A 144,179-nucleotide genomic window follows, 5' to 3' on the forward strand; every position below is an offset into this window, starting at 1 on the left:
TAAGGAAATTTCCAAAACTTCTTTATCAAAACTTCTAGTTGAGGTCTGAAAATCACTTGACCTGTTAAGCTGATTATCGTTGCTTTGCGGTTGTGGTCGCATGTCTCATTTACAATGTCGCATGGCACATCCATGTATCCAATGTATGACTGTGTTTATTCAAACAGGCTTATTCATCTTAACGATTCAAGTGACTTAACCCGGATTTCACCGTGGTTTATGAGTGTACCTTGCACGTGCGATCAGCAAAATTCCTACGTTTTCTACGGACTTACAACCCCTCTACATACCGTTACGAAAAAGCTATTTTGTACCCAAGGAACTAATCGAATGGCTCAAAAATTTGCACACGCTGCTTGCTGATCAGCAATTGCTGCATCAAAAAGCTCTCTTATCTTGCAAGGAGAACTGGCAAGATGTTTTTTCTGTGTGCTCAGGGTTAATTTCACTTGCACTTTCTTCTCTACTATTTTTGGACTTTTTGTTGGTGAAAATATTCTGGAAGTGATCTCTCACTGCTTTGTAGGATACACCAAATTTTTGCAATTCTACCTGCGAAAACTATCCAGTTTTTCTCCACCCATTGAATCTCAGCCTACCAGGACACTTCGAAATTTCCCGGTACGCCCTTGCTTCGAGTTATAATTTTCAAAAAACTTGAAAATTTTCGAAAGGCAACTATTAATATTCGCAAAGAACTAAAATTGATAACAACCATCAATTGACCTCTCGAAAGAACGTTTGCATAAAAAGTTCGCCGTGGTTATGGTTTCGGCGTCATAAATTTTACAGTTTAGTTAGCTTCACCATAAAATTGAGAAAACCGAATTAATGATGTATCAAATTACCACCAGTTTTTTGCCAATTCCTCATAATTGTACAATTTATTGAACAATTTTCCGATATCTTCAAAAACGGCCAAGACCTATGATTAACCAAGACTTATGACTAACGCAAATTAGTTTCTTCACTTATGACTAATGCGAATTATTTTAAATGCTTGATATCGAATAGCTGAGAGGGATCTCACCTTTGAAGCATTAACTTAGTACAATCCTATTTTCTTTCCATTCAAAATGGTTGTATCTGGATAAGATTATCGATGCGTTGGCAGTTGGGTATGGGAACGTTCACATATTACCTAATCAAAGATGAGGGAGGGGGTTCACACAAATTTTTACGGTCATAATGAGCAATAAATGATGCAAATTAGATGATAATTTAGGGAGAAGAGGATTTTTCCAATGTTGCCTATATTTTGTTATGTAATTTGTGCATGTTCCTTTCTTGAATGATAATGCTCTTTCCAGGGCCTATTTTAGTGTGCAGTATTACACAATTTGTGCAGTATTAATTTAAAAACGCGCAGTATTGATTTCCAAAATGTGCAGAATTAAATTTTGGGATTTGTGAAAATGTCTTTTTGCGGCTATCCCAGATTCCTGCTTTGTTCACAAAATGTGAATTTTCCTCGTCACTTGGATATAGAGTTCATGTATTGTAATTCTTGTATAACCATCGGAAAGACTCTCTTATCAAAACTTAAAGCAAATCGAAATTCCTAGAACCAAAAACAAAACATCTCCTGTAAATGTCAACATTGCTGTAAATTTCGTAATTTGATCTTGTCCAAGATAAAACATTCAGTAATAATTTATCAGTTGCTCTATGATGCTCTGGGCATCTAGCAGAAGCTCACTTAACTTACCTAAAAGAAAGATAAAGAGCCTAATAAAACTTTTTTGTTTTACTGTCAAGACAAAACATGAGATAGTGACTCCGTTTACAAGAGATAAATGACTATATTTCTACTCAGGTTTTGTAGCTTCTGTTTGTTTTGAAATGTTTTTATTGATTGTGTATATTATCGTCTATCTGTTTGTGATTTCTCCGTCATGGCCTATACACGTGTTCAAAATTCGGGCAATTTCCTCGCTACACTTGCATGGCTAAGATACCTGGGGTTTGCAGGGGTTTGCAGGGGTTTGCACTGATTACAAAAACAAAATTTCCTTTATAAAAATATGATTATAAATGTGTAGTATTGAAAATTTTTAAAAATGAGCAGTATTGAAATTTTCTTAACATAGGCCCTGGCCCTTTCCTTGGACCATCAAATATCCCTTAATAGTTAAGTCTGCGCTAGGAATGATAAAGGATAAAAATTTTTAAACGTCCTGTGACAGGCTATTTAATTTTGCATTTCAACTAAGAGCTCAAAGGCATCTTGATTTTGTATTTGAAGCGCTAAAACTCCTGCGTTTGGTACTAAAAATAAATTTTGTCCAACTTTTTTCAAAAGTCGTGTCTAGTGACAAACGGAGCTTTTTATCCCCTGACTTAAGACCAACCGTACCCCCCCCTCCCCTTTTCCTTGTTTGGAATTTGGCAGAAACACCTCAAACCTGGAATTCTACAGAAAGAGCCTGGAAAATATGAAACTCCTACAAGTATTAATAAAAGATTAAGCCGTAAGTTTTGAAAATAACTTTTTTAAGTATTCCAATCTTTCCTCACACTTAAATAATTTTCGTTACTGAATAATATCTGTGTTTTTTCTTAAAAGATTCTTTGTCCTTTTTACCATGTCTTTCTCATACAGACGGAGCCCATCAATCTGCAAAATTATCAATTTGCACAAACGGGTGGCATGAGGATCCCTTAGAACCCACTTTTCCAAATGATGTTGTCAGATATCTTTCTGAGAAGTCATTAGTTTTATAAGCACATGTTCAATACCTGACAATAATTACGCATAGTTGTACGGGCATCATACTAGGCTAGTAGGAGCTAGAGCCCCTCTTTATTTTTTCAAAGAAACGCTTTAAAACTTTCAAAAATTCATAAATTACCGTTTGATGAGAATGAAGTCATTATTTTGCTAAGTTTTAGAAGATTGCGTGTTTAATCGAAAATAATCTCGTCTTCTACGCTGGAAAGAGAAGTTGCTTTCTCTGTAAAATCTTAGAAGATAGTGTCGCGCTAACTGAAAAATGGCTTTAGGCTTCGGGCTTTAGTCTAACTTTCAAAATCTGCAAACGACTTTACATCATTTGACACCTAAATATTTTGCCACCCTTTCAGAGTTTCAAATACAGTCAATTTGACTGAGAATCTTTTTCCCAAAGCAAATTGTGAAAAGAAAAGACATTAAATTTCGGTATTTTCTGAATTTCCAAATAGCGTGATTTAAAATTTTTTTCCGGGGACAACAGGGACGGCGCCACCACAAAAATTCATTGAGCCCCTCCGTCGGCACTTCAGTTTTTGAAAAATGTTAAGCAATGTCGCCACTTTCATAACTTCCACTTCGTGATTTTTTTCATTCTTTTTTTCATTGTTTGACTTTTTTTCAGTTATTTTCTTTTTTTGAATTGGAATTACCACAGCGGAAATGGTGTTATGTTAGATCTCTGTTTGTGGTTCACTCACTGTCGGCTCTGTGACATTACAGCCCCCCAGCATTTCTTTTCTGGCGCCATCCCTGGGGAGAAGCCCCCGTTTTGCTTGCAATATAATTCAGCGGCCCTGGCAGACTCGGCCCGGGCTGACTCGGCCCGAGTACTGGTTTCTATAAAAAAAATTAGTTAAAAAAACATGCACCTAGCAGCATACCCTTCCCTCTACAACGCGTATAAATGCTTGATGACACTTAGCTGCACCCAAGTTTCCTTTGAAAGATTATTCAGCGCTACTGATAATATTTCAAAAGAAGAAAAAACTTTCCACTTGACTACGAGCAAGTCATTGGCCAATTTGCTGATTCATTTGCACCTCTTCGAAAAGAGTTGAAAATCTGAGAATATAAATAAATTTCCTTGATTCTTGATTTTTAACTCAACATGGGATTTTAAAGCCTGTTTACACGAGAGGAAAGGTATGGATCCAATTGGGTCCGAATTTACGAATTAAAGTCGATATACTGCTGCTGTTTAGCGTATTGCTTTATTATCAATTTTTATTGAATCAATCGTATTCTAAGCCACATTTTTAGCGGGTGTTGCTCAATTTTTCCCGCCACGCCCTAAACCGGGCCCTTGAGTTTTCTAGCCACCCTGTGATTATGACGCCAGACCGCCCCTGAGTGTGGTTTTGAAATAGTTTAAAAATAACAATGTTTATATTAAATCATAAATTGGTTACCATATTTAGATTCTGTTGTTAATATCCAAGCATTGAATTATGACCTATTTTTAGCTTTTTCTAGAGTTTGGCCTGGATTTCATAGAACTTTCGGTAAACAAACAAAGAAAAAGTAACTAAATCACATGTTTGTACAAATGTGTTAAGAAATTTATGCATTGAGTGGCTAAATATTGTTGCTGGATCCCTTTTAAAATAGATCAATCATTATTTTCTGGAATTTCGACGAGACAGAAAACACCACAGCAAGCACCGCGACTGTAAATGCTTGGAATTTGCGAACGACGGCCTATTTTTCCAACATTAACATCAATTCATAAATTTAAGTGCAATATAAGGCCACTCACCAAATTTCACATCGATATTCGAAAGAGAAGTGAACGAAATCAATCCTTACTTTTACCAAATTTATAAGGGCTCGGTATGGAGCAAGTTCCTTTTTGCCACTATTCAATATGGCAGAAGTAAACAAATTGGCCTCACAGCGGACCTGTGAGTTAGGCCTGGTTCAAACGTCGCGCTCCAGCACGGCACGGTTTCAAGCGTTGAACTTGTCATGTACCTAACTCAATGCATAATTATATTTAATTTATTTTCCTTCCCAGAATTAATTTCTTTCTTTGAGGGCGCATGCGTTTCAAACAAATATTTGAGATTGCGCGCCTTAACCAAGATACTTCATGTAACAATCCTAAAACCTATTTGGCGCGACATAATTAAGTTCGACGTTTGAAACGGGAGTCGCGCTAAACATATTCAAGTGTCGCTCCAAACAGAGTTAGGTTCGCAACATTAGAAGTGTGACGTTTGAACCAGGCCTTAGACATCTAGCGCCTTCGGCGCTTCTATATCATTGGTCAAACTGTACTGTATCAAACTGAGTCGACACTGTTATCTTCGTGTGTATCATACAGTGCCGTCAGAACGAACCCGCATTTTTCCCTCTCATTCATTACACTGTAAAACATGCTACAGTTTGACAATTATTGAGGGGAATTATTGGGGGCGACGGGTCTGGTATCATATTGTTGTATTTCGAAGACCGAATTTTAAGCTAAGTGGAACTGATATTGCATTCCCATTGCTAAATACTTTCATGAAATCCCCCCCCCCCTACCCCTACATACGCTATAACTCAAACGTTCAATACCTCGAATCATATCATTGGTACCGCGCACCAATCTAGAAGTAGGCGGTAGAAAAGAACTTGACGGAATTGTTAGGCCACGCCTTTTAGAAGGCCAAAAAACGCCCCTTTTGAAAATACCTGCTTATTTCGACTAATTTTTCATAAACCGTCTGGTTCAGTGAAGATATCATTAACTATAAAAATATATAGATTAGCTTGTGGATAATGAAAGATCAAGCTACCCAAGTTAAAAAAATAATATTAAGAGGAACTTTTATGGTTCATTTCAACCAGGGCGTGCCTTTCTTGGTTCAATTTGAATCTTTTCCCTTCAAATTGTAGTACGTTAAGTTCCTTAACAGTAACTTGATTCAGTATCCATATTTGGTGCAAATAATACATTGAAACTCTATTTAAGTGACGCTAGATTCTCCACTGTATCTAGCAAAGAAGGTGTGCAAAAGAAAAAAGACTCGAAAGACGTTTTATATTTATAAAAAAAGTGGAGATTCAATAAAGAAGAGAAATGAGACACTCGATATCACACAATGAGACACTCGATACTACACAATGAAGCACTCGATAGTTATCTTTGTAACACACAGTCCCCCCTCACTTTTTGCAATTATAGCGTAAAACATTTTTTGGAGAGTCCACTCCAACGCAACTTTAGATAGTTTACTCTAACGGATGCTAAGTAGTAGCAGTTCTGGGAACCCTTTTTGTTCACTTTCTAGGTGTTTCATCTTTTTAATGACATTATGTATTTTCTGACTTGGCTAGCTTGGTGTTTTATTATCCTAGAGCTAATTTTATCTAATTTCATCTTAGTTATTGACAACTTCTGTGAATCAGACTGTTCTAAAAAATCAGTGGACATAAGCGAGTATTTTTTAAAGGGGTGTTTTCGGCGTTCGACAGGACGTGGCCGTAAAAATTATTCTGTAACCCTCTTTTCACTTTAAACACGTCGAAACAGTATCATTTTATCAGCGTATTTAAAATATCAGCGCATTAAAGTGCTGAAAGGAACCATTCGACGATGAAGCGTGGAAATAGGTCCCAGCCGATTTCCCGAGGGGTTTTCCTATACAATCTTGTCTGTGCTTGATAATAAAACAAATCGGGGACATTTCATCATTACCTTACTGGTCTAACCGGTGACAATGATGGAAGATTTGTGCCAACGTAAGAGATGTTTAGGACAAACTGCTATGCATTCATAAGACAGGTTTGAATAGCGTTAGTTGCTCTTGCAGCCACAAAATCTGTGTTAAACTTTATCAAAGGCTTAATAACTCATTATTTACCTCTCTTGTCATCAAATTAGCAAATATAATTGGTTATTAAAGGTTTCCGCGTTTTCCGCGTTTTCGATTTTCACCCTCGTTAGAAATCGAAACGCGGAAAACGCGGAACTCTCATTCCTTTAAAAATAAGGTCTTATATCTCAATTCTTGAAAGAGTTCTGTTGCTTTGTTTATGTATTTCAATTCCAGAAGCTTCAAGGAAAATTTCACTTTACCGCTTGTTCCGCGTGTTCCGCGTCCTCCGCGTGTTCCGCGTTTTCCGCGTCCTCCGCGTGTTCCGCGTTTTCCGCGTTTTCAACCTGGCCGTTTTAGACCCCATTCAGGGACGTAACTATTGGGGGGGTTTGGGGGGGGTGTTTCACCCCCCCCCCCCCAACCCTGAAAAACAGCATTTTGCAGGGCAAAGCAGAAGGAATTAGTAGTTCTCGCAGGGCAAAAGAGATTAGAAATCAAGTTTCACAAAATATCTTAATTCATTTTACTTTCTTATCAAATCCAAAACATATGTTAGTTTTTCCGATTTGTTGTGGTATTGTAAAGTGAGTTTCTTATTTCCGTGCCCCTTGCGAAGAAAAAGTGACACTGCTTGGATAAACGGTATCGCATCATGGCATAAAATGAAAAGTGGCAAGCTTGCTCAGCATTTTTCTTCTGAAGCACACCAAGCAGCATTGGCTGATTTTGCTAGGTTTTCAGTCGAAGAAGGACATATTGACATTCAAATGAATAGGCATCTGAAGGACTTCATCATTCAGGAGAAGGCTGACGAAGAAAAATGCAAATCGATAATGAACATTTTGTTTGATATTGCTAGAACATTGGCAAGGCAAGGAATTGCTTTCAGAGGCTCCGCAGGAGACCAGAACGAACGGCAATTTTGTCCAGTTTGTGAATCTTCTGTCCAGGCACTGTCTACAGATGAAAGAATGGCATGATAGCAAACGATTGAAGCCTTTCAGTACGAAATACATGATTCTAGTTCACAAAATGAACTTTTAGAGATCTGGGGGGGAGAATGTTAGAGAAAGAATAAAATATGAGATTGAGTGTGCTAAAATGTTGTCGGTTTCGGCCGATACAACACCCGATGTTAGCAATAAGGATCAAATGGTTGTGGCTGCAAGATATATTGGTGAAAATGGAATTGCGCGCGAGAGAGTCGTGGAAATGAAAGAGTGCAATGACAAACATGGAGATAAGACAGCAGAATGTATTCTCAAGTGTCTGGAAGCAAATGAAATTAATGTGAATTATCTCTGCTTCCAAACATACGATTTCGAAAATAATATGTCTGGGAGAATTGCAGGGGCACAGAGGGTTCTACAAGATATTCTTGAAAGACCAGTCCCGGAAAATTCCATGTCAAGGGCATCGATCTAATACTTTCAAAGAGCATTATGCAAAACAAAATGCCATAATTACGTCGATATACGATAATCTTCAAGATATATATGTTTTCTTCAGTGCCAGCTCCAAATGAAACAACATTTACAATAAAGAAGTTCAAGAAGTTGATGAGTACTTCTTGAAACTCCGCAACATGTCTAAAACTATATGGGTCTACTCTTCAGAGTCGATAGAAGCAGTGTGGCGAAGTTTACAAAGCATACTCAAAGCAATTGAAAAAGTTGTCAGTGACGACAGCACAGAAATGAAGGGTAAAAGTGACTTGACTTTCTTTTTGCATTGATTTTCATGAGATTAATTATGAAGAAAACAAAGATTTTGACGATGCAACTCCAAGCAGAAGAGCTTAACATCCTAGATGCGATGAAGTTAATTGAAGCAACAGTAGAAAATCTTAAGAAGATTCGCATTGATAACAAGGCTATGGATGAAGAGTTGGATGCTCTAAACGAGTGCGCTAAACAGCATGGAATAGATTCAGCGGCTGAGTTTAGTGGAAATATCGACTCAGGTTGCAGCCAAGAAAGATTGACAACGGTCCAGAAACATCAGCGGAATTTAAATTTAATTCCTTCTACAGAACAGAAATGTGTGTTGTTCTCGATTCTCTGATAGCAGAGTATGGTGAAAATATCAAGGCATGCTTAAAAAAAATTGAGCCATTGGCAATGGCGTTGCAGCCACCACTCAAAACGATAAACCCAGAAACAGTCCACGATCTTTGAAAGCTTTTCCCACCAGGCTTTCATATTGAAGAAGGGGTTATATTATGTGAGCTAGATGTTTTTAAGTCAATGATTGAACAGCAACAGATCCAGCCAACTTCCGTCAAAGAGGCTGCCAAATTTTCATATGAAAACAGACGACTTTTCCCAACGGTTTACAAATGCTACAGCCTTCTTCTTACAGCACCTGTGTCTGTGGCTAAAGACGAGCGAACCTTTAGCAAACTTAAGATTGTTAAAAATTTGCTGCGATCAAGGATGAAAGATGAACGATTGAATGATCTCATTCTACTTGCTTGTGAGAAAGACCTAACAGACACTATTCCACTTGATAAAGTATTAAAGGAATGGCATGAAAAAAAATGAGAAGAATTTCAATTAAGTAAATTAGTGTGAAAGTAGACTAATTATTGACTTTTTTTATTGCGATTGTTGGTTTGTGTTGCTTTTTGAAAATAATATATGTACTTATGTAATATATGCATAAGTACAGTACATCTATACTTGTTTTACAGGAAAAATTTTGCAGGGCAATAGTGTTTACACCCCCCCAAAAAATTAGTGAAGTGACGTCCCTGACCCCATTAAGGTTACGGTAAACGTTTCTGACACGATATTTGGTTTTCTCTCCCTAAAAGAAAAATTATTAATGGAATCAGATTACATAACCTATACATCATTCGATGCACAAGAACGTGGTGATTCCAACAATGTAAGAGTAATTGGCAAATACTATAAAATGATAGTTTCCAGTCAAATTTATTGCTTAAATGAGTGTACCACCTTAAAAAGCTATTTTGTACCTTTGTTTTTGCGGTTAAAAAATAGACTTACATCAGCAGAAAGCGCAGATCCTTAGCTACCAAAACTGTCTCAGATTTTTTAAATTCCTCCTCCCCTTAAAACTATACCCTGTCAAAAATTGGCAAACAACTTTGCTTCCCTCTCATAGCTTTATTTGTCTATCAAAGACGGACCAGAGCAAATACAAAAGTTTTGAGACACACTTTGCTTACCCGACATCTGCCCTGGCCGTGTGCAATTTTTTTAGCCATTCGATTGGTTCCTTGGGAACAAAATAGCTCTTTCGTACCTGTATCTAGAGGAATTGTAAGTCCGTAGAAAACAGGATTTTACTGATCGCACTTGCAAGATACATTCATAAACCACAGTGTAATCTGGGTCAAGTCACTTGAAGCTTTAAGATCAATAAGCCTGTTTAAGCAAACACAGCCATACATGGGATGCATGGTTATGCCATTATTGTAAATGAGACATGCGACCACAACCGCAAAGCAACGATGATCGGCTTAACAGGTCAAGAGATTTTCAGACCTCAACTAGAAGTTTTGATAAAGAAATGACGGGAACCTTCGTTTACATGGGATTTTTCCATTTGCAAAATTTCTGTTGGTTTCAAACTTGGTATCATTGTGTGCCTTGAATGTTCGGCTACTTGAATGTGAAAAACTCGAAAAATTGATATTTTCATCCAGGTAACGTTTACCGTAACCTTAAGTCAAGTTCTCTCAGTTGGATTTAAGCTTCGAACGCTTGTGTCTTGCACTGATTTATGCCGCTTTAGGGGATCGTGGTCTTCTGCCTGAATTGCAAAACGAGTTTCAATTTGACATAGTGAAAGAAAAAGTACGAAAAAAAACTCACTTAACAAATATTGTCGCGAAGGAAAATTCGGGAAAGAAATATTGAACTTCATAAAGCAACACATTCCGAAAATATTTCAGACTCTATATTTTCACAAGTAGAAAAAGCAAATCGATTCAGACCATGTCATTTTTTTCATATTGTTGTTTTCGAGATGCAGGTCAGCCATATTGGTAATCTTTATCCTTCCTACAAAAAAGCAATGCACGGAATCCTGTCAAATGATATATTTTTAACCTTCTACAGGAAATGAGAATTGCCATTTTTTGCTTTTCAAAGAAACAGGCAGGTCAAAACAAAATGTTTATCGGTCAATTGGCCCCCTTCATTCATATCTTGGCTTCCAATAGAGCAGAAGAGTTGAATGTGGTAAAAATAGGTCAGCTATTTCAAGTCGTATTTCAAGTCCTAATTAATATTTCACATATTTATTATTTAATATTATTTATTATTTTAAATTATTATTTATTAATAATTTATTAATAAATATTTATTATAATAGTTATTAATACATTCCTAATTATTATTTATTCATGAAGGTCTCTTGTTTTTTTAACCTTACTTACAGCCCTTGTTGTAGGTCTTTTCTGTCGTTTGATCTTGGTTATTTCCTTGGTTTAAAAAGACATCTCTTCGAACGATGAGTTGTACACTCTGACAAAAACAGTATCGCATTAAGACCGTCTAAGATACAACTATTTTTATTAGAAAGAAAGATCAACTTTAAGCACTCTTTAGTATTTTCATTATAGCTTTCATTTTGTCAATACCCATTGTTCCTTTACGAGCCCTACCCTGGGTACCAGGGCCACAAAATGTCAAGGGCTTAAATAGAGAGCCACGCGGAGAAGTGGAGGAACCTACGAATTTATGTGGCTCTGGTACCCAGGGTATACGACCCTAAAAATTATGATGTCATAAATATTAACAGTCATGGTCCTATACTTCAGTTTCCGTGTTTCAAAAATATTTCATGTTTGAAAATATAAGTAAATCATCAAGTATTTTCTGTAAAGAATCGTCTACAGTAGAACAGTAGATAAGAGAGGCACCAGGTGTTTATGCTGAATCACGAATCACGCTTAAAATAATTGCCAATCACGCTTTTACGGTACTGGAAATTCAATTTCACGATCACGCCCTCTAGAAGTTCTTTGATTATTTTATAACTATCTAATAGTAGTAATTTCCTGTTGGCAGAGCAATTGGCAGTGGAATCTCTGAATTATTGAGACATCTGATCTGGTGCCGGAAACTAAGACATTCTCCTTGTAAAAACGAAAGCACTCCATTTTGAAATTTGCTTGCAGCACTCATTTTCATGCAATCACGTCACGAGGATTCACAGGTCACGCGCCATTGTCTATCCACCCATTCACGTATAACAAAAAATGTGTTTCACGAATTCACGAATAAAAAAACGCCCATCACGCAATCCCGCCAAAATACCTGGTACCCCCATAAGATACATACATTTCCAATTATTTCTGGAATACTTCTACGAAGCAGTAGGAAAACTGTAACACTTAAGTAGAGTATAACTTAAACTATAATTTTTCGTGATTTTTCACTGATTTTTTTCTGATTTTCTTGTAAATACATCCTCGTTTTAGATTAGCCTCCCAAACCATTAGGAGGCAGCGAAACCAGGAAGAGATTATCAATGCTGTTTGCTTTGCAGTGTTGGTATAGTCGCCGGTAAGGGTACTCTAAAATGCTTGAAATTTGAGCTGATGAGTTTAGCTAAGACAGGAAACTTAACGTAGCTAGCCAAGCAAAAATGGGTTTGGTTTTAGGACGAACATTCCATACTCTGCCTTGATCAATGATCTTTCTACGTTCACGCCCCCCAAATTGAAATGGACGACATACCACCAAAAAGTAATAGAATAATCAAGGAGGGAGTTCTAGTAAAGAAGGTAAGGGTTTAACGAAATTTTATTGTCGTTATCTATAAATCGTCATCTATCATTTTGATTTCTTCTTTATGTTGTGTCCAAGTCCAAACAACGTGTTTTCCTTTTTTAGTTGTACTCCAAAATATTCTTTTTACAGTAGTATTCTTCACCTATTTGAAAATGATGGCGACGATCAAATGAAAACAAACGTATCAATTTTTTAGAAGCATCAACTTTTAAAACAAAAGATTTATCCTGAACATTAAAAACTCAAGGGAGTTGTTATTAATAATGTTAATCTTTCCATTAATACAATTCAAAATTTACCACATAGATTATGAGGGTCAATGAAAGACGGGAAGGAGAATAGATAATTCATACCAAGGAAACATGGAAATTCTAATTAGTATCCAAAATCAGGCCTCAGACATGTTGGAAATTATCTGTTTCAAATTATCCTGCATCTCTTTACCTTACTGCTGTTAAATTTGATTTTGGTTACGTCTTAAAAATTGTTCCTATATTTACAGGGACATAAACGCCACAACTGGAAATCAAGATGGTTTGTTCTTTCAGAAGATGGTTTATATTACTACAAATCTAAAAAGGTATACTTTATCACCTTTTGACAAGCCTACAATGGAAACATAGTTAGTAGCACAAGGTTAACTTGTTCTCAGAGAAACATAGCTAATACTTTTACTGTTCAAAACTTCTTCAGACAAGCTTACATGTATGCTTTAGGGAGATGTTTGTGACTTCCTTTAGGGAAGGGGTAGGCCCTAGAATTTAAGCTATGTCAGTAAGCAAACGGACTGATAGCAGGGTTAAATTGAATAGTGTTACATACAAGGTTCTTAATTTTCTGTGACTGTAAACATGTGACTTTAAGCAAGTGACTTTAAGCAGAGTTAACTGTATAGTGGTTGTTGTCAATTATGCTGTTTTTTTCACCAGTATTTTGGTGTTCTTCTGTATGACCATTGAAAACACAGAATAATTGTTTTCATGTGCTGGTTTAAATTATGTCTAGTGCCACAATATACTTGCTTCCCTTTTTGAAGCAATTCTAGCTTTACCCTATACTTTACACTATTTATCCTACATTATTTCAATTTTATTTTTGCCATCTAGGATACATCTCTAAAAGGTGATATCAATTTAAGAGGATGCTGCATTATTTCTCCTTGCCCTGAATACACCAAAAAGGATGTTAGTATCATTCATTTAATTTTCAGCCATTTAACATTGCTCCTTTTTTGCAATAGAAATTGAAATTTTGATCAGATCATTGAACTATGTTACTATGTATAGAATAAATTTATGTCTCACTTTTGTACTTTCGGTCATGTTGCAATATCCGCTTTTGAGGGAGGAAGGGGTTTTAAAGACCCCCCCTTTACTTTTCCAGTGAATTTCTGTATGAATTTTGTTATGATCATTTGAATCCTGTATTCATTTACTTCTATGTTACCTGGGCCATTATGGCTTAAAAGAAAAGCTGAAGAACAAGGTTGTTTGATTAGTTGGTCTCAGTATCATAAAGATTGCAATGGTCAAATAACTGTTTTACTGTTAGGTCAAAATTTGTAGAAATTGGCACAAAGCTGGAGAGCATTTGAATTTGAACACTTTTTGAGAAAAATTTTTCTATAAACATATTTTAAGTCACAGTGATATTTAGGCTCTTTTAACTTTTATGATTGGTATATTTTAGCTATTTTGTATGACTTATTTATCATAAAAAGGGAATTTGTGTTTATGTGGTTTTTCTATTATGCTAAGACTTTTCGTTTTAGTGCGTGGTCAGACTTATTGAGCACAATGGAAGGGAGTTTCTTATACAATGTGGAGATAAACAAATCCAGGATGAATGGACAAAAGCAATAGCAGAAGTGATCAGAAACCTAGAAATGATAACTGAATCAGAAAAGGTACCTTTTATTTGTATGTCACCTTAAAGGCAACCCCTTTTATTTTTCAAAGATAAACACAACTGGAAGAAAATCTTTCAAACATGAAAAAGGGCATGGTCCCTGACACACCTTTTGTCCCCCCCCTCCATTTAACCCAGGCTGGAGCCGCCACTGTCCACAGAGTTTGTTTCTATTAAGTGTTCTTGAGTTTCTTTAATTTTTCATTTAAGTATACATATTTTGCAAGTACTGAGAAATACAGGTGCATTTTATACATTGTAAGAGATGGTAACAGCTTTTTTCTTAGGTAACAGTAAAAGAATTTATCATTAGATCTTATAGGCTGTGAAGTACAGTAAATGTAATTGGTGTTGTATTTTATGCTTTGTATCAATAAGGAAGAATAATCTTTAGAAGTCATAAGTCAGTTACAGAATGTGGGTTGATTTTTTCATCTCAGATTTTTTTCATTGACAGGGAGAAGCAGAATGTACAGAAAAACATTTACTCGATGAAGAAATATCAGATGCCCAAAGTATATTTGAAAGCAAAGTGACATATTCGTTAGTAATTGAAATGTTTTATCAGAACTAATTTGTTTGGTTGAACAAAAGTTGTCACTTTTTCATCTTCATAATTCCTTTCTATAAATATAGAGATGAGCAAGCAAAGGCTAATGATTGAAGCAGCTGATGTGCAGGTGTCCTTAGAAAGGCTTACAATTATTAAAGTTTGCTTGAAAATGTTGATTGTTGGAAGAGTAAAACATTAAGTGTAAAAGAAACATTTGATTAAGTTTATTGATTTACTGTAGATTTAGATGTCTTTTGATAGGTTGGACACTGAGTCCTTGATATTGCAAATCTCAATCTCACAACACGTCTTAACTGGCAACAATTTAATAGTTCATTCTGGCTGGATATAAAATTGTTGTTTTCAACAGAATTGGAAATGTGTATTTTTTGTGTAAAAACTTATTGATAAGTTTGATTTTTAGGGAACTGCTTGATGCAATGCAAGACAGTGAGGCAGGGGTCCCTTTGCAAAGTTTTGAAATCGACCAGTTTATGTATAAACTCTGTTTTACAGGTAAAGTAAGGATTTGATCCTTATTAAACTAGTTTTTGTTGCATCCTCTTCAAAACCTAGTCCAAATGTCTATTAACGTATTTTCAACTGACAAAATTTGGTTCAAAGATGTATAGTAAGTAAGAATCGGAAAATGAAAAATAAATTTAATTGACATAAAGAAACGCCTTTTGGAGATAATCAAAACGCTAATTTTGTGAAGAATTTCGCTGGCAAGTTTGAAGAACATGCAGTTTATATTAACCACCTTATTTCAAAGTGATTCTTGCAGATTGTTAGGGCAGTTTTTTCTCAGGAGCATGCCAAGCATTGTTTCTAAAGATGATCTCATTGCAAAGAATATGTCCCTTAAGAATCGTAGGGAGCTGTAGGATTTTCTGTTAGTTTAAGTTCTTTTGATCAGTAGAAATAAAGAAACATGGAAGTGTACGAATTATAATACTGTATTAATTGTATGCCAGTCAATGCACATATCTTTGCATGACCATGTATAGCAACGTCTGAAAAGAACTAGACTAAAGCCCCCGTCAAGACGCGCCCAACCTTTTAATTCTCATCGACTTCTTATCAACCATGAGAGGAGCTGCCTGTACGTAATTAGTTATTCGTAAAAAGTAATTAGTAGATTTGGTCTTTTTATAAGATATATCATAAACAAGTAGAAAGGTCTCCTTGCAGGCAAAGACGTCATTGATTGGCTGCTGCACTGGGATTTTGTGAAAACACGATCAGAAGGAGCCATAGCCTGCGGGGAATTGTTAGAGAAAGCTCATCTGCATCCAGTTGGACCTTTGAGCAGAACATCAGTGAAACGAAAAGATGCCAGAAGGAAGTTCTGTGATGATGTTCAAGCACTCTATCGATTTGTATGTGATTTCATCATCTATCTAAGCTCAGGCAAATCCTGTATTCATTCTATAAGCCTTCACTGAAACCGCACTGTGGTCTGCAATATAACTTCAAATTGCTTATCCTTATAACTTATCCTTATTTCATCAGAAAACACAGAAGCTGACTACCCAGTTCCAATTTAGTTATCTGACTACCTCTTCTTGTGTTCTGCTTATCAACTTTTACCTATGAATTATCATATCTTTATAGAGTGATTTTAGCATTGCAAAATTTTACATTTTGTTTACAGTCTGCCCTTACAAAGGGTGATGACAGTTTGGATATGATTTTCGAAGATGACTCGAGTGATTCAGAGGAAGAATCGTCGACCACTGATTCGGTAAAGAGTGATTATATGTTCTTTTGCTTTTATCCTTGTAAATGATATCCAGGTAATAAGACAAGTCATGGCAAAAAGAAGATGAATGTGTATTACGTAGTGCAGGAAGATCTGTTATAGTCAGTTAGGACCACTATATAAACCAATTAATATTGTGTCATCGTTTTTTCTTGAATGTGACGCAGATGCGCTTCAAACGGCATTAGGCACGTTAAAGACAGACTTCTTTGATTTTCAAATGATTTGTGAAGGATATAAGGTAAGATGAAATTATTTGTGTGGTAATTCGCCACAGAGAATAACGTTATTTTGGTTAATACGTTCTGCTCAGACATCAAGTTTGACAATACATATTTCTATAGCTTTCTGAGAGTGACATCGGATACATTGTCAAAGAAGGTTTTCTCTTGAAAAAGGTACTTGTTTTTTTTAACTATTTTTAAACTCCTTACATTTTATCAATTTAATAGTTAATCGACTGTAAAAAGAGTTTTGACACACAAGTGTCAAGAGAAAAAGAGTTTTGACACGAGCCTGATAGTTTGACTTGCTTTGCATGAAATGAGGTAAAGCTTCTAGATTTGCTTAATCTTTAAAGAAGTTTGTTTTGCCTTCAAAGCAAACCTTGAAATTTTTCTATTATTCCATCCCGAACCTCTATTTCACGAAAAAGACCAATAAATGTACTTTTGTATAAGCGAATTTGTAGAGGCATTTTCTCGTTGTCATTGCTGCAAAATTAGAAGAAATGTGCAAACATTTCTTGTTTCAAAGCCCACTGTGCAAACAAATATTGTTGCATTTTACAGTGAGTATGTCAGTCTTTTAGAAACAATTTTACGTTTTTTCTTTAAGGGTCATTTGAGACACAACTGGAAAATCCGAAACTTTATCTTAAGCGAAAATCCACTTGGTATGATGTATTTCAAACCATCAAAGGTTGGTATGATGTATGAGGCTGGTATTAATTTTTACTATGTGGATAATATTGAATTTCAAGGGTGAATTAAAATGTCAAACTATAAGATATATTTGATTCAATAGTTGATACGGAAGGGATGTTGTTTTGAGATTCTATCGACTTGTTCACTGCGAAACATGCAACTGTTGAGTGCACGTTCCCAACACTCCCACTCAATCAACAGTTTCTTTTCAGGTTTTATTGCATTCCGAGCTTGCAGCGTAGGTACTCAAATTGACCTCTGTTCAGTGATTTAGTAAGTAAGTCAGCCAGCATTTCTTTCGTGTTGCAATATTTTAGTAGCAGAGTCCCTTTCTCTACTTGTTCTCGAACAAAATGATACCTTATGTCGATGTGTTTCGTCCGTTTATGTCCGACTGGATTTTTTGTCATCGAAATTGCTCCTTGGTTGTCTTCCATGATGGTTATAGGTTGCACATTGTCTCCTATTTCTCTAAACAGTTGCTTCAGCCATACGACCTCTTGGGCAGCTTTACTCAAGGCAATGTACTCTGCCTCAGCGGTTGAAAGAGCCACTGTTGATTGTTTTTGACTAAGCCAGCTAATCGCACCTCCTGCCATCATGAAGACATTTCCAGTGGTTGAGTGGCGATTCTGCATATCGTCAGCCCAACTAGCATCACTAAATCCCGTAACTTCTTTGCTTTCTGATTTCTTGTAAACCAGCGAAAGATTGATTGTTCCTTTCAGATATCGAAATACCCGTTTTACAGCAGTAAGATGCGCTTCTGTTGGTGCTGAATTGAATTGAGAAAGAGCTCCCACTGCTTGAGCGATATCAGGCCTTGTTGCGATGGCAGCATAGAGTAAACTCCCTATCATAGACTGATATTGAACGTTATCAACAGGTTTACTGTTTCCATCATCTGCTACAAGTTTGACATTTGGATCAAGAGGTGTACACACTGGATTAGCATCTTGAAGTCCATAGCGCTTCAGTAATTTTTCAATGTACTGCTTCTGTGATAGACTGACTCCTTCTTCGCTTTGCTCAACGCTGACTCCAAGGCAGAAATGAAGGCTGCCCAAATCTTTCATCTTGAAATTCTTTCTCAGGTTTACTTTCATTTGTTTCATTTCATCTTGAGTAGTGGATATGATGATTAAATCATCTACGTAAACAGCAATAATTGTCAAATTGTTTCTTTCAAGAGATCCTTCACGAAGATACACGGATCTGCTTGGCCTTGTCTGAAATTTAGTGATTCGAGCGCGTTTCTAAATTTTCGATTCCAGCAACGTGGTGATTGCTTGAGTCCATAGAGGGATTTTTTGAGCCTGCAAACCAGATTCTCTTTTCCACGTATCACGTAACCCTCTGGTTGCTCCATATAGATTTCTTCCGTTAAATCTCCGTTCAGAAATGCCGTAGTTACATCCATTTGATGAATCAGCATTCGGTTTTGAACTGCAAAAGCCAGTAAGGCTCGAATAGAACTGAACCGCACGACAGGAGAAAAGGTTTCATCAAAATCGACGCCGTACTTCTGAGAATACCCTTTTGCTACTAAACGACTTTTGAAACGTTCCACTTGTCCATTTTCGTCATACTTTACTTTGAAGACCCATTTGCACCCGATAGCCTTTCGGTCTTTTGGTGGCTTCACTAACTCCCACGTTTGGTTCTCTATGAGTGACTGATACTCTGAATCCGTTGCTTCTTTCCACTGTGCGGAATATTCACTATTGAGGGCTTCTTGGATGGTAGCTGGTTCTTCGATGGTTGCTGAGAATACAACATGTCTTGCTTCTGTGACGTCAGCATACTCATCCAAGCCAAATCGAGGTGGTGGTACCCCTTTTGTGGATCTTTGAGATCGTCGAGGATGGCTTTCTTCTGCATCCGTGTTCCTTTCCGTAGGCTCTGTTTGTCGTTTATCTTCCTTTGCTGGTTCTGGACCCATCTTCAAATACTGTTTTTGAGATCCAAAATCATTTTCATTGAAGTTAACGTCTCTTCGAATCACTATTCTCTTGCTCTGCATATCAAAAAGTCGGTATCCTTTCTGGTTTGCACTGTAGCCCAAGAATCGAAGTCTGTTGGCTTTCTTGTCCAACTTTCTTCGCTCAGCCTCTGGAATATGAGCATAAGCTATGCAGCCGAACACACGAAAGTGGGAGACATCAGGGGGTTTTCCATACCATTTTTCATACGGTGTTTGACCTGATGCGCTGGTTATAACACGATTCCTTATGTAGGCTGCAGTGTTGACTGCTTCTGCCCAGAAGGTCTTGCTGAGACCGGCATGGTTCATCATTGCTTTTGCGGATTCAACGAGAGTCCGGTTCATGCGCTCAGCCACTCCATTCTGTTGTGGAGAGTGAGGAACAGAAGTTTTGTGTTTGATACCTTTCCTTTTCAGAAGATTTTCAAAGTCATTTGATACATACTCTCCGCCATTATCTGTACGCAAGGTTCCAATTTTACATGCAGCTTCATTGGTTGCAGAGGCTTCAAATTCTTTAAACCTCTTTAGTACCTCAGACTTCTTTCTAATGAAGTAGACTTTGACACACCTCGAGTAGTCATCAATGAATGTGACAAAATAACGCTTTCCTGAAAAGCTCTGTATTGACATTGGTCCACATACGTCGCTGTGAACTATCTGTAATTTTCTAGAAGTCTTGATCCCCTCTGTTGACTTGAAAGGTTTTCTGCTCATCTTACTTTCCGCACACCCTGTGCAAAAGTTCAGTTCGTCATTTCCTTGGATGGCAACTCCTTTGATGAGCTTCTTCTTGACTGATTCCAATAGCTGTTTTCTATTTATATGTCCTAGCCGTTGATGCCAAATATCCATCGTGCTAGGGTTGCTATTTTCCATCCTTTCAGATTGGTGATAAGCTGCTGTTATATCTGTTTCGCAGCTCAGAAAGTACATTCGCTTAACGAGTCTTCCTTTGCCTACAGCCTTACCGTCCGAGTCTTTTATCCAGCAACAAGTATGTCCAAACTGAACAATGAGTCCCTTCTGTGTCACAGCTCGCACACTGAACAGGTTGCAAGCTAATTTCGGAACGTAGAGTACATTATCCATTTCAATTGTCAGCTGCTTGTTGTGGCTTGTTTCCATGGTTATTTGAGCTCGTCCTGATCCACGGGCTTCCACTGTATGTCCGTCACCCAGTTTGACTAATTCAGGCTGGTTGAACTCTATGTAGTTAATCAAAAGCAGTTTGTTTGAGGTCATATGCTGCGAGGCACCCGAATCCAGAATCCATTGTCTGTTTGTCTCATTTTCTGTTTGTTCATTTTCAGCTAGAAAGAGTTGAGAGTCTGAGTCATCATCTTCCTCCTTTCCTGCAGTCTTTGCATTATGTGTTTCATTTTTAAATGAATTGCTGGGCCTCACTTGCTTCCTTTTGTGACATTCAAAGCTTTTATGACCCTCCTTGCCACAGTTGTAACATTTGCCTTTGAAAGGCCTGCTGATGCCCTTTTCCAAATGTAATGCTGAGTCTCGATTAATTTTAGTCGTTGCGGTTGCTTTGAAGGCCTGTTTTTTCTGCTCTTCATTGATAAGGGCTTGCTGGACGAAGGCCAGTGATAGTTCATCTCCTTTAGCTTCCAGAGCTGTAACGAGTGTTGTATAGCTTGGTGGAAGGCTTATGAGCAATGCCACGACTTGCTCTTCTTCAGCTACTGTAGACCCGAGTGCATGGAGTTTATCAGCAATTTCCTTCATACGTTTCAAATGATCTTGGACCGATTGCCCTTCAAGCATTTTTGAAGTAAAATATTGTCTCTTGAGAAACAGCTTGTTGGCTATCGTATCCCTCTCGAAATAGGCTTTGAGAGTATCCCACAGGTCCTTCGGTGTTTCGCATGATGTCACCAAGTAGATGAGATTCGACTGAATTCCCATTACCAACGTCGCCATTGCCTTTTGCTTGGCCTTTTCGTATGTAGCTCTAGATGCTGTATTATCGTCAGGTAACGAAATCGTTCCATCTACGTGATCCCAGACATCTTTCGCCATCAACAAATGTTTCATTTGAAACTTCCATGTAGGCCAGTTCGACCTATCTAATTTTTCGATTTCGAATTTATCTCCAATTCCAGCCATGTGCAGTGGTTTGGTTCTGGGCCCATAACCTGTTGTTTTGAGATTCTATCGACTTGTTCACTGCGAAACATGCAACTGTTGAGTGCACGTTCCCAACAAGGGATTCGGGCTAGACTAGATTGGGTTCATTTAAAATCACGGGTTCAAGTGAATTTTATGCCCCAGTTCAGCCCCCTGCCTAAAACTAAATACGAATGCAAAAAAGGGAGATTTTTGTAATTGATACTGCATTAATTTGGACAGAATGTAGTTGGTTTTCTCTTTTGGACTTTTGGGCCATGTGAATAGTGAGCGCAGGCCTACTATCAGGGGTTGGAATGACGAAACGTTTGCAGAAGAGCGCTTTTTCATTGAAACATGAATAGCTGTGTATTGCAATTTGTACCGGTTTGGATGAAATAATCTTATAAAATTGAAACCCTAAATAAGATCTTTTGCATCTTAAATTCGATCTGTATTCGTTTGGGTCCATTCCTGCCGCTTTATATATAATAAAGAAAAACACGGTGCAAATGTGCACAGGTCCACCGAATTTGTTGGTTCACAAGAATCGCGACTTTTGCACCACATTCTTTTGGACTAAGTCAAGTTCAGCATCGGAGTTTTGTGGAACTATGTCCGTATTTTGACCGAAAATGTCCCAGTCCTGTTGCAGTCATAAACTGGAATTTCGGTCACGACTCAGTGTCAATTAGACAAGTTAAAATTAAATACCTTGCATACGTAATGTGAGCTTGAGAATGACCTGGGTCTTTTTGCACCATTTAAGTCACCTAGTGTTGTTATGCTCTTTTAAATTATGCTATATTAGAATACGAATTGCTCATGTCATTTTTTGTCATTTTGTGCGTTTATCGTTGGATTTACAACTTTTCCAAATGCAAAACTTTATATTATGTGGATTGTTGGAGGTTTTAGAAACCCAAAAGCCTTTTGACTCACAATTCTGTTTGACAGTTTTAATTCTATATTCAATTTGCATGACAACCTTAGAAATGGGCAAGTTAGTAATGAAGATATGAAACAAAATTTGAACCATAGTTATCAATTCGCAACATTAAATCGCCTTCCAAGTGAGAAATTTTGTCACTTCTTTTGTTTGTTTATTTTTTGACCTAGCAACCGGTTGATAGATCTATCTCACGGCAAAAGACTACAATCCCTTTGTATTATGGTGTATTATGGAAATTTCGTTTATAGTGGTAATTTTGAACTGGCCTAATCGCCGATACCTTTAATGTTTATCGCATGAAAGTCAGGGGCGGCACTTCAAGTGGATAACATATATAGTATCACATGATTGGTTGACAACAGCAATTATCATATCTATAAGCTCTACTGTTTGAATGAAAACCAGCAGTATGTTTGATAATTTTATCAGTATAGTAAGAACAGACTATTCAGCTCCCGCGTTTTGGTATATCTTATAAATGTGATACCCTGGGTACCAGACCTGGTCCCAGGGTATAAATGTGAGTGACAGGGCTTTGGCCTTGCATTTGCAAATGTGACCGGGTAGTCAGTTGGCAAATCAATGGGGTACAGAATTGCTGGTCACGGTTTGCAGCCCTGTCCCAGCGAGTCACTTGCTCACATTTTTTCACAGTTTATTTCGCAAACCTGTTCTCTTTATGATATATCTTATCTTTTCTATTTCCATAAATGGTTTTACTGATGAAATGCCGTCATCAGAATACGGCCAAAGAAGCCAGGTACACGCCACCAACCATTCAATCCTTCAGAGCACCCCAAAAGGGAAGGGTTGTGGTCTCAAATAAAGCAGAAGCTTTCACTGAAAGAATAAGAGGCCCAACAAACACGCAAAAAATATATTTCTTTTTTTCGTATGTTTAGTTTCATTGTTTTTTATTTCAATGACTTTGTTCTGTTTTCAGCCAAAAACTCCTCAAGGCCGAATTTCACTTGATGGCAGTAAACTCTTTGATAACGTTAATGAAAAGCTAGAAAAAGATGCACAGTGCATCCAGGGTGGTTGCATGAAAGCAGCATCATTGAAGGGTTTGTATACATGTCAGACATCTTAATAGATCGGGATATTTCTAGAAATAACCCCTTAATGTAATATCTTATTTCAATCACCAACACAGAACATGCACACATCTGGATAGAAAAGGGTTGTGTTTGCAAGCATGTTTTCTTCGAAGCTCTTTCAATCAAATATTGTATTTATTTTTCCCCTGTTTCGTCAAGTTAACAAGCAATGGTGAACCATTTAAAGTAATGTCAAACTTAATAATGTCAATTATTAAAGAATGGGAAAGCTTTTTGCATAGTTGGCAAAATGGGAGAGCTCTTTCCTTTTTTGTATGTTAAAATCTTCGTGTCAATTACGCGTTAAAAATATGAAAATTAGCTTAGATTTAATTGATTTCTTAGTGAACAATTTTAAGCTCCAATTCAAAGTTTCAGAAAAGAAATGCAGAAAAGGTAGTTGCCTGATGCTCGTATTGATGCACGCTTAATACGAGCATCAGGCAACTACCTTTTCTGAATTTCTTTTAATACGAACAAAAATCGGTATTTTGCCTTGAATTACTGCTAGATATTGACTAGAAATTCGCATGATTAATAACGGTTTATTTATTGCACTGCAAATCAACTCCATTTCTAAAAATGACATATTTTTTAATTCAACCCAAATTTGTGAAGCTGATGACTGAGGCAGCTGCCAATCGTTTTTTGGTTCTCTAAATCATGATTATATAATTATAACTTTATAAAAATTGTTTAAAATTATATAGAAAAATTGTCGAACCGATAATTTTTCACATCTGTATGTAGTTAAAATAAAAATAAAATTCAGTTCTATATTATGCTATTATTTACTTTTTTGTCTTATAAAAAATGTTTCTCTACCTTAGGCTATCGTCACCAATTTGACATTGAGACGAAAAAGGGAGTTCTGTATCAGCTTAAAGCCGACAGCGAGCTGGAGAAAAAAGACTGGGTTGAAAGCATAAGGTGGAATTAAACATTGCTATTTCTAAATTGGTTTTGGAAATTTAAATGTTACAATGCTACTTATCGGTTTTCCTTCACTTCTGAATCCTGCATTTACATATACAGGGCTCCTCTTTCTATGTTGGATTCCATGCTGCCCATGAAACATTTGCAGTCTTTTGGTGGCTAACAATCTTTGCTCACTAGCGTTTACCAGGGACAAATAGAAAACCAGTAGCTGCAAATTGCTACACTGTTCAGATCTTTCTGTTTTAAATTCTGCTTCACTATTTTCACAGCTCTTTAGTTTTTGAGTGCTTTATAAGCAAAAGTATGAGGCAAACACAATGTCCAAGTTTTAAATGTTCGTGACATCACTGCTATATCTGTTGATGTGTTTGCGTCCCATATGATATATTTATACCAAAAAGTTTATTTATGTTTTTTTCTTTTTCTATAGGTTGTCCTGTCAGAGAGAAAGTGGGCGCTGTTTTTCTATTTAACGTCGATGTAATTTATAGAAAGTATTATGCAGTAAACAGAAAAAGATTGCTGTGAAACTGACGATGAAGTTGGATTTTTATGGGGGAATAGTTATCTTAAAAGCGGTACATTAAAAGTTATGGGGGTAATTGCCAGGGTACGTCAGGCAGTTAAAGTGACATGACAACCATGGCTACTGTTAGCAATCGTAAGTATAACGTCTTTAAATTAATCAGTACTTATAACTGGATTGGTCAGTTGACAGTTGATGAGAAACTGCTAGAATTCAGTACCAGATCTCTGCGTGTAAACGCACCGGAACAAGAACCTTAACTTTCGTCGCTTGGGCCCTAGGCCGCTCTGCTCTAGAGGTGTACGTACGCACAAGGACCGCGGATCATATTATAGATTGAGGGGGCTAAAACATTTTTTGTTGGAGGGGGGCTAGACATTCTTAAAACTCAGAGCAGGAGGATTTGTGGTATGACTTTAACTACATTTTGGAATATTATTGGGTAGGCTAAAGCCCCCGTAGCTCCCCCTTCCTTCCGCGGTCCCTGCTTACGCAAGGTACTTATTCTTATGTATTTATCAATGTCGTTAGAATGCCAAGAAGATTCCAAGGCCGTCCGCCCTTGTGCCTAGACTATCAAAAAATGGTAATAATATGCTCTAAAGCAACGCATAAAGGCTTACCTTTTTTGTTCCTTTGAAACTCCTATACACTCATTTTTTAATAAGAAACAAAAGTCAACGGCAAGTACTCCAACTTCTTACTCTCTAGAAAATTCCAATACTCATTGTTTCTTAAGGTTTTCTGAATTACAATTTCCTTAACTATAACATTCAGGGTCCGTACCCTAGTGGATTTTGATGAGGTTCCCAACTGGCTTTTTCTAACAAATAAGGAATGCAAAGAAATACCGATTTTATAATTACGCCAATGTAGCTATAACTTAATTATCAGTTGGTTGCTTGAATTATTGTCATATTTTGTAACCATATTTACAAACGTTGAGCAGGTTATATACAAAGAAACATTTTTTTTCAATTATTTCCGTGTCATTAATAATCTCCGTGTTTTTAGGGAAGGAATATTTAAGTTTAAATCTAGAATATATGCAGTAAATTGTAAGTGAGGTGCGTAAAATTTAGCTGCTTCGTTTATCAAAGTTTTGAATTACAAAATTATGGGGACAGATTTGGTTTCTTTTGGTTTGACTTCCTTATCTGTAGCCTACGCCCTCCGCTTGGAAGAGGGGGAGGGGGAGGGGTCTACGGCGTAGGTTACCATGTCTGTGCATTGAACCAAGATCGAGCAAATTGAGGTCCAGGCTGGCTATTAAGCATTGTTCTTTACTCGTTCTTAAACGATTCTGTGCAATGAAAATAGCCTTCACATAAATGATCTTAAAATTATTTTACATTTACAAGTACCTCAGCTTCGAATTGCTCTTAATATTATAACAAATTAAAAGCTCCTTTTTTATAAATTTTTTCTTATAAAAGTAGTGTGTAATAGGTGTGCACAACCTTAATCCTATTGACAAGAAAGCCCTTCAACAATTGAATCAGATCATTAAGTTATCAAGGATCTGAAAACTGGAATTCATTCCAAGAACCAATAAAGAGAGCCCAAACTACTAAAAAAATTCATTAATCCGATTAAAACTTGATTTCTTCAGAACAAGTTTCCAATGTCTTTTGTTATTCTTGAAATAGTTTTATGTTAGTCGTAATTATTCATAATTATTCAAACTTGCTCAACATGAGCAAAATATAATCATGAAATAATTGATATGTCATTAGCAATTACACTCATGTTTACTTGTTCTACCCGAGACACTCATTTACGCAAACTTGCTCGACATGAGCAAAACACGATAATAGGACACAAATATTCAATGTTACAATTTCTTAAGCAGAGTCCAGAAAAATTGTCTACCTTTCCTCCGGCCAAGAAAATCTTACTTTAAAACCTTCCTCATTTTAATGGGTTTATCTCCTCTCCTGGTAATTATGTTTTTTCAAAACTTTATTAGAGATTTGTAGTTTGTTTTCAACTATAAATATTTTTAGAAACCAATGTTAAGTAAAATGTTTATATCGATTAATAGAAAATCGTATAATGAAAATCAGAGTTCACCAGGCAACTATTTTTTTGCATGTCTTTTAATACGAAAAGCAACCAGTTTGGTATTGTGCAATGAATTACTGCTATTGGTTGAAAAGAAATTCGCATTATTTATGTAGGTCTATTAAGTGCACATGATTCAAATATTTAAATTATAAAAAGTTAATGCCTGAATTTTAGAATGCAAAGTAGTTCTGCAAACATATTCGTATAAAAAAACAGGTTTTTGAATTTTATTCTGATTTTTTTTCATTTTTTTGGCTGTATTTTGAAAAATCAAAAGGCTATAAACATTGTTCAACTTCCTCAAGTTTCCAAATTTCTGGCCACCTTGAACAAGATGAACAAGCACACGCACTCATTCTTGCTCAACCCGAGCAAATACATTGACTTATACAGTAGCTGCTCTCCTCGAGTAAAATACAATCATAACAGAATGGTTACTTTATCATAAAAATCCCTTAAATATAAATGGGGAAAGGGGTACACAGCAGGTTCAAAAAAGGGATGGTAGCACCATTTCGTGGGCTTTAAGTAGCAATACACCCCTGGGTTGAGTAACATAAGTAACGACACCTGACCAACTGAGAGCATATTCACTACTCTGCCGAGGTGCTAAATTTTTCTATCCTACATTCCTTACTTTGGTACTTGTCTGAGCAGTGTCCTCCCTATATGACATAATCCAAATAAATATTTGGGGATGATAGGCAGCCTATAAGTCTAGTTCAATTCCAAATACCTCCTTAATAAGGAAGGGTATTAAAAAATAAGCTAACAAAGGGTCTATAAAATTATGCATAATAAAATGTGATCTTACGGCAGACATTAGGAAGGTTGACACCAATTATTTAAGGAACCGACGCAACATCGAAAATATTAGGCATTACTTCATTGACCACAATACACTAAACAAATTTACTATGCTCGGGCCATACACTCGCGAAAGGTACATGGTTACAGAATGCACAAGTACTCGTGCTGCCACCGCATCAGGGGTAACGAAAATATTAAGAGCAAATTAAAAAGCGCCCAATTGACCGGTCTTTAGATACAAGAATATTTGTAAGACAAGAATATTCTTGCCATAACAACAACTAGCCCCCCCCTCCCCCCAAAAATGGTCTAACAATGTCCGCAAAGGCTCTAAATAAAGGCCTAATTCTGAAAACTTGCAACAACTGCAACAAAAGCATTGTAACAGCAGCATTTCTTTCCAGTTTTAAACCTTCATTCTAACAATAAACCGCTGTTGCAATAGCATGGCCTAAATCTAGGAATAAAACTTGATGTAAGGCTAAAGAAAAAGCATCTAAAGTTGATAATTCATCTAATTTCTTGCAAGAAGAGCTTTCAATCTAACTGAAGGCTGGTCGGTCATACCTGGTCGTTCATATTAAAGAAAAGTTTAAAGAAACCCAGCTTCTGAAGGATACCATACGTGGCACATGTCGGAATAACAGTTTTCAAGCAACAATAAAACTTGCCACTCAAATAAAATTTTAAAAGACAAATGATTGTGAAATTATATCCCAAAATTGTTGCAACTTTAATGCGACTGGAAGAAATCCGCAAAGGCACAAGCACGAGGTGACAAAATTTATGTTGGATGAAGCGGGAATGCGCGAATTCATACAAGTACTAAATATCTTTGCAGGAGACCCAGCTATCGTAATCAGAGCATTCTTAAAACAGCCTGGTAGACATACCTGCTAGCCAGTAGAGACACTCATACTTTGTCAGTCACCCCTTCATCAGCAAGCCTGAGCCAAAAACATTTGCGTGAAGAGAACAGCTTGGAAACAGCATCGAGCATGATCAGCCCAAACCAAACCAAATGAAATACACCCATCTGAGTCAAGGGACCAACACTTTCATGCAGAAGCTCAAACTACAGAACTCCTTTTCTCTATTATTCCCACTGGCATCATAGCAGTAGATAAGGACTTAAATACCAAATTAAAGCATGACGATTGACACCCAAATGAACATAATACAAATCAGATACAATAAGAACCCCTAGCGCAGTCAAATTCTACAACATCCATCGTGAAATTAACTCTGATAAAATTTCTTTTGATCTGCATCTTCTGTTTCTGTAAAAATATTCTCATAAAAGGTGTGTGTAAAGGGTGCGCACAAAGTCTTTCGGTTTATTGGGCCTTTACATTTCTTTTGCATTCCTACAATTTCTTTCTTGCATATAAGCTCCCTACTTTTTCCAAGGGTACATGAACGAGAAGAGCCGAAGCGGACCCTTTTCGCAAATGATTTGAACAAAATACTTGCAATTGCCGGACGCCAATAGCAAAAGAGACCCGACATCATGTCTTGGCCTATTTCAGTTCAAGGTCGTTATAATCCAATGAAAGTTGAATAGACAAAAAGGAGAGTTTTTATCAATTTAAGCTATTCTCATTTATAAATCTTCCTTCAATAAACTTGTTGATAATAAATGATATAATATGCTTACTTAAACGCAAGCAACTTTCCTCTTTTTTATTTAACTTAATTCACAATATTTACGTTTTTACACCAAATCTGTTCCCTTTATGTGCCTCTCTGTAACCATAAACATGTAGTTGGACTCATTTTTGTGAACATTTTAAGAAACTGCTTATATCAAATGCAGAAATATTAAAAAAACCTGAGCACAGTAATACGAAAACTACGTTAATGGACAAAGAGGGACATAAGCGCCCAGGGTCAGAAAAGTTGCTTGGGTATATTAATATCAAAGAGATATTATCTAGTTGGTGGAAATTCGCAGACTTCAGGATCGGCATAACTACAACAACATATAAGCGGGGGGGGGGGGGGGATATGTTGGTGTCATAAAAAATATAAAATAGGGCTAATAATACTTGTAAAATGGTTGATGTCTTTTACAGCGGATAATATGCTGCTTGAAAAATGTTATTGGAAACAAATGCTAACATCAAACCGCTAAATGTAGGTGTTGACATGACAGTGCAATTTCTTTGGTTTATAGATTGAATCAAACGTCATGAGAACATTTGAAGGTTGTTTTTCAACTAGTATTAAGTGCGAATGCCCACCAACTCGAGGTCGAGGTCAAGTGATTTTGATCAAAAATATAATACATTTTACCAGATAGTGAATTTCGGTAGAAATCAAGGTATTCAACACATAAATTCTGACATTTTTAAACATATAGGTAAAATTTAAGAATATAACGCAAATGAAAAGTCGTATTTTTTTAAAAATAAGAGTCTTTCTTGTAGCGAATCTTTTTTTCACAGTTACAAGAAAGCTCATCCAGTTTGATATTTGACATTGAAAATCATTCATTACAGCAAAAACCCTTCGTTGGCTTAACTGCATCATTATTCACAAAACAAAAATGCGTCCTTGCCTCTTTGCTTCCAAATAACGAAATGAAACTTCAAACGACTCAAAACTCAAATATCAATAACATTTCACAAAAACAGCAAAACTTAGGAATAATAATTTCTTAAGCATGCGACACCCAATCTGAAAACGCCATACTTTGCAATCATAGTCGAGAAATCAACAGCAGATATTAAAAACGCAATAGTTATCTGTTAAACTCCAAATAAAAAGATAACAAAGAAAAAGCTCTTTTTCCTTTAAATATTTTTTATGAAGCAAGTTCAGGCCTGCAGAACAATCTGTGTCTTTCAATTTCGATTGTGCAAATGGTCGTGCAATCAATTCTTGGTGTTTATCTGAACTATTGTGCTAGTAAGCGTTAATTGGAATTAAACCTTCAACAATGTATGGAGTTTGTTTACTCTGTCCATTGGAAACTCTCAGTATATATAGCCTCCTTAAAAGGGGTGGGTCTCATCTAAGAGGATTGGTACCACAACTTTCTATAAAAGAACGCTTTGGTGTGTTTGTGACTGTTACTACTAACCAAAAGTTTGACTAGTAACAAGTGAAGATTTTGATCAATGTTCTCTTCAGTTTATTTTAGAGGTAATTGATATTTCTCTTGAAGAAAATTATACGGTCGATGAAGAACAAAACAGCCATGTACACCAGGTACAGCAATGGACAAGTGACCATTCTAGTCCTGCTAGAAATAGATCAAAGCTTTGTTCCTCAGAGCTGTATTCAGTACAACTAACCTATTGGGGATATGATGAAACCTATTGGAGATGAGAGCACACCTATGAAAGATCCTGCACAGATTATACAAATCGTCTTGAACATCTTCTACGAAGCGTCCTGCACAAAGAGCTTTTCTTTGAAATATCCTTATGTTATCATCTAGCTACAAATATTTGCCATCTACAGAGGTACATTAAAACGAAGCAATAAAACGGACCTTATTCTTTGCTGATCATTTCTGGATCTTTGCATGTAGCAAGGAGGCCAGTGGTGTGAATAACAGGAAGTGCCGGTCTCTTTTTCTTCAGTGGAGACTTGGAGCAGGCTTTTTGGTCCGTGTTTTCGTCCAACAACGATTCTTCTGACGATGACAGAACCTTATTTACGCCACTGCTAAGTCCACATGCTGTTGAATCGTCGAAGCAAATAAGGTCGTCTGATTCATAAGACTCGGCGCTACTTGACTTGCAGTTGATCAAGATAGGATGTCGTTCCTTAGCTTCTTCGGAAGACTCGAGGTCCTCTTTTGAAATAGCACCGTTAATGCTTCTGTTCGACCCTGGCGAATTTCTAATCATTTCCTGGCTAACTGTTGCAGGGCTGGGCACTAGTTCCCAGCTCTTTTCTACACTCGATTGAGTCTCAATACAATATTTCTTTTCGAGCCCACTTAACATAATCCCATCGACTTCTGACGATGCTGGTGACATCGATGCCCCGTCTGTTTCTTCTACATGCTTATATCCTCCTTTGGATCCAAGTGACTTCAGTTCATCCTCCAACAAAGCAACTCGAAACATCAGTTCTTGGTTTTGTGTACTCAATACGTCGGTATTGCGTAAATGCTCTCTCGTTTCCAACAACTCTTTCCTCATTGCCTCTGCACTCTCCTTTGCATAGTCTAGCTCGCATTTTAAATCGTTAACTTGTTGCGCCAGTTCCTTGTTTGCAGCCTCGAGCTTTTCATATCTCTCCCGATTTTGACGTATATCAATCATCTCTTCGTGCAAGAGCTGATATTCAACCTCAAATAAGTTCAGCTGGTATTTTATGTCCATATCCAACGCTTTTGCAATTAATTCTTGACTATCCGTCTTGACTGTTTCAGGCAGTCCGTTTTTCATATAGTCAATTATTGTCTCAAAGCCATCGCACTCAAGAATATCCGTACAGCTATTGGCAAACAGGCCAAGACCAATCTGAAATTTGGAGAAGTGGTTTTAAATGTAATGAAATTCAGTTTATGAACTATATTTCTAAACTGATGTTTGTTTGCCAAAGGTTTCTGGATCACGAGACCATAACAGCAAGATTTGAGAGAGATATTAACTTTCCTTTAAAATGGAAACCAAAAAAACATAAGCATAAGACGAAATTTGATAAAAGACAAACCTTGAAAACAACTTCCAGTCCTTGCAGGAACAAAAGATCTACAAGAAGAAAGCGATAAAATTTGAGAAATAGAAATCAACTTCGCATCAAGAAACCACTTGGCTTTTAGGATTGCTTGATCACCTTATCAGAATATTGACAGTGAGAGAAGACAGCAACGTCTCACATAATTGCTATTTTCCATTTTGAAATTCTATCAATTGTAGTTGTAGTTTTTTTGACACTGAAAAGCTTATGCTTATCGAGCAGTATCCTGGTCCTTCCTCTCGATGTGACCACACCTCATGATTTCTACGCCTGGAATTACAGAGAGCTGGCAACTTTCCTCATTCGGTGAAAGTTTGGTCATGCCAGGGACTCGAACCATGGACCCTTGGCTCCGTAGTCAGCGCCTCTAACAACCGAGCCATCCATTAACCCATTATCAAATGATGTCATTATCAAGGAAAAAGCTCCTATGATAACGTCAAGTTTTGAGCAAAATCCTTTTTTAGAAATAAATACTAATATGAGAAAATTATAGCCAAATCCTTTTTTTGTCAAACAAGTTTGCTTTAATTAATAATTATAGCCAAATCTAGTAAGATCTTATCAAATTAAATTCTACTATAAAAAAGAAAATAAACCGCATTCCCAAGAACGCTAGATACTTGCGTTTTTTTATTTTGTAAAGAAGTAACAAATTTCTAGAATTATAATATCAATTCTATATCTGTACAGCATTTATTTTAACGTTTGCTAGTTGCTTTTTTTCTTAAATTTAATAGCTCCACTATCGGTCAAGCAATACGCGTATGAGTGGTGTCATGTGAGCAGCGAAACCCACATCGAACTAAACAAGTCACCTTTCCTGTGATCAATTCCTTTTGATGGCACATGTCTGCACAAGATAGTGCGGCGTAACGCTTTCCTCACCTTGTGTCGCAAATAATGCAAATTTTTAGATTCCAAAGTAGGGTTATCAGAAAACTCCGCTCACATGCACTCATAGAGGTGCTCAATAGCAAAGAACGAACTAAAGCAGAAAAACAATTCAACAAAAAGAGACCAACATGGAAAAAGTTACCGAAGTTTCCTCCGCGGAGGTCAGGCCAGCCATATCCTCGTAAAAAATTAGACGGTCATAAGCTCAAGCATTATATGAGACCTAAACTAAATTGAAACGAAATTATCAGCTTACCCATAACTCTGACTACAAAGCCAATTGGGTAATGCGATGCAAACAGCGTGAGAAACCATGGCGCTGCGTAGAGGGTTGGGGTGACGTCATGTGTGTTGAAATGTTCATAGATGTTGGGGTGTACATCGTGTAACAAACGAGATAGCTGATAAAGTTGTTGCTGCAAAGAGAAATTTTGTTTCAAAAATTGATATTCACAACTAGCGCATACTGTCATGATATACCTAACATTGAGAAGAGTTCCTAACCCTATCAGATACAAAAATTGGTACAGTGAAAAGTGGCTTTTATCAATATAATTCCCAACCAAGTACTCTTGCACTCAACTCTTTTTATAAGATATTATATAACCTTTAAATTAAATGATTGTTACTCGCTATACCGTGAAACCTTAACTAACAAACTCCAAATAACAGACAATTAATGGATAATCTCAACGCGCACTGCTTTTCAATTACGCTCTTGCAGCAGTGGCGTAACGCAGTTTAGGGCAACTTGGTTCGATAGCTAAGGGTCCCCGACCAAAAGGCACCCCAAAACTATTTTCATATCCATGTTTTCAAGACTTCGCCCCAGTTCACCTAATTTTCAAAATTTTTTGAAGCTTCTAAAGTGAAGCTTCTCAAACTCAGCTCCTCTTAGTTAACGACAAAAGTTATCATTTTTACACCATCCTATACTGTTTGACATGCTCTACAAAGTTGGGTGGGACATTTTTGCAGTCCGTAAATAGAGGTCCCGTTTTAATTTCCACCAGGGCCCCAGGTGTCCCGTTACACCACCACTTGCAGCTTAGGTCTTCCAAAAGCGACCCGAGATTGCAAAGATACTTGAGTTGTAAATACGAATGGGTGCTTTAAAATTTGTTTTTACTGATGGCAACGAAATAAGCACAGAGAACAGATAAATGTTCGCTGGTATACCTGAACAGCATTCATATCAGGTTTGTACTGACTGCGAATTCCAATGTTAAACATCACATATTTGAACAAGTCAAAAGCTTCCTTCTCTGACATCTAAAAATCGTGCAGAAAGTGAGTCAGTTACACAAAAGGAGACAAATTTTTTCATATTCATCAAGGCATAAAATAAAAATGCGTTCAAATGAAAATAAGGGAAGGCATTATGGTTCCCTTCATTGCACAAAAACGCTATTCAGTGTGAAATCTCATTTAAAATAGTTCATTGGGCGGACCAGGAAAAGGCTTGAACAAGATGGACCGTGGACTGAAAAGAACTGTGGATCAAAGGACGTTGGCGACTTGCTAATGAAACCAAAAAAACGTATAAAACATAAAGTAATGAAAATAACAGGAAATGTTGTCAATCATAAAAACCCACAACATCAAAATATCAAAAGCAGAAAATTCTACGACACATAAGGAATATTGCAATTGGTTTGCCAGACAAAGATGTTGTCAGATTGGCTAGTAATTAGGAGCTACAGGAAAAGATAAGTTAAGGAACAATGCAGCGTCTTCAATAAAAATTATTGATTAGCAAATGAATTAGCAATTAAAGTCAAGGTAAATAAAACAAAAACAAAGATCTTACGTGCATCAACAGCAACCCTGCCACGAAACTAAGTCCTTGACAATAGCCGACTTCATCGTCCAACAGTGAGTAGGATTTCAAGGTATTGAAAAGGCCAATTTGACCAGCTCCAAGAGAGACGTTGAAGTATGCATGTGAGGGGAAGGTGCGGCCTAAAAGAGAATTTTCAGCAATTCATATAACAACAAAGTTCTTTCTAATTACTTTCTAACAATTCACCTGGTGAAATAACTCTACTTTGTAGCAATTATTATTTAGGACATATTCTATGAAGCAAGACTTTGTAAATGCTTATATGTAATATCCCCCTTTTAATTTTTAATACTAAGTTTTTAAATTTACTTTTACAGAGGGCGATGTTGCAAATAACTTTTCTCTTTGCAGATAATTATGACAGGATATACACTTAAAATTTTTCATATTATTATAAACATTATTATAATTACTTTTCATACCTTTCAATGACATCTTCCGGACAATAAGGCAAGAATGGTTAGAAAGAATGGTTAAAAATAATGGTCTTAACGGTGATGAAAAGAATAATGAAATGACAGGTTGGCTATGACAAGATTTTGGGCCAGATTAATAGTCGGAAGGAAGCCATTCAAGGCTAAAAAAGGCAATCTAGTTTTTTGTTTATGTATAGGTACGTTTTTTACTATTTTTTACTTCGTATGTGGTCAATCGATAAAAAACATATGAAAAACGTCTGCTTGTGCAAATCCATCTAACATGATAACAACGGCCTTTCAAATATAGGAAGTTCTGAATACATCAAAGATTAATTTCTGCATTAAAAGACGAATAATGTTGCTACGTGTGGGTTTTGCTTCAAAATTACTGGAATCAATTACTATCTGTAAATAACACACAAACACGTGGAAAAAGATAATTAGAAAATGCAAGAAACAATAACAAAGACTAACTTTTAAGTACAGTGTCACTAGGGTACTTACCAATATCGATCAAAATAGCATGTTGATGTGTGGTTGGCTGTTCCAGAAGCTCTTCATAACTTTTCGAATTTCTTTGGTCTTCGTCTTTTTTAGGAGCCCGGATTGCATGCTGCTGCGCGAGAAACTTCCAGACTTCACCGCGTCGATATTTAGGAACGCCTTTAAATGGAAAAAGATAGGGAAATTTTAACATAATGTATCCATTTGCTAAGGCAACACAAATACCAACCATTACATGGTTCTTATCATTAAATGTCAAAAATTATGCAAATAAATAGAATAAGACAAAACGGGCACCAAGGCACTATTTGTCTATATTCCTGTTGGTTTACTAACCCTTTAAAAAATTAATATTCAATACTCATTATCGATAAAACTAGAGTCCTTGATTCAAAAACCCTCTTTGATCTTTTCAAGTATCCCAAGCAACTAACCTTACATATGTTATCTATCGTTGTATTGATTTAAAGCTTACGGCAATTAGTTGCTTAAAAACAAAATTTGAAATTGAAATTTCTCTTTTGACTCCTTATCAGCATATCTCTTCAAAATCTCAAGGAACCCTCGGATCCTAATCATTTTCAGTGCATATTTAAACTGATATTAATGATTCCTGATATACGGATGATTATTACAATGTGTATGATAACAATGACAAGAACAATAATAACAATGGAGATGATTTCGTTGATTGACTGATTGCTGGCTAACTGAAACAATTAGGTAAAATGATAATCACGATTATGATGATGATGATTACAATGGAGATTGACAATGATGTGAATGATAACAATTACAAAGAGAATAATAATGACCCTCGGTGATGTTGTTTAATTGATTGCTAGATTAACTTGAATGATTAAGTAAGCAAGTAGCCGTGATCACGATAGTGATTAATGATGCTAATGATTAACGATGTTGATGATAATTCAGGTTGATGAAAATTGCTAGAGACCATGATTACGATAGCTCAAACTCACTCACCAGACTTTACAGCAGCCATAAGCAGTTGATCGTCAACCTTCTCTTTCCAATTTTTCGCAAGAATTTCATCCCACGTCTTTGCAGCTTCGGCACTGCAATGTTCATAAACTTCGTAGCTCAGTTTCTCACGTCTTGTTTCTGTTGCGCTAATTTTTGCTATGGTGGCAGAGAGAAGTCACATTAAATTATTGAAGTAATAAATAAACTAACAAAAAATTTTCTTAAAAGCATTATTGAAAATAGGAAAACGATTTTCATCCAGATAAGCTCATTCCAAAATGGTCGATAATCCTAAATTTGCTGTACCTCCATATGTAATCTAATATAAAGTTCACTAACTCTATTGTCAATCTGTAACTTTCACCGAGACAAAGCTTCGTCGAAAGAAGGGCAATCTTCAAGACATATCTCACAACAAGGCCAACAAATTAGCTAATGTCATCTCCCTGAATTGATGAATAAAAATACAATCACGAAAGGCAGCTATGTAGACAAATTTATCCACTTACTCTCTAAATTCTGGTTTTCTCTTTCCATTCGGATGAGCAGGATTTGCTCCATAATTGCTTTTCGCCATCTTGCTTTTGCAAGCGAGCTCGAATCTTCCTTCTTCTCTTCGTTGATTGAAACTGAAAAGAAAAACAGGCAATTGACGTACAGATAGATATAACAACAGAAAACTAATCTTAATCTTATGCATATAGAACAGACAAAATGCGATAACTGGAGAACTTTTTTCTGCAGCTTAAGATTCAACAGCCGAAACACGACGAACTTTTGATAACTGGTGTCAATGGCTTTCGCAGTAGTAAGAGCATCGCTTTCGCAGTTTGAGTTCATAACACACTAACAATATAAATTTGAATTTGTAAAAATAGGACATAGAAAGAAAGAGCGAATTATATTAACGACGTTTTGAGCATAGCCGGCTGCCTCGTTAGTATGATTTACTCATTCTCTCTAAGTACAGTTTTATTTCAAATTCAAAGTTATATTGTTACCTGATATTGTACGAAATGCAATCAAGTATATTTGCAACTTGTAGGTCAGACTGTAATAAGTGAGGTAGCCACAAATTAAACAATTGTCTTAATTCCACGGAAACGTAACGAAAACAGGAGCATTTCAAAAAATAAAGTTTAAACAAAGAACGCAGAGTGCCAAAAATGTGTAGTCATTATAAAAATCAGCCATTCAACAAACGAGTAAAATAGAAGAGCGATGAAATGAGGGCCTTAAATGTAATACGTAAGACATATGTAACTCCCCCTTCCACCAATGAAAATCAATTATTATTCACAGACAATGGAGACTGCCGAAAAGATCTCATTTACTGAGGGAGCTTGCTGTAAGACTTAAGTAGCCGTGGGCTGGAATATAATAAAAAGCCCGAGGCATTTTCATCAACATCATTTTATGACTGTGGTATCGGTATGGGCCTAACTCATTTGGATCTTGCTGAGCAGTAACCGAGCAAAGAGCTGTTTCGCCAGCCAAGAAATCGAAGAAAAGTTGAAATTTTCATCATCACGTTTTCTTTAGCATATCATATGCTAAAGCACAAATTTACAGTGTTAGACTCGTCGTAACCTTCAAACTGCAGTCCAATTTCCTCAAAAACGCTTCAGATGCCAGTATTTCATAGCCACAGCTGTATGCTAAACTATATTCATATGTATCGCGTTTCTGACACGCCCAGGCAAGATTGAATTACGTATTTATGATATTTTATTTAAAAAGATGATGATGGGTGCGAGCACCGACGACTAAAAGGTCATTCATCATTTCTGAACACTTTGTTTCTAAAAAAGTGGGTTTTCGAACAATTATCTGAAACAACAACAACACTGTTGTTTGAATGACAAGTCGTTTGAAAGGGCCCCTAAAAGGGATGAGGCCTAAATTGTGCCCTTAATGGCGTACTATCAATTTAATGTAACAATATATAAACAGAGACTGCAATAATACACTCTTTTTTAAAGTATCAATTTCATAATAACACGAACCACCAAGTTCTTCAAAAGTTAGAGAACAAATGATGAACAAGTTTAGGCAGAACTACTGTAAAATTTGATTTTGAACAATCTTGTAATCTCAAAACAAGGAGTTTTTTGTCATCTTTGAATGCTTTTTCGGTGAATTTTCGAACTTATCGTCAAATAAAGGGTAACTCACTTATTTTGTTACACCCTAAAGCACACTTTATAGGAATTGCACACATAATTTCAGAACAAATTAAGAACAACCCAGCCTCAAATTTTTTAAAAAAAATCAAGAAAAGCCAGCCTGAAATTCAATATACTGGTTTTTTTAAAAAAGAGTGTGTGGGAATCTGATCGATCCATTTTGGTAGCCAAACGGGAAAAGTGCACCTTCCTATCAGTTTATTTGTGACAGCAACTGCTTATTATCGTGACAAGCGCCAGGTACTCATTTACAGCAATAATTGAAAGCCAAAATTCTGCGCTGTATTGAACCTGTGTTGTATCAATTCACGTCTTTGAATTATCAGTTATCTGTGCTCAGTATCAAACGCTTGTTTTTCTTTGCAACTTCTCATTAATGACATGAAAGCCAATATCCCCCGCACGATTTAACAAAAGAATAAGTAGAATGGTTTTCCTCAAAAATAATTCTTATGATGACATTACATTTTTATTACTATAAAGGCAGCAAAAATGCACCCTTTTTTCCTTTTAGACACACCTTGTAAGCTCTTTGCGTAAAAGCAAAAACGAAGTAAGAACACGACCAGCCAAAGTAAAAACAGAGATAATAGCAGAAAAATCAAAATAATAGCTAAATATAAAGCAGAAAAACTGGCGAAGTGAAATTTTCGCAGTAGAAGAAGCAGTGGAAAAAAAATGAGAAAACAAATCGCTTTCGTGGTTTTAACAGCCGATTCCTTGATGCTGTAGACTTTAGTCGACCGAAGTTCAAAAGATCAATCAACCAGCAAAAACAATGGTTGTTTGAATGTTAAAGTACAGTAATCCTTTGCTGTCAACCGATTCAAAACAAAAATTCTTAGCAACGCGATTTTCCTACAATATTTTGCGACTAAGGGAACATGGAAAAACATTGATGGGCTGTTTAATTCGTAGCTTATCAATTGCACAATATTTTTTATCTTAAAAACTTCCCATGTAAAAAGAATCTTTGAGTTGTTGAAACTGTTTCAATACAGTGGCGTGTAAACAAACAGACCGATCACAAACTATGAAGCCTACATTGCCCTGATCGTAAGGAAGGCCATAAATTCGTTCAAAAATGAAAATATACTTAACGATTAAGTATGAATTCTTGTAAGTTATCACTGTTACTCTTACCAAGATTTTTCTCCGTCCTATCAACTTCCTTGATGATCTCGTTGCTGAACAAGCGTTTCCAGAAGTATTTCTGCCTCATAATTGCCGTGCTTCGAGTCAAACGTGGCTGTAATCGACAGTGATATTCTTGCTTTTCGGAAGTATTTTTTTGCCGCCTAATTCTGCCACATTTTTCAAGAAGGTCGCCGAAAACACGACAACTATCACGAAATGTGATGAAATAGGATAGCACGCCTGAATAACGCTTTGTTTGTCATGGAAAGACAGGACGCAGAATTCTTTCAAAACCGGACAGAGACTACGGGGTTCCCCTCAGGCTGCTTCAAGCAAAGTCGCCGGGGGTTTTCTCTGGAAATCGCTGTTGAGATGAAATAACAGCGGGTGTTTCTCCCACGACAATAATCCCCTTTTTTTAAAAGTGAATAAAAAAAATCAAGCCGAGAGAGGCAAAACCTTCATATGTTCAACAAACATTCTTTTAAGCAACGATATAACTCAGATGAAAAAATAAAAAGATGTTTGGATTCCAAACTTTGGAGTCTTTACTTCGAAAAAGCAGCAGTGCAGGTAACACTTTTATCTGCATATTTTCAGAAATTTCGGCGTAAAAAAATTAACACTTGGCTGGTTAAATTTTGAAAAGAAGCTACTTTTCAAGAAACTAACAGCCAATTGGTGTTAGAGTGCATTCATGAATTTTATTATATAGCTCGTCCTAGGTCAATATATTTGTAATTCTGGTACAAATTCGGCAACAGGAACAGATCGTTTTTATCCACCTATGGCAAATAATCTTAGTTACAGTCACTAACGACGGAAGGTAATATTTTAGCCAATAGTGCGTGAAATAGAGATAGAATGCCTATGCAGTTTGATCAGTGTCGGAACTAAATTAATATTAGAAGGGGGAGGCTGCCTATTGTATTGCTTCCATTCAATAAAACATAACAAAAAAAAATAGTAAAAATTAACAATTATTTATTTTTTTGGGGGGGGGCCTCCCCGCTTCCGACGACCTTGTAGTTAGAAAATTTAGCGCACATGTGTTAAAGCATCAATGAGTCCTGGCAAAAAAGCGTTGGGTCCAGGCCCGTCGCTACATATTGTGCTCAAGGGGGATCCCAACTTCCATTTGCCGACAGAGTGGTGGGCTAGGGAGCTACAGCCCCTCCGACTTAAGTATATAGCCCCCCTCCATCGGAGGAAATTTTAGGTTATTGTCGGAGCAAATTTGACAAAATAACGTACGAAAACTGCATATCTTAGTCATTTTAGCCCCCTGTCGGAAACTCCAACCCCTCTGTCGGAAGATTTCTGGCGCCACCTATATCTGCCGACAAGTTTGGAAATTTGCAGACTAAGCACCCCATTAGATGCAATTACTTTTGTTGGTAGCTAAAGTATAAGGCAAACCTACCCATCTTTTGCATCATTTCAGTGTATACCTTTCTAATAGTGCTATTTTCCACAGGTTAGTAAAAAAATGGCTTACCCCTCCCTAATTACTTTGATAAATTTTTAGAGGAATTACAGTATCGGGACCATGCTTTGACAAAGGTTTTCAAACTTTTTCGATACCACCTCTGTGTAAAATGCACTAGTTAGTGTGATGAAACAAATTATAATCAAGATTTAAAACTACATTTTTGGTTATGTTGTCAATAGAATCTTCATTGTGAAATCGAACAATAAATATGAAAGAACGCAATGAAATAACCCTTAATATGTCACCAATTAGCTGAGAAAGAGGAAGCTTTGAAAGCATTGCCTCGATTAAACATGTTGAAAAACTGAAGCTGTACTCTCCCCTTTAATAAGGGACGTTACGAACTTATCTATGTACTGAAGAATAAACAAGGCCTTGATTTTTCAAAATTGGCAGACATTCTATACATGAGCAACTCACAAAACGAAGTATTTCAGAAGATGACTGTAAAAAAGACATGCATTGCTGACTTTCAGGTCACAAGGTCAGCATAAACAGAAAATAATAAAACAAAACAAACAAAAAATCATTTAAAACAATAATTCTAGCAAAACCAAGAGCTTTACATCTTTCTTTTTAACCACGAAAACAGCACCTTTGATTGAAGAAATGTTTGCATAAACTTAAAAAGAAATAAAAACAACAACATAGAAAAAAACTTGTTCTGAAAGATTGAAGAACAACTCACCGTCCACAGTGACCGTGTTGTAAATTTGCTGAAAGATAAGAATAATAATGTTGATAAACGAAAATTACAATGTTTTAAAATATTTCCATTACATTTACTAACATCTATTAACTACTTTTAGGGTATTAAACATTTCGAATGCGGGAGAAGACCTGGGCCTGAAAATCATGCACGCATTTGGCAAAAATCCTTTTGTTTTTGAGAAAAATCTACAAAAGTTCACGTTTTGTAGATCTCGTACGCGTTTTGTAAAGAGTGATACACCCCTTGGACCGCGCAGTAGTTTGCTTAGCACATAAAACTCAATATAATGTCTTGATAAGGCCATTGCCATTGCCGTTATCAACATATAGACATTCTTGAGCTCAGCCCTGCGGCTTGCAAACGCAACTCCGTTTTTTTAGTCGAGGAAACTCAAGAGAATTACGGAAAGTTTCGAGAACTACAGATTTCTGTAAGCTTTTCAACTTAGTCTAAAATTACAACTAAACTTTGTTGTTCACCCATTGAAATGAGGAACACCGCGAGTCTAGTGAGGTGAAACGCCATCTGCACATACTGCCAGATTTTACGATATTTTTCCGTGGTTGTTCAAAAATTGGAGACGGAGAAGCAAGCAGTGCAACGATGTCCTTAATGCCATTCAAGAAGAATTTTAAGCGAATGAAACCAATTTTTGAGAGTCATCTGTTAATGCAATCAAGCTTATTTTTAGAGGTGTGCCTACAAGTTACAGGTAAAGCATTCTTACGGTATGTTATTCCGCTCTTCAGAAAGGATCTGATTGATTATATAGAACGGGACAATGGATTAAGATAGCCTTCAAAGGTACCAGAAAAGTAGGATTACATAACCAGTAGCAGCAAGATGGAAAAAACAGAATATTGCAAACATAAACCTACCAAACAGACAACATTACTAACATAATCCAAACATACATATAAATAATCTACAAATTCAGGTCAACAAAAATATAAAACCTCATCGACTAGACAGCACAAGTTATAGTTTTTTAGTAGAAAGGCTTGATAAAAACTGCAACACTAACAGCTCTACAAAAATATTTCCAGACAACAAACAAAAATAACAAGAACGTTTAAGGTAAGGAAGTTTTAAAGAAGGTCAGTATCTGCAGTTTTTTTCCTGCTTCTCACTTCTTCACGAAATCAGCAAAAGAATGTTTGCTGGTTGAATAACAAAATCGAAACCTGGTTGCTAAAATCAATCTAGTAGTCTAAATGGACGGAAAAAATAGAATAAAATTCAAATTTTCAAGTTTTTTTTGTAAACATGTGTGAACCGGAGGCCTTTCGGTATATAAACAGCGCCAAATGTTGATTCATTAGTGACTCTCTCATTGTTTAAAAAAATCTAGTAGTCTAAGGAGATCATCCACGTCGAATCAACGTCGTGTCATCGACGTTTGGAAATTCTATGTCGTAGTGGCTTCAAAATGCTATATTACATTAAGAGATTCATTTATCGTTTCTGTTTTCAAAGAGGCAACATTATGGCGAAAATATAGCAACTAATCAAACTCTCTCTTATAATATGTTCCATAAGCAACTCAATGTATATCATACTTAAACAACTTTTAATCTCTAGCATGAATTTTAATTAGCTCTACCTATGAATATATTTCTTGATTTCAGAATTAATCTAAACTTTAGCATTGCAGAGGCTGCATTTCAGGTAGTATTTAAGATTATCAGGGCGTTAATTCTACATCCTGAGAACTTTTGTGCAATTTCAACGTCGCTTCGGAAACAAATTTGATTCGTTCACGTCCATTTCACTAGAGAGGCCTAAGTTGCCAACAATGGAGAATGGCAATATTCAAAATACGGACGTAACAATGATAACGTCACGATCATGAATATCGATATCACAAGCAGGCCAGTTGCTTCTACTGACAAGCAATGGTCTTGGAATTGAGGCAACTTGACGTAAAAATATCAAGGTCGTATTGGGAAACAATACTTCAACTGCTGGTTGATTTATCATATAATTCAAAATACGAAAGTGAATTACGAGTTGTTTTCGACCAAAACATTGCTTGATCACTCTTTGTTATACGATCCCAAAATAATTACCTTCCTTCTGAGCCATGCCTCTGTATAAAGCATGATACAATCTCGCATTTTCGATGCCTTTTTCTTATGACTGAGCGTCTAAGACTTTGGAGATCAACTTTCATAGTAGAAATACAACGTATTGGCACTTTCTGTTAAAATGAAACAGCTGAGCGAAGAACAGTGCAAGAAAACAAAGAACAAAGCCAGCTTGCAGCCACGGAAATTACGCAGCAACAGAAATAGGAAGGGCTGATTTCGCAAAGTGTAAGACACCAGCAAATGATAAGATTGTGGGTGAACTAAAAACGAGATTTAGCAATTTAGAACCTTTTACATCCTTGATTTCATGACAAAAGGACAATGGACAGGTCAGGCTGTACGATTCGTGAGTACGAAACAGCAAATGAAACTAAACCTTAGGAAATTCACTTACCATTCAAGCAAAATGGTTTTAAGATGGGTCATTGCATTGTCTTTACGTTACCAGCACGATACGAATTATGAAAAACTAGAAACAAGGAGAGGCAGTGATCTCTATTTTGATGGGATTCTCCGAAATTGCGTGACGCACAGCAATTAGCCAAAGGGCCGCAGCGGAACTGGGAATCCCAACAATATATGACTTGCTGTGATTTGCCTCGTAATACGAACAACATCACGGCTGATATGTAAAATATTGAAAATAATTCAACAATCATTAAGACAATTATCCTGATGACGAAAGAACCAGTAGCGACAGTCGACGTATTATAGATTATTCATAAAGCTTCACGAGAACGGCATTACTGTATTTACTGTTTGCAATTCGTTTCGAATGAGAAAGAATTCCAAAATCATGCAAATATTTTGCAAGAAAAATTTAACAGAAAATCTAAGTAATAGGATTGACGGAAATTAAAAAACTCTCAGTACAGGTACAGAAATTTTACAAACTTTTCGAATTTTCATACGTTTCAGAAAAGAAAACAGAGCTGTTTTTCTGTGATAATTAGATAAATTATTCTGCCATGCAAACTAATCGCTATAAATTGGGCGAATCCAGGTAGGATAATAAAATAGTCCTTGAAAATTTAGAAACTTCCAGAGTTACGATTTTTTCTGTTAAGGAATAGGTGCAAGAACGATATTAGAAGATTCAGGTTTAGCAAAGGTTACGATAATAATCGACTAATCGACTAATCGACTAATCGACTAATCGACTAATCGACTAATCGACTAATCGACTAATAGAGACGTTCCGTTGTAATGTCAGCCTGGAGGTCAGAGTTGAATTCATGCGGTCTGAGATATCAAATTTGGTTTCCTTTGGTAATAAGACGCAGCAGTTGATTTTAAGATACTGAAATACGATAAGTTTGTTTTGATATAGGAAACATCTAAGCTGTTTGCATGGTACAAATTTAGAAAGTAAATACTTTCTGCCACAGATCAATCAACGGGAAATGATATCTATCCTGTGCATAAAGAAAAGTGTTAACTTACAACCAGCACCGGTTACACTTCTTAAATATAGAACATAAATGAAATCAGTGCAATATAACTCGATTGTGCTTTAGGGAAGAAACGCTGCTGTTGTGGAAACGCTTGAATGTGTCCCAGGTGATGCTGACGGCAATGGTGACCCAAGACGTGATGCAAATTAATTTATTGCATGCAAAATCATTTATAAAATGAAGCCCTGCCGATTTTTCGGGATAGTCCCGATACCATGAAATTGCCTGGACCGTCTGATCTGAGAGACTGTTCCAGTATGAAGAAAATCCATCAAAGTATGCTGATGCCAAAATATATAATAAGAAAACCAGAAAATAAATCAAATAAAACCATTAAAAAGCTTTTCTCTAGTGGGTATTCATTATTACTTTGAGCGTAAGGTTTTGTTAATAAAAATTATTTCACAGTGTGTGTTTTCAGCAAACTGGAAGCGTCCAAAAAAAATGTTCCCTCTCTCCACGGCAATCCTAGTACCACCTCGCAAAGTAAGTACATATCGTGTGCTTAAAAATATGTAGATACATAGGGTTTTGCGCTTTGTTCATTTCTCCGGCCACAAAAACTAGCAAGCTAAAGACTGCAGTCTGACAGAAGCGTGAGCGGGCGTTGGGACAAGAAAAAAATCTTACACCGTTTCGAAGTGAAAATGACTTTTCTTTTCAATAATTGCGTGAAGAAAGTTCTGTGGTGCTTCTAGAAGTTTTTATAAGAGAATCTAGAAATATTGATTAAAAAGAAAGATATTAAGTAATAAGGCCTGATTGGCGATTTAGGTACAACGGCGGCGTCGGTAAGGGGAAATCATGATCATATTTTTGGCGGTTAAGAATTTGAAAATGGCGCTGAAAAAACAAACATTTTACAACATATTGGCTAAAAGCTTTTTTGTCTGACACTCCTCGGAGCATAAAACGTCAGAATAAGGGTCCGAAAGAACACCATGAAAAATATATACCCAGTTGTGGATCGAAATAGGCCAATCAGGAAAACGCAAGCACAAGACCGGTAAAGTTGACCAATCAGTGCCGCGTGCCTAAAGAAAAATTACCACTGGAGTCCCAGAGAGAAAACGAACTCCTTATGTCTACACAATGGCGACTTTTTCGTTTGTATGTAGATCGGTTCCAAAACTGCTAAATAGAAGGACGACCGGGCTCTTTATAGTGTTTTGCACAATCTGGGTTGTCTAAAAGATGTTGACCGATGGCAGAATCACTTGTTTTAACAGTATTTCTAGACCTACAAGGCTGTTCTCTTCGAGGAGGCTAATCATGATGTTAGAGACGAGTGACTGGGGCCATTCGGATAAGGGTGGGTCGACATATACATTTGTAATGAGGAATTTGAATGGGCTTGGAAAGAAAGTTTTGAATGCACATTAGAAACAGGTGCTGTACAAAGAAGGAGCCGGGGCTTAGAGAGTCAATAAAGAAGGGAACATAGAAGTACGAGAAGTTTCCGAACAAAAACCGTATCATCGACAAGTAATTCCCACAGAAGGTTATGATAAATCTTCGAAATTCTCCACTGTTGGGGAGAGTTACAATTTTGTGGGTGATTTATCAATTTATTGCGCAGCTTTTCCACTGACTCTCTGATTTTCGGAGGCTGGTAAACATTAAGTGACACGAATAATATACCAAGGGGTATAAAAATAATAACTGAGCGGAACACTTCCATCTTAAGCGGAAACAAAACTTACCTGTCTCCAAGAGCCTTGTCTCCCGAAAGGCTTCTTCTTAATTCCAGTTTTTTCCTCCGGCTCGTCTTTGATGACAACCTCTTTTTCTCGATCATTGTTCGATTCAGCCTTTGTCTCTGCATCACTTTCAGGAATGACAAACCTGGTTTGACTAGTCGACTGATAATCCGGCGTCGGTGGACAACTGTTGAATGTTCGACTTCGCTGACGCTCATTTACGTGTTCCTCGCTTGATGCTCTTGGCAAATTGGGCGATAAACATCTCTTGTTGTCAGAAGTTAACTGAAAATGGAAAAAAATCGTTTAGAAGAGATTACAGAGGTCTTCTACTCAATTGGTCAACATTTTCTTACTGATTTGCTCAGTTTTCCTGAGAAACAAGTATTGAAATCGCCAAAGGGTAAAAGCGTAATGTAGTTGGATACATATTTTGAAAACTCATACATGTTTAAATCTTTAATACTTTTCTCTTAGAAAACCTTTACAAAAACAGAAACGCTAATTACCAAATTACTTTCTGCTAAGAGACTTTTTGACAAATTTTTTACAGGAAGGATTTCTCTTTCAAAAAAATAAAAAGAAAATGAGATGAATTTTTTTTGGTCGACTCATTTGGTCAACGAAAAAATATTTGTAGCAGAATTTGGAAATGTGTAAATCTTTCAGCGTGGAATAATAATGGCAGGCTGACTTTGCGAGTAGCCGAGTACAGGGCAGGTAGGACAAAAGAGACGCTAAAAGCAAAAACTGGCAAGCGCTGCAACAGTGTCCTCTACGTCAAAAACAAAGGACGTTACCCTTTGACGGATTTCAATTATTTTGTATATACAACATGACTCAATTGTTCAACAATACTGCCAAAAATGAATTTTCCTGTTGGAACACTGACCATAGTGGTCTTAAAAAAAACGGCTCGAATCTTGGTACACAACTCTGTGGCATTGCAATTTGAGAGTTTAATCGTGAAAAGAATTTTGTCAAAACCACAGCAGATATGTCCTGCGAAGTTAAAAACCTGTTTAGCGACTTCAGCAGATGACGTAAGGACAACAAAAAGTTGGCGATAAGACGGATGTGATTTAAACATTAGAATTTGCACCATTTCACTGAATACTGGAAATCAAGATGGGTACAGAGATTCGCATTGACCTAGCATTTGACGTTCAATAAATAACCTTGCATCGATAATTGGGTCTATGTATTATGTCTTTGGTTCTTCAACCTAGCTGCCTGGTAAGCCTTAGGCTTGCCCGTGATGATGACTTGCCTATAGCTGAACTTGTTATTTATCTTTCTGGCCTTCATAAATTCATTTTAATACACAAACAGGGTTGCTGCTGTGGTGCAAAGAAAGTAAAGATGTTTGCTTATTAATGGATTCATTTAAAAGCTGACGATGCTTCTATTCTAATTCTGGCAAAACTAAGAGGTTCAGAGCACGTTCGGTTAATAATGCAGCAGAATTAAGAGATGCTTCAGGCAAACTAGGGATAGAAAGAGCAGCACCAACGGCATAGTGCCAATCGAATTCGGGGGGGGGGGGGGGAGGGGGAGGGGTTGTAAACGAAAGACACATTGTTCGAGAAATTTAGACTAAACGTGTGGGAAGCAGAAAGTGCCAGAGTTGGCCAATTTGCTACTATAAGGAAAGTTTCCACAAACTATAAGTATAAAATCGAACAAAATTTAGAAGAAGGAGGCTCAATGGTCGATCTGTCCCCCTTCCGACAATACACTACTAGCCCGGTAGAAATAATATCTAGATAAAACACATAGCTCATACCTTCCCGTTGTTTGTCGTGTCTACAGATAAAGGTGTATCTGTATTCAGGCAAGTTCTCGCTCTTTGCTGCAAAAATAAACAAACTTGTAAAAAGAATTATGATTAGATGAAAGATGTGATAATGTATTCTTATTACAAGTTATGACTTATAAAAACAAAGCTTCATGTGTGTTTGTTGTAGGTCCTCTTTGTTTCATTGTAAAGCTAGTATCCAGTTTGCACGAAAATTTCATAAGGTAGGTAATTTCCGAGTTAAGTAATGTTAGCATCACCGACAACGGTTAGGTTACAAGTTAAGCCACAGTATTTGGCTGTTGGTGTAATCGATCAGAGGGAATTAACGATAATTTTGTTATCAGCTTTCTGAAGGTATCGTCATTCATTTTTACCATTTTTCAAAAGTTGCTTGTGTTCTTCAAATTAAAAAGTGACAGAGTGAAATACAAATTGTTTTTTATACAAGAAACCCTTTAATTAAAGGCATATTGTACAATGTTATTCAGGAAACGACTATTTTTGCATAAGGATTTGCTGGAAAACCTCAGAGTCTTAGACCTTATTTTCTCATTCAGCATTTATATAGGAAGGGATAAGCCCGAGATAACTGGCCATCCATTAAAGCGTTTTAAACTAATAAATTAGGAGGGAAGAACAAAATACTTCCGTATTATGACGACCGTGCCAAGGCAATGAGAAGTATGGCCTTTGAGAAAACTGAAGTCGGGAGTATTCAAACTTGAAGGACTAACAAAAAGGACACGATGCTGCTGTTTTTGGTTCTGCTGCTGCTTATATTTACAAAAACGATCACGACTGAGTGATAATGATTTATTTGATGACGTAAATTACAGTGATAATGAGGTTTAACGAGTTTCAGGTGATGAAAATGATGATAAAATACAAAATGATGATAAAAGATAAACAACATAACGGAAATCTATAAACGGAGGTATCAGAGAGGATATAAACGAAATCACAGCGCAAAGCAGCTAGAAAGTGGAAATAGAAGATAAGTAACGTTGCATTAGGGAGGATTATGAAGTTTCTGACACAGTTCATCAGGTATAAGCCTCCAAAGCATGGAGAAATTAAGGGGAGTGTTATAACCCTTTATAATTCAGAACAGCTTTAGTGCAGTGCCAAAGTAAGTTAACCAAGTAGTAAACACCATAAAGCACAAACTTATCAACAGATCGGTGAAGCTTAAAAATACAGACACTTGTATTGAAATTGACAATGAGTCTTAAAGTCAATTAAATCTTCTAAGGAGTGAGTCTTCGGGTAAAGGAGCATCAATGATTGAGCTCAATGTGCTTGCTCTTTGACCGTAAGAGCTTGGGCTTTTTATAAAGGCAAATTTCCACTAGGCGAATTCTTTTGCGCGAATCGCATAAATATTCGTAGCGATAGAGTAGGACCGTGATCTACTTTCTGCGAATCGAATTTTTTCGCTGTGAAATCTGAGAACATGACACCACGCATGCTCACATTGGCAAAAATTCGATTTTCGCGAAGAAATTCGCCTAGTGGAAATCAGCCTTAAGAAAGGATTTCTCTTGATCACATCCTAATCAGTAAAAATCTTAGAGGCAAATGTCTCCCTCTGCAAGCAACAAGATCAGCAGCAGATCATATAGCATAAAAGCAGATACTAGAACTTCAATCTACGGAAATTGCATATTTTAAGCTAAAGCCAACCTCTGCAGCTTCCTTTCTTTATCCTGCTGCTTTGCTCCTACTTTTCTCATTAGTTCTCCTTAGCTCTCTTTCTAAGGTAACGTCCAATTTTTTTATTTCTTTCTTTACCCTTCTTTTCTAATTCTTTTCAGCACTATCCTTTCTGTTTCCGCTCATCTACTTTATTTTTCACACTCTAATTAAGTTTCCCCCCTTCCCCAATTTTTCCCTTGAGAGATATGACATGCGCAGTACTTTCTTGCTACTTTCTGAAAGCACAGCCTCCATACTATTTTCCTATAAAGAGCTCCTTGCATGAAATTCCAGCTAATAACAATATTCGGCTTTATCATCAAAGACTTTTACAAAAAACAAATAAATGTATTGTCTAAAACTCAGAAAAATACCAAACCGTCCGAAAAATAAAAATGGGTGCTTGGTAACAATAAATAATAAAATAATGAAGAATATTTCAACAGGATAAAACTTAGATTAAAATAATGATAGAATATTTCAACAAAAACAAGAGTGCTGTTATTAACTTTTGTCGTGTATAAAGAAAAGTGTTTTAAAAGAAAATATAGAATATATTACAATTGCAGGCAAAAAGGCAGTTCAATAGTATTAACATATAAAACTCATGCTTAGATATTGTTTATAATCTTCCTAAAATCAGACTCTCCTTTACCTGAACGAAAGGCGGTTATCTCAATGTCATTGAACAATCAGGTGGGACCTTTCAAAAAATTTTTTTTTCAAGGACAAGTGTCAAAAATTTAACCGAGCAAAAAAAAGTTTGTGAAATCACCATATTCACTGGCAGGGAGCAAAAGCAAATCTTACCCTTCTCATTATCAGGTTATCGAAAGAATTTGTCAAGGATTTTTTTGCTTTCTCGAAAAATGTACTTCGGGAACGGTCTCTCGTTTCATCAAATGTGTGCGTTTGAGTTGGAGCCTACAAAAATAAGGTCAACATTGTTTAAAATAAATTCAATTGTTCAATTTATAAAATAACGTGTATTTAATGAAACATAAAGTCAAAGGGGTAATTGGGTGCTGGTAACCACCCTCCCCTTGGAATAAAACATTTTATACTCATGTCCACGGAAATCAGTGTCTTTTTTGGGGGAAAACGACTCCTTGCGTTTCGTGTCTAGAAAAAGCTTGTTCGTTTTTTTAACCATAATCGAATGTACTTAGAGTATCTTTAGAGGATGGAATATCGTCCATCGCGCAGTATGCTTAAAGTGTGCATATGTTGGCAGTCGAGTTTGGAAAGGCTTGTGAATTATGGAACAAGGCAGCTAGTTTTAAAAATAGGAATAGAGTGAAAGTGAAAAGAAAAATGTTTGAATAGAAGATTGCATTAGTTTGCGAGATTTTGGTAAATTGTCATGTCCCACTACATCTGATAACGGGAAAGTGTAGAGAACAGTGAAATCCCGATATAACGAACTTTGAGGGGAACCAGAAAATAGTTCGTTAAATCGGGAGTTCGTTAAACCGGTTGAAAACCTGTAATAGGTATTTTTCTAGTACACGCCTAAAATACCTTGGGTGGGCTTGTTTAGGCTATCTCTAACTTCTGTGCACATTTTACTCCAAAAAAACCTAGCTGAGTTCAAATATTTCTAATGGTTAGTCATCGAAAATGAAAATCGTTATGTTCCTCTTATGATTTAGGACCAAGAGCTTGGCAAAGCTGATATCACTTCACTTTTAGTCGGCGGCTGAATGACGTCTTCGATTACTTCACATTCTTATTTGTCTTCTTCTTTTCACAATCCATTTTGGTCTCCCAATAAAATTTAATCGCCGCTCATTGATTCATGTCTCATATGTGCGATCAAAATTTCATCTCGTGCACTGAGTCTATCAGCCATTGCTTGAAATGTATCATCAGCATGTTTTGCCGATTATAAAAATGATTTTCCACAAGATTAAGTGATAAATGAACACCGAAAATAGTTAAGTATAAAAAGCAGATGAAGGATTCAGGATAAGTTCGTTATATCGAGGGTAATAATGACGAAGGGACCCCAAATTTGGTTCGTAATATCGAGAGTTCGTTATATCCGGGGTTCGTTATACCGAGAGAATTTTGGGCAGAATCCTAGGTACCGGACATTAAGTTCGTTATAACGGGAAGTTACATCTTGATGTTATAAATATCTTATGAAATAGCATTGGCTTAATTTGTATTGATAATTGTTCGTGTTCGTTGAGTAGTGGCTTTTCAGACCGTTGATTTGTTTTATTTCACTTAACAATTTGAAATCTTCAACAACAACAAAATACTTTCGAGACTTTTCAAAATAATAATAATTGCAAAAATACTAACATTTAGGCTCATTCCCGGTAAATTATGTTTATGGAGCTTTTGCCGTTGGTCGTAAACTGCGCGAAGGAGGCACACAAGGAGAGTTATTTTTTCACTGTCGCCATCTGGTCGACTTGCCTGAAAGAAAAAAGATTAACAGTAAACTGGAAACTAAATTGATGTCAGCATATGTAAATGTATTGACGATCTGAATACTGAATAGATTTGATACGTTTTGAAACTAGAAACATTAGTTATTAGCTCAACAGCCCTTATGTATTTAATAAATGGGATTTGGAGTAACAATGAAACAAAGATAATCCCGATAAGTAACTTAACTGGACACCAAATAAAAATGCTAGCAAAAAAACAAAATGCCAATTTGAGAAAACTATTTTAGCAAAAATCGATAAAATTGCAAGTCAGTTCCCAGTTAATTCTTTCTGTCAAGAAGCTTAGCAAACCTTCAAGCGAGGAATCAAAATCTGAATTTAGGCTCATTTAAGAAAACTTTTGTTTCATTTTTACATTCCCATGGAGATGTGAGTTTTGAGGGGCAATGAGACATATAACGAATAATAGAGGGGCGGCATAAAAGTTTCCAGAATGCAAAAAAGAGAAAGAATGATTCGGTGCATGATCTGGGGTGTCAGGCCATTCGGTCTTCTCAACCCCACTCATACGCTTCCACGGTCCTTGATGAACAGCGAATGAAGCATTAAAAGATAATATCAAATAAACAAACTCGATTAAAACATGCTTCGGGACCTTAGTACCTTGACCTTTCCACAAGATGACAAAAGAATGCGGGAAATCCAAGTAAAGTGATTTACAAAACATATGCTCAAATGTATGAAAAACCTGCTTCAATAGAACGCATGTCTTCACAGTGACAGGCAACGTTTTGTACCAGGGCAATGCTTTTGATTTATGCATTCAGTACTATCCAGGTAGCAAAAATGAAGCAACCTGCTAATTGTAAACTTCACAGAAGGGAACCGCTCAGAATAACCGAAAACATGGCCATGTGGTCAAAAGACTAAAACACAGAATGTGTTTTATGATTCGAAATTCTATAAAGAATTGAGCTTGGAAACCAACAGCCCTGATGTAAGCTTCTGGCTAGAGAGCCCTGGTATAAGCTTCTGGCTAGAGAGCCCTGATGTAAGCTTCAAGGAAATGAGATTATATTTAGAATTAATTCTGACTGGATTATAATAATGCTGATTACCTTCCCAAATGGGGACTAAAAGCGAGGCTATAGATTAGTATGAGTCTTATTCAATAGAACATTCTTAAAACAGACAAAACAAGAGCAAACAAAGGATGAAAACAACCCGTCGTTGCCATCTTCAAACAACAAGAAACACATGAAACTGAAATCTTTCAGAATGACCATCAATATTTTCTGAATGCTCAAACTTAAAGTCCGCACAGGTGACTACAAGCTCTTGCAATATAAAGAAAATAAAGGCTTTTTGCTCCATAAATTACTTTTATCAAGTATGTGCTTGAGTTACTGTTATATGTATGTGAAAAACACACATTGCTAGCAGTAGAAATTACAACAGCTTATGGCTATAAAATTGAGAACTTCTCGTATAACAAACAGCGAAATTACGCAAACATACTATAGCGATACCAACAGACCCAGCTAGAAACAGGTTTGGGAGGGTTGGAACCATTGGGTGTGATGCTGCCTTTAAAACTTCAACTAATTAATGGTGGTTTTCATGACATTATTACTGATAAACATTAAAAACCTAACAGGAATTTCTAACAATGGTTGACAACAGATGTACTTATTTACATCCAGGGTCCAGTAACTGCTATATTAAACTTTTAGACAGTTAAATATCGGTAATCGACAATTAACTTTCGAATGACTGTCAAGGATGTCCCATATATGGAAAAATATTTGCATACTTAAACAAATATTGTGAGAGTGCTGAGAAAACAAGATGTTTACGAACGATCTATATTGCTTTAAGCAATGCAATATCTTGTTAATTGCATGTTATTTATTATTGCAGATAGACTTTTGTGCTACATAGAAGCACGGAACCTCATTTTAACTTAGAAAGTATTCAAATTTCAAACTTTCCTATCAGTGTCCATTCTACCCTGGGTACCAGTACCACATTAATTCGAGAGCAGAAAAAGAAGATAGGAGTGGAGACGCTCCTCCGCTTGGTTTGCTATTCACGCGCTCGAAATTTTGTGGCTCTGGTACCCAGGGTATGTTTAGTCGTAGAACTACAATTAAAAAAAAGGATCGATGCCTTATATTTAATTAGGGGACGTCAGGAAGAAAAGGGAAGCATTTTCTATCATATCCTTATTAGGAAGGGTGAGCAAAACTAACACAATCACCCATCTTTTTCTTCCACGTTGAACTAATCAATCAACCGAAAACATAAATTTTACTATTGTTGATATACTCTTGGCAGCAAATTCAAGGAAGCATTCTTGATCTATACTATTTTCGAAGACACGTCACTAGCGGTCAAACCAAGACAAAAACAAACTTGAGAAAATTAAAGGAGATCTTAAGGTTTAAAAGGCCACCCGCAATACGTCAGACTGTTTTCGACAGCCATGCATATATTTTTTTCATGACCATGTGAAACCTTATTATGACGTCAATTTTTTTAAAATTACGTGATATGTACGTGGAACTGGTAACGTGAAGCATGCTTTGTGATTCCTTCTGCAAATTAGCATGCCAAATACGTAATTTCCAAGCCGCTCTTTCTGTTCACAAAAACATAGAGCTGGTACCAGTAACAGACATTGTCAATAGCGGAGTGTGTTACTAGAATTTTTCCAGCGATCAAACAGTGAATGCAAACAGTGAAGAAACATCACTTAAGCTACCGCGGGTCAAAATAACCTTGTTTCAGATTTATCATGCACATAAATGCACATTTATAGGCGATACCTTATGACGTTAGCCGACAAATAATTACAGCAACTATGATGACGATCTTCGGGGTCATCACATGAAGAGCGCATCAAGGCATTTGCGATTCCTATTACTTTAAGGAAATAAAAAACCAGCATGAAAAGCTTACAGCATTTCACAGCTTCTTTGGCCTTGACAGAGAAGCATAGTTTCCCAACGTACTGGTCCAAAAAGTATACAACGTACTGGTAAGCATTTAAACATTGGACTAAAAAGGCTTCCATAGTAATACAACTTGTCTATTCAAAATATCTACGGTTGACAGGCATCATCCTTGCCTTGTCTTATTTGCTCTTTCGTTCTTTTATTGTTAGAAAACAGTCAGCGTTTTTCTATGAAAGCTTTATCACTTGCTTGAAATGCCGAACATTATTAAAATTACTTCCTCTGGTCTTTTCTGTTTCTACGAAACGTGACAAACTTCTAACAACTCATGGACTTAGTTAGGTTCCATTCCACGAAAACCACTGCCAAAGAGCCATGTCATGCTAAGATTATCATGAGCTCAATTCAGGTACCTTAAAGGTTTCCAAACCAGTAGCATGGTCAGTAAAATGCTTTTCCGGTTTCTTTGATAGAAAACGCCAGTAAACAATTCAAAGCTACTACAGCTACTTATAAGATGGCATTTATGCAAACAACTGTTTACTCGATATTTAACGCATTTTCACTTTCAAAGATTTTCCGTATTCCGAAGGCTTAAAAACATCACAGATGAAAGTTTTTTTTACTTTTCTATCCACTGGATGAGCTGTTGAGAGCTAATTTAACCTGCTGGACTTTCCATGGTTACTGTTTGCCAACTTGATCCAATGAGATCAACAAGAAGCGTCTTGTTGGAAAGGTACCGTGTAACCCCTAGGAAGTTCTACACCTGAGAACTCAGGAAATATAATGGTAAGAGATATCAAGAATCAAGTGCATTCATCTGATCAAAAATAAAGGAAGCTACTAACATTGAACTTGTTCATGACGTAGTGATACTCTGCTTCATTGAGAGATTGTATATGCTCCTGCACAGCTGCTTGCTGCTCTGACAAAGATGAAGCTGTAAAATAAACAAAACCGTTCTCTACATTAATTGTATTTCATTATGTAATATACACCTATTTGGCATCAAGCACAAGGTGTAATGCTAGGCTTGTAAGAACTGTAAATCCTTTAGTGGATATATTGTTCTAAGTATGAAAAATTAATTTCAACTTTACTAGGGCCAAGTGAGCCAAGAACTTACTAAATTGCTTGAGAACTTCGATCTGTAACCAGCACAGCAAATACTAGGCACTGGTTTCTGGCACAAAAATATCATACCTTCTACTTTTGCACAGAGCCTGATGAGGTTCTGTATAGGACATGCCTCGCACAAACTTAAATGGGCTGACGCTTGCAGTGCATCACTAAATGCCTGTTTCATGGCCTTCATTATCATGTCAACCTGAAACAAACAATTAGATTCTATCTTACCAACATTATAAGACCTTTTGTTAATACAAATGTGAAAAATCTAACAAGCTAAAAGGTCTAAAAAATATCAAATTCATAAAAAAACAAAGATATCTAGCACTGAAAAGAAGAATTTCTTCTTGCTTTTTATTTTGCAGTTAACAAGATTTAACATGACTTAATGAGCAAAGAGCGATGAGGAAATTTCAAAGCTGGCATGAAAGGCTGATCAGTGATTTTGAAACCATATGGTAACAGCATGACATTTGCTGCTCTTACAAACAAGCATTACTGGTTTATGTACTGTTTAGATGAATTATCTCCAGGGGTCAAACTTGCCCCTTGTAAGAGATTAAGTGTTGACATTTTTAGCAGACTGTCTTGAAATTTGATTTTACTGATCTTATGGGGAAATAAAGTAACAATAATCACCATATGTTCTGATTCACCCTGAAAAAGATACAAAAGATGATTCTTTTTCTCACGACAAATAAAGCCAAAGTGATCAGTCCTTTGTTGACCCTGTAAAAAGAATAAAGCTTATGTAAGTATTTTTAACAAAACATTAGCTTTAATAGTGTTTCAATGGCATGAAAGGTACACATAGTCATAAAAACCAAAAAAGAATAAAGAAAACCTGCGTCACAAGCAATGGAGGATGTTGATAAGAAACAAAACTCTAAGCAAAAAATTACCTTGGTGCAGTACGATATTTCACGTATTTTCTTCTCTAATAACAGCTGTTTGTTTCCAGCACTGAAAAGCATTAATGATGACATTGAAACTTGGAATTTGACAACTCTCAGTGAAACATCGTCATTCAAGTCACATCCTTTGTTCTTCATATTGTTCTCTTCTCCTGGTAGCTGACAGTCTTTCTTCTCCTGTTGCAAGCTTGTTGGCAACCTTTTGTCACCATCACTTGCTGACCTAAGTCTTGATGTATGTTCACTTGGATTGGTGGATGGATGGTCTAGAAAGATTAACAAAACCCCTATTATCCACACATTACACTATTCATTAATTTTTCTCAAAACACTATGGGGCTTAAAAATCATCAAATACAATTACTGACTGTATTAATTTTATCAAGGGAGTAAGGGCCCAAACTAAACATTTCTCAATAGCACAAAACCACAAAAATCTCCTAGATAAGTGTGGGCAAGTCACCAATGAAAAATATTGAAATTGGTTTTGTTAGTCTGAATACATATAGATTGGACAGCACATTGAAAGGTTGACTGTAAGATAGAAAATTTCATCAAGATCACACTATGGTTTGGTTTCAACTCATAAATCTATGAACCAATCAATATAGTAGGATGGTTCATTGGCAAATATTTCATCAGTTCATTTACTTGCAATATCGCAGCCAATTTGCAACATTTAATTGGCTCTTGCATGTTTAGATGTATTTGATCAATTCTTTTGGGCTATGTGCATACATACATATGACCTAAAGATATTATTATGGCTTAGTTTTTAGCAGTAAAATTCTACCTTTTATGCTTGACTCACTATCAAATCAACTCACCATTACTATGAATATCAATGATCTTTCCACTAGATGAATGTTTTGTGTTTCCAGTTATTTTCTCTGGACTTCTTTCATGGTGGCCATTTTTCTTGTGTTTTTTACTCTCAACCTCTAACAACTTGATCTGCCTCAACATTTCATCAACAAACTTTGGTGGGGCTTGAGCTTGTGAAATTGTCACCTTTCCAACATAAAAAACTGAGAATCTTTGAACAAAGTCATCTTCAGCTTGGGAAATAGCACCACAGTACGAAAGGTTTCGTCTATGAGTCATTTTGGGGGCTTGAGCAGTATGCAATGACTTCCTTGGTGGTGAACTTTCCTGATTGCTTTCAGACTGGGCTTCTAGAATCTTTGCTTTTAATTCCTGGAGAATGGTCAGTTTCTAAAACAAAATAAAGTATAATTTGTGTCTCAGTTTATCAACCAAATATCTGTTACTGTTTCATATGTCAAGCTCAATATAGTTAAGAAACTTCATTTCATTTTAGTTTGATTTCTTGAACATAGTGTCTATCAAATTGCCTACCCATAACAGATAGCCCCCTGTTCTGCAGAGTTTCAAGATTTTTACTTTTTTATTTTGATTCTCTATTGAGAAGTAAAACATGTTTCTTTCTCCACAAGGTTAAATCAGAAACATTAATATGCACTGTCTAACCCACCAAAACTGCCAATTATTGGACTATATGTATTATCATACAAATTGCAAAGCTGTCTTTTACAAAGGCAAATACTCCTGGAAATATCCTTTCCACAAACATTTGCTTATTTATCAGAAAAGATAAATTTTCCATAAAATAGATCAATACAGCAGGCAGGTGTAGGAAAGCTTTTAGCTTCATTGCTGTCTGTTTGTTGAAATAGGATAAATTTTTCACAGGCTTTGTAAATTTGAGTGGCATTACTGCCTGGCATAGCAACAAATCAGGAATGAAACAGAGTAACTGCTTACATCTAAGACATCTGATAAGCTGATCAACATGGAGGAAAATAAACATTTGCATAAGACCCATTTTCATTTTATCAACATTTTTGAAAACATTGAGTTCTAAATAACTGAACATATCAAGAGCCAATGGCAATCTTTCCCAAGACAATATCAGCTGCCAAAAAAGGCATGCGGACTCCATTTTAAGACTGTTATGAACAAACAATACTTCCTTGTTTTGTTATCTCTTGTTTGGCTGTTTATTTCAGTTACGTTTTATCACAAAAACATTGTGCTGACACAAAAATTACTTTTGTTTGAAGCCACAAAGTGCTTGAGTTCTGATGAAAAACTAAGGAATTATAATGCTAAAAGAAGGGTTTCTCATGCAAATAACTTAGTATGTTAAGCAGCTCCTCAAAAAACCTTTAGTCTAGTTTCTTTATTTAGTAATAATCTCTCCAGTTTTAAAACGAGGGGAGAATGTCAAATGCTTTTTTGAAGATCAAAGGTGAAAACTTTTGTCCAAAGTCGATGAGACGTAAACAGGGATAAAAGTGCTCACCTTCTTTGCAGCGTGCAAGGAAATACTCTGGAAAAACGATCTTGAAATAATTTTTCTAAACGCACTAGAGTTAGCGTGACCATCTTGCACGCTTAGCTTCGAATAGGCAATTATTGTGCAACCAAACTTTCCGATTACATGTGGATTAGAGGCCTTTTTGACAAACTAATGTTTTCAAACCACGTTCATAATACCTTCAACAAGAGCAATTGTTCGCTTATCTTATATTTTGAAAGAAAATGAGTGACAGAAACGGGCAGTGAAGCGTTGAGGTAAACAAGACATAACGGGATGCGCAAACAGGTGAAAACGAGTAGGGGAAAACCCAACAAGAAATGAATATCGGCCATCTTGTCCGAAAATGTGAATAGACTTAAGTCTGCACGGGCCAATATTCCCTTTAAATTGCTAATGAGAATCATAAAAACAAAGATAAACCTCAATAAATATCTTTGGAACAGAGTGTAAATACAAACTATAGATTTTTTAGCACATGCATTGTGTTGGAAAATACAACACCATGGAAATTCTACTTGTTCAAAAAGACAAAAGAACAACGCGACTAAAATTAGTTTTTCTGCAAAATATGATGGTCTGCAAAATGTTAATATAAAGTGCACAAGTAACAAATTTCAAGATTACTATCCGGTATAAAAACATTTGGCTTGCTGCCAGGTCCTGCCAAGAGCGAAACCTAGCCTAACATCAAGGGGAACAGCAACACATGGCAAGCACGGTAGCCTAAATACAAAAAATTTCCTAACCGGAATTTTTTACAGCGCAATGTTGTGCGTAATTGGAATAGATTTTCGATAAATAATAGGAAAGTTTATCCCCATAAAGTGGTAATCAGAATTTTTTGGAAAAAGATCATTATTTCATACCGTCTCTTGAGTTGCACAGCAAAACACATGACAGCAACACTTGTCGCTTTCAATGCGGCCTGACACGACAAACGCCAAAATTTTTGCCTGGTTCTTCAGCCTTGGTAGCTTCACAATTGAACTGAAATCATGATTAGCTATTGTGCCTTCTTCTTCTTTAGTAGCAATGTCTATCCTCGTAGCCTTGATGATAAAGTCAACTTCTCTTGGTTGATTGGCCTGAGACTGTAGCACTTCGCGAACGACCCACTGTATTATGGCCGGTGTGTAACGTCGGTCTACGAATGTATTGCCAAGATATGTGAGACTAAATTTAGAGTAATTTTTCAACACAGGATCACTTATTTCTTCATTATCAGATATCTCAATATTAAGTCTCGGAGGCTCTGGTCTGTTTGCCATAATTTACTCTGGCACTCCACAAAGCCAAATCAGAAACAAACGTTTTCGCTTCGGCAATGTGATACTAGCACACAAAACATCCATCGCATCGACCACCTTGCAAAATAATGCTACCTCGCAGAAAACCTCGCAGAAGTTTAGGAGCTGGAAGCTGGTACATACTGTGAAAATAACAAAACAAACCTTTCGAAATATTGAAGTTTGAGAAGAAGAATAAATCGCCGGGATGATGCAAACTTTAAACATGCTCTATTGCTTTGTCTTGCATCTTTGTTGAGAACATTGCGGCTGGGATTCATTATGAACAGTTATAATCCAATTTAAAATTTATTATAGTCCATAGATGCAACCAAAATCTCATCTCAAACATGCCAGTTTCCTTTAAAAATGAAACCTCCACCGAGAGTCTTTTTGCTTCTGGGTAATATTTTCAATATCTAAAGGTAAAAACCACATGTCTATGTAAAATTTTACTGAGGCTCGATATTTTCGATTTTAATTTTCTAACTTCTCGGGATAGAAAAAGATTTACATGACCTGCCACAAAACCACAAAATCTTTTTTCATTACAATCAACTTTCAAGGAAACCTGAAATGACTAAGAAAATGAATAATGGAGTTCAAAATGGGAAGCTGCAAATCTTCTAATGACCAGGCAAGCCAGGCCAACACTGAAAAGGTGGGCGGGCAACAAGGGCCAAGTCAACAATCCTTTTTGGAGGGGTCCAGAAATGATTTTTGCCGACAAAAAAGGGCTTGTCTCACTCTCTCGTGATGTCTTAATAAAGTAGATAATTTTATATGCTGTTTTTTTGCGTTCCTATGTCAATATTCAAGAATTTTTAATGCCATAATTTTAAAGCTTAGCTGCTACAGAAATGTTAATATGTTACAATTGTTTAAAAAAGTTAAAATCTTACTACATGTAGAAGCGCACCCTTCTTATGCTGATGGACAAATTATAGGGGAAGCGCCCCCTTAAGCTTTTTTGGAGACAAGAAATCAAGTAACGGTATTAAGAACCTTAAAACATTCACTATTTTGCAGCGGATGAAGAATTCTTGCAATATAATTGATTTTTTGTAGAATTTTGTAATCTTCCTTCACTGGCAATTAGAAACGAAGGCATCTGAAGAGAAGTTTTGCTTTCTATAACGTATTTCAAAGAATTTATCCAAAAGCTAACTGTAAAAGGGAGCTAAGCCATGATAATGCCAAGCAATACTTTGTCTACTTGAAAGAGAGTTCTCAAAGTGCGGATTCCAAAAAATTAAAAAGTCACCAAAGTGCAGTTACATCAAAGTTTGTCGTATGAAATGAAGATATCTCGAGTCTCGTAGCTTGGCGTCTTCGTTGGGAGCATCCTTTCATACCTTTCTCGTGTGAGCGTTTTAGGACTGGTGCGCATTCGATATTGGTTATCGCCATGATTGCACAGACTGGCTTGAGACCGAATGTATTTCGATAGTCATGATAGTCGATAGGCATATTCACGTCTTCTTCTAAGGTTTTAGACAAAGAAATTAAAAATGTTTAAACTGGCACTGAGGGGAAAAAATTCTAGTTGGGAGGGCAATGCCCCTGGTGCCCCCCCCCCCCCCCACTCATCTTTTATATGAAGCGAGCAATGGAAAAGCAGAAAAAATTAAAGTATAATCCCAAAGCTATAATTTATCATATCATAAGTAAGAGAATCTTAAGAAACAGTAAGTATTGAAATTTCCAAAAGCATTCAAAAACTGGAGCAGCCACGACGATTTTTTAATACATAAGAATAGGTGTATAGTGCATTTTATCACGTTTTCGTACTTCTGGTAGTCCCTTTGCCCGAAATATCCATACAGCAATGTGCAACCGTACATATTCTAGTTTTTTTCATCAAGCTTTAAATAACATTTACTGTCCTGTTTAAACAGATTTAAGTTTAGACAGTCGAACAAATTCTTATAAAAAATATTCTTATAAAGAAAGAATGTACTGATACACTCTTTTTCTATAAGAGCCAGTAAATTTAAATTCAGGCTGACTGTTCTTGATTTTTCAAAAATCTGCAGCCTGGATTGTTTTAATTTGTTCTTAATCAAATAGGGTACAAGCAGTGCGAGTGCTAGCATTTTCGCTCTAGGGTGGTGTTCAGGCCTCATTTGCCAACAAAGTGAGTGAGACAGCCTTAATTTGCTGACAAATTTGAATATTCGCCGAAAAAGCACCCACACATCGTAAAAAAATCCCAATTTTGAGAAAAAACGTTCTTCAAAAATGCATTTTGCAGAAGCTCAGCCTCAGCTCGTTCTTAATTTGTTCTTAACTTTTGACCAATTTTGAGGCTCGTGTTCTTCTAAAACTTCTTATAAAAAAAGAGTGTACTATGAATTCTAAAATATTCAAGTAGCAGAACTCTAACACTCATAATGACATGCTATTCAAATGATGATAGTTTCATAAAGCTAGATAGGGTATGACAATAAAATGCATTAATAGGTAGCTATGAGTTTTCAGAGAACAGCGTCTTAGTTCAATAAGTTGAAACCTAGCCTGTTTCTGGAAAACTGTGGTTCTCATGTTTTAGCTTTAAAGAAACAAATATAAGATACTGGAATAAAATCCAGGCAGCACAGTTTCTTATTCTTTGATATATAACTTTGAAAAAGTCTGCCTGCAGTATCTATGCAGTTCTTTCACTTCGAAAAACGGATATATGTCAGGATCGATGACATCGATGTTGTTTAGCTATGTCTAAAAATAATACCCAAGCCGGAAAGTACCGCTGACGCGTGCCACATTTCAACAACGAACTGCAGCGAGTAAACAGGGCTACAGTGTATTTATCAATCAATATCGCAAAACCCACTTCACCATGTCATTACTGTCACAAAATATTGTTTCTCTTTGTACAATAGCTTTCATTTGTTACCAGTGTCATATTCGGGGCTCTCGCATTGATAGGTGGTAGGCAGGGAACGCTAGTGTAAATTTGAAAATAAATGCAAACTAGATGGGGAATTTTGTAAAGGAAAGCAGTTTATTTCGAAAGCAATTGTGTTTACCAACAAAGAACAAACCTTTGAGATAACCAAAGATTCCAAGACAAACTCAATTGCAGCCATGTAGAGGCTGAAACCCATCTGATATTCCACTCTCAAGAAAATCTGATACACCTTTTATGAAAATCCTGTTGTTTTATCTGAAAATCCCTAGAAATCCTTTTGTTAGGGTAAAATCTCGTACGCTATTTGCAAGAGTGAATTGACCCTTCGACTTCACCGATAGAAACGTTTTAAATAGGTAGCCCCCCTTTTTGGCCTCCCACTTTAGAATCGGTGGCGCATGCCCTGGTTACTGGTTACAAAACAACATCGGCAAATGTGACGAAACACTTTTTTTCCTTTCTTTATTTAAAGTTGGTACAATTTCTAGCTATGCATACTCAAGCTAATTAAAACCAACTAATTTAAATTATCAATGCTAAATATAATATAATATAAAGCAAATATAACCGATGTTGCTAACTCATTCCTTGCAAAGATTACAAGTACAATTAAACGATTTAAAATTCTGAGATTTTTTTCTTGAATATTTGTAAAGCAGGGGAGTACTTTATTTCATTTGAAACTTGGTTCCATATTTGGCTACATCTATATGATACGGTATTTAATCCATAAATTTTGTAATGTGGCTCCGCTGTTTTGAATTGGGAGTTTCTTAAGTAATATGGGCATTCATTTATGAAATATTTCATCCATAAAAGGTGGATTCAATCCGTTAAATTTTTTGTAAATTTCTATCGCAAGATATTGTGATTTTTTCTTATGAGAAGTTATTGTTTTATTCCTTATTTAAAGTTGTTCAAAAATTGATTCATAATCATCATGAGCTATTCTCATTGCTCTTTCATGAATCCGCATGAAAGGCAGTGAAGACCGAGTAATCAAAATCTTTACAACCAGATCCAGACACATCAAAACAAGTAAACTACTGGTTACATCACAAAAAGAAGATTGAAAGAGAAATTGCCTTTGCAAGTTTTGGTTAAATCTATTATGGAAAAATTAAACTGGCCTACTGGCAGTGTGGTTTACAGGAACAAAATTTCTTTAGGGACCGGTCATTTTTTATGGCCGGGGTTGGGACCGAAGAGAAATGATTTTTCCTACAGGTATTTAGTTTACCCAACATGAAACCCATTATTAATTTTTTCTACCCAACGATATCCTGATCATATTTTCCTCCTACCCAACCTACAGCTAAAAATTGGGAATATCACAATTAATTTACTAAATTAATTTACACTTACTCAAGAATTAAGTACCAATGCAATATAAAGGGCATTTCAATGTAGCCTTGTCAGCATCTTCATGTGTACACCTATACCATGCATACTAATAGATTACAGTTTTAATGCAATTGGAATATATTCCAGTTGCCTGCCACACGTCCAAGACGGGTTATCACAATAAGAGGTAGACTGTCATTGCCATCTTGACCTCCAGGATCCTCCTCATCTGAAGTTTAACTGGCTCCAAATTCTTCAACACCAAGATCTTCCTCACTGTCACTATTGCTTTCATTATCACTGTCGATAACACTGCTATCTGGTTCACTTTCTAGCATAATTTTCCTTAATACTGCATCCTCTTGAGTCTTCCTGGGTACATCTGCAGTTATTGCAGCCATCTTTGCCTGCTTTCTTTCTTTCCTTGCTGAGACTGTGTTCATTGAGGTTTTTATTCAATTCTTCAACAGTCCATTCTTTTAGTTTCCCCTTCATTACTAAATCCAGCCAGTCATGGTTGTTGACAGCCTTTTCTGTCCTCAGATCTCTGTTTGCTGCTCTCTTATTTCGTTCAGATTCTTTATTAAAGGGGTTGTATTTTTATAGTCATTTGAGGATTACCCACAATGCAAATCTTATGTCAAAGTATATATTTATATTCTTTGTTGAGAAATGTTTGGTTAACTGATGGATGCAGATGTTGCTAGTTCGGCATTCGAATACATTTATAGTACAATACCAATATTCTATATACACTATTTTATGTCTGATGAAAGTAGATATAAGTAGATATAAGTAAATAAAAGATAGAAGATGAAAGCCGATAGAAGAAGGTAGATCTGTAGATAGTTTTACAAATGACTCACTAGAAATAACAAGAAACTTTTTATCATGTGTAAACATCAAAAAAGATATTTGCATCTGACGTGATCAGCTTGAGGCGGACGATGATGACGATGAATGGATTCCATATCATTTTCTTTCCAACAAAATTTTAACTTGAATGATTTTTTTCACTGGCTAAAAAGTTTTTAGGCTTAATTTCCCGTGATATTCAGTTGTCTTTAAAGGATGACGAATTCATAGAATGACGATGGCGTCATGCAATAACGTTTAGAAGTATGTAAAAAAGTAATTCTATACTTCTTTCAAAAGCACTTAATGTGTGCTATTCGAATATGGACCTAATTTGACAACTATAGTTGCGAGAAAACAATTAAAAAGATTCAAAGTGAATTTTCTCCAAGTTGATGACATCACCAAAAAATGTTACTTCTTCTCGAAATATTTTTCATTCCATCTCGTATTTGAAATCTGGATAGTTAATTTAGTGTAAACATGCAAGAAATTCCCGATGTTCATTTTTTGGTAATCATGGATTTGGATTTTCAAGGTCGATTTGGTTGGAATGTGAAATAAATTTTGAATTTATACAAAATTCCCACATACTGCATGGGTGTTGCAAATTTGAACTTTCAATCCATTTGTACACACAATTTTTATAAGAAACTCGCTATCAGTAACGTGTACTGGATAATCAGGAGTCTTGAGAGACATCATCATTCGAAACAAAGAAATTAAGAAACAGTTGAATTTTGACAAAAGCAAGAACTCCGAAACTTCCTGAAAATCCATCATAATGGCTGGTTGGCATAAAACATATTTCTTAAACATAAGAAACAGGGAATAAAAACATATTTCTTAGCATTAAAATTGAAGCAATTTTCTTGACAGAAACATCACAAGTGTTTGAAATCAAAACAGCTTCGAAAAACCCTCCTAAACAAGTTTCGTTTGGAAATAATTACTCGTCTAAGTTTCTGAACTAGCTTTCTTTTGAGTTATAATATGGTCGTAGTTTTTATCATGAAAGAAAATATTTTCCTAGGATTAATAATTAAATATAAGATTTCGAATGTTTGAATAAAAGAAAACATAATTAAGTAACTCTAAAGAAACCACGATTATTAAAATTTGCCAAAGCGTTCAGACGGAGTACTTTATGTCAACCTTTGTTTCTTATCAAAATAATAGTGCATTATCTTATGAAATGTTATTCAGCCGGGTAATTATGCATTTATTCCTTTTTTCAAATATTTTGTATAGTTTTTGAGTTACATACAAGACGCATTTTGGATGACCTCGTATATGAAGCTGCAACTTGTACGCCTAGTGAATGCAAATAAAGAACGCGCATCCCTAATTCCGCTGACAAAGGGGTCGATATTTTGCAACCTATAGGACATATATTCTTTAAAAAGGGGGTGTATCGGAAAATTAATCAGAGAAACATAAAAAAGTGCATTTCATAAACGTCGGCGATTTGCAAGATTCTAGTTGCAAGTGGTATAGCTGCAGTATCATAAACTGAATAACAAAATGCAAAAGTAGAAAAATGTAATCTATATAAAAATGCAACTGCGATACACCAATTCAATTTGTGTTCTTTTAAAGACAAGTGCTTCAAACATTATATAAAGTTTTAGCTCTAGGTTCGAATTTATGACCAGAATTTTTGCCCTCGCGTAAGACTTCATGATGCCAGAGAACAGGGGTTATTCTAAGAAAAGTTTACAACACCACAAATTCAATCACTTGTAATTTTTTTGTTAAACGTTTTAACTCTACTTTTGAGCAAAACCAAAGCAACGGTAGCATTAAAGCCACTGACCTCAAAAATAAGTTTCAGTGTTGGCATTGGCGATGTAGACGGTAAATGTTTGGGGATATGGAAGGAGGATGGTGTATTTTTACCTAATAAGAAAGCAAATACTCAAAAAGCGGTAAAACGTGGTCTGAATAACAGTACACAACCCCCTAGAATATATGCACGTGAGTGATGGCAAATTAGAAAACTTAAAAACCCTGTCAAACAAAAAAACATACGGGCAGGCCACCCATTGCAAAGTGCACGATGGAAAATGATTGGATCTAGAAGATACCGAACTGGCATTACAGCATCAAGATGTGGTCAATTCTACGAAAGCTGCAATGAAAAATATGAAACTGGCATACCCCCTAATTTTGTAAGAACAATAATAAAAGAACACGAGCCTCAAAATTGGTCAAAAGTTAAAAAAAATTACCAACAAGCTGAGGCTAAGCTACTGTCAAATGCAATTTGAACAACGTGCTTTCTCAAAAACAAGGATTCTTAGCCATGTGTGGGTGTTTTTTCGGTGAATATTCAAACTTGACGGCAAATAAAGATTGTCTTACTCGCGTTGTTGGCAAATGAGGCCTGAACAGCTCCCTAGAGTGGAAAAGCTAGCAATCTTACGATTTACACCCTATTGATCTAAGAACAAATTAGGAACAATCCAACCTGAGATTTTCGAAAAAATTAAGAACAGTCAGCCTGTACTTAAATTCACTGGTTCTTATAGAAAATGAGTGTATTTGGTTATGCCTCTCAACATCAATAAATATATATAATCCTATCTTATGAAAGCCTAAGCCTATTTTCGAAATCAAAATTTATAATCACGATTGCCTTGAATTACCGCTTGTATTTACAAAAAGCTGAAATTAAAATTTTATTTGTTTAACATAAACCTATATAATATGCTACCGCATGCCTAAGTTCTGCGCTCACGCTACGCCACTCACGCTTTATCATTATTCCTACCACACAAAATTTGTACCTGGTGGGGTTTACCTTGGAGAAAAAGTAAGGGGATGTGCCTTCCGCAAAAATTGTTTAGACCCTGTCCTGAAAAGTATTCTGTAGACATGAAACCGTTCCAGGAACAAGAGCTTTAATCCCAAATTTGAGCTTTAAGCGAAGGAAGCTATAGAGTGGACAACGCTTTAAATTTTAATCTGACCTGCTCTGGAAAAAGTATCTTTGATGGACATGCCTCTGCCTTGAAAAGAGATAAAAAGAATAACCCTGGAAAAAGAATACGGGAATAATCCTTTATGAAAGTAGGATTGAGCTCCCAATTTTGTTTTATAAATTTCAGTCATCAACAGTTGTAAATTCCTGATGTGGAGACCGCATTGTCTGTGAGTAACATTGTGTCAAAATCTGATTTCATATCTTTGTAAGTTATCCGCAATGCCCGTTCGTGAATACGATTAACTTTACTATTAAGTGTTCTATCGCAGACAAGATAAATGCTTTCATTATTCCGTTTAGTTGTTCAGTATCAAGAAAGTGAGAGATTCTCGAGAGAACATGTAGCTTTTGCCCAGCCTTTTTGCAAATGGACTTAAATTGCTTTTTAAAGCCTAATGTTTTGTCCAGAATCACTCCAAGCAGCTTTTCTTCCGTGCTCTCTTTTATCCTGACATTTCCAATATTTGAAGAAATATCATTACTTTTATTCCCAAAGACCATTAGATGGCATTTGTCCTCATTCAACTTCATACAGTTGTTCGGAAACCATTCTGCAATTTTGAGAGCATCACTCTCTAGTGTTTCAATGATACTATCAATACAACATTTATCCTTGTTATCCCTGTGCCCGTTGTGGCGGAGGAGCACTGAGATTATTTATGGCCTAAATCAATGTGAACACTGCTCTGTTTAGAAGGCAACCGCCTAGAAGGGAATTTCTTAAAGTAAAGATGCCTCCTCAAGAAAAAAGGGTAAAATTCGTAGAAGGTGAACGCGTTCTTTGTTTTCACGGACCACTTCTTTATGAGGCAGTTATAAAAGGGCAACACAAAGATAAGGTAACAAAATATTTGATTCACTACAATGGATGGAATAAGAACTGGGATGAATGGGTTACAGAAAGCAGAGTTATGAAATACTGCGAGGAAAATTTAAAGAAGCAAAAAGAATTAAAGCAGCAATACGCGTAAGTTGCTTTTGGATTGTTTTAATATTCAATATTTGAGTCGTACAGGTATGGTTTGGATTGAACCTGCATGTAATTTAATCAAGAACCACTATTATTAGGTCACAGCAAAATCACAAAACATTCGAGCCTGATTTGATAAAGATGGCCTCATTGACAATGGCTGCTATATATCCAGAAAGTTTTTAAAATTATTGTAAAGATATTGGTGAAGTCGAAGGATTGCATGTTGTATACACTTCAGTTTTTTTATGATTTGATCAATTACAGAAGAAGCAAATCTGAAACAAATGTGCAATATTTCAAAGCTGAAACAAGTTTATGATCAAAATTTCAAAGTTACACAGAAATGCTCAAGCATATGTAGAGCTATATACCATAGGTAAAATCTTTGAATGACTTGACAGTGCTGCAGACTAAATGTTAATGATTATTTTGGGCATAATGGTGTAATGTAAGTCAAATTAGTTACTTATCAACATGAAGTTGCTATTGTACTAAGGTTATTGAAAGATAGTAAATGCTTAAAATTTTCATCCCTAATAAGCTTAATAACGTCTTCTTTTCATTGTTAAAATTTGTTTCTGTTAGGTATACTTATATTTATGCCTTTCTTTCATTGCTCTTTTCAAATGGTCTACCACCATTGTTTTATACACCTCCTTCCTTCCTTTTTTCACTATTTTATTCAATTCTGCTCTTTTACTTTCATTTCAAAACAGCAATCAAAACTGGCCTTTTTCTGCAATTTATTCAGGTCCAAAAATGAAATGTTAATTGTTCCCTGTAGCTCAAAAGGCAGCAGTTTAAGTAATGTCAGTCTTTGAATTTAACTGCCACTTTTTCTAGTTGAAACATTGCTAAATCTGTTTTGTATTAGAGAGTAAATTACCATTTCACCACATGTTTAATGATTGGCAATTCTTGGGCAAAACATAGATTCATTTACATTTTTTCTTGCATAGAACATGATTGCTAGTAATTGATTCTATTTATCAGGACACTCTTCTTAGCATGATAATCATCATCCCTGCCTAAATATCAAGCACTGTATAAATAGCTCAGAGCATTCTACAATAGATGGGATAATATTACTGTTTCTTACTTAAAATATCTCAATATAAAACAAAACTAGCAAATGTAACTGTTACCCCCATTTAAACAAAATTCTTAAATGCTCTATTTCCATGAAAAGGTAGATTTCTGCATTTATAAATATTGCAAAATTATTTTAAACCAGGACAAGTAAACGGGCAAAAAAGAAAGACTTGGAAAGCCAAGCATCAAAATCCCAGGAGGATAAGAAGGAGTCTGGAGAGTCACAGACAAAAAGAAGGAGAGGCAGAGGGGGTCAAATACTGGAACGTGAGCCTCAACAGATAACAAGGCTTGAAGTCAAAATTGTCATTCCAAGAGACCTGAGAAGGTTTTTGTTAGATGATGCAGACTTTGTTACCAGACAAAAACAGTTAGTACCACTGCCAAAGCCTGGAGAAAAATGTATCAAGGCACTGCTTAGTGATTATATTCTGTCAAAGAAAAAAGGCACTTCAGCTGATGCAAAACTAAGCCAACCTGAAGAGGTTATAAAAGGTATTGCAGAGTATTTCGATGTTGTCCTTGGCACTCAACTTTTGTATAAATTTGAAAGGCCCCAGTATGCAGACCTGATGAAAGAATTTCCTGAAAAGCCAATGTCAGAAATTTATGGAGCAGAGCATTTGTTACGTCTTTTTGTAAAGATGGGTGGAATGCTTAGCTATGCTAACCTTGATGATAAAAGCATGCATTTCATTGTAACACAAATTCAAGACTTTTTAGATTGGATGACCAAAGGGGCAGATGATAAATTCTGCTGTGAATATGAAGCAGCTACTCCAGAATATTACAGAAGAGCAGCTACATAGTAGCCCGGAACATTAGAACATTCTTTATAGATAAACAAGTCTGTATTTTCTCAAAGATTCTGTTCATATAAATAGTCCAAGAAACTAGACATATTTTTTGGTTGAAAAATGTCTAAGCCTTTTTAGAACTTTTTGTGAAAAACCAATGACTAGCCAAAGCCTCCTTAGATGTGATTATCTTAGCTTATTTGAAACGCAGCAAAGCATTATTTAAAAGGTTTTCTGAAATGTATTTAATGTCAAGTCACTTTTTACCATGGTTATTTTGTTTTTACTTTGAATCCTGTCTGACATCATGGAATCTTGAAGAAGATGAAGAAAACAAGTGGCTTATTCTATTTTAGGTTTTACCCAAACAATTGAAAAATGATTGTTTTGCCCATAGCCTGACCCAAAATCCAATCATAGACAATCATTGTGACTTTAAATTGATAGCTCAAGGGAAGTAGCTCATAGCAAGACCATTTTGACTTATTTTAGTTTCAGGAAAATCTGCCAGAACATTTACCTTTTCATAAAATAAAAATATAAATTTTTTTATAGCCAAAAAGTTACTTTTAATATACAGGCCGGTTGTACAGGTTTCAAAAAAGCAGTCAAATTCTAAGAGCTATGTTTCTCTGTAAATCTTGAATTTTTTATCTAAATTTCAATTGCAACAATTGCTGTATTTCTCCCTGACTGACTACAGTTCTTCTGTTTATATACTGAACTGAACCTTCACAAGAGTTTGACAGAGTTCCCAGCTTTCTACTTCATCTTTTATCTCAAAGTATCCAAGGAATTCAAATTGAGGAAATCAGCAGCCATTCGATGTGACAGTTTGGAGTATGCTATCTATGCGCCAATATTGAAACCGGTGGCTATTGTTTTCTGAAAACCTGTGAAAACCGGTGCCCATATATTTCCCTTACGCAAAAAAACCGGTGACGAAAAAGTATGCTCGATATCGATATCCATAGCTCGAAAGTATGGACGCTTTAAATCAAAATGATACAAAATGAAATACGCGGGTGCAAAAAAGAATCTGAGGTTTTTATTGAGGGACTAGACTTCCTTTCTCGGAAAAATTCATGAAAATTAGAATCGAAGTTGCAAGAAGAGGATCAAAGGCCATGCTGTAATGGGGTAAAGCACCCCGAAACCGGTGAAAATTTTGGCTAGATCAGCGCCTGATGTACATAGATGTAGTAAAGCCATAGTGTTGAATATTTTGAATATCCTTAGAAGAATACCAGCATGTTTAGTTGTGTTAATGTTAAGGTTAGGGTTAGGGTGCTCTGTGCTCAGAAGCTTTACGACCCAAGACTTGCAAAGGTACCATACCACGATTAGACCTTTCCTGTGAATATGGAGGGCCATCTTATGATGAATTGAGTGATTCTTTAACTGTAAAGCAATTACCTGAGTGAATCTGTAATATTTTTTTTCTATTAACCTTCCGTCGTATATCTTTTTGTTATATACTTATCAATATTATAAACCTATTTTCGCTGCAATTCAATTTGTCTTAAGGTTTTCTTCTTTATTTCTCTAGGACCCTTTGCATTTACAGTTTAGTGCAATGAAACGTTTCAATCTTTATTCATTCAACTGGTCTTTGTAATAAAGGACCAAGGAAAAAAACATATGAGCAAAATTTAGCAAATCCATAACAAACTCTTTGTGAACAACGAAATAGTAAAACTATTCCTGGTTTCTATCGGATACATGAAAAAATGAAAATGAAATCTCAGTCTTTACCAAATTTTAAAAGAATTCTGTGATAAAGCGATAAACTAAATATCGCCCATGCAAAATGAGCTCTACAAAGCGGCAAGTCGAGTAAAGTTCACACGTTTGTCTTATAAGAACATTTGGCTCCAGCTTCAGCCTGGGGTTCAGCCTAAAATGTTCAGGGTAAAGTTGATGTTTATAGCCTAAGGGTATATAGCCTAGGGTATGTAGCTTGCATCACAAAACGTACCAACCAATCATTTGGAAACGAAACTTTTACCACGACAATGAAACCGATCTCTCTGAAGCAGTACGCTCTCTCAGAAAATTGAGCAAATTGATATGATACTTCCTCGAAAATTGATCTGGCAGCTCTTGTGCCCCTCTTGTGTCAGGTCATATGGACAAAGCATGCGTAATAAGATATAAAGGCTGCAACCGAGGAATTATCTTATTCAACCACAAATGACTAACCAATCGATTTCAATGAATTGTGTTGTACCATTGCTGGTGAGGTCAAGGATTATAATCAATTAGATATTGAATAGGGCTTGTATAAAACAATAAATAAAACGGCCCCCAAGCCAGGTTTCGAAAGCAGTCAAAATAAATGAATTGAAAAGACAGTGTTGTTGATAAAATATCTCTCTACCAGTTCGTATCTTGAGTTGCGAACACAAGTACGAAGTTACTGGGAAAAAGGGTCAAAAGTTAATCTTGGCAGAAGTAATGACGACTTGGAAGATATTGCTTTGTTCTATTTGACGCAAAGTTTGTGATTATGCATCCTCACACTGTCGATGGCAAGCACGAAGAGATTCGTGATGGATGCTCTGTCGTTCATCTCGATATTCATTGCAGCAGTTATCGTACTATGTAACGGAATAATCGTAGGGACTGGAGCACATTTAATCGCCTTTCGTCTCAAATACTTCCCATTTATATGTGCAGGACTGGTAGGTTTTTCATTTGATTTGCTGCCTTGATCACAGATAACATGACTGAATTCGTAAACACAGTTAATGAATGCAATAATTTAATTCTTCTATATTTTAGTTTCAGTCATTTATTCGGCAGCTGCTCGAACCATTCGCTATTGCTGTCGTTTTATTGGCCATACCTACAGCCCTGCGCCTACTCTTTAGGCCACTAACAGTCGTGGTATCCCAGGCGAGTCTCCTGGTCTCGGCGGGGACGCTGAAACGACCAAGGAGCAAGGAGGCAGGCTTCAGTAAAAGGGCATTTGCAAAATAATTCCTAGCTTCTACTTATTTTATTTGTAACTGTCATTTAATTTCCATCTACTGTAGGCATCTTGAAACTGGACTTACTGCTGTCAGAGGAAATTTTTTTGAGAGAGGTTTTGAGTGATTTCAACATGAATAAAGCATTACAGACATAATTTCAAAGTGAATCTTTTTTAGCCACAAAGGCCGATGTCAAGAGCACTTTTATGATGAGGGCACTTTCCCCTCCCTTGCACCTTCCATGAAAAAGCAAGAGGGGAAGGTTACCCCCGTGCGCTGACCTCTCCGGCGTCTCTGTCTCTCGAGGCGACATTCGAATCTTCAATCTCTTCTCGTGTTCTGCCGTAAATTTTAGTATTTTCTTTAACTTCAAGTCTACTCCAAAAGTCCCTCCCGATTTTTCAGAATTTTTCTAAACCAACGTTCAATTTTTTAAAAATTGCAATGGCAAATTTATCATTTTGCTTATCCAAACCATTTATAAGAAAGACGGTGAGAAAGCATGGACATCTGCAACACTGTTGATCTTAGCATCTATTTTGGTGTCATTTCTTTATCCTGGTACATCCTACTGTGTTCAGTATTTTTCTATTATTAAAAAGTAAAAGATAGACGAACATAGGCCCCGACAAAAGCTGGAAAGTTAGGGAGGGGTGATGGACCATTTAAGACCCTTTGTAGTGACCATTGTCTAAACGTAATCATGTCCTCCATTGTGTCTCTGTCATTAACACTTTCCATTGTCTTCGTATCCACGTAACGTAATGAACAACACATTTGTATCGTCTCTCGTTTTATTTGTATACGCCCTGTATTAAATTTAGTCAGTAAATTCATCAAGACGCAACAGTCACGTCGTGGTCACCATTTATGGGAACGCTGTTTGACGACGTTCCTATATTTCATTTTGGTTTTGTTGTTGCGAATGCTGTCGTTTTGTATGTCTGATTTAACGTGCAGAAAACACGGAGCCAGTAAAAGACGATATTGCGTGACCGTTGCGTCTTGATGAATTTACTGACTAAATTTAATACAGGGCGTATACAAATAAAACGAGAGACGATACAAATGTGTTGTTTATTACGTTACGTGGATACGAAGACAATGGAAAGTGTTAATGACAGAGACACAATGGAGGACATGATTACGTTTAGACAATGTTCACTACAGCGGGTTGAAGCGAACGATGAAATCTGTTGTTTATTACGTTACGTGGATACGAAGACAATGGAAAGGGTTAGTGACAGAGACACAATGGAGGACATGATTACGTTTAGACAATGGTCACTACACCTTAACAAAAATTGTGCAAAGAAGGTCCTTTATATTGTTTGTGTTGCCAAAAGGTACGGGACAACGTAGCCTGCGTGCAGACTTTACAAATAGAGGAAACTGTAATTTATAAAGTCTGCATGCAGGTCAGGACAATGCTAATCTTATTCTCCTTATTCATTAACTCTTCTGCCATATTTTTCTTGACTGAACAATCAAAATATTCCTACCTGAGGTACCTTGAAGCCTGGATAATTTACTAAGTGATCTTGTCTAGAGACTTCTCGAAATGAAGCTAACCTGGAATAACATTTATTCGTTGTTTGTAGATGGCTTCTGTTGGCATCACTGGTTTTGCAAGGTCGTGCTGTGAAGAAATGAGACCATTGGTAAATAAATACTGAAAATTCATCAAACATAATCAAGCAGATTTTAGAAATTTAACGAGACATCTCCGAAAAACACTTCGGTGATGAGAGCTTCCTGTATATGCATTGTTATTGTTATTATTATTATTAAATTATTGCTAATTTATGCAAGATTGACATAAAAGACATAACGGCATGGATTATTTCAGCCTAAATTTCCCTTTTTGTGGCACAAGTGCTCAAGAGATGGTACTCTTTGCATCGCTTTTATCAACATTGAACATGCCAAAGTCAAATAGCAGGCTTATTTTTGTAAAGTTTTAGTACAATTTCTAAAAAGATATCTTAGTAAGCTTCTTCAGGTCCCCTGCTTTCGCAGTCCCGGGTATGTACGGCGCATATTCTTTCAAACGAATATTTACATGGCAAATAGTAAGGTTCGTTTTGTCTACACAGAACAGCCTTCGTAACTACTTCTCAGTTTTGTAACTCATCCATTACTTTCTTTGACACACTTGAACAATGGTTGCTGCCTAAACTGTTCGATATCAGCCTTATTAGGTAGCTAACAACAGCCAACAAATGATTGGCACAAAACCCTACTCTCACTTTCAGCTTTTTTGTCTATTTTAACCGACATTGCCTCTGAGCTTTGCCTACAATTATGCCACTGTAACTCAAATAAAACCGTTATTTCGTTTTCCCTTAGGTATTTTCACATGTTGGTTTCCAGGCCACAAGCATCACATTCACGTTGGCAACTATTATCATTCTCAACGACGACGTCAATAATGCACTCAAGGTTTTCTTGGTGGCAGGAGAGTTGTTTCATGCCGTTTTCTTCATTGTCTCCTTGTGGAATTTCAACTAGATAAATTGCAAGTAGTCAAAAGGAGCTAGTATTTATCCTTGAGGGATATCTATATACTAGAGCAAGACAACATGTGTAAATGATTTAACGTTTTCATGCATTAGTTCTTTCACAGAGCTAAACGGAACAAAATGGTGATTCTGGACCGAAGAGAATTTTGCAATTTGTTGCAGCACAACAAAGGAAATAAATAAGAAGAAGAAGTTACTGAATGAATTTCTTAAAATGTTAGCTTTCAAAAATACATTTCTGTAATCTGTGAGCTTCCAAGAGACATTTAAAAGCTGTTCATAACATTTACAAAGTTTCCGCCCAGCTAAGTGCAAACATCGGAATCATTTTCTCTCTCCTCCAATTTTCAAAGCAGGTTGGTTTAGAATTCTGATGGGGCTGCTGCTCTTCATGTTTCCATTCGGAAACTATATCTTTCTGGCTACCAAAAAGTTTGGGTTCAGCAGGGAGAGATCTGTTAAAATAGGACAACAGGGGCTGTCTCCCAAATAGCCTCAGAGAACTGTCAGTTAACCATCAGCTCACATTTGAGAAAATCTATCTTGATGACATATTTGTTTTTTAAAGTAGCTAAAGAAGCAGAATGACCATAAACTAACTACTCCGGGCATTCCTTACCTTGTTATGTGATTTTCTTTATGATTCTCTTTACCTCCTTACTGTCAGACATAAGTTTCTAACTATTGCTAAGCTTTAATGATTCACAGATTTGTACACACAATTGAACAGATCGAGCTAACAAACTTTAACCAAGAACGTGCATTATTATAAGCAATTCGTGATCAGGCTCAATATTGGAAATGTCGAAGCAAATATCGATTTTAATATATATGTTTTTAGAGGCTTCTTTGGGGTGTCGTAACATTGTAACTCTTACCTATGCGAAATCATACTTTTAGGGTAATTTTTTTAGCTTTTCATAAGAAGTTAATACCTTGCTGCTGTAAGAAATCTTGCCATCGACAAGTTCAGCGATCAACTAAATAAAATATACTATTCGTGACAATTATACATCGGACTCAAATGTAGGCGGGCCATATAATGTCTTGCGAAGCTAAAAGCAATATCAAAAGTCTGCACGTAACATAAGCAAGCCCCTGTCTTAATGGGAAGTCCTGTAAAAGAACCAAGTATTTTGCTATCTCGAACATGCTTGTTAGCGTTGCTTGGCGTCAGGGGCGTCGCCAAAGGGGGTTGGGAGGGGGGATGCTGAACCCTCTTCCCTCAAAATTTGTCTGTCGGCACATTAAGCAATTTCTATACTCACCCTGGGGCACCCTGTAAACCTTTTGCAACAGGATTAGGTTCGGCACATGAGAATTGCGACTTTTGAACCAGGCCTCACTCTGTTAATATTTAATTTTTTTCATTTTCTCTTCTTTTTCAAAAAAAACAACAAACACCATTCAATCCAATTTTGAACAAAATACTATTATTATTATTATTATTATTATTATTATTATTATTGTTATTATTATAAAATTATTTACAGTAGGCGAAGCAAATTTTTTTTAGCTAATATAACAGCTAATTAAAGCCTACTATTTATACTACATTTACAAATCTTAAATTAATTACAATGAATCGATAAAATGATATAGGAAATGTACAAAATTAAAAGGATGACTCATTAGATAAAAATATACAATTATTCGATGACTATTTCAAGAATCCAATCTGCGCGACGTAAAGTTTGCATAGTCTGCAGTTGCATTTTGTATCTTTCCAAGTTTTAATCTTTTTCTTAAATATTGCGAGGCTAGAAGATGTTTTAATGTCATTTGTAAGCTCTTGCCAGAGCTTGGATCCCATAAAGGTTGTACTTTCTATACCATAACAATTTGATTTTGGTTTTGATAGCGATATTCGGGATATGTTTCTAAGATTATAGCATGTATTTCTTTCAGTAAAGATTTCTTTCATGAAACTTGGGTTGAGATTATGTAAAGTTTTATATATTTCTGTAAGAAGCAATTGCAGATTTTTATCATGGATAGACGTCAAGTTGTCTTTTTCAAGAAGAGTTTGAAAGCTTGATTCATAGTAATCATAGGCAAGACGCAAAGACTTTTCATGAATTCTATTTATTCTGTTGTTCATCTGTCGATCAGAAAACATCCAAATTAAAGGGCAGTAGCTAAATTGTGATAAAATGAAGACGTGCATGGTCTATTTTACTTTTCTATCATCCATGTAGTTGGAGATTCGGGATAAAGCATGTAGCTTTTGGCTGGCTTTTTTGCATATCGATTGTACGTGTCCTTTGAACGACAAATTATTATCAATACTTATTCCAAGAAGTTTTTGTTCTTTACTTGGTTTTATAAGGTGGCATTTGTCGCCATTCATTTTCATATAATTATTTTGAAACCATTCTCTCAAAATAACTACGTCTTGTTCTAGTATTTTAATAGCCTGCTTAATGTCTTGGTGGAAGACATAAAGCGTTGTGTCATCAGCATAATTGCATATTTGGCTATTTGATATAAACATAAACATGTCATTTATGTATATATTGAACAAGAGAGTTCCCAAAACTGATCCTTGTGGCACACCTACACTCGTGGATTTCCATTCACTGAAAGAGCCGTTTATTTTGACTCTTTGTTTCCTTTGGCTAAGGTACGATAATGTGAAATTCAAGGCGCTTCTACTAAAACCATAAGCATCGAGTTTAGCAATAATTAGGTCATGATTCAGACAGTCAAATGCTTTTGACAGATCTATCAATAGTGCACTGGCTGTTTGTTTAGTATCTAGAGCTTTTTTGCAATTTTCTATGAGTCTGAGTAATGTATGTTGGGTGCTATGATTCCTTCTGAAACACCATAGCAGTGGTGATAGAAAACAATGAGCGAAGGGAGTAATTTGTGTTTCCATGATTCTCTCATATATTTTTGATGCTGACGGTAGGGTAGCAATTGGTCTATAATTTTTCTTACTGAATTTATCATCTTTTTTATGCAACGATGATATGTCTCCTAATTTGAGTTCTTTTGGAAATGTCATATTAGATGGATCCTCATTAAATGTTCTTTGTAAAATTTCAGGGAAAATGTCTGAATATTCTTTAAATAGCCTAGCAGGTATACTCTCTATTGTTGTGGCCTTTCTGGTATTAAGTTTGTTTATCTGATCCCAAATTTCCCTACTGTTAACTTCCCTAAATTCAAAGGGCCGTGGGTCAGGGTACATTTCTCTTATTTTTATTGTTGAATTCCTAGATCTTGTGTTATGTTTATAAAGTAGTTGTTATATAATTCTGAAATCTTGCGGTCATCACTAATTAGTTCTCCATTTTCTTCCAATATAATGGAGGGTGTTGTTTTTATCTTTTCTGCAAAGACCGGTTTGATCGCTCTCCAGAATTTGCGATTATCTGTAAGATTACTTAAGTCTAGGTTCCTAAAATAACTGCTTTTAGAATTACGTAATAACTTGACACATTTGTTCCTTTGCCGTTTATATGCTTTATGATTTTCCTCATTTTTGTTATTAGTATATCTATTTTTCAATTTGCTACGATGCACTATTGCCTTACGTAATTCTTTCGTCATAAATGGCCCGTCGTTTGCATGAACATACTTTCTCTTAATGGGGGCATGTTTATTAAGAAGACTTTTGACTGAGATATCAACACTTCTGTAGTTTGGAAAGTTTAGTATTCGATGATTCGAAATTTCAGATCTAAAGCTCGGAATATCGAATTTTTTGTAGTCTCTATATGTAAGTATTTTGGGAGCTCTCTTGGTGAAATAACCTTCGAGTATGCTCAGTATCATTACGTGGAAGTCAGACAACCCTGTTTCAACACTAGTCGTGTTTTCAAATTGACTTTTACAGTTTGTCAGTATCAAATCTATACATCGTGGGTTGTCTGACTTGTGACAGGTTGGATTCTTGATCAAGTTAACTAATTTATAAGTGTCCATGAAAGCCTTAATTGCGCTGTCACCCATTTCGCAATTTCGCAATTGAAATCGCCCATAACGATAAGATCTTCAAATTTGTTGCTAAAGAAATCGATTCCTTTTTCGACCTCTTTAAAAAAATAGCTTGGGCATTGGGAGGGTGGGCGATATATGCTAAGAAGTAGCCATTTTCTTGTTCTAAGTTTAATTTCGGTGGTGCATATTTCAATGTCATTAGGAAATTTGTAATTTGTTAGCTCTTTAACAAGGATCCCTTCCCTTGCAAAGGTAAGATGGCATCCACCATTTTTGTTTCTATCCTTTCTGAAAGGTTCTCCAAAGCCTTCGATCATGAATTGACTTGTTGTATAAGTTTCATCTATTTTCGTTTCGGCGATTGTAAGAATGTCGACATATTTTGAAACCATTAATTTTAAATGTTCAATTTTATTCCTGATTGAGTTAATGTTTAGTTATGCTATTACGAGACCCTTTTTATTTTTAATCCTGATATTCTTAAGAATGTCAACTGTATTTGATTCACAGGAATCAGTTTCTGGAATTTTTTCATCTACGGTTTCATGGACGTATGATTCGGGGTTTTTATTTACTGTATTTATATTGATGTTATCCAAATTTTTAAGCTATTATTATTATGTATATCAAAACTCTTTCTGCTTTCTGTCTAGTCATCCTAACTGCATAAAAACCCATATTGACTTGATACCATTAACATATTAAAATGTATATTTTTCAATTGCGTTAATTAGAGAAAACCCTGAAAGCTTCATCTTTTTTGGGTTATAAACACTCGAGTAAATTACCATCGGTTTTTCCCAGTGTTTTTCTTCTTATAAAAAGATCCTTCAAAATAATTTTCAGAATTTTCAAGTCATGGGGTGATAAAAGTTTTCAGGGCATTTTGTCAAGATTTTTTATATCTCCAAATAAAATTATTTCTTCAAGTTACTGGGCTTATTTAGATACTATTTACTTCAAAATAATAGCAATCCAATAAAGATCAATCTAATTTAAAATTCCATCATCCCTTTTCGGCACATATTCCAGGTGTCCTTCTAGGCACTGATAACGTTCTTTCCAGCGCCGCTTTCTGTATTCTTTTTAATTTCTGGATTTGCGTTTTGGTGACATAACTCTATGTTTCAGACCCAAAAGAGTTTTTTTTGAATAAGAATGGTATCAACAATTTCTATTCCTGATTTTTTTCTGAACACGGACAAATTTGTCAAGATTTGATTGAAACATTATGTGAAAATACTACTATTTTTTCAAGGATATTGTTTTAATTGATTTGTAGGATATAAGAGTGAAGAAAGCAACATTAATTCATAATGGACACAAGCACAAGCCTTGGCTTGCGTACGAAGAAAGATGATTATCCTAGTTGTTATAGAGATTTTGCTGGAAGTGCCATTCTTGTGGCAAGTGGGTCGAGTATGTATCAATCATTTAACAGTCCTTCATTCGCTTCAGGACCTGTGTCAATTGTACCAGCAGTTATGGTAAGAGAATGAATTTTGTTTCAGGGAAGAAAAATCCCTCTTTATATTAGATACATGAAATATAGATTTTTGTATTTTAGCTCATGATTGGTATCCAAACTTTTGATCAAGCAGATTTAAAAAAATTGCAAAAAGAAACTCAAAAGGGTAAATGAGAAAATTTTTAGAAATATTGACTGGTTATGTTTACAAAACGTTTGCCAAGGTAGTAAATATTTCCGTCCTATTCGCTATTAAACTTAAAGAAATTATTTAATCAATCTCTTCTATTCACCACCAAGCTAATGATAGAAATTCTCTAAACATAACTCATAAAACTGAAAACAATTATACAAGTCAATGTAAGAAAAACAATAGAATCTACTCCTTACACATTGTGTTTGCACATCGTCCAGAAACTTTTAGGATTTGGAACAATTTTGTTTCTTGTCTGTACCTTATGTTTATACCTTATGTTTCTACTACATTTAGAATATCAAAAATGCCTCTTCATTGTCACATTTTCCGTGTTTACTTTTAAATTGAGCATTATTATCCAGCCAAAAATAAAGCAGTTTTTTGTTCAAAGTGTTATGTACAGAAGATCAGTCAGAAGATGAATCAAATTAGACTTAGTGTCGAGTTTGCTTGCCGTGTCTTCAATCAATTTTTTGTTTACGTGAACTTTAACAAAGATAAGACCATTAAGGAGTTGTATTGTCTTAGCAGAAGATGTCCTGGCAGACTTTTTTGCTATTGTTGAAACAAAAACAGGAAGGAAAATAATGAAATTACACGATAGGCTTATAGATTATTTGGCACTTTTCTTTTAATCTTTGATCATATTTTTCATGCCTTCTCCTTTACACACGTTGACAATTTTTATGTTAGCCCTACAGTTTTATTTTATGATCAACTTCTTTTCTGCTTGTGTGTATAAGCGATTGCTCATGTTAGTAAATTGCAAAATAGAAAGCTAAATATAAATTCATCAATAAGATTATCTACAGAAAAAAATATTCTTTGCAAGCAGTAAGTGATAAATGATAAAAAGTCTTGAAATTAAAATTCGTTTTCATTCCCTATTTTTTTACTAACTGTTTTATAACAACTCTCATAAAATATCTGGTACTCCAATCTGAAATGATGCTCATCATACTTATGTCCCAATGAGGCTAATTTTGAAATGGAATATGGCTATGATTGCTGCCCAACTATCATTCAGTTCTCTCTTGTCTTTATTGCAGACAATAACGGCAGGGTGCACGGGAATCAAAGTCTTGCGTTTTATTGGAAATATACGGGCAGTAAGTAAATCTGGTAATTTCTGCTGTTTCTAATACATGGTTCAGTTTACAATGTGACTAGTTCCTTACATCTTTGAACACTTAACGCTTTTTGCATGTACAATGTCGAAATTTTTTAAAACTAACTATTCTTTCGAATTGCTTTGAGTCAAGATTTTGCAAATTGGCATTTTTCTTCATAGGAATAGTTTAGCTAACGACTTTCCGCTAAAGTTCGTGCTTAAAGGCCGATTTCCATTTGACATTTTTTGTGCGCGCGGGCGTAGCGCCGAAATCTGAGCATGCGTAGCTAAGTGCTGCTATCAAGTGACCGAGTGCACAAAAAGCTGAGCATCTTTGTCCACTGCTTTGGACATTAGTTGAATCTTGCAGAAAGTGAGTCAATGAGAAATGGACTTGGTGTTGTTCAAGGTCTCTACAATTTCACTGAGGTCAACACCAAAAGACATGTAATTTCAAGAGAAAAGTTGATCATGAACCTTCATATAGGTAATAGGGACAGAGCTGGGCCCTAAGCAAAAAACTGTTACGGGACAAAAAACTATTCACAGACAGCAAGCATTCAATGGTTTTAGAGCATGTCGAACACAATATAAAAAGATAAAAATGAGAATTATTATCTCGTTAGCTAGAGGGAACTGAGTTTTAGAGCTTCCATTGAAGAACTTTCAAAGTTTTCAAAAGTTATTTGAACTTGAGCAAAGCTTTAAATACTGACATAAAAGCACTTTGGGCCCCTTTTCGCCGGGGGCCCTTGGTTATCAAACTGAGGCAATGTTTTCAACCACTGTGTCATGACACACTAGCATGCCTTGAGGTATTGCCTGGTGTGCCGTGGAAAATTCTCCAATTTTACTTAATTGGTTTAAAAAATTGAAAAATAATTAATAACTTTCAGCAAATAATGTGCCGTAGAAAAAAGTTGAAAAACGCTAAATCAAGGGAATGCAAGCGTGAATACTAACCCTTCGACAGAAATCATCATAAAGGTTTGCTCCTTCTACCAAATAGATTATGAGTTTCTGACCTCCTAGAAATGGAACACAAACTGTTCAATAATCACAAGAATAGGTAGGTAAGCAAAAAGTGTGTGAATTGCTGAAAATGATGCAAATCATGTTAACCAAAAGATATCGATAAAATAATCAATATATTTCGTCGCTGCCATGAAAGAGATTTTCTTTTTTTAATGAAAATGTGTGAAGTTTTAAAAATGCTTATTAGTTCACATTATTCTAATTACGTTGCATTTTAATCATTTCTTGACCAATATTAGAAGCTCACACGTGTTAAAGTATACTACTTAAAAATTTGGGCGTTATTATTTTTCGGGCAAAAAATTTCAGCCCCTCCCCACCTGAACTCACCCCGTACGCCTATGGTTGTTTGGTATACTATTGCAAACAGTGGCTGTCATTGAAGGAAGTTCCAGGCAGGTCTAACAAGTTAGGTTCTTATAACAGCATTTCAAGCATTGGTAGCTAGAAAATATCATGGCTAATTTCGTTTAACGTTTGATTGCAAAACATGCCGCCAAGTTTTTTATTTCAAAGGTCTTTTCTCTTCTGTTTCTTTAAAACTACGAAACTTTCAAGGTACATTTCTGGAGTCATGTTCACTTTAGAAGGGGCTAATTCGACCACTATCAGACTGAAATATCTCAGTAACTGTATAAACCATGTTCTGTTGCAGCTTCTCTGAAGTTGATTTTTTCAATTAAATTTCTTTTTGTTCCCACCATATATTTTGCTTTTCTAAATATATCCCTGAATCTTTATCTTTACTTCTTCTATACTGAAATCTTTGTCAAGTTCTGAATGTTTAAACCCTGTATTTCTTATCACGTTGTTTGCACGGGATAGAAAACTTTCTATACTGATTTCAGAACTTTTCAATGTTACTTGTTAATATTTATACAGGTGGTGGCCAATGGTTTTTTCTGCAGCATTGCTGCCGTATCACCTTTTGGTTGCATGTATCTTGCATGTAAAGCTATCAGTAATGCAGGCACTTTAGTATGTGATTACGACTACTTGAAAAATGAAAACAAGTGTAAACGATTTGATCTTACGCCGTCTGTTTTCCTCCTGGTCGCGCTTATAATTGCATTTATTTCCTGCACTTATTTCATGTACTTGAATATCAAAGGACTGGGGAATTACAATTCATCATTTGTGAGTGTAATATTTTATATTGACGTTTTATATTTGATTAGAATCCAATACAACTCGTTTCTCAAACAAATGTTCTCGTATATGTATGTTATTGTCTAAATTTGCTAAACAACTCACTCTCAATTTGTGGAAGAATGGCATTCATATTCAAAAATATTGAGATTTGATGTTTTCTTAAAAGTGTGCTTGTTATTTTGATATGCTTATGAGACAGAATGTCGAAAGATGTTTGAAAATCTGAAAGTTAATATAAATTGCATTGGCTGCTCGGCCATTTCAAAATAGACTTACCTATTAAGTATATTCTATTTGTGTGTGGTGTGTTGTTACTTTATAGCAAAATTAAAAGATTTTCGATCAAAAAAGATATCAATCCCTTAACCCATTCTGTTTATGGATGGTTATCAATTCTACCTACCGAGCTTCATATCGGCACGAAAATTCATTAAAGGTAATGTGTCCATTCAAAAGGACTGCGTATATCCAACTTGTCAAGTAACATAAAAATAACAGCACAACCCTAGTACTATAGACCAAACGAGGCTTCACAGTGGAAAAATAGCTGGATATTGCCATTTTTATTTGACTTTCAAATGTTATGAAAAATTGCAAATCCATGGCCTTTTTTTAAATAGACAGGGCACTTTTCCGGACCAAACTTTCCCAGCCGTGAAATTACCGGGATGAAATCTTCTTAGTATCGATTCTGCAAATTCCTATGATTTATCAAGCTCAGGACAAAATTTAGTTTTGGAGCAAATCACCAGTGCTTTGTGTGCTTTGGTTTCAACTAGAACATTTTTCTTTCTTTTGAAATAAAGAAATCGCACAAAAACGTTGGCTTTCTGTAAACACTGGTTAGAAATGCAGTTCCTTCTCTGTGCACCGAAATATAAGGAAACTCAAGGAGTTACTATGCTCCTTTCCAATAGTAAGTTCAAGATGAAGTTACTAGGTTCTTGGTAGAAACAGTCACATTCCTACTCTGAGCTAAAGATGACAAAAGTGTCATCGACATACCGAAAATAGACCGCTGGCGTTTGGTTATGGTCAAAAGTTTGTTTTCCTGAAAACCTTCGAAAATTCCGGGCCTAATGTTTGTTGGGAAGCCTTGCAAATAGCTTGTTATTCAGCCTAATATTGGCTATTTTTTCAGTTTGTTTCACCTGTCTTGACCTGTGCTTTATCTTGATTTTATCAAAGTTCATTTTCTTTCAATTTTTGTGGATAATGATTTTTAAATAATGTAGTTTTAGACAAAGATCTATAAAGTTCATGATATTTTGGACGATAAAGGTATTCTGAGATATTTTGGTTAATTTTTTGAGTTTCTTTATATGTCTCGACCTGTTCAATATATATCAATATATGCTTTAATGTGGATCAATATATATCAGAATGGTTTGCACGCAAAATATGCTTTGAGAAATTAGTCTCTTTTTCAGTTGTTTCACAAGTTTAGACCTGCGCCTATTTTTGAATGTATTCTAGTTAAATTTTTTTGATAAATAAACATTTTCGGATATTCGGATATTTTTTTGAATTTGTTGACAGGTCTGGACATGATGCTAGTGAGAGACTTAATTAATTTTTCAGAAAAACTGAGTAGCAAACCAGCTTAGCAAGATTTAATGGGGATTCTAGTTTACATAAGAATTCCGTCCAACAGAAATTCCAAGTGCCAGTGCCACATTTTGCATTAAACGACTTCACAAAGTAGAGAATTGTTTACTTGTTCATAAGTAGACCATAACTCAACTAACAGCTCTAAAGAAAGAAACATTGCTCGTGAAACCATTTTTGGCCAATGGGGCACTCCACCCATTCCTCATCCATGCGGTACTTCCCACGACAATAGCAACGTGTATTTTCATAAACATCGTTTTCAGCATGGCCACATTCTTTGCCATCTGAGAAAAATGCGGCTCTTCACAGGAGCTTAAAAAGAAGAACTTAATATAAGGGACATTTCGCTCGTTGAAACACCTGACTACTTTGTGTGTCTGCAATGTATGTGGAATAGGCTCGACATCATTCATTTGTTCTGGCTCTTGCATTAGGGACTCGTCCGGTAGAAACAGGAAGACAATATTGAACACCTCGTCTGCAAACTTTGCAGATTGTTTGGGGCTATTAATGACCACATCCCCAGCTAGAACACGACGATAAACCATTTTCTTGATGGTGCCCCCACCCCACGCCATCCATAGGAATTTTCCCATTTTGAGCTTCGTTGTAATACCATTCTAAGTTGAACTCTGGTTTTAAAATTGTTGGCAGCGTGAACACATAACGGGAACGAAACTGAGCTGCACACCAATCACTTAATATAACGATATTATCAATATTATTGTTAATCTTGGCTAAAGATTGGTTGATGAACATATAAACACAAGAGATGGCTGCAGTAGCGGCGCCACGGGGGGGACTGGGGGAATCGATTTTGTAGTCAGTCTAAATTCGATTAGAAAATGTTGGGGAGGGTTAATATTTTGACACCGTACTTTTTGTGATGTAATCCTATGATTTTCAAACTGCCAATTTTCAAACAAAAGTTAGTCATAGGCGTTCCCTTCGGATAAAATTGGCGTTTTCTGTTGGTAAAAGGGCATTTTCTGGTTGTTAAAAGAGCGTGGCTTAAATTTTTTTGGTTTGTCCCCCCCAGAGCTTAGTGGCTGGCGCCGCCATTGGATGGCTGTTACTCTTGATTTATCACTAACTTCCGTGGTAACTGTCATTGGAATTTTTTTAACGTCGTCGTCATCAGTGTCATGGTAGTAGCGCAAGCTGTAAAGAGGCTAAAAAGTGGAATGACCAAAGTAGGCATAAATTTCATTCTGTTGTTGACTCATAACTTTCACTGATGTCCCTGTATACATAGATCATCAACTCAGTCTCTTTCAATTCTGCCTAAATGCGCTTGCACTCAGCACATTGCTGGCGTTTGGTATAGATGTGCTTTTTCAAAGCTGTTACCTTATCTTGCCACATCTCTAAAGCTTCCTCAATATCCACCTTAACATGCATTTTCCTTATGTATCCATCGTTCTTTTTCCACTAATTGAATTGTTCACATGAATGGCAATCGTCGTTGTTGTTGCTGGTATCATCTGAATCTAAATCGGAACGTTGTTTGATAAAGTTCTCTTCACTAAGCTCACGAGTGCTGCACTCGAGTACCGAGGTTAATGATCACTAGTGATTAATTTGTGATTAGATCAATTTTGTGTGTGATTTGTTTGATTTTTAGTGATAAAAGTGATTGATTTTTATTAATTTTTTAATTCTTTAGAAACTGAATCATAGATTCGAAAGTGCTAAAAAATTTCATACTCAATGAACGTCGTCAACGATTTTGCAACATAGTACATGAAATTGAAAAAGAAAAATTAGCAGTTCAGCACAGGATTGGATCCAGAAACAAATTGACCGTTGCATATTTGGAAATGAAAAAGGTGCAAAAGTTTAATAACAGTAACAACTAAAAACAGATATATCTTTTCTGAACAGCAGCATAAACAAAAGATTAAATCAATATTATAGGTTGGTGAGAGTAGTCTGAAGTGAAAAACAGAGAAAAGTTGTTTATCAATTGAATGAGACATTAAGACAAATGCATGTGCTCTTTTTTGTGGGCCGTCAATTTTCGTCATAAGAATTTGAATTTGCATCAAAAGAGCTATCTTTCCTGAACATTAGCATTAGCAACATAGAAGCAAATAGCCTAGAATCAAAAACAGTGAACAGTTGTTGAACACCTTGTTAAAGACATTAAGGCAAATGCATGTTTTCTGTTCTGTGGGCTGCTACTTTTGTCATAAGAATTTGAATTTGCATCAAAAAGCAATCTTTCCTGAACAATAGCATTAGCAACATGGATCCAAATAGCCTGGAATGAAAAAAACAGTGAACAGTTGTTGAACACCTTGTAAAAGACAATAAGACAAATGCATGTGCTCTTTTCTCTGCCCTCGCAAGTGATGTCGCTATTGGGTAATTAAACTGTGATCCAACCCTATGCTGAACTGCTAATCTTTCTTTTTCAATTTAATGTAGTATGTTGCAAAATCGTTGACGACGTTTATTGAGTATGAAATTATTTGAGAGCACTTTTGAATTTAGATTCAGTTTCTAAAGAATAAGAAATTAATAAAAAAATCAATCACTTTTATCTCTAAAAATCAAATTAGTAATCACACACAAAATTGATTTAATCACAAATTAATCATTAGTGATTATCAATCTCGTAAACCATTTTCAAGAGTGATTTGCCCCTCGCATTAGGCCTTTTCCATCCAACAGTTTAAAAAAATCGTCTTTACACAAATAACCGAAATAAAAAAAGTAATTTTCTAACATGTGGCATTGGCGCTTTTTGACGCTTTAGGTATTCCCTACTCGAATGTTACTTACCTAATTCAAAACAACACATTAAACATATTCAAAAAGAACACTGTAATTGCACCCATGAACAATTCAAATGAAGGATTAATTATTTGTGATATTTGATTGAAAAGTGGAAACTAAACAAACAAATCTATTTAAATATATCAATTACTTTTCATTATACTTTTCAAAACGGCTTACACTGTCCACAAAATGAATGTGTGATATATTCGAAGCCTTGTTCTTCGAAGTATATTGTGAATAATTAGCTAACTTTAATAGCTACTTTTATAAAGTTGTCAATTATTCAACATGCGGGATAGAGATCTACCGCTGGTGCAATAACTGTTTTCAATTAGAGTCTTTTACAGAAACGCGCACATGTTAATTCCAATATAAGGCAAGTTATATTCAGACCTCTAGAATTAGAATTAAATTCAGACTGTCAGGGCTTTGGGGGCCTTGTTCGCCTACAATTCCTAACGCTTTTATCAAAACTACATGTCAGCTCAAAGACAACAGAAAGGGAAATTTTTCTTGTCCAAGGCAAATTCTATCCGATGAGCTTTATTCTCACTCATATGCTCTCAGAGAATAATTAGAACCACCCTCCAAATTGTCAATGACCTTACTTAAACAATGGCCCCTAAAATGCTTATCATTTCCCCTGCACTGACTCTTATCATGCTGTTTTGTTATCTTCAAGCTTCATTTGAAAATAACAGGCTTTATTCTTGAGTTCCAGGGAAAAATGGCTAAGAATTTCTCATGTTGAAATTATATGCTATGTAATTGGCTCTTTTACATTTTCTTCTATAGAAACTTGTTAATACTCGATAACACCAATCCTAGGCGAAATGGAACATTCATCGTCATGCTTTGTATGACAAAAACGAAGTATATGTATAATGATGATAATATATTTAATCAATATACAAAAAACATTCTTTCCAAGAAACATTTTTTTATGAAACATTGGGTGCTATTATGGAAACTAGGCGTTTTCCTCAGAACTGAAGGGGCCCATAGAGATTTTCCCACGTTACTGATTAGACTGAGATTTACTTCTGTAGGAACGAAAAAAATACAAATGTTTTGAAAAGTGATGGTGGCCTTCCATCCCAAAATTTACGTTCTTCGTCATTTTTCAGCTGAATCACGAAATTTTGCTGGTCATTATGTCAATTTCTAGCACACGCTGAATATAAATTAGAAAATTCTGCTATGTGGCCAGTTCCATTTGAGGTTTTCATAATTCTTATATCTTATGATTTTTCTGTATAGGTTATACTGAAAATCATATTGTGGAAGAGCATGGTTTAATTTTGTAAGCGTAAACAGTGTCACTGATTTCAAATTAAATTAGGGTTGTCTGCTAGACAATAAAATACGGCTCTGCATGCTACAATCCCGGACAAAATTCTTGAGACAAAATACAATTTTTGCAATTTTATACTCTACTTTTATTTGTTCTACTTGCCCCTGTAAATTCGAGTCCCCCCTTCCCCCCCCCCCAAAGCAATGTTGGATTATTAGTTCTATCATCTCTTCTACAAAATCATGCATTCATCATTGAAATGGGGGAGGGGAAAAGTTTTTTTTTCAAAGGAAAGATAAAAAATCAACTTTCCTAGAAAATTCTCAGCCGTTTCTTTCCGGGATGTACCTTGCAATCTATGTGATTATAACTAGAATAGATAAACAAAGGAAATTTTAGCAAATCACTAAAATAGCCAAGGTAGAAAAACGTGCACCGGCCTTTGCGAGCAACCACGTCTCACTAATTTTCAAACTTGATACGAGAAAATCATTCCTTACTATTTTGTCACAAGCATTTAATTCATAACTGTGTCTTTATTTTAATTCACAACGCCATTCGATAGGATAAATAATTCAGAAAAGATTAAAATGACAGCTCTTCTTTTTATTCAACATTCGTTTGAGATTGTCCCAGAATCTTTTTTGAAAAATATTGGCCTAAAAAGGTCTTCCTGCACAACATTCCTTACTCAGACATTTCTATTTTAAGATAACTTCAAAACCAAAGCTTTAACTTATTTGCTTGCAAAATAAAGCAAAGAAGGAATCCTGGAATTGGCACTCTGTTATTCTTCCATTTTAGCTTGATGGCCCATTTTGGCTCAAAATTTTGACACAATATGTACATAAATGCCAATATCAAAATCTCCCTCGAAAAAAGTAGAGCCATGCCCATTAAAGCCCTTTTTTGTAGGAGCGTATTGCCTTGTATTGCTTGCCTGGATTTCGCAATAGCGGTTATATTTTCCGCTCGCAAGCAAAGCGGACGAAATAAACTTGTGATTATTTCCTAAACGGACATATCAAGATTAAAAAATTTGCATGGATAGTTTATTGATTTGAGAGCAGCGCAAAAGCTTGAAGGTTTTTAATAGGCTGAAAGCCAGCCGTTGTCGGGTTCAAATGATTTCAGTTCACCAGCTAAATAACATCTGTATCTCACAATGACAATAGCCATTTTATGGAGTCCTTCTCATCAGATAATCTGAACAAGGTTTTACTAAAATTTACTCATCATATGTTTCAAATATCCCTTATTTACTTTTACAGACTTAAGTTCGTAGTTTAGGATAAGAAACTTAAAGATCAGCGCATACAAACAGGGCCCCGTGAAAGGTGTACGTGGAAAATGAAAGGCATGAAAGTCACACAGAAGATGGTCCGCTATAATGAGGTTTTGAGGACCTGGTGGAAAAGCTTTTACTTTCGGAAATACCATAAATCCTCGAAGCACCCTCCTGAAGGCTTACCAGTGTAGGCAGGTCTCGGATAGGGGCTTATGCGAGGAGTGCACTACGGAATGGTCCCAGCTAAAAAACACGTAGGTGCTGTACAAACGGGAAAAAGAAGGACGTCAAAACTTTTTCAAAGCAAAAGGAATAGGCAGGACCATTTTTTTAATGCTTGATCTTATTATTTTGTCAATAAAACCTAAACACTTCTGTACAAAACACCATAGTGGAAGCATTTTCCTTTTGGAGCATTTGCATTACCATGGATGACCATATTTGTTCTTACCGTTCTAAGTGTGTTTGATCTGGTGCTCTTCTCTCAAATGAAATTTGTTTTGATTTAGATCATGACAAAGCAGCAGGAAAGGGTTGTCGAAATGGAAATGATTGACTCGTAGAAATGGAGAAGGACGTAGAAAAGCAAACTATAATGTAGATTTAGTAAAAGATCAAACAAGAAGAGTGTTGCTGCAGAACATCATTTGATTTGGGGACTCCATGTGACGTTTGAAGAGACTATGATTAGAGAAATATGGTAAATGCTCCTTAAAGACATTGGTCATGGTAAATAGGCCTTTTCTATAGGGGGTCGTTTGGTTTTGACGTGATCGCTGCTTTTTCATGTGATATTTGCATCCGTTGTTGAGAACTTGCTATTGATGAAAATTGTTTTGTCAATCAATACGAGGTGCGTTCATGTGACCAGTTCCACGTTAACCAATAGCATCACAGTCATAAAAATCATGACTCGGCAGATTTTAGAATTCAGGGTGTACCCAATCCATTTTATTCCATTGTAATCCAGCCAATTCCTATTCAATGCCTTTCACAAATGATAAAAACTGGTAGCTTTTTTTAATTTCATAGGTGCATTGTTTCCATTTACGACCATTATTGACGACCTTTAGCTTGTAAATGGAGATGTCAGACAAAAGTGCGGCCCCATTATAATCATTTTCTCCCGGCCTTTTTCTAGGAGCCACAACGCCCCTGCTTGTAGCGAACTCGGGCACGCTTTTTGTAGTGGCAGTCGTTAAAAAATAATTGCTTTTAACTGTCAATAAAGCAGCAATTGACAAATGATTTGGCGGTTGATGTTGAGTAAAAAGAAGTCATTTATTCAAATCACTTTAGAATATGAGTTCTTTAATTGCTTCAAATGAAGAAGAGCTACAGACCTTGTCTGGGTTGTCCACGCTTTTGAAAATTGACGCTACTTGGCTGTCTGCACTGTGAAGAAATTCTCAAGGAGATTGTTATTTGGGAAATCTCCAAGAGTTGATAACCTTGGCCGTACAGAACTAGGCCTGTTTTTGTTGCATTGGAAGTAGCACTCCCGATCTGAATTTCACACTCAAATTTCGAGGATATAGTGGATCTGTTTACGTTTTTCGTAATACGATGTTAATGACATAATACAAAGAGCGCTACTTGTCCTTGAATGGGTTTTATTGAGAACCAAAGATCCATTCATCGTTTGATTCAAGAGAGTAAGAATTCGTGGTTTTTCACAAGATGGGAGGTGACTCGGTGCACGAAAGCGAAAGGAACCACGTACCCTACACTTCAGTGCGAAAGTTGTTCTACGATTTTTCTGATGATATTGACCAGCCAAAAAAAGCACCCAGGAATCGAAAATCAGAAGGCAGACAGAGGCGTTTCAGTGCGAACCTTTTTAGTAACAGTAAGAATGTCAACGATGCAAATGACCCACAGGCGAGATCTCGAAGAGCCAGCGAGGGAATGTTTATGAGGCCAATGACAAAATCAATTCATTTTCATGGCTCATATTCAGATTTTTATTGTGAGCACAGCAACAATTTGGCTTCCTTGAGATGGCTAAGTCGCAGTGAAAACAAGCTTAACGGACAAACGGCTGCAATTTTGCGACGCTTCCAAAGCTTGGATCCCGTCAAGTTCAAAAGCATTGATCTTTCGTTAAAATCTTTAGAAGATATTTCACAACAGGAAGACACAAATTCCTGTTACAAGTGCCCAATCGAAGAAGAAGAAGAGGAAAGTTTTATTGAAAGAGAATGGCATGAAAAGCATCATGGTAAGTTTTCATCACTTTTAATCGGAAAATTATAGAGATTTTCTTTCCAAGATCTCTTTTCCATTTGCACAAAAACGTCTTTAAGATCGCGAGCTTCAAAATTCGTAAATAAAATTAGGGACAAAATAAAAAACGCTGAGCCTGAGGCCGTCGACACGATAATACATTCTTTTATGAACATCATCTTACATTTGTATGACAGTGTCCAACTTTGTGGTGCGTTCTGTCCACACAACACAACATTTTTTAACATTGTATGAGACTGTCCAAAACAATTTTGGCACCAACTTACTTTGTTGCCCTGACATGTGAACGAAAGGAAGCTAATGTTGCTTTTTTGTGCTGCCATAGCAGTATGCGTGACTTGAAATCGCAGAACCGAAGAGCAATCTAGACGAGATAAACTAAATATTTGGTGTCAAAAATAGTTGACTTTCAAACAATCTTTTGGTGGTATAAAACTCTAGTTTTCGATCTATGTTCTAACGTTTCAAGTGTTCTAACGATCTATGCTCTGAAGAGTGTCAGACAAAAACCTATCCAAGGACTTTCAAGAGTCATATTCAGGCCAATTAAGAAATTTGGTTAAGGATAGACTTGGACTCTTTTCTTGAGCTAATGGTGAAAATTCGATTCTTCATAAATTGCAATTTAGCGGACAACTTCTTAGCGTGTCCCTCTTTCCACTGTTTGCTCAAGAGCCATCATGCATTCCAATCAGTGCTTTTACTCGACGTATGCTATAGTCCGCTATGGCGCATCTGCTTTTCCCCGACATCTCCCAACTGCTATCTTCTTGTTTTCCCCTAAATAACCCTAAATTTCTGCATTTTCCCCCATAATTCCTACAAAAATATGCAGAAAATATTTGAAAAGCAACGCATCGTGTACTGAAATTTTGTTATATACATGTTCTGTAACATGTACAAATACTGTATTGTTTTCAATATTATCAAGCTACTTCTGAGTATACCTTTCTATACATGAATTTCTAGCATTTGCATGTAAACAAAAATAGTGCTCATCAATGTCAAAATTGGTTGTAAATTTTCACTAACTTTTGCAATTGACTCTAATATATTCACTACAAGACAATCCAATTTCTTCACTTTGTTTTGTTGATATTATCTTTGAGTATGTTCTTTCGACTGTTGCCGTAGTTTGTGGTAATCCTGTTGAGTTTAGCTCGAAAAGTGTCAGACTTGCTTATTCTTAAAGGTGTTTCATAGCCTTTCAAAAATCAACAAGGCTTTGATTTTCCCAGCCATCGTTCTTTACAACATCCTCAATTAAAAATGATCGCCGCTGACGATCTCTTTCCAAAGGCTGGAGTCTTCCTTCAATTGGGGCAGATGAGCTCGAACAACCGTTGACATTTGTTGGGAAGAATTACCGTGCCAATTAACATATGAACATCTTCACACATGTTAGGCGTTATTAAAGTATGTTCGCAAGAGCGTCAACAGGATCCAACATTTGCTGCTAACACTGTCATACAAATGTGTGATAATTTTCGCGAAAAAATGTATGACCGTGTAAACAGGCCTTTAGAATGTGATACAGTACTGTAAATTTTAATGATGTACGTTTAAATGAAAAAGTGTCAGGATATTGCTAGTACATTGCTATTAAGGATAAATCTTTCATGACAGGGAGTTGCTATCAAGGATATATCCTTTGTTTTTAAAACCCTTGTTAAGAATAAGTCAAGAACAATCCAGCCATGAGGATTTGATAAAATCTCGTACACCAGGTCTGAGCCATATTTTACTGCTTCTCATACACGTAGCAATGTGATTGTACGTCCCTTAGTTTGATGGTGTTTAGTCTATCTTTTATCATATTTCTTGCAACAGCACATTTTTCCTATGATTTATGAATGAAGGGGAACGAAAAGGGGACATGAAAGCATCAAGATTCATTTTAAACACAGAATTGGACATGAAAGAACAACTATTAGTTAATATCACCTGATAAGCGCTATACCAATTACTAGAAACGTCTTGATATCTAATTATACTCTAGTGTATCAAAAGTATTGCACAAACTTGTTCAAAATGGCGGCAATTTTGTAAACTTTTTTGCAGTAGAAAACATTTGAATGCAAGAACTGGGTGAAATAGGCGTATTTTATGGCAAATTTCGGCGGGAAAAGTTTGCAAATTTTGCTGACGCCATAGAAAACTTAGTTAAATATGTTTAAATTACGCAAAGACATTTTTGTTTGTAAAAATGTAGACCATGCCTAAGGAAGCAAAATTGTCAAATGAGAGTCGAGTCGCTATAAAATATTTACGAGGAAGTGGTCTTCAATTTTCAAAAAAATGTTGATCAAGGTAGATGCAGCTACACAACAGCTTCGGGAAATAAAAAAGATTTCTCGAGAGTGTTACAGTAGTAGAGAAACCAAGAAGTGAGCGACCAAAAATAAATTGATGTTAGAGGGGAACGAATTTGTCGGTTTCATTTCACTGCGTTTACACCTAGGGGCAGTAAAAGAAATGAAACTCGAAACTGGGTAAGGTTTTGTAGCTCAAAATCCGTCCACAGAAAAAATAATGATGGTTTTGAACAAATACAAAGGAAAAATTTACCCGAGTAAACGGAAACCATTTTTACAAAGAATTATTTCTAAACAAAAGAAATTAAAGCTTTGACATACACTCCCCTCCCAAATATTCGAACGGCCGGGCAAAATTTTGGGCCTAATTCTTACAAATGGCATGTTAGTAAAAAAGTAAGATCAAATTTTGGCGGCAAAATAAAACAATGGCGTCAGAAAATAAGCAAAATAAATATATAAACAAGCAAAAATTCTTTTTGGAAAAAGTTAACTGGGAAAAATTTTCTCAATAGCGCAAAAAATGTTTATATCTTTGGGCACTAGTCAAAACACAAAATATGGATGAAGCTAAAAGCGAATGGAAGCAAATGGTAATAAAGTTTTTACCCTCAGGCAGGTCATCATATGATGAAATTGCACAGCAAGTGGGCTACACGAAGTCTACTACCCAAAGAATTTGCAACTTAAGCAAAAAAGCAGTTTACTGGAGAAAAAGTTAAGAACAGGCAGGTCAAAAAAAGATTTCATATAGGAACCAACTAATTGTAGCAGGGTTGGCGAAGAAACTTGTTTGTTTATTTCAAAGGAGTGAAGATAGCGAGTAACTTTGAAGTTTTGTGACCAAAATCGGCTCAACAACTAAATTAGGCATACTCTATCGAAATACGTAATTATAAATTGTGCCCTAGCATGAAAGCTTGATTTTTCACCAAATATTCCCACTCACCGGAAAAACAGTTAAAGTTATAAAGGAACGACCTTTCGCCGACCGGGGCGATAATGTTTTTTTGAAGGAGTGTAAATTTAGTTGAAAAATGACTCTGAAGCCTTCCCAATCCGAAAAAACAACTGGAAAAGGAAATAATTAAAAGTTCTTTCGGCCAAATGTAAGAAAAGGGAAAAATTTCAGTGATGGTCTAGGGTTGCGTTAGGCCTAATGGCGTGGCCTTAACCTGGCACCGTCGCAACATTGGCTTCCGTTCGAAGACTTTTGGGAGGGGAGTGTAGTTAGAGTTAAGTCCAATTTTTAACATCACTTAAAAAGTTTGACTTCAGATAAAAAGGTAACAAACCGTGATCCAAATGGTGTTCCAAAAACCAGAAAATCATTAATTGCAAGAGGTTTCCAGGCCTAATACGAAATTCCACAAGAATACGTTTACCAAATGTATGGATCCATTTCAAGGAGGCTTTTTGCGGTTTCAAAAGTTTGTGGCTACCCGTCATAATATTGAAATTTGAAACTATTAAAAGGCGTTTGCTACTGTTATTTTTTTAAATAAATGCTCTAAATAGATTGAAGTTTTGATTGGTGGATGTTTTGTTTTCGACCAATTGCCATTCGCCAATTAATAATAGAATTAATTTGCATAACAATAGCTGTCGATCATTCATGCGCCATTTCTCCTCCTTCGAGGTGGTGCAATATTTTTGATACCCTAGACCCTAGTGTACTAGAAAAAAAGTCACGCTTGAGGTTCGAAATGTTTTAAGTCTCAATCATTTATGGACAGCAGGCTTAACTACATTGATTTGCATTCCGATTTGTGACAAAATTTAGAAATACGGTAGCTGTTGGTTTCTCAAAAGTCTTATAAACAGAGGCGGTCTGGTATCATAATTACAGGGTAGCTAGTAAACCAGAGTATGACAAATAAAAGATTTCGAGTCACACCCACTAATAAAAGCAAAGCCTAAAATACGCTCAGTTCAAATCAATTATTGATTGGTGCTGTACTCTATTTAAATCAAGGATTCTATACAGTTAAACATTGCACAATAACAGCAAATCAATGTTCTATTCTATTTGTAACTCCAAGAAACTCTTATTACAGTTCAAAATACCAATCCTAGTTTAACGTTTCTAGCAATCTTGTCAATCGAACATAATATATGGAATATTCTGAATTTGAGCCAAGAGAGAAATTCTGTAGGCTAGTATCTTGTCTTCATTTGTCTAGGTTAGTATCTTGTTTACAATTAAGTAACCTACAATTTTATTAACATCATTAAGAGAACTTAAAATTATACCAATTCTTTAGTCTGTACCAAATTTTATAAGACATTGTTCATTAACACATTGTTTATAAGACATTGTTTATAAGACATTGTTTATTCAACTAAGCAAAGAGAAGAACTTCACTATAACTTTTCAACAAGTCACTTTCAGAGGATCCCAGAGAAAAGAAGAATTTGAAGGGAAGCCGGGCAAGGCCTTTGTCTTTTGCTGGCTACTTCAAGGGAAGAATTCAAAGGAACTTATGAAGGAAGAAAATTTAGCATTTTTTAGCGTTTTTGGCCTAATATCGCGAATGTTTGATACTCGAAACTTCCTGAATTCGCAAAAGTGTATTTTGTAAAAATCCAGAAATTTTTGCTGTTGATACTCTTGGAAACTTTGATGACGAATTATTGTTTGAACAAATTTTGATATTGTTTTTGCTGTTTTGTTGATATCTTGTGGAATCAAAATAGAACGAAACCTCAGTTGAATAGAAATGTTTTTCGCCCAAAATTCATGATTTTCACTAAAAAGCAAATGTTTGATTTTGTGAAAGATACTATTTTGCTTTTTCGCAAAAGTTGATTAAAATTTTGGCGCTTTTCTTTATTCGGAAATCTTTCTTCCTGAGAAACTTTCTTCCGTTAAAGTCATATTTAGCTAAAAATTTATCAATGGCGACTCCAGACCAATACCTAAAAACAACAGCTCGTTGATCTCTACATACAGCTTCAAAATATTTATCTAGGAAATTAGGACAGACTTGTCTTTGTGCGAAATTTTAAATAGTTTTTCTGTATAGAGGATGTTGGTCATAGTGGGGCCATGTGGCCTGCGCGCAGACTTCAATTTCCTGTGTGAAGCCAGCGCGCATTGATCTTGGCCTTGGATGTGACTGTAATATCTCAGTTTATGAAAATTATCTTCTCCAGCTTATGCATAAAGGGCCCGTATTTTTTTAACTTCACATGTGATTGATTCCAACAACGCAGGGGATCTTTTAGTTAAACCGTGTGGGGAAATTTCCCACTAGAACCACAAACTTATTCACAAGTTGGTCCAGTGGCGGTAATCAAGCATGTTTCCTGGCGGGGGATTTCTTGGAAATCTTGTTCTTGGATTTTACAAATTTTTGTTGATCTCAGTTTTATCACGATTTAATAGTTTCTTAATTTTTTGCTTCGAGTATTGAAGTTTCTTAATTTTTTTCTGACTGTACAGTACTCGTTTCTTATAGCCAGTTTCTTTTAAAAAATGAGTGTATTGCAACTCAAGAAGAGCAATTGCCTGTTTGAATACATACATGTTTTTATGATAAACCGTCAATAAGATATCAACCCGCAAATTGATAAAACGACTTTTTATAAGATTAGGTACCTATTTCTGCTGTGTTGTAGTACGCTTTTTTTTACATTAACAACAACAAAATTCGTCAGATAAATTTTCGGTGGATAAACTTATAATAGTTTCGGACAACTTTCAGAATTTCGTCGTGACAAACTTTCGTCTTGGATGTTTAACACAAAGATAGCAACATATTACCAAAATCTTCAGAGGCAAAACCATACAGATTGCTTTATACTCAATTAAATAGATGTACCGACTTCGTGGAGACTTAAGAGCTTCCCGTCCGGAATTTGGTTCAACACCCCAAGCAACATGTCAGAAAAACCAATTCAAAGCGGATATTTACTCAGTTTATGCAAAGGCAGGGTCAACAGAGATGCTTTTAGCATTCAAAGAGTCTCTACTCTATATTTAAATTGTATGTCAGTTTATAGACAGAGTATAATTAAAAATAAAAATGTGAATATAAGCATAAGATTCGGAAAGCATAAGACCATCTCCAACAGGAAATGTTGGTCTGGAAAGTTTGCTTCTGTTGGGTTCAAAATTTGGGTTAAAGAATGCAAATACCTTTAATGATTGAAAGAAATAGTACAGTTGAGTAAAAGAAGACAGAAGTAGAATCTTTTGAAACCGGCGACAAAAAGAAATTAGAACAGGTAGCCAGGGTGGTAAGATTGGGGGGAAGGGGGAAGCGAGTTGATAAAGGAAAAATTGGAGTCCACGCCCTTTAGAACGCCAGAAAACACCCTTTTCAAATATATTTTTTTGCCATGCGGGCCCCTCTTGCCACCCTCTCGCTACGCAACTAAGAACAATATTTATTGAACAATTGTGATAACGACGTTAGTTCAAGAACCGACAATGATGATGATGATCATGATGCCGACGATAAAGATAATTATGGAGACAATATAAATGAGGAAAAGGACGTAGTTGACATAGAAAAGATAAAAAGGTTACATTAATTTTATTCCTAACCTCATGTAAGAGTTTTTCTTTGCGAATTCTCAAATATCTTAAATGCAAAAAATTTCGTCGCGACCAAATTTCGTCTCATTTTGAAGTTCGTGGAAGAAAATTTCGTCAAAATATTTGTCCGAAATTTTGTCACGACGAAATTTTTTTGCAGTTAATGTATCTGAAAACTAGCTCTTTAGCATTTGGTATTTAAGAAACCTTAAGGAATCCCGCAATAATGAAATCAACAGAAATGTTAGAAAGCTGATAAGTTTGTCCTGAGGTTAGTTTTTATAAAACGTACCTATAAATTCCTACTAGTAACAATTCTTTCAAAGTTCCCACGTATCAAAGACAGATTTTTGTTGTGGATTCACGTTTGATTGATTTGATTCAGATTCTTGTTTTGTTCGTATGTTCTCCTTCCTTTTCTTTTGATGCTTTTTCAATCTGAATCAATTCATTAGCCATTTTCATGCAATCTGAATCTGTTTAAAGCATAGGGCACACGCCATAGCCCCTAATCATGACAGCTCTAGATGGGGCTGCCAATTCAGGTCAATTTGGTCGATTAATAAACACCTATATCGGATTAACGGACCGAGTTTCAAGTAGGGTAATCAACAGGAACAGAATTGGTTAAAGTTTTAGATGCTCATTTTCCTCTAAACAATTTATTTTCTTCTTTTCAAGCTATCCCTATATCTCTAATGTTTCGTATATTGTTTGGCTCTCTACCCTCCATTGTCAGGAATACACCTCAGAGTACAGTTATATTACTAGATCAGCTCTTCTTATAAAAATTTTGCAAGGCGCTTTGTGGTGATGTTGTGACTTGGGCGGGACATAGGTGTGTACCACAAAGAGAAACATGTTTTGTAATAAGAAGATAAATAAATATATATATATATATATATGATTATATGTAATTATTTATACTCAAGAGAGAGAACCTCTCTCCATGCCTCGTGCTTCTAACTCTAATCAATACTGACCATGAGAGGGCGTATGCGACGGGATGCCGGAAATGCCAAATATGGTGAGACCTTCTCACTATGTGTCCCGGAGCCCTGTACCCAAATGGAGGTTTTCTATCTCCTTCGCAAAAGGTGCTTCTGGCAGCAACGGTTTCGATACCGGCGATCAAGGAACAAACTCTCCTTTATAAAGAGGCGTGGTTAGAGGCGGCCAATAGAAATGCAAGGGGAGGGGAAAGATGAATTGAAAATAACTTACAATCTATTTTCAAATGATTTAATTTCGCAAGTACAGCTTGGAATAAATTTCATCAACTCATCAACATAAATTTGTCAAGATCGTGAAATGAATCTCAAATGGAATAATGTTGGTGGCAATGATAGGTCTCTTAATTGCACCTGCTGAGGCAAAAATCACATAATTACAAAACATTCTGTTTTTCAAATCCTTAGTTAACCATGCCCAGTTCGAAGGTGCTTTTTACCGAATTGTGGCTACGTTTTCTTCCTCATTGAAACTGAAGACACGATTCCCATGGTCCACGATTAATTGTCCACACTTAGCCTTGCCACATAGGAAGCTGATTTTTCCATGGTAACACTGATAACCAGATTATGATAACATATAAAACACACTTATATAGGGAAAGAAACTTTTGAAGATAATGAAGGTTCTAACGTAACAAATATATAGAGCACATGTCTGGTTAAAGAAGCATTTCTCTATTTGAAGTAAAAAGCATGTTTGCAATATGAGGCCTCATTGACTCGATGATTAGAAAATGGATAAGCTAAAGAACTTAAACGTCCCATTGATAAAATCTTGATGAAATATCAACAAGCCAGGTGGGAGCAGTGCCATTGAATTTGTACGGTAACTAGTGACGTAGCTATTGAATGGAGTGGGTACAAACAAATTTCACAAATACGATTAGTAAAATGAAATTAACATTTATAGCAGTATGTATTTCCGGTAATCTTTTAAAAAATCTACTCAACTAAAATGCTAGATTGAATATTGCAATGATGAAATTGTTAAAATTTAATTGAATCTTGGTAATTTAAAGTCCTCTTAAAAATCTCTTATTAGGTTATAATTTATACAGCTAGCTAATTGTCAATTTTATAAAATGTTATTGTGACGTGTGTTCTTGTTTATATATGCAGCTGGTAAGAAATTGCGGTGGACCGCTCAATAGGTATGAAACTAAGATTATCTTTTGTTTAAAGAACAAAATTCACGATGCGTTGAATGGCGGCTTTATAAAAAGGGTAAAGGAACCCAAATGGAAACATTCTTAATGCAATCTGATACCTTAAAACAACACTGTACTGTACAACTCCATACTTCCAGTTATTTACTTTTCAGAAATGAACTCTATTTCAATGATTACCTCTCAATCATTTGTGCAGTATTTTCTTCGAGACAGAGAGAAATGCACAGAGAAGTCTTTTTTCTCTCCACTTAACCTCCTTTCACGTTTACAGACGTTTAATCAAATCAGTGGTGCAAAAACGTGAGGCAAATAATCGAGCCACAAAATGCACATGGTATTTTCTTTGCAGCAGTCGAACAATAGTAGTAAACTGACGTTCCGCATTGTTCTGACTGTAATACATTACAATTCAAGGCAAAGACTTTTTCAACAATGTTGTTTAGGAATGGTTGTCGCAATGCAAATCTGCCTTCCTAGGGGGCTGTCAGGTATCCATGCTGAATCAGGCAATCACGCGTGAAATAATTGCAAATCATGCTTTCACGGTACAGGAAATCCTATCTATCTATCTAATTATATAACTATCTAATAGTAGTAATTTCCTGTTGGCAGAGCCATCGGCATTGGAATCTCTGAATAATTGAGACATTTATCTGGTCTGGGTATGACACCCTGGGTATGACGTCAAACTGCATCTGGTGGTAGGGCTTAATTGCGGGAGCTTTGAAGTTTTGGGGAATGTGGAGTACCCCTTAATTACAATCTCTCCCAGGCCCACCCTGACCCGGGATTGTAGTACTTGTTAGGGTCCCAGTTATTGGTAAAATAACGTTGGGTAGGTAAGGTAGGTAGGCAGGCGTGGGGATACGCCCTGCTGTCAACCAACCTGAGTCCAGCTATGGGTTAAACAATCGTTCTGCCTTGTACGTAGTCCTTGGATGGACAACGGCTTTGGGGAATCACCCTGAGGAAATAAATCGGAGTTATTCTTCCGGCAGCTCCTGCGGCGGAATTGGTGCCAAATGTCGTGCTTGCACACCTTTGGAGCATATCAATGAAGTCGAGAGGTGGATGCTGGTGCTCGGGCTACCCGGTGTCTTCTGAAAGAGCCCAGGCTATGTCATTAATTTTTTTTCATCTCATCATTTCATCAACTCATCTCGTCAACTGGAGAGGTCACTCCAGCCTCTTCTGTCGCAAGATGTGGATACAACACGGAGGGAAGTAGTTACGGGTTATAAGCCTATCCCGACAGGCGCAAGGGAACGGGTGCCACGGACTTTCCTCGACGATAGGAGGGATCATCGTAATTCCATTAGTTAGCTACCGCCTGCCTCAAGCTGGGCAGCCCCCATTCAATAAGGTGCTGACTCGCCACGGTTCATCTGCCTCAATGGGTGCTTGGGGCTTAGAGAAAACTCGACAAGTGAAGCGAAACAATTGCACCAAAAACTTTGAAAAAGATAAAGAAACATCGTAAAACATTACGGATCGGTAGCTGGAACGTGAGAACCGTGCTGCCAGGACTCAAGGAAAGCCTAAAGGACATCAATGATATGAGGAAAACGGCACTGATTGATACTGCGCTCAACAAATTAAATATAGACATAGCTTGCCTGCAAGAGACAAGAATACCTGAAAGTAGATTCATTAAGGAGTAAAACTACACATTCTTTTGGAAGGGAAAGGCTAACGACGATAGAAGGGAACATAGCGTCGGATTTGCTGTAAAGAACTCATTACTTGCCATGGTTGTACCGCCGTCAGATGGCTCTGACCGTATTCTCACTCTCTGAATCAACACATCGAGTGGCTATGTTAATCCGATATGTGTTTATGCACTAACTCTTACATCTACCGATGATTCAAAAGACCGATTCTACGAAGAACTCGAAAGAGCCATCCAAGTAATACCAAGCGATGTGTTCCTCTACATTCTCAGCGATTTCAATGCGCGCATCGGTGATGATCATGACTCCTGGTCGAGTTGTATAGGACACTTTGGTGTTGGGAAATTAAATGAAAATGGACAGAGGGTGCTAGAACTTCGCTTTCAGTTTAACCTTTGCGTCACCAACACATTCTTCGACACCAAACTTCAACACAAGGTATCATGGAGTCATCCAAGATCTGGCCGATGGCACCAACTTGATTTGATAATTACCCGGATAGAGAACCTGAATTTTCCCAAAATCACACGCACTTGTCATAGTGCGGTGTGCGACAGTAACATCAGAATTGAATCAAAGAAGCTACACCGCTCGAAGAAATCCTAAGTGAAAAGAATAACAAGAGTCAAGGTTGGTTTGAGGCCAACATTGATTTAATGGAACCCTTAATCCAAGCAAAACGAGTGGCACTGTCAAGATGTAAAGATAACCCTAGCAGAAAAAACCTGAACTTGCTAAGACATGCCAGAAGAGAAGCTCAGAAAATGGCCCGCATGTGTGCTAACTCATACTGGTCAAAGCTTTCTAATGATATTCATTGCTCCTGCGATAGTGGAAACGTCAGATACATGTATGAGGGTATTAAGAAAGCAACAGGTCCATCGATAAAGAAATCAGCGCCATTGAAAGCAAAAGACGGATCAATTATAACGGATCCAAACAAACAGATGGAAATATGGGTTGAACACTACTGTGAACTCTACTCCACCAAAACCAAGAAACACCTGATGCCCTGCAAGAAATTCCAAATTTCCTTGTTATGTCCGAACTAGACACTGAACCCACCCTTGATGAAGTAAGCAAGGCTATTGATGCTATATCCTGTGGCAAGGCACCGGGTATAGATGGCATACCTCCAGAATTAATGAAACATGCAAAGGGTATCCTTTTAAAGCCATTTCACAAGCTCCTCTTACAATGCTAGAAAGAAAAGACTGTGCCTCAAGAAATGAGAGACGTTAGCATATCAACATTATTCAAAAAAGGTGATCGTAGTTTATGCGACAACTATCGTAGTGTATCGCCACTTCTAATTGTTGGGAAGTTTTATGCCAGAGTTGCGCTAGGAAGACTCCAAAAACATGCTGGACGTGTCTACTCTGACTCACAGTGAGGGTTCAGGGAGGAAGATTGACAGTAGAAATGATATTCTCTTTACGCCAGCTCCAAGATAAAATGCAGACAACAAAGAATGTCACTTTTAATTTCTTTTGTTGACCTTTCAAAGGCATTCGACCTAGTAAGCCGAAGTGGACTGTTTAAACTACTTGAAAAATAGGTTATCCCCCCCACCTTGCTCAGCATAATAAAATCCTTCAATGAAACAATGAAAGGTACTGTTACTTTTGATGGGAATACATCTGAACCCTTCAGCATTGAGAGTGGAGTTAAACAGGGAGATGTATTAGCTCCAACCCTGTATGGAATATTCTTCGCTCTTATGTTAATGTACGCATTGGTAACCCTTCAGAAGGTATCTACATCCGAACCCGTGATGGCAAACTCTACAGCACAGCGCACCTACATGCTAAGACCAAGGTACTCTCAGCCCTAATTAGAGATCTTCTCTTTGCTGATGATGCTGCCATAGTGGCACATTCTGAAGCTGATCTGCAGAAGCTAATGGACAAGCTATCCCATGCATGTAAGGCCTTTGGTCTGACAATAAGAATCGAGAAGACGAAGATACTTGCTCAAGGAGTAACAGATCCAAATACAAGCATGAAAATCGATGGAAACGAGCTTGAGAATGTAAACAAATTCAACTACTTGGGATCAACAATATCAAGTAGCCTCTTCCTTACAGACGAAATAAATGCAAGAACAGTGAAAGCTGCGGCAGCCTATTCAAAATTAGAAGAGAGAGTCTGGAAAAACCGAAATCTTACCATCAATACCAAAATGTAAGTCTATAAAGCATCTGTACTTAGTACACTTCTGTATGGTAGTGATTCGTGGACTATCTACAGTAAGGAAGAACCTAAACTGAATAGCTTCCATCTACGCCACTTGAGAAGAATCCTGGGAATCCACTGGGAAGACAAGACCTAATGCTGAGGTCTTGAAAAGAGCAAATTCCACCAGTATTCAGTCAATGCTCAGCCATCGTCGTTTCAGATGGCTTGAGCACGTAAAAAGAATGGAAATTGATAGAATCCCAAAACAACTTTTATATGTTGAACTCCAAAATGATCTCGTACCACCGGACGGCCACTCCTACGCTTCAAGGATGTGTGCAAACGTGATCTTAAAGCCTCAAGTATTGACATAGACGATTGGGAGTTTCTTGCTACCGATTGGCCGGCATGAAGGCAACAAATCCGTGCTGGTAACAAGCATGCTGAAAACACAAGGATAGACATCGAAAAAGAGAAGAAAAAGTGTGTCAGGATAACATCAGAAGTGACTTCATATGTAAATGTGGGAAAGACTGCCATGTCGGAATCGGACTTATCAGCCACTTGAAAAAGTGCAAGCTTTGAACATTTTTTTTATTGATTTTAAAAATTTTGTGATATAAACTATAGTCATTATTGATTGTCGGCGCGTACTAATACCTGGTCTGGTACCGGAAACCAAGACTTGTTAAAACGAAAGCACTCCATTTGGAAATTCGCTTGCAGAACTCATTTCCACGCAACCACGCCATGAGTTATGCTGATTCACAGGTCATGCGCGAATGTCTATTCACGCACTCAGGTGTAACGACCAGGGTTCTTGTTATGACGGTGAATAGCCCGTTAATAACCAACTCGTTGGTGGAGCGATGGCCTAGGCCCTGAAGAAGTAACGCACAAAATATACTACTTCTTTGGTGTTATCTCTAACAGTATATGTGACCTAAACACAAAACGGGAACATTACTAAATTTATTAAATATAAAATACAGACCGTTACACACGCATAATAAAAATTTGTTTTACCACAACAGTGGGTGAATAGTTCACTTCTCTGTCTTACCTGTTTTCAATCTCCAGTCTCATTTTCTTGGCTTTTTAACAGTTTCATATATTTGTCAAGACACTTTAGCGAACATCTCTAATCACGAAATTTCTTCGCTTTGTACCTTCAAATTTACAAATCGACACCCAGGGACTTACTTTTTGTACCTATTGTTATAATACAAGCCCAGCGGCTGACTTTTTACACTAACTATTACAATACAAAGCCCAGAGGCTTACCCAGCGTAAAATGGTTTAAATGTTAAGTCCCTGACCACAAATGCCATCACATCTATTAGCAATCAAAACGATAACTTAAGCTTTTTACGCTACAATTTGGCATTTGTTCGAACCAGATAATTTGTTTTTATCTGATAAATCCTGTTCTAGATGATTCAAGAGAACTTTGATTGACATCGCTCTTGATGTTATCGGAAATGACAGTTGGGAAAACAAAATGAAATTCAGGAGTTGATGTCTATTCCATTGAATATCAATTCAATCCTTTTATTGCCGATTCTTCCTGGAATAAAATTGTAAAAAATAATTCATACTTTCTCTGCAACCTGCGAACAAGGTAAAAATAGTAAGCTAGTCTTGAAGGCACAAATGGCAACTCTTCAATGCATACCATATTTCAAGGAAACGCAGCTTTGCTAAGATTTCTAGAATTTTTAGCCACAAAGGAAACATCGTCAGTTGGTCTTGCAATATCCGAGAAAATTGTTGAAACAAAATACAATATATTGAATTATTTACTTTACGTTGCCTCTTTAAATCTGAATTCCCCATTTCCGCCAAATCAGTGTTGGATTTGTAGTTCTATCGTTTTTTATTTTTGTTTCAACATTGAATTGGAGGAAAGGAAAAAAGTTATTTTTTAAAAGAAAGAGAAAACATCAATTTTCCTTGAAAAATCTGAACTTTTTATTCTGAGATTCTAGTTATTCACATGTTATTCCCATGGAACAATTTAACAAAGTAGGCGAGGAGGTGAAGATTTTTCACAATTGTACCTGGTCAGTTTGGTGGTCTATATTTGAATACTTATCTTTTGCGTGCTGTTGGCCTCTCTTTCATCGCCAAACGAGTCATTCATTTCGTGGTGTATTGTTATCAATATCTACCCAATTAATAAAAACCAAAGTTAATAGTGCTTATTTATTCATAAACGATATCGGGATATAGTGAACACGTTAGGTTTTTTTCGTTTCATTTACGCCAGGTGCGGTATGTTGTCGTTTTATTTACGTGTTCGTACGATCAAATTAAAAAAATTATTAGAAAGAGGATTTCAGCTTGTACAAAAGTTTGCCGCGCTAGCAATATTGTCCTGCTTGATTGATGGCACAGATGTATATTATTCACGGGCAACTGTGCCAATCTTTTCACAAGCGCATGTGTTGATTTCGGTTCACAAAATGCTTTATAATTTTTATTTCAGCTACGATCATTTGTGGCGAAATCATCAAGCACAGTGGCGAAACTATGGGGGCTTGGGGGCTTGGGGGCTTGAGACTTAGGGGCTTGGGGGCGGGCTCCCCCAATTAGCGATGTCGTCGGAAATTCGGGCTTTCGTCGGATAATTGACAACCGTTTAACTTGTCGAAATTACTCCAAGAAATCGTTCTGAAAAGGATTTTTAAGCTAATCTAAGGGGCGTAGTTGCCAAATATTCTGCTCGCTTCGCTCGCAGGTGATCTGCGTTTTCCCTTTTTACCCCAGGGGCCTTTATAACCTCTCTGTGCCCTTTTTGCAGAATTTGAACATAGCATAACTGATGAAATATTAGCCAGTACTAAATAATAAATCAAACAATATCTGACCAAAATCAAACTGCCTGTGAATTGTATATTTAATTTCAATTCCGTAAAGATTAGCCGAAATTTCCATCGGATTCTTTCGAATAAACGTTATTTTCAAAGGTCTTTCTATCGGACGAAAACAAGATAAAATGAACGTACGACTTGTCAAAAATGTAATCGATCGACCTCTTGTATCATCAATTGTTATAGATGAGATATCGATCTTGATATCATAATTCATAAATGGATTGTTCTTCTTGCTGCTTAATTATGGTGTGGTCAGAAAAGATTTCTAAAGGGTCCCTTAAAAAAAATCATCTATTTTTCTCGAAATGTGCAGTTTCAAATTAGACGTGATCCAAGATGTTATCTTGTAGGAAAATCGTAGGCCTAGGCCCCCCAAATGAAAGCCTGAGTTTCCGCCACTGGATAAGCAGGGACCTTTCTGCTTCGCATTGCATCAATTTTATCACCAATTCTTTAACCAAGTGTTTATAAATGTTTCTGGTTCATCTGATTTTGAATGAAATAGGTTCCTTAAAACCGACGTTGATCGCTTGCAAAAATTTTGTTCTTGAAAAGTGCCCGGTTCATTTAGGAATGTCTTAAACTTGCAACTTTTTATCGAAATTTGAATGCCAAATGAAAAGCTCCTATCTAAAGGTCTTGCGAAGCCTGTAAAACTTTTTGTGAGCTTTATTTATATTCTCATAAAATTTACAATAACAAACAACAATTACAAGACGATACCAGCATGAAAAAACATATCGACCCTGCGGCTATTACATTTAGCAAAGACACAAATATTAAAAAAAAATTAAGATACAAAGGAAGAAAAATTTGACAGAAGAGAGGGAATTTGTACAGCATAGTCACAAAATCCCTAAAAAGACTGCACAAATGGCCAACGCATCGCCCACCCAATCAATCAATTTCTTCCATGCTAAATAGCTTCAAACAATACTTTATTTTTACAATTTATTGGCGGTACAGAACTTAAAAATGGCTTTGAAAAACAAACATTTCACAACATGCTATGTATTTTGATCTACATACCAACGAATTTTGTCGACAGAAGAAGATCGTTTTCTCTGTTGGACTCTACTGGTAACTTTTCTATTGGCACGCAGCGCTGATTGGACAACTGTACTGATCATTTGCTCGCGTCTTTTCTGACTGGCCTATATTGATCCACAACTGTGTATTTATTCTCCTTCGTGTTCTTTCGGACCTTTTTTCTGACGTTTTATACTCTGAAGAAATGACAGACGAAAAAGTTTTTATTAGTATGCTGTGAAATGTTTGCTTTTTTCATAGCCACTTTTTTCATGTAACAGAACCGAATATTATCATCATAGTCTTTAACAAAACAGTGGTATATCTCTACGAGGAGAGAAAGTGTCGAATTTTCACTGCTTGCTACCATATTCTGAGGCAATTTAAAAATACCCCCCCCCCCTCCACTTTACACAAGACACTCGCACAGAAGAACCAAAAAAGCAAGATTTGCAAGAAGTTCTTTATGTCATTCGCTCATTCTGATTACGGCACTAAAATGATAAAATTTAGAGTCTTACATCTTTGTTTCAGCAAGTTTTCACTTACATTTTAGATACTGGTCAAGAAGACGAATATATTACCTATGAAAACCGGGCGAACTATTCAAGCACGACCTCTATTTGCTGGATTTCTGCAACTGATTCCTTGATTCATGATCTGCCATGGACCAAAAGAGTAAGAGAAAGCAAAAAGGCGAAATTCAAAAGAAAGCAGGCCAGCGCTAAGCGACCATCTAGATTTACGGACTTTGTGCGGACGGTAAACCTGGAAAGAAAAAACTCTGTCGAAAGTTCTGTAGATGGTGACATCCAAGAAACAAATTCATTTTGGGAAACAAGAACTGATTCCAAGGCTCTTCCTCTTAATCTTCATCGTCAGAGCATATACGCTGATGGCTTCACTGGGATTTGCATTTGCGATGGTTACTTTGGTTGCCCTTAAGAGAGCTCTTTGTTTCATTGACCCGAATACATTTTTATAGGTTATATATGTAATTTTGTTGCATACAGATGTTGTCATTAATACCGTTTTTCGATACCAGCCAGATCATTTTTTGGGAGGAAGCAGTATGTAGCATTTAAACAAGTATGTAGCATTAAAAAATAGCATCAAGACGGAGTAGTTAAAGTGACACTGTGCTTGACAGTGTGCCTGTACAGATTTGCATCCTTGTAGTACTCCCCTTAGCTCTGTTGACTGCAACAAGTGTTGCCTCCTGGTTATTGCACATTGATCAGTGATAATTTCACTGAACAAAAACATGGTGAGCATTTCTCAATGGGTACAATCTACTTTAAAATAAGGTAAAAGAAAATAAAATACGGAAAAGAAGAGAAAATAAAAAACGATATTTTGAGCGTAGCCCGTTATAACAATGATTCTCGATAGTGACTGTGTTGTTTTCATGTTAATTTGGTCATGGTACAAGTAGAACGTATACAAGTTATTACAAGTATAAGTAAGAACTTATGCAAATAGAACGACCATAAAGCAATCGCTCTTTCTTAAATCTGGCAAATACCAAGAGTATTTCTAGCCACTCGAGTGTACCGACAAGTACTGCAAGTGTACACCAATCGAATGAAAAACAATGGGTATCAAAGATGTACCAATGGAATTGAAACCATTTTCATTTCAGAAACGTAACTTTCTAAATGTAATTTCTTCACCATGATTACTGGCATCTCGTGTCAATGCCAATGCTTTTTTTCGAGACCTTTTTCGAAACGAATTCATAGTCACGACCAGTGTGATAGCCATTCCCGTTCAATAATATCGTTTGTCAGTACTGTTTTTTCTTTAAAGTGATTAATTTTATGGTTGCAGACTTTCGCAATAGCATAATGACTATATTACTAGCAACTACAACATTCATTATGCTTCCAAAGTTGGAAACTCCTCGTCAATACCTAGTCACACTCGAGCTGCAAAATGGCTAACAAGCCAAGTTTTTCATTATTCTGAAATATTGTTGCATTTTAGATGGAGATTTGGGCTAAAATTATGAAAAGCTTAACCATTTGGGGAACATTAGGGGCTAGCCTGTCAGCAAGCCCGCCTCCAGGGTCCCTGAATGATGCTTATCGCAAAGGTCTCCTTTTCATGGCAACAAAGTGTTCTTTAATAAACATTATAAGATTGGCGGTGGCTTTTTTAAATTCAAAATCTATGAAAACTTCTGTCTTCTGTGCTTTTTAAGTACACGTAGAAAGAAGTAACTAGATGAGTTGAATTGACACTCAGCTTTTTACAACGAAACATCCATCCTTTTTGGCTTAAAATTGGCAAATTGCCATTGATAGTCATAATATTACAAGAAAAATTAAGATAAAATAACCAATACAAATGCCATAACATAATGCATTAAATCATCAGATTATCTTGCTGTCGGAATTAAGACGTTCAATACATCGATAAGCAGCTGTAATGTTGTCACACTTAGTCCCAAAGATAGACTCTCGGAAAACCATTAAATAAAAGGATTAATTTTGCGATTTTACATGAGATATATATTACGCCATACATTCTCATGAATTAAGGCAGCTGCTGAGTCTGAGCACCTCTATGTAGAGCCGCCTATTGAGCAATTTATTGGCTTACAGATGTTTAAATGTTTCTTGCAAAACTCCATCATATTACACTTTTGTCCTCGTCAACAAATGCAAAAAGTTTAAGTTTTGACCTCTAATCTCTCTAGTTCTGTTTCCTATTGGGCTAAAACGTAGCTACTTTCAAAAAACATCCAAAGTTATGTAATGATTACCCCCGTACAGTTATGTAATCATTATGTAATCAAACGAACACCATAATGGCAGCCCTAACGGTTGAGCCAAGCTGTGCGTAAGTGGTGGCATCTCTTATAGTTAAGGATATTTTTTTCTATTCAGTACATAAGGGTCCTAGGGGTCCCAGGATCCCAGGGTCCCAGGGTCCTAGGGTCTTAGTGTCTGGTTTTTCCAGGAGGCCAGAATTATTAGCACATGCTGAAAAGCAGCATAACCAACTTTCGGTAAAAATTTTGAATGGATAATTTGATTCCAATTTGTAGTGAATTTGAAATCTGTGGACCCAAAAAGTGACTGAGCGACTTAATACCGTAACTGGTAATTTTCACCAATGTAAAGATAATTTTCACAAGGTAATGGCATGTGATTTTTCGTAGAAAAAATCTTTCATAAACAATTATGCAAAGTTTCAAGCCTCTCAAGAGCGAAAAGCTTGATTAAATGCATGTTCACTGTTCACTAGACCTCGTCAAAAGGTCATTGTAAATGGAGGACTAGACGTAAGGCGCTTTCGTTGCATATTTTGCATATTTTGGTTTTTTTGCCGTAAAATAGCCACACAAATGGACAATGGGTAAGATGGCTATAGTATAAATATCATGATATAGTTAGAATTGAATAATTAAATTAAAATAACCTGTTTTTCCTTGCTGCCCATGAACTGTGCTAATCTTATAAGACAATACGAGTTGCAAAGCACCCATTTTACAGCGATTCTCAATATGTGAATCAAAATATAAGAGATTATCAATTTGGATTCTTAGAAGAGTCACCTCATTACTCACATTAATTCTGAAATCATCTTTTATTGCAAATGTGTTTGCCCATTTTACTAACTACTAATGATTCAAATTTTGACGGGTTGCATCTCATCGCTTAGTTTGAATTTTACCAATCAATGCATTTGTTTGTATTTAATCTAAATAACCTACGAATATATTCAATATTATTAGCAGAAATGGGAAATGTGTTGTCTTCAGCAAAGCTACATAAGGAGCCTTCACGTAGAACAAGAAAGATGTCCCTTATGAAAACTTTAAAAAGAATGGGTCCTAGCATTGAACTCAGGGGTACCCCTTTAGATAGGTTGCCAAAGGTACTAAAATGTATGGTAACTTTGAATTAATGTTAGTGAATTTATGCTTAAATCATTGTTATAGAATTTAACGATTTCTAGATTAGTTGGGAAACAGTCCAACCCTTTGATAAATCCATCACAACAGCTCCTGTAATTTTGTCACCTGTTAGATGAGATCCCCAATCTTCTACTGATCTTATCAAGGCAGACTGAGGTGGAAAACTTCTTCTGTAGGCAAAACGAAAGTGTGAGAACGTATTCTTCTGAAGAATTTGAGATAATTGTATTTAAGCCTAAAGTTTTCTTTACGAAAACGATTTTTCTTTCGTGTACTGGATAACTGCAATATGTATGGATATTTTACAAGCTTCATTGTGTCAAACACTGTGCATGCAGGAATATATGAAAGTCATTTACTAGAATTTGCATCATTAAAGACTTTTTTCGGCAAAATTTCGAATGCCTCCTGATTTTCATTTGGTTTGAAAAGCGATTACTTTGTTATTGCTTAAGATGTGATTTCGCTACTTCCAGTTCATATCTTGGAGACACAGATGATTTAATGAATATAATACTTTCGAAACTAGGTTTTTTATGTGAACTAACGAAATTATCTTATAGTATTTATTAAGCAAATGCATAGAAAATTTGGATATTTATTTTTGCAATAAAATGACAACAATAGTATAACGTTTTAGCGTTTCCTTGCTTTTAAAATTTATTATTTGCAAATCCTGGAACCCATTGTACGTCTAGAGAGATTATCCTGTCGTTTTTATTTCTAAAGTTTGAATCTATCCGGAACTTGCACGTGTTTTAGAAGTGATTCTATGGCTCTTGTAGCATGTCTAATTCAATAAACAAAGAAACAGTTTTGCGATGAAAATTGATTTCATATGCGCCTTTCATAACAATATTCAGATGGCAACCAACTTAACGCCAAATGCTATTGATAAAACCACTCTTTGGGCAAACAAACTCAAAAGATAAATTCTAAAGAGTTGCTTTCGTTATGATTTGCAGAACAATTACGATAAAAGAAAGACGCAATACGCTGTTCTTTTTATGTCTATTCTATCTGTATCAACGAGTGATTATCGTGTTAGTTGAATATCTAGGATCCATTCTCAAAGTTTTATCAGTTGCTTTCATAAAACGCTGACTTCGATTCCCTTATAGTCAGAGTAACCGAGTCATTCTGGTCGTAATATTTCTTAAATAAAACAATATGATATAATTTTGATTTTAAAAAGTATACTTACCCATTCGAGTCTTTGTTGGTTGTATTTATTAGCGTAACTATCCGAAAAAGAAGATTTTGCATAACTCAATTCTGCAAGTTTTTAAACAGGAGAATTTCAAATTATGATTTTTATATTGGATAGCTTCATCAAAACATTCGCTGCAATCACTGGTAACGGCCTGGTAATGATAGCTATAGGTTTTTAAAATGTTCTCATGATGTATTTTTTAAATATTTTTCACTCTTCTCTATCAATTCTATTCTTTGTTAACCATCTTCTTGCCGCCAAAGTTTGTGTTTGTGCAAGATTCTATGTTTTCTTTTAAAGTGCATCGAGTAATGTGTCTCTTGAGTATACAACCAAATTTTGCAGCTTTCAAAGAATATTTCCTCTTTTCCTTTCCAGCACATTTTCACTCGAGTACTTTGGAAAATACCAAGGATAATTTAAATAAATTCTAGATTATAGTGTCGTTGAAACAAAAAGATGGGACAGAATAGCAATATCTCGTTGAAGAGTTATAAAAATCCTAACATGAAGAAGATGCATTTCTAAAGTTTCAAGCAAGACCGGTAGGTAATTACAGTTCCAAATCAAGAGCTATCTTTTGCATGACTTTTTATCACTTCTATCAGGGTCTAAAGGCATAGATACTTTAGGCAAATCTATCAATGTCTTTATCAAGAACGCAACATATAAGCTTCTAATATTTCCAGATTGTTGTCCTATCTTATCTGTGCTAAATGTTTTAAGACTCCCATGAATCATGACAGTATCAAACTTAGCTATCTCAATTTACTTTCTCGATTGTTTATCACTCTCTCCCTTTTTGGTCATTATATGACGAACTTTTCGTGTAGCTGTAGTCAAGACTTAATTATATCTTAATGCCTGATAGGGAAGCTAGCTTATTGACAGAACTTAAGATGATCTATAAGCATGTAAATCTAGAGATTACTAAAGATCCTGGAGAAATCTTATCACACAATATCAAAAACTTTATCAAGAATCGTGACCTGTTCTTCAATATTGAAATAAAATTTGAAACAGGAATTTTTATTCACCTTGCCCCTTTGCTAGAAGTCATAGACACATTTAGACGTATCTAGACATATTTAGATATCTAGTTTAGTTTCGTGTTAAAAATAATTCAAAATCCTTGAATAATCCTGTCTTATTGTGATCAAAGAAGCGATACATACAAGTACATATCGGATGGTGCAGTGGGTGTGACAAATGTTTCGCATAGGGAATGATGATAAAACTACTGTAATTGAAAAATAATGATATAGAATCTATCTGTCTAAGTAGCGTGTCCCACTCAACAGGTACTTGGGCCTGTATCTATTTACACTCGTCTGGTAATTCAGGCGGGTAGGTCTCCCTCTCCCTTGTTTCCTTCAAGCTTGCCTGTTGTTGTAATCTCTTCCAATTGCTCTTTTCTCACAATAGGTCCTAAGACTTCTGACTACCTTTTTCGGATGAGCTTAATAAGATGTCCTCAAGCTCTCATTAAAGCTTCTCAATTTGAAGTATCGTCTACCCAGGAGGTCCCCATCTTCCTCCTGAGCAACCACATCACAGCGGCCTCTAGCCGTTTTTCCATCTCAGCAGAAACGATCCAAGATTCGCTGTCATATGTTAAGATGGAATAAACATATCCTCCTTAGCGAAGTATCCTCTTTCTTGTTTCCATTGACATTTTCTATCTTTCAATACTATATCCGATTTCTGAAAGTCCTGCTTAGACATGGCAATCCTTCCCTTTCCGATTTCCATTTCAATCTTGGAGTCCCATTTCCAATATATTCTGCTATCAAGCTTCTTGGGAATTATAAGAATTGATTTGCTTGGCATTAATAAGTATTAATAAGTATATTGACAAGTGCCTTTATAATAAGTATATTTCTAGTAAATTATGCTAAATGTTTCTGAATGTTTCGTTTATTGATTCTACCTTAGGTTTACCGTCCGGTGTCCTGCTCCTTCCTCTCAATCTAAACACACCTCATGATTCTCATGCTACGAATGACAGAGAGAAAAACTTTGGTCTTTTCAGGAACTCGGCTCCAGACCCTTGGATTTGTAGCACACGAATCTCCCCTCTGAGCCATCCTCACAAACGTTTCAAGCATGTTAACTTTTAATAAAATTTTCAAACTAAATCATGCCATCAAAAGTTTCTATTTGTTGCATCAAGGAAAATATAAAATACATTAAGACCGAACAAAAATATCCAGTCATTTTGGTTCTGTGTTCCTTATTATTACTGAGTTGGGCAAATAATTTTTTTAGAAAAAACCTTCCTCGCAACGTATCTCGAATCTGGTACAACGTTGACTCAATCGAATACCACTCTACTGACAAATGTTTACACTTGTTTGTCCTAATGAAATACATATATTTATTCATTCTTTACGATGATTGCTTTGTCATTGATGTTGAATATGCTTAGGTAACAGTCACGCCAACTTCCCTTGCTTTCCGAAGACAATACCTTTTTTGAAAAGACTTAATGTTTTATTCAGATAGTTGTTGGAATAAACCGAAATTTCTCAGCTCTGTAGCTAAAAATCTTACTTTAGCTTAAGCTTTACAACTGAATATGACTGTAATTTGAAACAAAAATGAATGCAGATATTTAAATTTCTAGTGATGTCGAAATGGCACGTATTTTGAAACCTGTATTTTCAAAGCGTATCGCTAGGATCAGAATCTATTGGAAGGTACTTGTAGACGTTTTATTCCAGAAAAATTGTACCAATCTGATACTGAGTTTTTATCTTTTCAACATGTTGTTTGACATTCATTAAATTTTTGAAATCCGTCTGAATATTCAGGAAGCAAATTTTGATAACCAAATCGACGCAAAATGCAAGAACGAGATTCGTATCTAATGGAAACGCACCTTCTCCAGAAGCTATCTCTCATATCTTTCTGCTATCGATCCGTGGCAACACGGTGACAGTCATATCGTGACAGAAACAGCTCCATTCAAGATAACACGCCTAAGACCTGATATCATATCGGAGAATGTTCGTCTCCTATTCCTTTCAATATTCCTGCAACAATGTAATGTTCAATATATGATAAGCCAGCTCAAAACGCCTTGCTTGATTGAATTGAGTCGTGGTATTACGTTGCCTTCAATTTTAAGATTTTCACTGTGTGCGAAGTAGATTAAGGGTGTACTACTCCTGCCCAAAATTATATCGTATGATTATTGCCCATTAAAGATTATCATAAAACATTTATGGCAAAAAATTACGGTAATAGCTAAGCGTCAATATCTTCCAAAGACAATTTACAACGTTATTCGAATAGTAATCATGTTTGCTGTAAACGAAATAAAGGAAGAAAGAAGAGGAACTTAAGAAACTTTTTATCGTTATTTAGTGTGCGAATTCGACTAATATTGTGCTACTCCTGTCCAAAATTATATCTTACGGTCCTGTATCAATATCTGAAAACAGCTCATTTAAGGATGTTTCTTGTAGAACTTTATTCTTTTTAAAAAGAATTTTAGGTGAGAGATTCTGTACTCAACATTATAATAACAATAGTTTGACAAACGGAAAGTTAACAGCCGCCGCACCAGAAGCGCCGTAAGCTTCGTGATGCGGCGGGGGCAGGAACTGCAGAAAGGGCACCTTGAGGTGTCAAAGTTTGCTGACGAAACAGGTCGGCAATCGTCGTTTAGTCAATGACAAAGCCTGGTTGTAGGTGAAGGCCCTGTCAAGGGAGAGAGGCTCGGTGTTTTTGGGGCATAGCCCCTAGGAAAATTTTGCGTCGCTACGCTCTACAGACTCTCGGAAATGAAGGCAATACCCATAAAAATTACATTTGAATCATGACTACAGTCAAACTGCTTTCTCAAAATTTTGACACCTCAAAATTTTGTTCCGACGACCATCTACATGGCTTGATATAACTTTTGGATATAACTCCTGTGAACATAATGTTTTTTCTTTCTTTATTTAAAGTTGGTACACTCTGTAGCTATATTCAAGCTTGATAAAGCAAACTTATTTAGATTACCAACGCTGAATATAATTTAAATCAAATATAACTGCTGTTGCATACATACGTATTCCTTGCAAAGACCACATAACGATAAAAATTCTTTGATTTTTTCTTTAATTTTTGTAAAGTTAGGGAGTATTCTTTTCGTTTAAAACTGAGTTCCACATTTAGCTCAGTCTATTTGACAAAGATCTTGAGACCAGAAGGAATCATATCGTTCTACTATTGTTACCTCTGAAAAGAGACAACTCGGCTTCAAAAAGGCTTCAAAAACTTGATTTTGAAAATTTTGTTTGCACCAGGGTTGCCATAAGGAAATCATAAGAAACTCAAATCGCTCAAAGTCTAATGACTTTAGGAACCTTTTAGGGGCTTATTACATGGAGCGGGCGGGCCAGATTGTCAGGGCTGGGCCGGTCATCCGGGCTGCGTCTTCCTAACGATTAAATGGAGAACACCAGCCCGGCCAGAAAATTAGCAATAAAAAATTTGTCGGGTTACAAATTGAAAAGTACCTCTTTGTATGTCAGAAGGCCGAGAAAAGCAAGACATAGAATATTTTGTGGTTGCTCGAAATTGTGAACCTGCTTGGGCACGTTGCCATAAAGTTTAATCATATCTATGGAAATGAATTGTCAAAATCTACCAATGGAGCTACCTGCAAATATTTTGGTCATTTTCTAAGAAAAAATTACGAAAAAGTTTTGACGATTGTTAATTTTAAGAAAAACCAACTATGAAAAAAGTGCCTGTTCTGTCCATTGGCTCTTGCAGAGCACCCAATTGAAATTTAAGAAACTTACTATTGCATAACACTAATATTAAGAGGAAATTTTTTTCACTGTTATGAATTATGTGAACAGTTTTTTGGCAGTACAGAATTTGAAAATGGCTTTGGAAAAGGCAAACATTTTTTAACATAATGGCTAAAAGTTTTCTCGTCTGACACTCATCAGAGGAATAACGTCAGAAAAAGGGTTCGAAAGAACACGATGAAAAATATATACCCAGTTGTGGATATATATTTTTGGATATATAATATAACTGGGTATATATTTTTCATTGTGTTCTCTCAGACCTTCATTCTGACGTTTTGTGCTCTGAGGAGTGTCAGACGAAAAAGCTTTTGGCCATTATGTTAAAAAATGCTTGCTTTTTTCAAAGCCATGTTATGAATTATGATGGTTTCTCAGTTATGATAGTTCAAAGTATACCGTTCATCGGGGAGAGATAAACATTGGAAATAAAAAAGATTTAAGTTTTTTGTAAGCAGTCAGCTTTGGGGAGAGCTTCCAAATGCCTTGACTACTAAACATAGGTCTAATGTTCCTGTCTCCTAAACAGCTTGTAATGAGCTGTCAAAACCGTTTTTGGACAATCTTTTATGCCAATGGTTGTTTGTACAACGTCCAATTAAAAGAAACTCGAAGACATTTAAATATACAATTCGAAAAGCACGTTGTTCGACTTTTATAACTGATTTCATTTTACATCATAATCTATCTTGACGTTAATCTAATATATTCGTTAAGAATTTGTCAAAACTCAAAGCGGGATTTTGGAAATGCGTTTGCAAAAGGGCGCCGTCTCTTCGCTAAATTTTCCAAACAAAAGGTAAGCAGAGGAACACGGTTTTCAGCGCTTTTTGGCAAAATATTTGAGAAAATCCAACAACGGAATTAATAAGCACAAATTCTTTAAACTAATCTCGCGATGACATACATAAAGGTTTAAAAAAGCCGTTAGGCTAAGCAATAGAGAAAAGCAGTAGTGTCATAATTTGCCTTTATAAAGTAAAAGGGCCTTATACAGTGAATCTGCCACCTATGGAGTAACGGAGACAAGTTTGCCAAGACAGCCACCTATGGAGTAACGGAGACAGGATTACTTGAAGGGACCTATTAACTAAAGGAGAGAAATATTATTTGAAGGGAAATAGAGAACATTTGAGAATTCTAGGAAAGATTCATATGCACTATGCAAATGCGAAAAAAATTTACGGATTAACATAAATGATATGAATAAAAGTGCAATTTAAAGAGCTTTGGGTAGGCTTTGTTTTAACTATAGCAAAATGTCCTCTGCTTTATCCGAGTCACAACGTAGCCTGTGTGCAGACTTTACAAATAAATGAAATTGTAGTTTTCTCTATTGTATTAAATTATACAGTTTGTTATTTTTGTATAAAGTCAGCACGCAGGCTAGTCACAACGCTGTACACGAGCCCAACAATATTCACCCATGCAAATTATATCAGATGTGGCTGCCGAGCTTGCCACTCATGCAGAGAGATGACCGTGTAGATAATGAATTAATCATACAAAAACCAGTTGCCGAGAACGATCAATGCAGATAGCTCTTTCAAACTCCATAAACTCCATATATCTGCGTCCACGTTTATTATAATGATATCAGATAAGAATGACTTGAGACAGACAATGCTAAGCGCCCTGTGAAAGCCAAGAACAATAGAAACCAGCACTTGGACTCAAAGCCAAAGAATTACATTCTTGTCTTTAAAATTTCTTGTTGCCTTGGAAAGATAGAGAATCGAAAGTGTCAGTAAAAGGGCTAATTGATTTTAAACATTGTTTTGCTTTATATTACTAGCCTTCTAATTATTTGGTAAATAAACGTTTTGTCTTTTCAAAAGCTCCAAGTGTAGCATTATTAGATGTGATTCAGACCGAGAACACCAGCTACATGTTGTTTGTATTGAAGGGATAGTAATGTTGGGTTAAAAAAAGAATTCACTAATTGTAAAGGGAAGTCTTTTGAATTTGGGCACCAAAACATTTAATTTGTAAAATAACATTTGCTCCATTATTTGAAAGAACAAATGTACGAGAAAGATCTGCATTGTTTGTTCAATAATATACATTTGCGATGGATGTGTTTCTCCAGAGAGAATTATTGATTCTTTATCATCAAGTAACAAAGCAAAAGAGTGTTAAAATATATGGGAAACTGGAGTTTTTTGAACTGACCTAATGGAACTCTCAAACTTTCAACCAAAATCAGTTGTTGGCCTTTCAAGACGCGGGAAAGTGTGCCAGCTCGGGATGGCTTGAAAGTGCTTGAAACCAGGTACCGCGGAAGCAATAGCTCCCCGGATAATATCCAAAATGTACTAGAAACCTTACTAATAATCATCCTGCTCTTGGTTTTTGGCATGCCTAGACCCCATAAGAACGCCCCCTAAATGCGTAATATGACCCGCAGTCCTTATTTGAAACTACAGACTGCAATTTTTCAAGCCCTTATGGCAATTTGTGGAATGAGTTATTTTTCTGTGCAAAGGTATTTGGGTAGATCAACCTTACAGGTCAACAAACATAAAGGCCCATAAGAGAACAGCAAAAGCCTACGCAAACAACCTTCGTATTCAAGATCGTAGAGGGTGTCTATTTTGCCTGGCAAATCATAAGATACACCCCATATATGGACCTCAAAAACAAGGAACAGACTGCCTCCTATAAAAGCAAATTTCTCCTAGTGGAAGTTTATTATGTAAAAGATATATTTGAGCGTATTTTAAATGTTACATAGATTTATCAGGGATCATTAGCAGAAATTGTTTCATGAGATAATATGGCCTAAAGTTTGCGGATGTATACTCCTTGCTTTGTTGCAGACAGTGCCGTAGCAAGGGTTAGAAGATTGGAAGGGCAAAGAGGAGTCCGGCAGTTGGGGGTCCGCGGGTTCAACTGGGGAAAATTTTTGCTGACCACACCCTTAAGAATATGGGAAAATGTCCCATTTTCTAAAAGCGATTGGAAAAGCTATGGATTGGCTTATCAAACACAATAACCATCAGATGTAGTTTTTTTTGGCTGACCCTATTCTACAGCTGTCTATTTCCTTCATCATTCCTCTAGCGTTTATGTTCTGAAGGCGAGGAAGCTCTACGTGTAAAAACTGATTTTCCAAGGTTGTAAGCAAATTTATAAAAAGAATAATCGGTATTCGAAAGTTTCAAACGAAGTCCGCTCTACTTGGAGCAAAGCGTTTCAAGCATTTCAAGAATCCAGTTTTTTTTCAGGGATGGAAGCGCTTTAGAGTTTTAGTTTCTATTTTATCGGGAATGTCTACAGAAGGTAAAGGACTTTGACGTATCAAACCTAAAACGAGGGGAAATTGCAAAACACTCTGTCGAGGTACAGCCGAGAGTGAAAATTTTTGTGAACTCGCCCTGTAGATTAGCTCCAAATTCCTTTCAGAATGCAGTAGTTTGTTTGCAATCTCTTAAACTTTTTAATTTGTCTGGGATATCAACCTCCCCCCCCCCCTGAGGTACTGATTATATTGCAGATTTGCACTTTTCTCAGACACTTGCTTCTGAGCGTTGGGGGGGGGGGTGCCCCCTTGCTACGCTACTTGTTGCAGATGCTCTTAAAGCTTGCCCAGCATCCCTGTCTTTGCTATTAGCAAATTATTAGGTTATATAGTCATATTCAGGTCGGCAGGTATGAATGTTCATGGAATTGATAAGATTTTTAGGCTTTCATGCATTTATGTTTGTTTTGGTACTTTCTACATGAACAACTTTACCTAAAGCAGAACTTGAGTTAACAGTAAAAGATTCTAAACAGATAGATTGACTTAAACTTTAATGTTTATAATAAAGACTATTTATTAAAGATTTTCTTTCGGCGCAATTTTAGGAAATTGTCAACAAAATGAGTTCATTGCTTGGCATTGAACATTTTGTCACCAACCCCAATTTCACGAACATACAAACATCAGGATTAGCACAATTCTCAATCTAAGTGAAAGTTCTTCAACACTTGAGCCCATCTTTGCTTGGAAGGAGAGTCGAAACTTTGAAATAATAATGAAATATCCTCAATGTTTACTTGTCGACTATTTTGGAAGTACACTGGGGTCGCCTTAGCCAACCAGTTTGCAAAACCAAATTACAAAGTGAATGGGCTTGGAAACGATAGTTTATGGCTAAAAAATACTTTCTCCATTCCTTCGACTTTCGGCTGAAAAATTTAGAGATTAGTTAGCTGTTTCCAAGGAAAGAATTCAGCAAAACTTTGAATCGCTGGTTCAAAAAAATTCTGCAAAAGATTGTTTAAGTATTCATTAAAAAGAATGCATGAAATATCCATTTTTTAAAAAAACATTACAAAAATGTTGAAATTTGAATCAAATCGCTTTTAAAAATTTTTTGATGATTAAATTATAACGGAGAAGATTTTTTTAGCAGTACGCTTTAAATTTTCAATGTTGACACAAGGTTAGTGGCTCTATGCTATTTAGCAAGCCAAAAATTTGATCACTAAACGGAAGCTTTAAAAGTTGTTTACCTGATATCTCAGCAAAAATGATCTTGTTGGTGATTTATTATTTATTCACAGTTAGAGCAACGGTACAAGCATAATTTTCAGATTTAAATGATTAATCTTATTCCTGTTGAATTTTGTCTGTATTTTATGGCATTTTCTGTAAATCCCTCGATAATGTCGTTGATAACGTGTTTCAAGCACTGGTCAAACGTTTCCTTGATTTTCTTCCCAAATTAATAAAGCAATCTTTCGAATTAATTTTTTGTTAAAAGCCAAATGAATTGCCCAAATATTTTCCTACTGAAGACACTCTCCATCGAAACCCCTAAGCCCTGAAATATTATGCTAGAAATTTGGCGGCTTAGGCCCTTGGCTTCCGTGAGCAGCCATTTTAAGCATCGTTTCCATATTTTTGCTACCCCAGTGTATATAGTTTGCAAAAGGGTCAAAAGCTCTTTTCTTCCCTTTTAGAATAAGACTGCAATTATAAAAAAGAGAACGACGATGAAGATCTAGCACAGAAAACAACTTGAAATTTTGGCAATTTTTAATCAATGACGTCTTCTAAAACTTTAAAAATTATGCAAGAGAGGAATGCATAATGGAAATAAATCATTTTGACTTGTCATCTATTCCCGTTTCTGCGTCGCAATTCACAGTCAAATGCAGACCATGACACAGTAATTGGCTAGCAAAAGATAATGAGCTAAAGAACTGATCCTTGTGAAGTATAGCAGGCATTTCGATATTCAAAAAGCTTTTTTAAAAGCGTAAGAGCTTAGAAACCAAAAATAAATCTTAATAGATTAATTCCCTTTTTTTGCAAACTTGCACCAAGGAAAGGAGACAAGTATACAAAATTAGAATCCTTTGAAATGAAAAAGCAAGCAAATTGCCAAAATTGAAAATTTTTATTGAAATTCGGCGTTTGCTTATTATAGGGTAAAGTATTTCTATTTTTCATTATAGTAAACTTCATCAAGGATAATATTCGGCCAAAATACTGTTTTTGAAATGTTCCTGCCAGAAAGTAGGCTTATAAATCAAAACATACTTCTATAACTTTCTAAAATATGATATTAAATACTTAAGTATGATTAGTATCAAATATAATGAAAGTTGAAAATTTTAATAGCTATATGAACCACTGTTTACTGGCATAAGAAACCTGTGTTTTGATATGAAAGCTTAAATGGACTGAGTTAATATTTCCTGACCTTTTTTATTCCTAAGACTGGCCTTCATTAATGAAATGATTAGATTTGAACATGAAAAATTCGTATAAAACCTGGCAATCTAGGTCATACTCTCTGACCAGGGACGGATTTAAGCAACAATGGCTGGGGGGTTTTAGACACTAATTGGATTTTGATGCCACACCCTTCAGGTCACTGGTAAATGATGGAAACACAAATTTGGTTTTTAAATTTCAGGTAAAGAAGATAAGAAGGTGAATGAAGTAAAATCTTTGCGTTACGTCGTTACAATTGACTACCAAAAAAGGATTTTTACCGATTGGAAGCAAAATTTACCGAAGGACACAGTAATATTGTGGGGGTATCACACTCCCAACACCCCCCCCCCCCCCGCACTAAATCCGTCCCTCTCTCTGAGTCTCTAACAACAGCATGAAGTTCTCCTGTGACTATGACAAAAATTCCCTTGCTCCTTTCATCATAATTTACCAACTGTACAAAACCAATAACTCTTATCGCTGATGCATTTATTCTTATTGTAAATGCTAATATTTCCATGATTAATTAAGGATATCTAATGTGATCGTTATTATTTTCAACATTACATCAGATATCTGGGTTCTTTTAAGCACTTTTCACAATTGATGATGACAAGATCTATTTGCAGAAATTTCGTATTAATTAGAGGAGATTGAATTATTCGATTTAGTGGCTTGCCTTGTTCGCTAAAATATCTTCTAAACAAAACAAAGGATATCTAAAGATAAAATCGTATTTTCTACCAGATTTTGATCTGGACCAATGTTTACATTGATTATTGTTAATCGGTCGGCCTAACAATAAAGGCCATCCACAATTATTTAGGCCGAATTGGACATTGAGCAACTAATTTCCGGGGGAAAATTCTAGTTAACCGTATGTACTTTTTGTGAAATCTGCTGAGACACAGTGACGTTAGTCCCTGGAGGTAGTTTGGAGGAAGTGTCGAGCCCTGTTACACAATAATCTACAATAAAGGTTGAGCAATGCGTGTTCGCGTCTACGATAAACTGACACATGGCAGTCTGTTAAATAAAAAAAACATGACCCCAAACACGGTTAATATAGAATTTTACCGGTCAGGTTCTTTTAAGGGGCTCTAAGTGTGCTTTTACCGATATATTCATCCGATATTTTTATCACAGCCTTCTAACTTTCCCCCTTGTGCACAATAGCTAGCGACGGGCCTGCCTTTTATTGCTTGATGTGATGTTATTGCTAATGCCCAAGAAACAGCAGAAGACTCGAAATTGCAAGACATTCGGAGAACATTGAAACCCACTTCACATTTGAGTATCGTAACGTGATGTAAATTAGAAGACGAAACTCTGATTAGAAGGCTAAAGCTAATAATTTTGTATGCAATCATTAGATATTAGTTAAGATCGTGTGAGTGAGTTTTTTTTGCAGATTGGAAATCGTATTCATTGAAAAAATGAACTAAAAATTAGAGGCTTCGACTGTTGTTTTTGTGAAATTGGTTCAGTTTTATATCATTATTAGTCCTAAGCTAGTGATAACAAACTAGTTTATAGCACCTGTAACACGACAACGAACTTTGAGCTAAGAACAAAAAAGACGAATAGTTTTGGGTTTAATCACGCAAAAAGAGAATTGCTCATTTTGTGATCTGGTTTTAGGTGGCATATTCATTTGACGGGCCTATATTGTAGACCATTTTAGTCGCTCGTATTTTTATCATACATTCTGTATAAAAACAGACATGAATCGAATGCAAAGTTTTCTGAACCAGATTTTGCTTAATTTCGGCATCCTTAGAGATAATTTTATACGGATGATCCTTTGACCAATGTTTATATTAACTGTTTGACTGCCTAATTTACGGGAAAATCTCTTTTATTCTTAGAATATTTTCTTAGATAGAGTCTTCTTTCATTGATTTTCGAAATTAAGTCTTTAAGAATATCATGCCATGCTAACAAGTTTTTTGTGTATGGTACAGGGCGGCTCTAAGTTGCTACTCTGAGTTCCAGGCATAATACGATCATCAAGCAATTGTTCATATTAAAGCTTTGCTCATAATCCTAACATGCTGACTGTGTATACCAAATGCACTATCATTTCCATTTTTGCGAATTATGGTCTAGTGGCTAGTGGCTTATTAAGAATGAATTATTGGGGCTTCATTTTATCAAAAGACAAAAACGATAAAAAATTTCATTTTTGGACTTTATTACGCTTGCTTACCGAAACGCAATAGTATGGTTTATGTAAATAAAGTTCTGTTTCTGGAAAGAATATTCTATTTACAAAAGCAGAAATAACGAAGATTACGGCCCAGCAAATTATGATAAATACAATCTTCGATAACATTCAATACAGAAATTGAATCTGATCCTACTGGAAGATATGGCTGTCATAAATAAGTAGCTTAACATCTTAAATATAATTATTTAAATATGAAGAAGTGCATGCACGATATCTAGTAAGTCTTGCCTAATTATTGCTGCTGACTAGAAAGTTCTTCAATATGATCTTAGATTGTTTTAATTTGTTTTAAAGTAAAATGAGATTAAAGATTTTTGCAAAAGTTAAGACAAATCAGACTGTCGAGAAGACTGATACCAGCTTGATAACAAAGAAAGTACTTGCTTGTGTTCGGCAACACCTTAGGTTTCTTCGTGGAGAGATAGGTCCATCGGTAAATTTTAAGTATCATTTACTGTTTCTTATCACTTCTGATATCTAAGATTAAAACCAATGGTCATTATTATCTCTACCCAATTTTTTTCAATAGTTTAAAATCAAATAAAAAAATAGATTAATGTTTTCATTTTAGAAACGGATTAAATGAAGTTTTGGTAGAGCTACAGGTTTTGAAAATATTTTGGGGTTTATCTTGCAAAGCGTATCACTCTTGTCTGTTCTATTACTCACAGTTTACAGAGTTCCCGAGTGAGTTTTCGTTTGATTTTCTATACCCCCTGTTTTCATTGTCTTCGATTCACCGACGTTTTATCTTGCGTCTGTTGCGGGAAGCAAGGCTCCATGTACGTGAATTGGTACGGGTAACATTTTAGAAAGCCATGACAATACGAATAGCATATTCAATGCAAAGGTGAAGTCTGTCCTTAACAATCTTTTATACTCGTTCAATTTAACATTAAAACAAAACACGAGCTACATGAGTGTATCGTTTTGAAAGCAGCCAATCACAGAGCTCCTAGCGACGATCATATTTGGATGGTCTTCTCTTAAGGTGAAAGATTGTGAAAACGATCACATACGCTAAACATCTTGCAGCAACCAGGGCCGTCCATATGCTTGAGCGACCATCAGCCGGTGACAAAGGACCAACCATTCAGGTGATCTGCTGATAAAGAGTGCAAATTTCAAGTGCAGTCACACACATACTGAATAAGCTTTGCAATACAGTTTGATGCCAATAGAATCAGTGTAGGTATATATTTGCAGCTATTTAAATATGGAAGTCGTTCCTGTTTTCGAACGACGATTTTTCTCGCCTGCTGCTCAACATCAAAGTCAGAGTCAACTAGCATCTGCTGATTACACAAAAAAAGAAAATTTAGTAGAAACAGGCGCTTTGCAGCTACCGGGTTGGCAGACAGACCACAGTCGTTTTTACTGCAGCCAGAGTTTACCAAACCACTGCGTACATCGCTACTCAACGACTACATCATCGAATTCCAATCTCGAGATGCTAAGCCACGGAACCCACTCGGGAAGCTCGTGGTATCCATACAGTTACAGCGCAGAGGCTTACTTAGCGTCAAGAGCAACCGATGTCCCTTCATACCATGGATTAGACCAGCGACTATCACCTTCTAAAGCCGGATTCCCAATGACATCAGTAGCTTCCTCCAGTATGTACCCACATTCAAACTTGAACAACTCATTCCACAGAAATTCCAGGGCCGTAGATGATGTACTTCAAAGTCAGTATACGTCCCCGTACCGTGTCAACACTGCCTACTCCGACTTACCTTTGGATGCCAAGAGAGAATGGGAGCTAAGCTTCATGAAAGGAATGCCATACTGTGAGTACACGGCAATCTTATCAACTCTTTGACTGATTAATCATTCCCAGCCTTCTAAGTTTTTTGGCTCGCACGAATCTGCGTTTTCTTTTAAACAGCAGCCACCAAAAATTAGAGATCAAATGGGTTGATAACAAGACCTAAATCTGCTGTAATTAAATCCTTACTCGAACTTTGTTTTGTTACATTGTCGTGCTCGACAGCTTTGGATGAGATAAATCTTTAACAGACGACCAAACTCTTTCACAAATGTCTACCAACCTGAAACCACTCATTACAAATCTCTCTATTGAATGATAAATGTATTTTGTTCGGACTGATCCTAAGTCTATGTTATTTTTCAAGCACAAAAGCTCTTATATATACATGTTTTTCAAAATTGCAATAAAAAGTGAGATCGTAAAGGAATTCGAAGGTCTTAGTAGAAGTAGAAGTGTATGTTTCAACATGATCTGTAAAGCTATATCGTTAAACATCTAAAGGTAAAAAGTAGAGACGCTTAAAAGTGACGTACAAAATTGTTCTTCACTTGTCCTTTTTTATTCACTGCTGTATGTCTCTTCGTGAGATAATAAAACATGCAATGCAAATCTGAATACTTTAATACCCGATTCTTTGTGGTTTTTGCTTACAAATCAATTAGCGATCGAGTTCTTGTTGTTTGATATTGACCCTGGAAACAAGTGAATAATGCAACAAACTACGAATTATCTAGCTTGATGCTGTTAGCAAAAGTCGCAGGCAGTTCTTGCAATCCTTGCAAATATTTATGCTGATACACAGATTTACTTCTCTAGATTTTGTAGAAGTCAAGTTGATTAAATTTCCAAGCGGTATGAGATCGATAATTGTTCTTTCAAATTCATTTGACTGATTTACTACGTAAAGAGAGCGTGTGCGCAAAAATGGACACATTTGCGCACAGGAGGAACCCATATTGATCGGTTCAGTAAAGGAACCCAAAACAAAGCGAGCAAGAATAACTATTTAAAATCGATGCGATACATACGGGTGTCATGGTGCACAGAAAAGTTATCAATTCCTATTTTAATTTTAAATATTGTAATCAAACAATGCAAATATTGTAGCCTATCTCGTTTATCCCTTTACCCACGGTTTGGTTTCGAAACCCAGTCTGTTTCTTTTTAAACGGTGCTGACATCTGTTGATTAAAGATAATTGTAAGATGTTTGTGTTCTAAGAATTGAACATCTGTATTTTTGAGGTCCTTTTCAAATTTTAAAAGAAAAACAAATTCAGCAGAAAAAGGTTCTTGGTCCCTTGCTTTGGTGAAGGTTTTTCGCCTTTACGGAAATGCCTATTGCGTATACGAACATTTTAGTCGATCTTCGTTTACTTTCTTTCATTTAGAGTCAATCAAAATTCTCGCAATTTCGCACTTTAAGATTTTTACATCCAACTGTTGCCTTCTGTTGCTAAATTTCAGATCTCAAAGAGAACTATGAGAATATCAGTATTTGTTATGTCAGTTGTTCAAACCCTAATATTTAGCAATCATGGCGTCCCTTTCATTTTTTAAGAAATCATGTGATTGCCATGAAGTTACAATAATGATTTTACAACGTCATCATTAGCAATCGGGCATTCTTTAGTTATTGGCAACAGTATTGCAAATGCTTGCCCCTTTAAAAACGATCAGCCGAAAAGAGTAAAATGACCAAAATTTACACTTATCTATTGCTGATTGGCGGGAATCAAATACTGATAATGTTCTGACAAAGTTTTGAAAGAGTCTTTTGAAGGAAAGATTTATTTTTTTATTAACATAGCTTTCTTTGATCTAATGTAACATAGTCAATCAACGATCTACCAAGGTCACACAGAAGTTTGTTTTACATTTAAAGAGGGTCGTTTCAGCTACGGTTACTTGTCAAATTTTTCGCCTGCTGTTTCCTGTTCTGGCTCTAGTTATATCTTAACGTCTGCAATGGCAACAAGCATGAAGCAGTTTGTCACTGCTTCGTGTAGAGTATGAAATGGCTATTTATTCTTGCAGCTACTATTAAACATTTATCTACACTGACGGTGCTTCAGTGAACTCAACGCTGAATCCTACTCTTGAACGTTTAGATTCTCTGACAAGCCATGGCGCTGAATTTCTAATTGAAGCGCTGAGAGCTCGAAGCATTTGACAAAGTTCCAAAATAAAAAGGATAAATTTTGAAAAAATTCTTTTCAACGGTAATATTTGCATTCTAGCCTGGTTACGTTTTGATTTATCATAAGCTTATGAAAAGAGCACATGAATAACAAATTGGAAATCAGCCATAATATTTGTTCAACAAAAAGTCTTGTTAATTGAAATTGAATTGCTGGCAGAAAGTCCAACAGTTTATTGTATTCATTCCCACAAGCTTGTCATAGATTTCTCTAGACATATTAAGATATGATGAACAGCTTATTGCCTTTTTGAATAAGTGGATAACTTAAAAGCAAGATTAATCTATACCATTGTCTTAAAGGTTATAGAATAAAATCAATTACTTCTATTTCGCGTGGTTTTTCTGTAACTAGGAACCTAAAGTCAAGCTTTAAGTGTGAAACAACAAAGTTAAGATGGAAAATGAATTGGCAAAGTAACGAGTTCAGCTCTTGCAAAGAAAATTAAACAATAAAGAACAAAAGTTACAAATTTTGTTATGAGAATACTCGAGTTTGAAACTTTCAATATTGGAGAGTCTTCAATTTAATCTTGTGTTAATGCAAAGAACTTGGTTTAATGTTTTTTCTAATGATTACATGAAAAATTGTGAATTAAGAAAAGTTGATTCACTGATTCTATTAGCTAGCTTATTGAAATTCTAAATCGAGAACTGTTTTTTCAACTCACTGCATTGTATGTATTTTATTCATTAATTAGTAATCTTCGTTATTTTTTAAGTTTAAATTTGACAACACTCACTGTACAAAGCTCCTTTTTTAGAATTTCAAGATAATTTAAACCAGGATCTTTTTATAGCTTTCGATTGCTTCGTCATAAAATTGAGCAAGAATTTCATCTCCTTTACTCAACTGACTTGTATGGATAACGAGTTGTTTTAGGATTTTTTGCCTATATAAAACAAGAAGAAAAAATAGGATAATTTATGACAGAGTAGCAGACGTTTCGCTAATATGATTAAAAAGCTTTTGAAGAAGAATGTCCCCAACTTGAAAATTTATACTCAAATGCACGTTGCAATGATTTTAACATTTGTTAGGTTAAAATGGCAACGAAGCGGGTAGGAATAGAAAATGACAGCAGGTGTGCCAGTTGTGGCTTGGCATTCAAGCATCCTCTATTTATACTAAGCAGTTAATCATTTTTCCCTATACCTCAAAGCTTGGTGATATGACACTTTTCAAAAACTTTATTTTGCAGTAGTTCAAATCAGAATAAAAGGCAGATAAACCTAAGATTATCTTCAATAAATCAGATTTTAGTAAGATTCGACGATTTTGGCTGACAATGTAATTTGATATTTTAATCGTCTAATCAAACCATTGTCAATGAAATTAAGATTTCAAGTTTAGTTACATTTTACAAGCAGTAAGAACTTATGCAAAAACTCCATTTGTGCCAACTCATCTGTTTATGTGGCATGATTGCTAGAGAAAGAACTCTTATCAGCTTGTCTTTATGTTGTAATATTTTCAAATTGCTTGAATGCATCTTCATTAAAAATAGCATTCATTTGCTGCATAACTTCATTTGCTCATTTTCTTCGGATTTAACTTTTTGAATGAGCAGAAACCAATTAGTATTTATCATATTATTTATCGTCTTTTAATTGACACACCATTGAAGTGTTAACTTAAATACATTGAAATACTTAAAGAGTACAAACTGCTCTAATACTCTGGCCTAGTATCAAATCATAAGCCAAAATTCATTTTCAATATTGATTTGAAAAAAACATGTTTTCAAACCATGATCGATTATTTTTTCCAATTACATATTCTTCTTATAGATAATTGCAAGCGGGTGACCAGTTCATTTTTATTCATGTGTTCCATTGTTTGGAACCAGATCTGTCAATTGGCATAATGATTCGCTATTAAGGCTTTATTTCTATCGTACATCGTCTCCAAATCCATGTGCTATTAGCCCTAAAAATCTTGAATGTTCCGCACTACCACGTGCTACTTCTGTTTAGCACTGTTTTTTGAGAATGTTTCTCTCTGACCCAATAAGAAAAAGGGTGTCTTCATTGTCACTGTCTGTGTTATTAAGAGCTTAGGCGCTACTCTTTTGAAACTGTGTCCTTTTGTGATGTATTTAACTCGCTAATCTTGTTTTTAGCTTTCTTCAAGGCTCTCTACATTGTAAAAAGACATTCTTTAATAGTACTTTTTTCCCGTTAATCATGCGCGTAATGAATTATGAACGTAGAAGTAAGGGGAAATTTTCCTTGCTCATCTTTGCGAAAACATTGTTGCAGGGGAACCAATGAAATGGTTATACTGTACGGCTTTTCTTACAATATCTAGGATCCAACGCCATTGGCATGTTTGTGAAGCACACAAATGGATGGCACAATTAGAATCTACCGTTTCCCTTGTAAATCCAATAAGGTCTCAAATTTTTATATCGATATCTTGTCATCTTCTACAGCATTTGGACATGAAGAGTACAAGTCTCTACCCGCCTACTATGGTTCACATCATTTTGGGTACACTAATGACATCAAACCAGAGGTATTGTGTAGTACTGCAAGACTGTTTGTTCGTTCTGCTTCTTTTGAAGATGAAATAAACAAAACCATACGAAACCAAAAAAAAACTTCTTGAAAGGAAAGTGGTTTATTCGACTCGAAGATTCTTTTTCCGTGTAATAGATGATAGTGCCAATTACTGTGATAATTTATGGCTCAAACCAGCCTAAGTCAAAAGTATTTATGCAGTAAATTTGATAATCTACATGTGCTACAAAAATTTCTACATTTTTTGTAAGCAAAAGCAAGATTACTGATAAATTGGTTTCAATCATAACATATTTTTGTAATACCTCTCAAAGCTTACGTTGTTCTTTTTGTGTGTGATTGATAAATATTCCTTTTAGTCAAGAACAAAGAAATCTGGAAATTTTTGCTCAAATTGCAAGACAACTGAAACAACATTATGGAGACGCGATACTGAGGGCAAGCCAGTCTGCAATTCATGCGGCTTGTACTATAAACTGCATAAGGTGAGTTTGATGTCTTCCTATAGCAATTAAATGACCAACAAACTTCCGCTTCAGAACAAAGTGGCAACGTTTTTGTACTTGTTATATTCCTTTGGTAAAAATAGTAGTCCAGCTGCAACAACTTTTAGATTGGCAACTAGAAAATAAGAGCGACAGGGTGAAACCCATAAACTGCTCAGGAGATCAGTTCTCTATTGCTTACCATTTATCCCCGGGCGTTGTGGAAAAGCAAACCACTTAAAAATTAAGTCTCAGGGTCTAGTTAGTGTTAGGTTGACGGAAGATGAAAATTGTCGAGGGGTAAGGGACGTGAAATGTTGGTGGTAGCTAAAATCCTTTCAAAGCCTTCAATCGGTTATCGGGCAAATTGAAAATAGCGTTTATCAAAATATTAACAGCATAAACAGTTTAGTTCCAGACTGGTTGACATCAATCTTCATTGGTTTTCAGTGCTCTTTTAAACTAGCAGGTGTGTCTCTTTGTTGTGATGACAGCCACGTATCTCTTCTGTGTGATTTAATTATCATTAAAGAGCCTGTGGGCTTTTTCACTTAAGGGTCAACAGAACACACATTGAATAATTGACCTACACTGGACTTTTTTCAATGGAAATCTTGCTCGTTTGTACTGTACTAGGCTTGGTCCTTGCCAGGCTCGAGATAACTCTTATAGACTCGCCAATTTATGATCCGATAAGTTATTGTACATCTATTAGATATATCAATTTTTATCTTTTATTAAAAAGTTTTGCTAAATCAATCAAGAATCCTGTCAGCTACAGTTAAGATTAGTTTCAAGATATCATTGCTAAATGTTAAGTGGAAAGGCGTGTTTTACAGGCAACTGTTCAATTTGCGAAGGTCTACTCTCAATTTAAGTACCAACCGCATTCATAGTTTGATTCTTATCAGGCGACATAACCTGCCCGATTTTGAACTTTAAGACAGAAACAATGACAGTATCTTGCTACCCCCTAAACATGTGTTTAGTGTGAGAGCGTACATTTATAATCAAGCTTCAAATACGAGCACCCTGATACCCGAAAGCTTGCTAATGTGTTACCAGACACATTCGTTACCTGTAATAAACTATTCTAGAGTGTATTGTTAAGCAACAGAATGGCATGACATCAAAATTAGCAAATATTCAAGCATGAATACATCAATAGGCTATTATTGCTAAATTTGTATTCCATACAGTCCACCAGCCTGTTCTTCGAACCTGCATGCTTGCTACGTCAATAGTGTATCCAACCCCAAGGCATTAGGTTTCTGAGAATGAATACAAAGCACTGTAATGAATGCAGCACTTTCTTTGGTGAAAACTATGGTGAAATTCAAAGGACATTAGCAAATTGATATTAAATGAACAACAAGTTTTACATGACATCTGCTAATAGAATGCCAATTTAAAGTTAGTGCATGCTTTAAGTAAGTGCGTCGTTGTCAGCTAATTCTCTTGCTTATTTTTGCGGTTTGTGATAAGATTCCTTCGGTCGGACCCAATATGCACCATCTTTTTACCAACACATAACTATTATCCGTGAAGTAATTTTAGATCAGCTGTCATAAACGTTTTACTTCGATAAGCAGCAATCATCGACGAACCAAGCTTTAGTGATAATTTAGATAAAAAGATGTAATGCTAAAAGATCCTGAATATATAATCTACATCAAATTAATGTCACCCTAACTTTTATTAAGAACTAATATATCCTCAAAAAATCATTTAGTTGAAAGCTCGTTAAATGTTCTGCTTTCGCTTCAACATGGTATATTTTACTTTCAATTATTTGTTGATAAAAGATTCGATGATAATGCTTTATCCCAAAAACATATACTATTGTATAATCACCTTGATATTTTATTAGAAATTATACAATTTCGGATCTTTTCAGTCTTTAAAAGCTGATTTATCACTAAACTTCGTGCTATTTCAGTTCATAATAAAAAGATAGGAGCACCTCCTTGATGGCAGCTCACTGTTGGCCTTCCTTGTCCAGTTTTGAAGCTTGTCACTTTAATCCACCCACATATCCTGTTTTTTTCAAAAGTATCATGGTTATTCCTTCTTCATAATCTTTACCTAAAAATCTAAATCACCTATTTCATATTGAATTCTGCGAAACAGCCCAAATTCAACACTATTTTTACACCTTTGAGTTATTTTTCAGGTAAACAGACCTCTAGCAATGAAGAAAAATGTTATCCAAAAGAGAAACAGAAAATCTACAGGCAAGAGCAAACGATTGAAACAGGACCCAATAAAGATAGGCTGCGTATAAAATCGTATATTGTTACTTCTTAAAGCTTATTTATATCTATAATTAGAAACTAGTTTATTATCAGATAGAAATGTGCAAAGCAAACAGAATTATGTAAATCAAACTAGAAATGCAAATTGCGAATTGACAAAAATGTCTTGATTTAAAAACAATTTCTTGATAAACAATTTTTGGCTACTAAAAGACCAAAAGAAGGTTTTGTTTAATGTTTTAATGATAAACATAAATTGCAATAATCTTTGGTTCAAATGTACAAAGCACCCTGAAACGTTGTAAAAAGATACCTTTGGCTAGATTCTAAGGCTATTTACATCCATGAATAAGGCTCCATAAATCGGTAGAAATTGGATGTAAATGATAATAGTAATTTGGTAATAGTTGAAAAATGTATTCTCCAAAAATTTCCTTGTATCAAAAATTGGCATGCGATGATTAATAAATATTCTGTATTTAAAGTAATCGTCAGTGTGATAAATTGTTATTTTTGGTTACTCAGTCTAAAGGAAGAGACTGAGAACTTGCAGAAAAAATTATGAAGTAATATCGTATTTTGAAATGAGATAGCAATGAGGCGAACCTTTTTTGGTGTATATAGAAGAAAAGTGCATTTATTCAGCCTATCTGTACAATTGTAATGGGACACTTTCCCCTTTGCCTGGTCAGACTGGCACAATCGTCAGATGGCACACAGAATAGGCTTTTAAGAAATTGTACGTGAAAGAGTAGCAGTGAAATTGACATAATTTTACGAGTAAAGCTCGAGAAAAATACTGCAGTTTCAGTAAATGTTGATATGGTGCGATTTCTCGTCAGGTTACTAATGATATAAGTCCTTCTTTTTACGTTTAAATTAATACTTTCACAAATTCTCTATTTTCCAACGTCAAAGGCAATGAGTGAAGAGTTTCAACACTTTCATAAGGAAACATTTCATTGATAGTTTTATGAAGCCCCTGTGAAAATCGATTGCGGCATTAGCGTTGTAAGCGTATATTGACCAGTCAATCCGAACATGTGACAAAGCAAACTTCAATATTCATTTAATATATTTAACAATAACATTTCGTCTTTGTTATGTTAGAATAACTGCAAATGCTTATTCTTTAAAGTAACTGCCGTGGACATTGTAAATGCTTATGTTTTCAAAACATTTATTCAACTAGATTTTAAGCAAAATATTACAACGTCATGTAATGATGTTTTGAAACAAACAGTCACTTTAGATTGGGCATGTTATCGAACCATGTGGTACACCAGACAGATTTTTCCCAGTATGGTTTGTGATTATCACATTGAAAGCTCGTTGATGGACAAAATTAAGAATTATTTTCCATTACTGTTTCATTTATTCGACAAAAAAGGCAATAAGCTTTCAATTTCCACAATTCAGCCATGCATAATCGCAAATGTTAGATAATCATGTCCCTTTTCAAGCCAGACTTTTGTTTTAACTGCAAGCATGCTTACTACACAAGGACATAATTATTGAATTAGACTAGCAGTTTTTGACCGATAGTTGCAGTAAGTACCCGCATATTAGCAACCTACTTGTATAAGAAACAGGCCTCACTTTCTTCAAAAGGGGCCTAATTTATAAGAAACAACTTTGGGCCTGAAATCGAAATATTCCTTATATTCAAGTAAGAACAGTCGTGTTTAGATATTTTCTGTTTATGCTCTAGGATAGTTGCAGTGTTATGTAACTATACTGTAATTGTTATGTAAATTATACTGTAGATTATGTATAATACACTTCTAGCAGTAATATTTGATACACGTCCAAGGACGGTTCTGTCATACAGCTTGGCTTGATTTGACTTTAAAGTAATTATTGATAAGAAGAAACCTAGACCCTGATGATAGAAAGTCTCTGTTGATAAGAAACTTTCTGAGGCCTCAGTTTAAAAAGGTGGTTCCAAAATGCGGTACTTACTGTATTATGTGGCATAATTAAATCTAATAAGCCTTTGTGCTACAAATTCCGAAATAGTATGAAAACGGACAATTTACTAGACAAAAGTACAATTATCGGATAATGAGCTGGTTGCATTTCGGACTCCGTTTACACTGTCCCATTCAAAAGCGGGACCACGACAGTACAAAGTTTGTTCGCTTTCATAACCGCGACGGTTTTGTCTTGTCAAGGTTCCAAACTTGCACGGGACAATGTAAACGGGGTCTAATGCGTCCATTTCCTAGAGATTTTGCATCGGAGTTGTTAGAATAACCCGGTTTACACCGTCCAGGTACAAAATTCGTTCGCTTTCGTAGCAGGATCAGAACTGATCTGGATAGCAGATCAAAATCGTCTCGATCCCACAGTGCTTGCGTAAATAGAAGAGCGAACCGTGACAGATTTGCTGTGTAACTGTGTGAACCGGGCCATAGACATCATTTTATAATAAATCAGCTGCAATGGGACTAACTCTAGATTTGGTAATTAATTTGCTTACATTATTCAAGCTGTTTGTAAAGATAGAAATATTTGTCTTTTAAAAACGGGAATGTATGTCGATAATGTGTAGAAAGATTAAATTCAAGTTTAGAAGTATTTTGATTGTTTTCTTTCTCGTGCTTCTGTCTGCTATGGGCCTTTTGAACAATGTTGATAAGGTTGTTCATAACAATGAATAATAAATAAGGTTCGCGAGAGAATTGAACTGCACTAAATCGATATGCACCGACAGTCTGGCATGAAATGACCAAACAGATATTCAGGGCCCCACTAACATTTTCAAGGGACCCCGGCACCAGGCATAAACGAGACCTCCCTGACAACAAGTGGGAAAATCCGAGCATTTGATGTCTAGAAACTAAGATGAAAGAAACTTTATGATTCATTGAAAAATTAATCGGAAACTTAAAACTATGCCCCTGTAGCTACAAAAATTCAATTAATTGGTCGAACAAATTCATATTGTAATATGTATATGAAAATTCAAGATTTTTGCTCAATTTTTTATGATACGTATGTGTAAAAAATGTCTCGGCTATCATACTACCGGAGGCGGCACTGTTTTGCCGCAGAAGGGTGAAAAA

The 144,179-nt window shown here is 36.0% G+C and overlaps 6 protein-coding genes across 7 annotated transcripts; 5 read left to right on the plus strand and 1 right to left on the minus strand.

The window, feature by feature from the left end:
• The first annotated feature begins 11,990 nt into the window (after positions 1-11,990).
• Positions 11,991-26,203, plus strand: LOC135686819 (pleckstrin). Its single transcript, XM_065203170.2, has 13 exons — positions 11,991-12,298; positions 12,808-12,885; positions 13,412-13,489; positions 14,077-14,211; positions 14,671-14,756; positions 15,191-15,282; positions 15,961-16,148; positions 16,424-16,513; positions 16,876-16,929; positions 17,369-17,452; positions 23,458-23,581; positions 24,445-24,544; positions 24,984-26,203. The coding sequence occupies exons 1-13, from the start codon at positions 12,239-12,241 to the stop codon at positions 25,024-25,026; spliced, it is 1,212 nt and encodes a 403-aa protein (XP_065059242.1). The 5' UTR covers positions 11,991-12,238; the 3' UTR covers positions 25,027-26,203.
• A 3,330-nt stretch (positions 26,204-29,533) lies between these two features.
• Positions 29,534-62,766, minus strand: LOC135686818 (TBC1 domain family member 1). Of its 2 annotated transcripts, none has more exons than XM_065203168.2 (19): positions 62,186-62,766; positions 59,803-60,190; positions 58,964-59,241; positions 58,701-58,790; positions 58,137-58,260; positions 57,782-57,873; positions 53,882-53,998; positions 52,382-52,495; positions 49,862-49,927; positions 48,079-48,360; positions 42,808-42,835; positions 37,814-37,933; positions 37,305-37,460; positions 36,321-36,479; positions 35,365-35,516; positions 34,734-34,826; positions 33,811-33,970; positions 32,631-32,668; positions 29,534-32,437 (listed from the first exon to the last, which is right to left on the minus strand). In XM_065203168.2, the coding sequence occupies exons 1-19, from the start codon at positions 62,585-62,587 to the stop codon at positions 31,457-31,459; spliced, it is 3,840 nt and encodes a 1,279-aa protein (XP_065059240.2). In that variant the 5' UTR covers positions 62,588-62,766; the 3' UTR covers positions 29,534-31,456. The 2 variants fall into 2 exon arrangements, with proteins under 2 accessions (XP_065059240.2, XP_065059241.2); XM_065203169.2 differs by lacking the exon at positions 62,186-62,766 and adding an exon at positions 61,302-62,171.
• An 8,574-nt stretch (positions 62,767-71,340) lies between these two features.
• LOC148960091 (mortality factor 4-like protein 1) lies at positions 71,341-73,659 on the plus strand. Its single transcript, XM_089109060.1, has 2 exons — positions 71,341-71,668; positions 72,909-73,659. Exons 1-2 carry the CDS (start codon positions 71,433-71,435, stop codon positions 73,573-73,575), a joined length of 903 nt encoding a protein of 300 aa, XP_088965186.1. The 5' UTR covers positions 71,341-71,432; the 3' UTR covers positions 73,576-73,659.
• Positions 73,660-75,212: 1,553 nt separating this feature from the next.
• Positions 75,213-86,212, plus strand: LOC135686822 (uncharacterized). Its single transcript, XM_065203172.2, has 3 exons — positions 75,213-76,247; positions 78,140-78,199; positions 78,888-86,212. Exons 1-3 carry the CDS (start codon positions 76,092-76,094, stop codon positions 79,047-79,049), a joined length of 378 nt encoding a protein of 125 aa, XP_065059244.2. The 5' UTR covers positions 75,213-76,091; the 3' UTR covers positions 79,050-86,212.
• A 1,314-nt stretch (positions 86,213-87,526) lies between these two features.
• LOC135686821 (uncharacterized) lies at positions 87,527-119,925 on the plus strand. The gene is made up of 2 exons (XM_065203171.2): positions 87,527-97,168; positions 114,543-119,925. The coding sequence occupies exons 1-2, from the start codon at positions 96,628-96,630 to the stop codon at positions 114,929-114,931; spliced, it is 930 nt and encodes a 309-aa protein (XP_065059243.1). The 5' UTR covers positions 87,527-96,627; the 3' UTR covers positions 114,932-119,925.
• A 13,056-nt stretch (positions 119,926-132,981) lies between these two features.
• On the plus strand, positions 132,982-143,691 carry LOC135686416 (uncharacterized). The gene is made up of 4 exons (XM_065202641.2): positions 132,982-133,668; positions 138,284-138,366; positions 138,731-138,856; positions 141,030-143,691. The coding sequence occupies exons 1-4, from the start codon at positions 133,095-133,097 to the stop codon at positions 141,138-141,140; spliced, it is 894 nt and encodes a 297-aa protein (XP_065058713.2). The 5' UTR covers positions 132,982-133,094; the 3' UTR covers positions 141,141-143,691.
• The last annotated feature ends 488 nt before the right edge of the window (positions 143,692-144,179 follow it).

Source organism: Rhopilema esculentum, chromosome 6 (assembly GCF_057945365.1).
Source record: "Rhopilema esculentum isolate cy_ngs chromosome 6, ASM5794536v1, whole genome shotgun sequence".
NCBI classification, from domain to species: domain Eukaryota; kingdom Metazoa; phylum Cnidaria; class Scyphozoa; order Rhizostomeae; family Rhizostomatidae; genus Rhopilema; species Rhopilema esculentum.

Excerpts from the sequence above, each read along its gene's own strand:
- LOC148960091 (XM_089109060.1), top strand. The coding sequence starts at position 71,433 with ATGCCTCCTCAAGAAAAAAGGGTAAAATTCGTAGAAGGTGAACGCGTT. Across the intron at positions 71,669-72,908 it reads GAATTAAAGCAGCAATACGC|GACAAGTAAACGGGCAAAAA; the intron begins GTAAGTTGCTTT and ends ATTTTAAACCAG.
- LOC135686416 (XM_065202641.2), top strand. The coding sequence starts at position 133,095 with ATGGAAGTCGTTCCTGTTTTCGAACGACGATTTTTCTCGCCTGCTGCT. Across the intron at positions 138,367-138,730 it reads CTAATGACATCAAACCAGAG|TCAAGAACAAAGAAATCTGG; the intron begins GTATTGTGTAGT and ends TATTCCTTTTAG. Across the intron at positions 138,857-141,029 it reads TGTACTATAAACTGCATAAG|GTAAACAGACCTCTAGCAAT; the intron begins GTGAGTTTGATG and ends GTTATTTTTCAG.
- LOC135686818 (XM_065203168.2), bottom strand. The coding sequence starts at position 62,587 with ATGGCAAACAGACCAGAGCCTCCGAGACTTAATATTGAGATATCTGAT. Across the intron at positions 37,934-42,807 it reads CAACACGGTCACTGTGGACG|TTTCAATCAACGAAGAGAAG; the intron begins GTGAGTTGTTCT and ends TTTTCTTTTCAG. Across the intron at positions 32,669-33,810 it reads CTTTGTAGTCAGAGTTATGG|ATCTTTTGTTCCTGCAAGGA; the intron begins GTAAGCTGATAA and ends TTCTTCTTGTAG.
- LOC135686821 (XM_065203171.2), top strand. The coding sequence starts at position 96,628 with ATGGGAGGTGACTCGGTGCACGAAAGCGAAAGGAACCACGTACCCTAC. Across the intron at positions 97,169-114,542 it reads ATGGCATGAAAAGCATCATG|ATACTGGTCAAGAAGACGAA; the intron begins GTAAGTTTTCAT and ends CTTACATTTTAG.
- LOC135686819 (XM_065203170.2), top strand. The coding sequence starts at position 12,239 with ATGGACGACATACCACCAAAAAGTAATAGAATAATCAAGGAGGGAGTT. Across the intron at positions 14,212-14,670 it reads TGATAACTGAATCAGAAAAG|GGAGAAGCAGAATGTACAGA; the intron begins GTACCTTTTATT and ends TTTCATTGACAG. Across the intron at positions 16,930-17,368 it reads AAGGTTTTCTCTTGAAAAAG|GGTCATTTGAGACACAACTG; the intron begins GTACTTGTTTTT and ends TTTTTCTTTAAG.
- LOC135686822 (XM_065203172.2), top strand. The coding sequence starts at position 76,092 with ATGGCAAGCACGAAGAGATTCGTGATGGATGCTCTGTCGTTCATCTCG. Across the intron at positions 76,248-78,139 it reads CATTTATATGTGCAGGACTG|ATGGCTTCTGTTGGCATCAC; the intron begins GTAGGTTTTTCA and ends CGTTGTTTGTAG. Across the intron at positions 78,200-78,887 it reads GTGAAGAAATGAGACCATTG|GTATTTTCACATGTTGGTTT; the intron begins GTAAATAAATAC and ends GTTTTCCCTTAG.